At 41.1% G+C, this 133162-nt stretch overlaps 2 protein-coding genes across 3 annotated transcripts; one reads left to right on the top strand and one right to left on the bottom strand.

The window, feature by feature from the left end:
• The first annotated feature begins 3209 nt into the window (after positions 1–3209).
• Positions 3210–6353, top strand: Ccn2 (cellular communication network factor 2). The gene is made up of 5 exons (XM_038339430.1): positions 3210–3470; positions 3558–3777; positions 4032–4283; positions 4418–4629; positions 5003–6353. Exons 1-5 carry the CDS (start codon positions 3414–3416, stop codon positions 5297–5299), a joined length of 1038 nt encoding a protein of 345 aa, XP_038195358.1. The 5' UTR covers positions 3210–3413; the 3' UTR covers positions 5300–6353.
• A 49494-nt stretch (positions 6354–55847) lies between these two features.
• On the bottom strand, positions 55848–119859 carry Enpp1 (ectonucleotide pyrophosphatase/phosphodiesterase 1). 2 transcript variants are annotated; one of them, XM_038339390.2, is made up of 25 exons: positions 119674–119859; positions 92567–92639; positions 91248–91364; positions 89869–89994; positions 88215–88275; positions 86269–86366; positions 83891–83970; positions 83625–83744; positions 82890–82999; positions 81204–81269; positions 80838–80910; positions 78070–78178; positions 76814–76945; positions 74338–74369; positions 73710–73837; positions 72218–72287; positions 71437–71524; positions 69326–69495; positions 68462–68513; positions 66845–66999; positions 65417–65546; positions 64178–64258; positions 63265–63397; positions 60151–60313; positions 55848–57128 (listed from the first exon to the last, which is right to left on the bottom strand). In XM_038339390.2, exons 1-25 carry the CDS (start codon positions 119857–119859, stop codon positions 56958–56960), a joined length of 2724 nt encoding a protein of 907 aa, XP_038195318.1. In that variant the 3' UTR covers positions 55848–56957. The 2 variants fall into 2 exon arrangements, with proteins under 2 accessions (XP_038195318.1, XP_038195319.1); XM_038339391.2 differs by lacking the exons at positions 83625–83744; positions 83891–83970; positions 86269–86366; ... (3 more) ...; positions 92567–92639; positions 119674–119859 and having other exon boundaries at positions 80838–80884; positions 82890–82964.
• Positions 119860–133162: the final 13303 nt, after the last annotated feature.

Consider the following 133162-nt stretch of genomic DNA (forward strand, 5'->3'; position numbering starts at 1 on the left):
GAGCTGGATGAAGCTGTAAGAAGCCACTATTTCCACTTTACCGCCCAGGTGCACACAAACATTTGCTGAGTCATTTATAATAGCGTAAGGGTTCAGGTGCCATGGCATGGACTGAGGCTGGAGTGTCAGCCTTTCCTTCTGGATTTCCTGGCACTTAATGACCTGTATCATAATAAAAACATACTTTCCAGTCTATGAATGTCTTGGATGTCCTCTGCTGCCACCACCCCTCCTCCCTCTTTCTTCCTCCCCCTCTTCTCTGCATGATTTTTGTAGAAATAGTCTATTGGTTTCATCTCTTCTAGTGTTTTTATCAGAAAGCTTCAAACGACATTCCAAATAAACTGAGATTTTTATATGGACTGTACATTTTAACAAGGTAGCTTCTCCTAGTTAATATTAAAACCATTCATTTGGAACTCATCGTGGATTTACTGAGAATTTGAGGTGTGAATTTTATGGCAAAACCACAAGTTATAATGCTGATATATTTTAACAGCAGTACAAAGTGGTAATGTACTCTTAACAGCAGGAAAGAAGAACAAAGGGGGAGAGGTGGAGAAAGAGAGGGAAAGATGAAGGAAGAATAAAGAGATTAAAAAAATGAGATTAAAAAGCTCCAAAACTACACAGAGAAACCCTGTCTCGAAAAACCAAAACAAACAAACAAGAAAAACAGAAACATGAAGTATCTGTTTTGTGAGAATTTTAGCATAATTTATCCTCACTGAAAGCTGTGAATCTGAAATTTCTTATCTTTATTTTATAAATGACAGCTTGGAGTTGAGCTCCTCCTTGTGACTTTCCTGAGATTTGTGAATGGCAGTTTTAAGAACATAACCAAAGTTCCTCAATTATGAAAAGCCCAGCCACTTACCCCTAGGACTGAGCCTGTTCCCTGCCTGCAGAAAGAGCTTTCCGATGCTCTTGTGGTTTCCAAGACTGCTCCACTTCTCTCCTGCCCTACCCTTCCCCCCTGCCCCGCATCACATAGCAAGCCAGAAAGCTCACCTCAGAGTCCACATCCCACCTTAGATGGTACTTGCCCTTCAATCCTGTCTCTTCCTCACCCATCCCACCATTCTGACCATTGGTGGCACAGATAATGATTGGCAGGTGAACACTTGAAAGACTTCATTGTGGCTTCCCACATATTTGGGGCTTTTCAAAAATCATCAATGAGGAAAGCAAGTTAGGGGCCAGGCTGCCTTTAATATTACATGTGGCTATTCTCATCACTTGGAATGTTCTTTCTTTAAATAGGAACTCTCAGGCCTCTTCTCTTTGAGGAATGTTTGGAAAGAACACTCACTAACAACGATGAAAATTCTTCCTGCACTTCAGAGGCCGCTCACACTTCCAGCCACTTCTCACTCTTCACTGTTGACATGCAACTGCTCCACACAGCCTGTGGCTGGCTTAACGAGGTAATTGGGTGCAGATGATGGGGTCATTGCCAAGGTTGAAGTGGTTATCCCTCATCCCTGCGCTATTTGTCCATGGAGTAATTGAAAATTAAAAAAATTAAAGAAATCAACATGACCAAATTAAACAGACTATTTTCACGCTGTAAATCTAGACAGGGTTTCTGAAGGTACTCCGTGAAGGTATACTTACCTTAAACTTCATTCAGAAGCATCAGCAATGAGAGGAAGTCATCCTCGGGTATAAGCCGTGGTAAATGATGTGGCATTAGGGAAAAGAGTGTCATGGTCCCAGAATCTCTCTATATAAAATGGGAATTATTGAAGTTATTCTCAAAAGAAGCCAATAAATAACACAGGTCCTAAATGACCACACAGTATTTTACAAAAGGGGTCCCTACTGTAGCTAAACAGCAATGTTAAGAAATGGAGACAAGCTGAGGCACATTGTTTAAATTTAACATCAACACACAAACGGGGAATAAACGTATTCTTTCCTGGACTTTACCTCCCTCCCCTGGACTGCAAGCTGCTTGGGTAGTAGGAGGTCCATCACTATTCATAGACCCTTGGGGGAGTCACTAAAAATATACTAAGCACTGACACTTGTAGCTTATGGACAGGTTATAACTAGACACAAACCAACTGCTTGTCGTTTTGTTATGTCAACAAATGTTTTACTTCCAAACAACCATCAGCATTGTCAGATTATGGGGTTTAGTGTAAGTAAAATCCAAGGATGAACCTCAGGACAGCAGTGTTTAAAATGTCCCAACTGAACCGATCAGTCTCCCTCCTGGTTCTCTCAGCCCGTGTCCCATCCTGATACCTACCTACCCAACACATAGCCGCTTGCTCTGAAGTCATATAGACCTACTAATGATTTTCAGTCATTCTCCTTCCCTCCCTGAACCTCCAAAATAAGGTCCCTACAACTACAAAGAGGGCTGAAATTCTTCCCCAGGAACCTCCATTCTTAATCAAAACCCTGGTTTTGTCCTCTCTCTCTCTCTCTCTCTCTCTCTCTCTCTCTCTCTCCTTCTCTTCCTCTCTCTCCTCCCCCCCAACACCCCCCCCAGCCTGGCTGTCAGTCACTAAAACCGTTATCTCGAGTGACCAAAGATCAAATGCCTATATTTCAAACATAGAATTTACTTTTGCACAGACACATCTTGAAATTCGGGGTGGGGAGGGGGCTTTCATATGGCTATAAGCATCCCTCTACTCTCAGTAGAACCCCAAGAGACTAGAGCCCCTTTAAAGAAAAAAATGCAAAAATAATGAAAAGGAAATAATTTTGGATTTTTCTCTTAGTGGCTCTTCAACTACCTCAGTTCTGAGAGGGTTTTTTTTTTTTTTTTTTTTTTTTTTTTTTTTTTTTTTTTTTTTTTTTTTTGTCAGTAGATAAAACTGGCAAGGCGATTTTGTAAAAAGAAGAAATAGGAGAAATAATCATTGTCCATGTATTTTTAAATGATATTATCACGAGGGGTACAAGGAGGACACGGTGGGGAAAAAAATCTATTTGGTGTTGTGCTGGAAACACAGCGCCCCTTTTTTTTTTCTAGTGAGCTGAAGTGTGCCAGCTTTTTCAGACGGAGGAATGCGGAGTGTCAAGGGGTCAGGATCAATCCGGTGTGAGTTGATGAGGCAGGAAGGTGGGGAGGAATGCAAGGAATGTCCCTGTTTGTGTAGGACTTCATTCAGTTCTTTGGCGAGCCGGCCTCTTGGGAGAGTATAAAAGCCAGCGCCGCCCGCCCAGCCTCACACAACTCTTCCCTCCAAGAAGAGACAGCCAGAGCCACTCCAGCTCCGACCCCAGGAGACCGACCTCCTCCAGACTGCAGCCGTCCCAGCCGACAGTCCCAGACGCCACCGCCTGGAGCTTCCAGACATCAACCTCCGCCCAGAGTCCGTGTCCAGGCTCCGGCCGCGCCCCTCGTCGCCTCTGAGCCCCGCTGCTGTGCGTCCTCCCGCCGCGCCCCGACCATGATCGCGAGTCCCGTCAGCCTCGCTTTGGTGCTCCTCCTCGCCCTCTGCAGTCGGGTAAGCTTCTAGAATGATGGAAAGGACGAAGGGAGGGCCGAGCGAGCTGCGATCGCAGACTGACCGCTCTCCTCTTCCTCTCCGCAGCCCACTACCGGCCAGGACTGCGGTGCGCAGTGCCAGTGTACCGAGCCGGCGCCGCGCTGCCCGGCTGGTGTGAGCCTGGTGCTGGACGGCTGCGGTTGCTGCCGCGTCTGCGCCAAGCAGCTGGGAGAGCTGTGCACGGAGCGTGACCCCTGCGACCCACACAAGGGCCTCTACTGCGACTTCGGCTCTCCCGCCAACCGCAAGATCGGCGTGTGCACCGGTAAGACCCGCAGCCCCCAATCTCAGCCCCTAGCAAGAGAGAGCCCCAGTTTGGTGTTGAACCACCACTTCTGTCAAGCCCACCATGATTCCTTCTAGAAAGGGAATTGCTCACCTAAGTCCTTGTCTGCAGCTGCTTCCAGTCTGCTCACTTCAGTCCTGACCCTAACTCACTGCCTTGACAGGCACAGTGTCACAGCTGTTCTGATCTCTGGGACCCTCTGACATCTACATCTTTCTCTTGCTTTCCTGCAGCCAAAGATGGTGCACCCTGTGTCTTCGGCGGGTCCGTGTACCGCAGCGGTGAGTCCTTCCAAAGCAGCTGCAAATATCAATGCACTTGCCTGGACGGGGCTGTGGGCTGCGTGCCCCTGTGCAGCATGGACGTCCGTCTGCCCAGCCCTGACTGCCCCTTCCCGAGAAGGGTTAAGCTGCCCGGGAAATGCTGTGAGGAATGGGTGTGTGATGAGCCCAAGGATCGCACCGTGGTTGGCCCTGCCCTGGCTGGTGAGTTCTCGTCTTCTAAGTTTCTGTTATTCATTCTCCCCTACCTCAGGGCCCAGGCCCAAGTTCACCAAGAGAAGGAGAAAATTGTCCTATCTGGGTGTTTTACCTTGTGTTTATGTGTCCTGCTCTCACAGCCTACCGACTGGAAGACACATTTGGCCCAGACCCAACTATGATGAGAGCCAACTGCCTGGTCCAGACCACAGAATGGAGTGCCTGTTCCAAGACCTGTGGGATGGGTATCTCCACCAGGGTTACCAACGACAATGCCTTCTGCAGACTTGAGAAGCAGAGTCGCCTCTGTATGGTCAGGCCTTGTGAAGCTGATCTGGAAGAGAACATTAAGGTACATATTCTGTCCTCAGTCCTTCATTTTCCCGGAATGATAATGAAGAGAAGCAAAGTTAGGTGTCTCGACTCCCTTGTAATTATAGGCCTGTTATCTCCAAAAATATCTAACCATGGAGCTGTCTGGCTGGAATGAGAGATTGTGTAAGAGCAGCCACTGGTTCTCCACTACAAAATTCTCCACGGTGTTAGCTAATTCAAGACACTCCAAAAGAGGCTATGGCTATTTTTGGAAAACTGGCAAATGAAACTCCCAGTCTCTCCACTCGGAATATAAACACAAGTCAGATGACATAGGGCTGGACTACAGAGGGCTGAGGAAGGGCCACTCCCCTTGTAGTAATTGCTGTTTCTCTTCTTGTCTTCCTTAGAAGGGCAAAAAGTGCATCCGTACCCCTAAAATCTCCAAGCCTGTCAAGTTCGAACTTTCCGGCTGCAGCAGTGTGAAGACCTACCGGGCTAAGTTCTGTGGGGTGTGCACGGATGGCCGATGCTGCACACCGCACAGAACCACCACCCTGCCCGTGGAATTCAAATGTCCCGATGGCGAGATCATGAAAAAGAACATGATGTTCATCAAGACCTGTGCCTGCCATTACAACTGTCCTGGGGACAACGACATCTTTGAGTCCCTGTACTATAGGAAGATGTATGGAGACATGGCATAAAGCCAGGGAGTAAGGGACATGGACTTGTTAGACTATAACTTGAACTGAGTTACATCTCATTTTTCTGTAAAAAAAAACCATTACAGTAGCACATTAATTTAAATCTGTGTTTCTAACTGCTGGGGGAGAAAACTTCCCACCAAAGTGAGAACGTTATGCCATTGTCATACAAATAGTCTGCCAATCTCAGACACTGGTTTGAAGACAGTTTAGACTTGACAGTTGGACTTCATTAGCACACAGCGCCAGAATGTATGTATACTGAGGTGTGTCTCCGGGAACAGTGGAGACACCAGGAGAAAGGCTGGTGCTATCCGAGGTCATCTTAAAAGCAGCAATGTGCCTGCTGTTTGGAGTGTAATTGGGGAGGAAAATTATAGCATGCTTGCAGACGGACCTGCTCTAGCAACAGCTGGGCAGTGTATCCTCCTCCTAGTGGAGGCTGAGTCCAGCTGTTCTTTAACTGATAACAGCAGATTCAGCTCTGACATTCTGATTCGAATGACGGTGGTCAGGAGTCGGAATCTTGTCTATTAGACTGGACAGCTTGTGGCAAGTGAATTTGCCTGTAACAAGCCAGATTTTTTTATGGATATTGTAAATATTGTGGATATATATATATATATTTGTACAGTTATCTAAGTTAATTTAAAATTGTCTGTGCCTATTTTTGTTTTAAATGCTTTTGGTATTTTAAACTGATAGCCTCAAATTCTGAACACCATAGTTAAGACATAAAGATTGTCTGCGATTCAAAACCAAGGAGATACTGAAGTGGAAATGGCAGCCTGAGTAATGGAGGTTTGCTGACGGTGAAGCAACACCTCGCAGGTCAGATTTCTGTGGGAAATGTGGTAACCTCACTGTCCGTGAACAAATGGCCATTATTAAGAAGTGGCTGGCTCGGGGGAGCTGGTCAGATTCCCATGTGGAAGTGTTTGCTTCAGCTTTGACTATGACTGTTTTTTGGGCAGTTTATTTGTTGAGAGTGTGACCAAAAGTTACATGTTTGCACCTTTCTAGTTGAAAATAAAGTATATATTTTTTATATGAAGGGCTTGACTGTTCTTTCTTATAAGCATTTCTTGAGTTTTTCTGAATGGAAATGGGAAGTTCCGATTTATCTTAAGGTAACTCACTTAGGAGTTTACAAATACCTTTGGGATATATGAATAACAGCAATCAATAGAATCTTGCATAAGCATCCTTTGCCCTGAACGAAGTGTCATAGAATTACAGATACGCACATCATGTTGAATACACAGGCATATGTAGTTGCATAAGGGGCACTTTAAATTCAGTTCTATGTTGATGACTCTAGACTCCACTGACCCCTGTGATATTCCACCCAGTCCCCTTTACACCAGGACCTCTGGACTTTGGAGATAATTTCTAATCTTGCACATCACAAATTAGTCTGTGCCTTGCATGGATAAAATATTTAAAATATTATCGTGTGTGTTCAGCTACAGCTGTTTCTGAACTTGATGCTATCCCTGTTTAAATAGAAAGTATAGAATAACATGAACATTAAAATGAAATCCATGTTTTACTGTGCACAATTATGTTTTCCTATTGCCATGATAGCTTATGACAACTCTAAAGGACAGGATAAGACAATTTTCCATTCATTAACATTAGTAGGAATGGTTTTCATTGTAAAATGATTCCACACTATTGTCCCACGTGTTTGGCTGTATCAGACCTTATAATCAACATATCCCAATTACCAATGTGGCTTACTATCAAGAACCCTGATATAGAAATGAGCCTGGACATACGTGTCTTCTGCTCAACAGTAAAAAGGAGAGACCCACAAACACTCTAAAGGCGATTAAAAACCTGTTTTCTTTTCCAAGATGAGGATAGCTGTAGATTTCAGTGAGGAAAAAAAAAAAAAAAAAAAAAAAAAAAAAAAAAAAACATTGCAGACAGACTAACCTGTCCTGCAGTAGTTAGAAATCTTGTAGTCACTCTGGGAGACAAAAATTGCACCCGGAGGTAGAGACATGCTACAAACAGTGCCCACACCACAAACCAAATGAAAAACTTCCCTTGAGAACAGGACTTCTGGTCGCAACACTGGGCTTTAGAGCGTGCCCTCATAGGTACAGGCAAAGCTTGCAGTAGCAGCCATTACCCAAGTGGGCATAAACAGTACATTGCTGGCTCCCATTTCCTTTTCATCAATGGATGCCCAGCTGCAAAGATGAAGAGCCATGGTAAAACAGCCTAATTTCTGAAGGGAATCAGAGAATTCTGGAGAAACCTGAAGCTGTAGTGGATGAAAGGATTTCCAAATCTGCACACAGAAACAGTAAGTAAATTGCATAACCAAACTCCCATGAGCAGCATGTAATAAAATTAGGAGACAAGACACCCCTTGACCCCAAGATAGGAATGAAGACAAATCACCAACCACCCAAAGGCCTGCGCTGTGTCAGCAGGCATGGGAAAAAAGAAAAAGAACAAGGGGACATGTGATGTTTTGAGAACAAGAGAGCTCCCAAGGAACCAGCAAGTGCTGGCTAGAACTACAGCTGGTTGGTTTGAAAACAGGGCTGACTTGGGTGGGGGTTGGGGGTTGGGTGGCTCCAATACAACTTACAGTCAGGGCTGCTTTCCAAGACAAAACGCACACACTTAAAAATGGAATCAAAATAGAGCCTGTCAGGGCAACAGAAAGAAGACTGAGATAAAAATAGGAAGCTGGGCCAAGTGGCAGAGGCCTGTGATCCCAGCTACTTGGGAGACTAAGTGTTTTAAGGGCTTGTTCTGCTGCTGTGACAAGATCCCTAGCAAAAGCCACTGAAGGAAGGGAGGGCTTAATTTGGGACACAGTTGAAGGACACAGGTGTTGGGGCTATTGGATCATGCTGTGAACCTCAAATTTGCATTTGCATTTGCATTAATTAAATAAAATTAACCTTGGGCCAGAAGGCTGCCTTAGCAACTAATGGAGAGAAAGCAATCATAGAGCTAGAGAAGAGAGATAGTGAGGCACCCGAAGTAATAGGGTGTTGGAGCAAGGGCCCGCTTGTTTGTCCTGGGTGGAGTTTGGTTTTTCTCATTTAGTGAAGCAGAAACACCAGTCAACCATGCTCATCAGAAAGTAGAGAAAGTCAGCTCCTTGCTACTCAGCCTGAGCTCACAGGTTTTCACCCCAGCCTTTGAATCTCAAGTCTTAATCTCATTAGAATGATGGAGATTTAGTTAAAGAGACTTTTAGTGGCAACAACAGGGCTGCTGCCTGTGGAAGCAGAATTTTCAGCAGGCTTCTGCCTGGCAGGCTGCTGCTAGAGAAACAGGCTCTTAACTGCAGCATTGCAATCACTGGCAGAGGTAGCAGTAGATTAAGGTGCAGCCACGGTGCCAAAGATAAAATGACACGCAGTCTGTCATGGAGGGGAAGTCAGAATGGTAAGAGCTTGAGGTACCTTGTCAGAGTGCATCCTCAGTCAATGAGCAGACAGATAGAAATGCTCAAGTGTTCAGCTAGCATTCTTGTTTTTATTCACTCGAGGGCTGGACCACATTGGATGCAAGGGGATGGCCACACAACTGAGGTGGATCTTAGCGTCTCAATTAACCTGATAGAGAAAATGTCTCTCAACCAGACCCAGAGGCTTGTTGTTCTAGTTCTCTTTCTGTTACTATGATAAAAACACTGACCACAAACAAGGGTTTATTTCAGGTTACAGTATCTGGTCCATCATCAAGGGAAGCCAACTAACGAGTTCAAAGCAGATACCTGGAGGTGGGCACTTAAACAGAGACCATGGTGGAACATTGTTTACTTGGCTTGCATTCTTGGGCTTGCTCATTTACCATTCCTATACAACCCAGACCCACCGCCCTGGAATGGTACCACCCATAGTATCAGTGCCCTACTATATCAATTAGTCATCGAGAAAACTCGTACTAATATGTTCACAGGCCAATCCAATGGAGGGCATTCCTCAGTTAAGGTTCCCCTTCCTGGCATACCAATTTGACAATTGAAACTCATTATGGCACTGCCTTTATGATTCTAGATTCTGTCAAGTTGACAATATTAGCTACCACGAGTCTATCCTTTGTCAACTAGACATGCAAACATAATCATACATAAGTCACAATCTTTGAGTCCTTCACTCCATAGGCTCTTGGACCTGTTGCCATTGAACACTAACCATCACACTGAACTGGGAACCCAGAAAGATGATTCATCTGTCAAAGAAACAATATTAAACTTGTCTCAAATTCAGTTGCTCAGATTCAGCAAATCCACAACAGTGAAAAACAAAGATACCAGAACCTTAGAGGATGGTGCTATGTTTCTGCAAAAGAAATGATAGGGCAGATAAGTAAGTAAGTAATAAGTAAGATGTTATTGTTAACTAAGATCTGAGTTATCCAGCTACAGAAAAAGATCCTGGATTCCATGAACAAGTTGGTATGTCTTTGAACATAATAAAAGGCTTTAATTGAAAAAAATGAAAGCAATGTTCAAAGTACACAGTCAAACCATTAGAAACATTTGAGAACTCAAAGGCATACTGATCCCATGAACTGTTTCTAAGAAACGTATTAGTGAGCCAGTTCCAAAAACACGTTTGAGATGTCAATATAAGAACTTGTCAATCACAATGAATAAAGTAGATCCTTAAAAAAAGCCATTTAATGTAATAGGTTTTGTTTTGATATCTTCATGTGTCTCATGGACTTAGCTCATATCCACCCACCACCCTTTTCCTTCTCCTTTCTTTTCTACTTGTCTTTTACTTCTTCCCCAAAACTTCCCCTTTCTTTATCCTATGCATGCATGTGAGTGCGTGTGTGCGTGTGTTGTGTGAAATATAAATCCACATTCTGTATATGAGCAAAAATATACAATACTACCTTTATGTATTTTTAAAACAAATGGTCTCCAGTAACATTTGTTTTCTTACAAATGACAGGGTTTTGTTTTAGAGCTGAATAAAATGCTATTGTGTATGTATCCCACATTTTCGTTTGTTGATGGCTACCTAGACCGAAGCCATAAGTTGGCTATGGTGAATTATGCTGTAGTTAAAATGAATGTGCATGTATTTTTGCAGTCTACGGACTTGGATTCCTTCAGGTATATTCTCAGAAGTGATTTAGCTGGGTTGTATGTTAGTTCCCTTTTTATTTTTCTGAGGAAACACAGCATAGACTTCCAGAGCAGCTGAACTAATTTTCATTCCCACACATAGTGCCTAGACTGTCTTTTTTCCTGACTCCTCATCAGAATTGATTGTCCTGTCCTCATTGTTAACCATTTTGGCTGGGATAAGAACACATCTTATCTTTAGAACTAACATGAAAAGAAAGTTCGAGAGAGGAAAACACAGCCTACGGTAGTTTCATACAGAAAGAACAGCCATTAAAGATGAAGCAGCAAATGAATGTAGCATGTGCTGCACAAAGCAGAATGCAGAGTCAGGAAGACAGAAAATCCAGCCATAGTGAAAAAGTGGTGAACTACAAGCTCTCTCCTGAGCTGGACTTGGAAATAGCTGCATCAGTGAGTCCCCTTTAAAATGTGCACATGGGGCCTGCAGAGATGGCTCAGCAACTAAGAGCACTTACTGCTCTTGCAGAGGACCTGAGTGCAGTTTCCTGCACCTCCGCGGCTGCTCTCAGCCATCTGTAATTCCATTATCAGGACATCAGAGGTTATCCCCTGGCCTTCTCGGGTACCAGGCACACACATGCCACAACACATTCATGCAAGCAAATGCTCATACGCGTAAAGTTCTTCAAATTTAAAAGTGTGCATGCACACAAGTACAGATGCACACATGTACATATACATACCTCTTCTTCTGTTTTGTCCAGCAAAAGCTTCCACAGAATAAGAATTTAGCAATGAAGGATCTCTAAGCACAGGTTTTAATTTGAAATGTAGGCACTGGCACTAGAACACCAAGGACTTTCTGGTAGTAGTTGACTCTAAGTAGAAGTATTAGATCTTTAAAAGGGGGAAAACCTAGAGAAAGATGGAAAGATAACTGAGGGCACCATTCTCTAAAAGGATCAGTGTGCTTCTCGTGGAGCCTGTTATGTGCCCCCAGAGTGAATGGCTGGAAAAGAATGCAGCGTGCCCCTTGAGTCCTTCTTGCATCTGCTCTCAGCACATCACTATTCTTTGCCTTTCCCATTCATTCCTGTCAAGATGTCATCCTCCATACTGCAACGTGACCAGAAGGCATGCATGCAGCAGAAGCTCAATGAGAATACTGAATCTTGGACATTCAGCTTCAAAACTGTGCCAGCCTACCCTTAAAAAAGAAAGGAACCATTAAGGTTGGAGGGATGCCTCAATGGTTAAGAGGACTGACTGATCTTCTGGATGATTTGGGTTTGACTCTTAGTACCCTCAAGGTGGCTCAGAGCTATCTGTAACTCCAGTTCCAGGGGATCCAATGTCTTTTTCTGGGCATGCACATGTTACACATGCATACATGTAGACAAAATACTCATACACATAAAGTAAAATAAAATCTAATTTATTTTACAAAAAAAAAAACACTAGCCTTGGGCCTTTGTCATGACAACAGAAACATGTCTAAGACAGTTAAACAGCATCATAACACACAAAATAAAAAATTTCTACTGTGTCATTTTCGGAGTATACTACATGTCTTATATAGTCCCTCAGAGGAGATTAGTCCCTGATGGACCAAGCCCAGAAATAACCTAGGAAAAGCTTTGAAAAAAATAAATCTTTTAATCAATACTATTACTTCGTGATGTTCTATTTAAGGAAAATGTGTGTCTTTTTTTTTAACCATCTATAGTGTAGTTTTACAAATTCAAAAAGTAAGCAAATATTTTGTTACAGGAAATGAAAAAAATGTATCTCATTTCCTCATTTAAAATAACAAAGAATATAACAAAATTGTTGGAGATTGCCACAATTTGGGATTTTGATAAACAATTCACAAAAATAAATAAGTAAATGGCTCAGCCGTCAAGTTAGCATATCTTAATTAGCTTATGGCCAAACAGACACACATCCTCTATAAATTCACGCATGTGTTGCTTGTCTAGTCTATCTTCTTGTCTCATGTCTCCATGGACTTTCCTCCACAAGCCTATAACTATTCTTTTTTTTTTTTTTTTTTTTTTTTTGGTTTTTCGAGACAGGGTTTCTCTGCGGCTTTGGAGCCTGTCCTGGAACTAGCTCTTGTAGACCAGGCTGGTCTCGAACTCACAGAGATCCGCCTGCCTCTGCCTCCCGAGTGCTGGGATTAAAGGCGTGCGCCACCACCGCCCGGCTATTCTTTACCTCATGAATCATGCCGATTATATATAGACTGTTACCAAGACTAAGAACAAAGTAAACAAAGTAAAAACATTCTTAAAATACTCAGTTCTCAATCTAAATATAGGGTCCAAGGTAAAAGACATGTGGATCCATCTTCTGTGTTAGATGTTTAGAAAAATAGTCTGAGGTAAGACGGGGAGAAAGGCAATGATTCAGAGGCGGTTACATCTCAAGAGTGCAAACTGGAGGGCTAGAATTATGACTCAGTGGTTAGGAGAACATGCTGCACTTATGGAAGACCAAGGTTCAGTTCCCAGCAACTATATGGCAGCTCACAGTCATCTGTGACCCCATTTCCAGGGTTCTGATGCCCTCTTCTGGCCTCTTTAGGTACCAGGCACACAGACGTAACAGACAGAAAACAGGCAGTACTCATACACTAAATTAATATAAATAAATCTTTCAAACTCACCAGTAGGGTAGCAAACAGAATTGAAATAAATAAATGTAAAACTTATTAAGGCTTGCATTAGTCGACAAATATTATCACAATGTTGCTATCAAAGTTAACATGCACAATTTATGTAAAATCTAACTGTATATCTTAGGGTTTTTATTGCTGTGAAGAGACACCATGACCACACCAACTCTTACAAAGAAAATATTTAATTGGGGTGCCTTGCTTACAGTTTCAAAGGTTCAGTCCATTTATCATCACGATGGGGAACATGGTAGGATGCAGGAAGATGTGGTACCAGAGGAGTAGCTAGGATTCCTACATCATGCAGGAAACAGGAAGTCGACAGAGATACTGGGTGGTATTTTGAGCATAAGAAATCTCAAAGTGCCGGGCGGTGGTGGCGCATGCCTTTAATCCCAGCACTCGGGAGGCAGAGGCAGGCGGATCTCTGTGAGTTCAAGACCAGCCTGGTCTACAAGAGCTAGCTCCAGGACAGGCTCTAAAGCTGCAGAGAAACCCTGTCTCGAAAAATCAAAAAAAAAAAAAAAAAAAAAAAAAAAAAAAAAAAAAAGAAAAGAAATCTCAAAGTCAGCCTCCACAGTGACACACTTCCTCTAACAAGGCCATACCCACTCCAACAAAGGCACGCCTCCTAATAGTGCCACTCCCTATGAGATTATGGAAGCCAATTACATTCAAACTACCACACTATACATCTATGATATGATAAAACTTCACTCCCTAATATTTATGTAAGAGAAATGAACAAAAGACATTTCATGAAATGAAAATTTCAAAGCAATTTTGTTCATCCACAAATTGAAAAATATACATAAATGTCTCTTAATAAGAGAACAGATAGAATAAGGGACATTCATCCAGTGGGATACTACACAGTGACAGAAAAGGAACTAAATATGCTATTTCAAGAAAAACAAAACTGAGCACAAAATCATATCAACTGAATAACTCCATCTATATGAGACTGAACAAGCAGAATTAGTCAACAATGATAGAAGTCAGAATTAAACTACTTTGGAGGCAGAACATAAAATACCTTGAACCTAATTATCAAATGTATACATTCTATTTAAAAAGCCTTGGATGCTTTGAAAAAATGCACCCAAGAACTTTTAACAATCTTGCCATAACACTCAAAAGAATTATCTGGCGTGATTTTTTTCATCTTTATATTTTCTAGTTTCTGAATTATCCACAAAGAGCAGCTATTACTCTTTATTTATATAACATAATTCTTGATTAATTCTTTGGGAATTTCACGTTATTCACCCCAATCCCTTTCACCTCCCTGTCCCTCTATATCTGCCCCTCACCACTTCAGTGTCTCTCTCCCAAAAGGGAAAGGCCCCTCAAAATTAACTAGAAAAAAAAAAAACAAAGAAAAAATTGCTTCTTGCCCCTCTGTCTTTCCTGTCTCTCTAACACATCTTCATTTATCCTAGAAGCTTAGGAGCTGAAGCTTGTCACGTATTAGATCCTTTTGTCTAAGCAGCCTCGCCCACAAAGGTTCATTGCAATGAGTCATTGGTCTGGTTCAAGGCCTCTGGTATACCATATCTCTGGACCATCCTTGAAACTGGAATGCTTTTGTTCTGAGGTCCTGGAGATCCTGTGGCTCTCATTCTGCAGAACCAGTCCCTTCACGCACTCTGTCAGATCATAGATGTTAGGGTGGGCCAACGCAAGGCCCAGGATGTGGATCTGGGTGGTAACTAAGCAAGTCAATCTGGGCTGCTAGGACCACTCCCCGCTCAGGCAAGGGGTGGAGTCAGCTCTCCTAGACTCTTTCCATAGGGGTCAGCTCTCCCTTGCCTGGGGGAAGAGATGGGGCATCTCTCCTGAAGTAGGAGGCAGTTTTCCCTTGAGGGGCAAGACCAGCTATCCCAAGGCCAAGCTCAGCACATCCCTCAGATTACAACAGGCATAGTCCCATGACCCCCCTTTAGTAACACAGCCATGGACGTCATCACAGACCCAGCTGCATAAATACCTTGAACCCAGACGTGGCCCTCAGCATAGGTATTACTCTTTAATCAGGAAAACAAGCTATTTTTAATATCTCATCTGATTTCTTGAAAGATAGCACATAGTACACATAATAAGCTTTATAACATGTTTAACTACAGTGTTATATGTATGAAAAATCAAATGTATCATTTTATGAGTGTAAAACCTCTATCCCTGGAGCACCTTTGAGAAAGTCCCAAGATGCAAGTCTCTTACAGATAAGCTATGTCTGATTAAATATCTGGAGGACTCACGCCAACATTTATTTAAATCTTACACAACACCTCGATCTCTTCAGCATTTATTTTTGTATTTGCTTATCAGCTCTGTCCCTTAAATCATAAATTCAAAAAGGAAGTAATGAATGTAAGTTACAAAATTATATGTTTGATTTATGCTTAAGGGATGGGGAGAACTTCATTTGATTGTAAAATACAGCCAGGTTCTAAGGTTTCTGGAGTCCTGTGTTGAAAATAGTGTCTTGCTATGTGCAATTCAGTTTAGAAATGGTAGTTTTCAACATATTATTTATTTGTAAACATATTCCATTAGGATCCTGGTAGGAAAATAGATAGAAAATACCACTTTAAAAAAATGACAGAGAAACCCTGTTTTGAGAAAACAACAACAAAAAAGGTTCTTATCTACTTTCCTTTTATCTAATTAAAAAAGTATCAAAACCTAACAAGATAAAAACTAGAAGTAGTCTAGAACAGGAGCCAAAGAAAGTAGTGTTTTCAATCATCTCTATTCTCATGTGTATAACTATTAAAAATATTCTGTATAAACATACTTTTATACAAAAAAAAAAAAAAAACAGGCTCAAATGCCCCACAGTTTCTAAGTCCTTCCTCTGCAAAGGTTGTTGATAACAAAACACATAAAGTTTCCATTTATCCCAAATGCTATAAAGACAAAGTTAGGAAAATAAGGTACTTGAGGAAAACTGGTGGAGGGCTGTCTTTACTCCTCATCCTGCATTTCCAGGTGACTTACATCTACCATCATCCTTAGTAGAGTAACTCACAAAGCACTCCAATTCAGCTGCCAGTGTGCTGGGTGCTACACAAAGCAATCTGAACTTGCGAAACAAAGTTGAATCTGATACAAAGCACACGTAATCCGAGCACCTGAAAAGCAATTTGTGTTAAAAATGTTTGATCTGTCTTTCAAACCTGAAACTCTTCATCCACTTTCACAAGGTTGACTTGTACTCAGTTTTCATTCAGTGCCTCTGATCTGTTCTGTTTGTGACTAAAGTCCTCTAAAACTGAAACTTCTACCATAAAAATTAAAGATAAATGTCCATTTTCATATTTTGAAAAATATTCTTTCATGTCATTCCAGAGGATTTTTTTTTATGTGAGCAGACAAAAACTCCCTTTTCATCACAATCTGAAATGCTTCCCAGTTAAATTCTTTTGCTGTGTGTCAGCTTTGCTCCGTGTTTATTATACTGTCTGCAGGGAGGGCTATTGAGCACCAAAAATGACATTCAATTCAAGATCTTAGGAAGTGCTCTCAACAACACTGATTGGTTTTTATTTTACTTATTTGCATTTTTAAATGCTAAATTTAATGAGTTTGCTCTGTGTAGATCATGAGTATGTGTGTGCAGGTTTTTGGATGCTGTGGTATGCGTGGAGGCCAGAGAGAAAATTTGAAAAGTCAGTTCCTTCCTTCCACCTCAGGTTCCTGGGATTGAACTAAGGTCATGAGGTGCTTTACCCTGTGAGTCAGCTGACCAGCCCTTTATTTGTGCTTTTAACCTTAGCCCATCATTTGGGCTGATGGATCTCAGTGCAGGAATTGTAATTTGAAGACAGGGTTATTGGGCAAGTTTATATATTTATATTAAGGGGCGCTGGGAGGTCTGGGGCATTTCCCAGAATTCTATTGACATAGACGCCACAATGTCAGGATGTGGTGAGTGAGAGAAAAAGTCATGTGGGGGAGTTGGCCAACACCACAGTTCCCTAAATTGGGGGTATTTGGGAAAAAGAATGACCAGCTTTCTCGTGTGACCTTAGGAGCTCAGTGTGTGGCATTGGGTTTAACCCTAGTGCCTTAGTGACCAACAGAAGCAAGTCAGAAAAGCAACCAGAAATGTGACCCTGAAATAATACCACACATATCCACTCCGACTCACGTAGGCACTTCTCAATGATTTTTCAAACTCTTTGTCATGGTTGTCCTTTTTCTATCTATTGTAGTAGTTTTTTTTTTTTCTCTTGCACTGTTCTAGACATGGCTCTTTGGTGACCTCTCATAGATACAAATTGCTGGCCAAGCGCATAGAGCAAGGGTTCTCAACCTTCCTAATGCTGCAGTTAATTTAATACAGTTCCTCATGTTGTAGTGATCACTCCACCATAAAATCATTTATTGCTGCTGTATAAATGAAGTTCTATCACTATTATGCATCATAATGTAAATATCTGTGTTTTCTAAGGGTCTTAGGTGACCCTGTAAAAGGATCATTCCATCACCACAGGGGTTGTGACCCACAGGTTGAGAACCACTGACATAGAGGAGTCCACGAGGAGAAAAAGCCTTTTCAGTCATTTACAATGAAAGTCCAACATCTCTAAGCAAGTTTTCTGCTCATGTTAGGGAGAGAAGCTATTCATCCAAGCCTTTCAGAATCTATCAATGTTCTAGGGGCATAGGAGTCAGGAACAAGTGGTGACCCTTTAGAGAAGTATCCATGGCAGAGAGCTGCTTTGAGGTACTGTTGGTAAAGATGGAAGCCAGAGGGAGGGGTCCCTGGAAGGAACTGCTATGGCGATGCTTGATTAGCAGCATTGGAAAGAAACTCCTGGAAGCTGCAATTGCCAGAAGCTACAGCCAGAAGGCTCCACTGGGAATTCACTGCCTGGAAGCTTCGTTGGGTATATCTAGCAGAGAACTAGGTCTATGGACCAGCTATGCAAAGAGAGTTTTTTGGGTGAAGGGTGTTTTTCTTTCAGTTGTCATTTTGTTGAAACATGCATAGGTGACTCACCCTTGATTTTAGAGAAAATCTTATTACCGTTCACATTGAGCATCATAATTTCCCTCAAAACCTGGGTGTCCGTGTGGTCCTGTGTGTCTATTAATAGTATTAATAGCAGAGCTGCCCAGGTGGAAACTCTCCATTATTCGTGATGCTTCGGCTCCCCTCTCACCCACATGCAGATATTTTTAAGTCTGCTTTGGAAACTTATCCAGGTAAACAGTGGTCCTGGAGCCAGGAACCCCCTGACCTTCCCAAAACACTTTGGGGAGTTTTACCCACAGGAGCTCCTCCGTGTCTTCATAGGGAAAACTAGAGAAAAATTACCCCCCGGGTCCAGGAAGGTGGTTAAGGAAAACAGTCGTGTTAAAACAAACAGAGTGCAGAATTCTGTTTTTCTTTCTTTCTTTTTTTTTCTTTTTTGTTTTTTTTTGTTTTTTTTTTTTTTTTTTTTTTTTTTTTTTTTTTTTTTTGTTTTTCGAGACAGGGTTTCTCTGCAGCTTTTTTAGAGCCTGTCCTGGAACTAGCTCTTGTAGACCAGGCTGGCCTCGAACTGACAGAGATCCACCTGCCTCTGCCTCCCGAGTACTGGGATTAAAGGCGTTTGCCACCACCGCCCGGCTTCTGTTTTTCTTAACAAAACTGCATGCAAAAGAAACTGCTCTAGTGGGGCTTCACCTGTTGTGGGTCTCTCAGAAGCTAGCCCATTTAAAGTGGACTTCTTGTGGACAGGAGACAGTTACATCTTGTTTTTCAATCTACTCCTGACATTCTTTAAATTGGTGTGTTATGATAATTGGATTTTAAAGGGCTTGTTGGCACAGCTGAGCTGTTGTCTGTACTGTTTGTTACTGCACTGTGTCCGCCCTTTTTCTCCGTCCTCTTTCTTGTCGTCTGCATATTTTGTCTGCTGTGGCACCCACTGAACACTGTCTGTGGCTTGGTTCTCTCTCTTTTCTTAGAACACCAATGATGCCTTTAAGCTGTTGTTAGGGTTTGCTCTAATACTCGGATGGCACACTTCTAGCTAATCCAGGTCCGCTTTTAAAGCAGTGATCACTTCATACAGTGTCTTTTAATAACAAGGCCCCTCCTTCCTCCTGCTCATCTGTTGTCTCATGGTCATCACTCACTCACTCACACGCAAACACATCTATGCATTCCAACACATACAAAGGTTCTCTAAAATTATTTAGCAACTAAAAGACATTCTCCCGTGCTGTGAGATCAATAAATCAGTTGACTAGAAAGAGCATAAAGTAACGCTGGATGAACATGTACTTAACCCCCTCACCCCAGGCTTGTGACTATAGGCCACCTTCTTCTGTGAATGGCCACAAGGGCTGAAGGTAGGTACTGGGGAGACAGCAAAAGTGGTCACATTACACATTTGGGTCCATGTGATCTCTTTGGGTAATCTCTTTGCTTTCCCTCTGGTCACCTGGCTGCTGTTAGAGACAATTGCTAAGATTCTGTCTAAATATTGGCCTTTGTTTCATTGGATGATGTTCAGCACTAGCCCATCGCCTGCCATCATTGAGACACTCCTCATAGTTAGACGGTTGTCTACACTTCTCCTCAGGTGTGATTTCCCAGAGCTCTAGGCCATCACTATGTCTTTCCATCACTTCTGCATGCCTACAGTCTGTCACATGCCTCAGTGAGCAAGGAAAGCACAGGGGTCTCCCTTCCATTCACTGAGAGGCTTCAGAAGACTGCAACTGGGTTTGGTGTTCCCCTATACTATACTAAGGTACCAAAGTCTTTTCTCCATCTAATGGTAGAAGACACGTAGCAAACCATTCTATCTGCAGAACTTTCTAGAGAAGAAGCAAGAGCCAATCCATATTCACACATTCACATACCTTTAAACTCAAAGTCTCTTCTCAACCTGCTCAGTGTTCCTATCACTCTTGTTGTAGGTTTCGTCATTTTCAAACAGCATTATTTTTATAAGTCCACTAGTTAAGTTTCCTATTTGTATAAGTCTACTAATTAATTTCCTATTAATATTTCCTATTCCTCTCATTTATTCACTTTAAGAAGTGCAATGGTTCCCTAGCTGCTATCAATTCTCCCCTTTTCAACATGGCCTTCAAGATGACCTCACTGGAAGGGAGGAAAGAGAAGGGAAGCTAAAACACATCACTATGATTTCTTTCTCTCTATCTTTATCCAGAAACGTGACTTGTAACTTCAATACAGATGATAAGTGAGGTTTTCCATCCTTAGAAGGCTTCCACCATGACCTGCGAGGCATTCCTCTAAACTTAGAACATGTATGAAAATCTAGAACTGAATCCCAGAATTCCAAACAATATTCCCAAGTTTTCATGGATGGCACAAGCTTTACTGAATGAGTGCCCTGAACTAATCAATTGTTCCAGTTGATAGAATAGAGAGGAACTTATTCTAAGTGAGCCCTGAAGCCCTTGCGTGGAGTCAGCTTTGAAAGTTGGGGTGTGTAGGTGCTGGGAAGCATCTACATAGCAAGGGTTGGTAATCTTTTCATGAGTTGACCCTGTATTGCATATTAGTTAGCTATTGGGGGGCCATAAAGTCTTACTATTCAACTCTGCCATTGTAGATTAGAAACTGCAATGGGTAATGCATCAATAAACAGGCATCGATATCTATCATGAAATTTCAGCTACAAAATCATGAGGAAGGTCAGATGTAGCCAATAGACCAAATCTTACCCACTCCTACACTAGTGAGACACTGGATACAGTCACCAGGATGTGAGTCAGGCAATAAAAATGATAATAATAAATGGTCACTATGCACACAATGCATGCCCAAAACACATGCTTCTCTGAGTATTTATATTTCCCCCTTTTGTGATCATTATCATAGCCTAAAACCTTTGGGTTAGTCTTTTTCTTTCTGAAGTTTACTTGATTCTAAATTTAAATGGCCTTCAGGGTCCAGTTGGCTATGATAGACATATGCAACCCAAGAGGAAAGGTGGTGGTTACCCTTCACTGCAGCAAGCCTGAGTCCAGTGACAGCCCCAGTTATAAATATTTGCCTGTAGAACAGCATTTCCACATGCTAAGGCTTGTAATCTCCCTCTCCATGCCCAAATAATCTGCTTCTTTGTTAGTGTTCACCATGTCAGCCAATAGAGTACCACAGTTTTTCTAGCCATGCAAGCCAAATGCTGAGGTGACACCCTGGATACTCTTGGGGCTCACACCCAATAGCCAACCTGTCAGCAAGTTCTATATCCCGGATACATCCTGAATATGACTATTTCTCCTTCCCACAATGCAGCCCAAGTCATCCTATCCCTTTCTACTGCCCCTACCCCAAATCTCCCTTCTCCTCCTTTCTCCTCTCATATCCCGTACCCAGAAACTGGAATTATTTTTCTAAAAACATAAATACTTTCTAAGTTTCATATTATGTTTAGAGAAAAATCTAAATTTCTTAATATGTGTAATAGTTGAATAATAATGGCCTCCCTAGGCTCATATATTTGAATGCTTGGTTGATAAGAAGTGGAGCTTATGAAAGCAATAGGAGGTGTGGCCTTGTGAACATAGGTATGGTCTTTTGGAGGAAATGTGTCATTTGGAGTGGGCTTTGAGTTTTCTAAAGCCTAGACTGCCAGGCCCAGTCTCACTCTTGGTTTAGGCATGCTTCAGGATGTAGCTCCCAGCTGCTGTTTCAGCTCTACCCTTGCTGCCACACTCGCTGTCATGATGATATTGGACTGTTCCTCTGAAACTGTGAGCCTGTCCCCAATTAAATGTTTCCTTTTCTAAGAGTTGCCTTGGCCATAGTGTCTCTTTACAGCAGCAGAGCAGTGACTATGACTGTAGGGCTCACAGAAACTCAGGTCTCCATTCCCACAGCTTCAGCTCCCCACACTCTGCTTTGAACTCAACCTTTGTTGTAAGCTCAGTCCTGCCTCATGGCCTTAAGACTTCCTGGTTCTCTACCCAGGCAAATGTTTTCCCAAGAATTGATAAGGTTGTTAAACCCAAGAAAACAAGGTGTGATTTCTTTTGCTATCCCTTGAAGAACACACAAAAAAGTAGTCCCACACTAGCTCAGAACTGAGCATAATAAAGGGTTCTTTATTTAGGGTGGACTCACAGTTGACAGTCCTCTACATGAATGGGGAAACAGGAACTGAATCCAGCAGCTAGGTGAGAGAGGAGAGAGAGAGAGTAAACACACGAGCACACATGTTTTTTGGTACCCAAGGCCATGCCCAATCTGGCCATTGGCCGAAGGAGGTTCCCCAGCATTCCCTTATTTATGAAAAGTATAAGATGGTTCTGGGCAGGTAGTAGGCAAGCCATACATTTTTGTGTGAGTGAAATGAAGGATATAAAGTGAGATCAATTAGGGAACAAGTACACATATTATGATAATGCAGAAATGTTCCAAATGATTGCATTTTTTTCTGAGTCAAGGTGCTTTATTGAGAACTCAGAGAAGAAAGAACAGAATCACACTATGTAGGAATAAGTATCATGCTAAATTGGGCCATTGGGAAATGAGCTGATTTATTTAACACTGATTTTCTATGAAGTGCAGATAGTTTCTTGTAAAGAATCCCTCACTCTAACAAAACTGGCAAAAAAGAAAATGTCACATTCGTAATTGAAAATGTAAAATGCCTACATCAGTAAATTCCAGAAGGTGTCATTAGGGACCAATAAGCAACTTTATTGGCCTCTGAAATACCTCCATGACCTCACTCCCAGCATCCTGACATGGTACTGGGACACAAGTGGCACAAGGATTACCCTTTCATTAAAACTCTTAATTCTGTTCAGGCATACTTTATAGCTATATTCTGGGAGCATCGGCATGATGGTTGTTTTGACTGCCCCTTGATATGAAAATGTTTTTCAAATTACATCAATTTTAAAAACCTATGGGAATAGGCTTCTCACCAAGGTGAGTATTCCTCATGAAAATCGGTATTGCTTAGCCTTCCTATGGCTATGCCTATACTTCAGTGACTAGAAAAACATTGGTTTTCACACATTTGCCTGTTTACTGGGGTTCCATTACCACAGTCTTGTTCAGTGTCCTGGGGACACGACCCTCGTCTAAGGTGCAAGGAGCAAGAGTGAGAGCCTAGAGCACCATTGTCCATCACGTTAATACTTAGATGTGGCGCCATTGCTCTTCCATTGGCAGAAACAAGTCACATGCAGGTAGGTATGAAGCAGGAAGTTATTTTGCGGAGGTGGGCCTCTGAAAGTCACATCATAATGTGTCCTGATGGACGATGCCCTCGAAGGGAAGGAAATGAAGAACTGGAAGGGTAATTGGGAAGAGCAGTGCCACCTGCCAATTAGTAAGGTCATCTTCAGAGCATCCTTCCTCCAGTTGATGAAAGGTTTATCCGGCTGCCTTTGTCTCGCTTCTATTGCCATGATTACGCAATACTGACAAAGGCATCTTAAAGGAGAAATTGTTTATTTCGGCTTCCAGTTCCTCTGGGGACATATCAGGGTGGGAAAGACTTGGTGGCAGGAGCAGAACTGGGTGTTACATGACAGTGGTAGTCGGGAAGCAAGAGAGGAGAAGTGGAAACCAGGGCAGGAAACTGCTGTGGTCCCACCACAGCCTAGGTTCGGGTCCTGAGATGGTGACTAGGCTGCCTGACCACCAGATGAGTTTCACACAAGTGGCCAGGCCTGAATAGCTCCAGCCGTCTTTATTTATACATCAGAACAGGCATGCTTTTCCCTACTGACAAGCAAGTTTTTCCCATCCTCTAACATTAACCTTCGGTAAAAACAAATATGTTGAATGTGTTCTCTCCCAACTTTTACATCAAAACCTCTTTAACCTAAAGACAACACATACCATTTTGCTAGTTTGACCACATATCAAGCCAGGTACATCCTGTCTTTACAAATCTAAAAGGTCATTAACAACCGTCTTATTCAAAACATATTTACAGAAATAGGGGGAATATGCCTCAGATCCTGTCAGTTCTGAATCAGGACAGCTCCCAGAGTCCGGAGTGACAGCATATGTCATTAGACAAGAAACCTGAGAAGCATCAACTCACAAAGAATTTTAGGGGAAAATATTTGAGAAAAGAAAGGGGGATTTCCAGGATTGATCACATCGGTTCCACGCATGCCTGCAAAATGACACTAAAACCGCATATCCTGCATTGTCCCAAAGTCCACTGGTCCTTGCGGAATGAGACTATGCCCATCTGGAGACCCATTGAACAAGCACTCACATACTGGTCTGAAACTAGGGCACAAGGCTCCCAACATGAAACCTCAAAGCCTGTCCCCAGTGAAGTATTTCTTTCAGCAAAACTCCCCCTCCTAAATGTTTCATAGACTTTCAAACAGCATCACCAGCCAGGAGTCCAAGCTTTCAAACATCTTCACCATTTAAACCACAGTAGGAATGGTGTTCTGAAACTTCCGGCACATTTTAATTTCCAAATTAAGTCTTTTGTTCTGAATTCAATCCTATCCCTCTGCTCGGGTCCAGTCTCCCACTGTGTGCAAGGATGAAACATATACATATCTTTAAAATGTTATCAGTCTACTCAGTGCCATATCAATTTGTCACCTACCACAATACTTCCAGGAATATATGCATATTCAGATAAAGGGAAGGATTGATGAGCCAACATTCTCATTGCCAGCCAAATTAACATGTCCATTGATAGTCCATTGACTCTTTCCAGAGTACCTCAACGTCCACCAAGTATAATTACCCTGCCCACAGGAAGGAATGCCTAATATGACCTGGCATATTAGGTTTTCAGGATTAGGCCTTAGTTAAATATTTATCAAGACCTACTAAGGTCTTGAGTATTCTTATAATGGAAGTTCCCCCTCTGCATCACACAAAACATCAAAACAAACCTTCATTCTACATTAAATATAATTCTGACTTCAGGTTTTCGGGGAGGGTGCTTCTTAGTTTGGGTTACTATTGCTATGATGACCCATCATGAGCTAAAGCAAGTTGGAGACAAAAGGATTTATTTGGCTTATGCTTCCACATCCATAGTTCTTCACTGAGGGAATTCAGGTCAGGAGCAGGGAAAGAACCTGGAAGCTGGAGCTGATGCGGAGGCCATGGGGGAGTGTTGCTTTCTGGCTTGCCTTCCCTGATTTGCTCAGCCTGCTTTCTTATAGAACCCAGGGCCACTGGCTCAGGGATGGCATCACCCACAATGGACTGGGCCCTCCCCATCAATCACTAATTATAAAAATGACCTAAAGACTTACCTACAGCCCCATCTTATGGAAGCATTTTATTAACCTAAATTTCCACCTCTCAGATGACTTTAGCTTGTGTCAAGTTATCAGGAAACTCTCCATCCCAGATGTTTATAATTTTGCTTTGAAAATTAATTGGCTCCAAGTAGCATTTGGTTTCTGTTGGCTATTATTTATAACCTATCACCTTGTATACTTAGAAATTCTTTCAAAATAAGTAATTTCAACAGCTTCCAAAATAGTTTTAAAGTGTAATAAAATTTGTGTGAATGCTAAAGTTGATGATTAATAGAGCTGGTAAAGTATTATATTTGTAGGCTTTTAATTGAGTCATTGATTTTCAACTCTCTCATTTTCTCATATGATTTCATATATATATGTACATATAAATACTGTATATATGGCTCAGACACCTGTGTGGGTCTCTGAAGAGCTCATAGGTTCCAGGACCTGTGTGTGTACTGCCTAACAGACATGGTAGCTCAAAGAATGCTGGATTCAGGAACTATTCTAAATGAGGTAAAATGCACCCCAGAAGTTCAGTGGGATCCTGGAAAATGCATCCTTGCAAAGAAACAAAATTACATATCTAGTGTTGTCCAAAGGTCAGAGAATGAGTGAGATGGCTGAGTGAAAGCAAGGGACCCAAGGGGTAAGGGAGGAATAAGCGGGGAGAGTGTGTGGGAGGCTTAGTTAATAAGACGGATGTGGATGAGGAGTGGTAAGAAGTCCCCAGGTGAGGCCTCCTTGGGGGGGGGGCTTCTGAAGAGCAGGTTTATTTCTTGATGCTATGAGATCCAACTCCCACAATGCCAGCTCAACTCTCTCTCTCTCTCTCTCTCTCTCTCTCTCTCTCTCTCTCTCTCTCTCTCTCTCTCTCTCTCTCTCTCTCTCTGGGTTTTTCAAGACAGGGTTTCTCTGTAGCTTTGGAGCCTATCCTAGCTCTTGTAGACCAGGCTGGCCTTGTACTCACAGAGATCCGCCTGCCTCTGCCTCCCGAGTGCTGGGATTAAAGGCGTGCACGGCTGCCACCTGGCCTCTCTTATGTTCTTCAAGAGGCCTCTGTTGCTTCCATTCCAGTTCCTCACTCAAGTTCCCTTCACTGAGTGGCCCCAAGGCTTCCTCCCTCAGACATCGGCGTATCCTCAGCTGACCTTCCAGTGAAGACTTTCAGAGTTGATTTTGGAAAAATGGCATGCCCTTGCTGATGTGTTGCTCCCTTCTTGGTCTGGATTATTCAAAGCAAGTCTTAATTGTGGCAGATTCCCTGAGTAAAGCAGTATTTCTAGTCTCCAGAGTCAAATAACATTCCACTCTCTATTCTCACTCCTTGCATGTGTATGCCTGACTCTGTGACCTCGGCAATTGAAGATTCCCCCCACTGGGATGGAGAATTTCAATCCTCTGACTTTTCTCATCTGTCATCAAATTCACCCGGCCTGCAGAGTATCACGTTACTTTGATTTTGAAGCAAAACCCTCTTATCAAAATCAGTAAAAATCGTTTTATTAAGTTGTCTGTTATGATAGAGTGGTATCTTCTCATCTAATCCCAGAAAGAGAATTTCACAACCTACTTTCTGGTTTTAATAAATTGTCTTTCAGTTTTAAAATTATGCCTTAATGGAGGAGAATTGAGACTTTGAGTCTGACCCCAAGGCCTGTCTTATCCCTGCTCCATCTTGTGAGGATGAGATTTTTCTCAAGCAGACTGTGATCTCAGAGCTAATGAGGTGCTGCATGCTCATGATTAGGAGCTCTTCTGGAGAGAGTTCTCTGCAGAGGACACATGTCATGTGTTCCCATCCCAGGCAGATCGGGAAGCGGGTTAACACAATCCTGTAGAGCCCATCACAGCAGAGGCTGACAGAGAAAGAGGCCTGCTCTTAGGTGGCCCACACACCAGACCAGGCATGAAGAGAGGAGGTCATGTGATGCAGCAGTGTTATCTAGAAGTCCCAGTAGTGCACAGCAGAGGGAGTAGTGTCCTGAGGATCACACAGCAGCATTTATGACATTGCACAGAGTAATTGATCCTGACACACGAAAGAGCCTGGCAGTCTGGAAAAGTGTTGGAGCAAGCCAAGCTTCAGGAACAGGAACTTCCTTAGGAGTTCCTGAGAACTGGTCAGTATCCAGTTTAAGAATTCAAGAAAAAACATTTTTTGCTTTTTTCCCCCCTGCATCAGAACTTAAACACTCACAGGAGCACTTGAAGTGCATCCAGTGTTACTCATGAATTATCATACCTGTATGACTATAGTTTATATAACGTTAACAGGTCCTAACTAAATTGTTGAAAAAGTTTTGTATAGAGCTAGAATAACAGTATTCTACTATATGTTTTCTGTAATAACACACAAAATTATAAATATGTGTAAAATAGTTTTATAAAATTTAATTCTCAAATTTAGGTGTGTTATAAATGCAAAATATGTGCCAAATTTCCAGTATTAGTTATTTTGAAATATATAAAAATATAAATAAGTTCATTCTGATTATGTGTTGAAATAATAATAATAATAATAATAATATTGGATTGAACTAAATAAAACCTATCTCTAACATATGGTATATATCATAATAAAATACATTATTAGTGGTAGAAAAATACATTATTAGTGGTAGAATTTGTATTAAAGCATGAACAAAACAATTATAAATATGTGTAAGTATATATATATACATAAAGTAATACATCAGTAAATTATTGTAATCAATTTTACCTATTTTTAATGACAGTTCTAAAGGTTATAAATTTTACATAAGACTCCTATTTCAATAGTCAAGCAATACTGTTTCAGGTTACTATTTATATACATAAATCATTTGGCTTCCTATTATTTTTAATGGTTACATGGTGTGTAAAGTATCTGATGACCATTTTTTCACTTCTCATTACCTCAATACCACCTTGCTGCATCTAAAGCTTTCTATCAATGTCCTCATAAGTATTGAAAAATGGGACTCCTTATTTGCTGGGACAACCAGATTACCGAATACACTGCATATTGTATATCATCATAATTGGCTTTCATCTTCAGATCCTGAATAAGGCATGGGTAAAGGATTCTGATAAGGAAAGGAGTGGTTACGGGTTCCCATGTTCCTGATGTACAAGTCCTCACTGAGGTAACAATAACAGATGACTGAATGCCAATAGTGTCTGTGGGTTAATTGTCACATGGGCTCATGATCAAGCAATAAATACTAATTTGAGGAAGCAACTGTATAGCTGAGTAGTCATGCACTGGCCATCGACTGCTTCTAAGCAACTGAGACCAAATAAATCAACGGGGCTCCCTGCACGTTAAGTCTTACAAGAGAACAGGGATTAATAAAGTCCCAAAATAGCTTCTCTTATACGAAAACTTTCCCCATAAATGTCAGCTTTTAAGTTCAATTCAAATATAACAAATCTGGACTTCTCATAAGCAAGGAATAATTGTATTGACCATGTGCCTACATGGACTGGCAGGAAGGCTGACTCACTTCACAAATCTCCAGAACTGTAAACTGTAGGCAAGGGCACCAATATGCTTTGTACTGTAAAAGCCATCCAAAGACAACAGTCACTAGTAGTGCTACCTCTCAGAAAGATTGTGTCGCGCTATGGAAAAAGTCAATAGCTCCTACTTCATTGACTTACACATTTAAATTTTGGATCCACAATAACCGGAGTGTGAGAAAACTATGCTTCCTAAGCATTAGTTTACTCATCTATAGAAGAAAACAACAATGAATACCTTAGGAATCAATATATCAAATTCTGCTTTGTACTTACTGGGTTATTTTAAGCATTTTCTTATGTGTGAGGCACAAAGGAGCTGATACAAGCACTCAGTTAATGCGCTCTTATTACTGGTATTAGTTTCCACCTTATGCTTCCCAGATATTTAAACTTGTTATATTAGTGAACTCATAGGGAAGAGAACAGGAACGAGAAAATAGAAATGGGGCCGGGGAGATGACTTACGTCTCTTACAGAGGACCTGGGTTGGATTCCCAGCACCCACATGGTGGCTCACAACTATCTGAACCCCAGGTCCAAATCTGATACCCTCTTCTGATTTCTACCAGCTATGCACTTGTTACACATATATACACAGATAAAAGACTAATACACACAATAAATAAATACATTTTTAAGCAAATAGAAATAAAATACAGCATGGTCACAAAAGACAGATGGGATTATGCATCATTTGAGAGGTGTTTTTCTCATTTTCTGTAATATTTTAGTTTTAAAGGCATCTCACTAAAAATCTGATGCAATAGTATCATTTTCTCTTTCTCATAGATTGCACTGGCATCTCATGGTTATCTGAAGGTGGCTCTGAAATGTCTATGTTGTCACCTCCACATTTTGAACTTGTACCTACAGAGTTGCCATCAGAGAAGTTGGATGAAGAACTAAGAACAAGAACCAAGTGTATACTTACTTTCAAAGGCTTTACCCACTTCAGATAATTTGAAGTATTCAAATTACTTGAATAATTGAAATAATGTTTTATATTCCACATTAAAAGAAATCACTGTTGACTCTATTAAGTATTTTTATTTTATTTCTAAGAGAATTGATTACATTTCTCAAATTGTAGAAAACTATAATACCTTGAAAAAATCTAATGACCATAGGCACTGCATCCAGGGAGAACCATTGGTAAGAAGTTGTTTGTATTAGAGGGGTTTTTCAGACTTAACTACTCACCCAAATCCTTGCACAGCTTGATAAAAGAAAGATGAGTGTCCTCCATCTCCCCACAGAGGTCCACGCTTCTTGGATAGGATCTGAGATTTTGCATTCCTTGTTGACGTGGCCAATACTTTGGGGGTCTAGGGAGCATACTAGGGAACCATTGGTGAGTTTGATACTGCTGACACTTTCAGAATCAAGATTAGTTCAGAGCTGCAGAACATCTGTGGGGAACCACACTTCAATGGGCAAGGATGCGGGCAGATACGTGGGAGGAATTTGGATTTTTTACACCTAACTGCTCACTGTGTGGCAAGATCTGGGGTTTGAAGGCCTGGCGGTCCTCCAGACGGTCAAGTTTCTTTTATCAACCTGTAGAATTCTTTGGGGAAAGTTGTTTTCCTTCTGGGCTCCATTACTGCCCACATGAGGAACCATTGTGGAATGGTAAGGCATTATCCATAAAAACTATCTGTGAAAATTTTTAATTAGTGTTAAGAAAGAAGCAAGAAGGACAGGGAAAGTCTCATGTTCACAGAGGTATGGGAATCTAAACTCTATTGTATGGCAAGAAGGAAAGAGAATATGACTAATATAACTAACACAGGGATTCTTTGGCACTGTGGGTGTCTGAGACCAAAAGGTCCTTGGGACCATCTATACAGATGTAGCCTTAGGATACAATTGCTGGAAATCTGGACTGAACTAAGGAAGTGTAACCTTGCTTATCTGAATGAACCTGCTTCCAAGTATGAAAGAAAAACATCAAATGTTGGCTCCTGAACCCACAGAACCGATGTTCAACAGTGACGCCAGGTGGCATAGACTGGTATAGCTGCCCTGAAGGAATTTCAGGCTCTCTGCTGGGGCTGGGAAAGGATTTGACAAAGGAACCATTTGGAAAAGTTCTTGAATGATTTGCAGGAGAGGGCAAGGCCTCCAAAAGGAGGTGCTGGTTCGGCTTAACAAATGCAAATGGACTAAAATGATTGTACAGAAAACCAAGAAAGTAACTTGTATTTGCACAGTAAAAACTTGTGATATAGGCCATTTTGAAAATAGATTGCTTGCTTCTGCCTCAGGGAAACTCAGGCAGGACTTCATCTTGTATGTCTGACTCTCTGAAAGGTCCAATAACTAGGGAAGTACAGATGTCTGATGCTGGGTAGAGCTAAGGACCACTTTAGCATAATACATCTTCTGGATGGACTTCCTTTCGGAGCTCCAGGTCAACTGAACAGGTTCAAACCTCAAGCCTAAATATGCCGGATAAGATACAATCAATAATCTTTAATCATCATGAGTTCTCGAAGAATAATGGAGATTTTTACAGTACCTTCAAAATAATGAAGTAGTGCCAAGCAAAACTGGGCTTACCCTGGAAGGTTATCCGTGTAAGTAACAAGAAGCTTAGCATTCCTATGAGCAGAGAATAGGAAACTGTAAGTATAACAGGTAAAGATGAATCCTTAGCCACCACACCATGGTCATTCTTCTAATAAAGGCAGAACTCCTGCTTCACCACATCTTCATGGAAAGAATGAGCTAGAGAGTCTACTCAACTAATAAAGGGGAAATATTGATAGAAGTGTGATGTGAAAGGTGATGTATTCTGTGAATATGTTTTATTGCCATTGGTTAATAAAGAAGCTGCTTTCAGCCAATGGCTTAAGAGAGTAAAGCCAGGCTGAAAGAGATATATATAGAGAGAGAGTAGGTAGAGTCAGGGAGAAGCCATGTAGTTGCCCACTGGAGACAGACACTAGGGATGGAACTTTACCTAGTAAGCCATAGTCACATGATGATACAGAAATTAATAGAAATGGGTTAATTTAAGATATAAGAATTAGCTAGAAATATGCTTAACTATTGCCCAAATAGTACTGCAATTAATACAGATAGATTTCTGTGTAGTTATTTCAGGAGTCTGGGTGGCCGTAAACTAACAAACAAGCAGCCTCTCCCAACAAATTGGCATCTTCTTTTGTTTCTACAGAAGATGAGAACCTGTGGAATTCTTCTAGACTAATGTGGTTTAATGGACCAAGACCCCCCCGAAAGGTTGCCATGAACACCCCCAAAATACTTCACCCAACAAAAAGCAGAAAGCAGATTGGAAAGAACTATGCCCAAATTTCCAAATATTGTTTATAAATGTTTGCTTACATTTAAAGGGGGATATATATGCTAAAGAGATGGATACTTTGCATTGGTATGGATCTTGGCTTATTGATATAAATTTAAGATCAATTTTGTTATATATATATATACATATATATGTATATATATATATTCTGCTCTTGATTAAGGTATTGTATTTGTGCAGGTCATTTTAAAATGTAATGTATAATTAAGAAATACAGGTTAATAGATGATTATCAATAATAATCAAGTTTATAGTCATGTTAGTTAGGATTTCTAGATATATAGACATGTATTTAAGTTAGATAGATATTCTTCAAATATTTCAAAGACTGATAAAATATGGTATTTAAAATGTTTTAAGAACTTAGAGTTTTCATGACAATGAGACACGTCTGCTCTTGGCAGTACCAATCTACTTCAAGAGGATGATGCACATCAAAGAGGCTCCTTATAGAGTTTGCTGGCCATTTGGGCAAGAGATTGCTCTTGTCCTAACTGCTTGATGTTATGCTGTGTGAGCTGGACATGCAGGACCCACAGAGAGATGACTGCAAAACTTGCCTAAAGGTAAGATGGTCCTTCAGGATTCATGCTTCATGAAAGAGTAAGACAGACAGACATTCTGCAGGACACAGAAGAAAAGTGACTGGAAAATTGTCAATATAGGCTGAAATTTCCTGCTTCATGGGAAAGTCTACCAGATATCATGGGCCTGTAGGCTGAAGATGGATGCTCCAGTGATACAGAAAAACTTTAGGTGACCATCCAGGCAGCAAAATGTCTCTGTTCTAGAGTATTGAAAGTTGCTTACAATGCACTTCCTGTTTACTTAGGTAATATTGTATCCTTCTGGTGTCTTTGATGGAGTTAAAAAATAGATAGTTATAGTTTTTCTTAGTTATGATCAAAGATAAAGTAGGTATAAATATTGTAACTATAATCCTTGCTTGATAACTGTTTTTATATTTAATTTTACTTGGTTAGAGTTAAAACCTTCCTTTTCATTTAAACAGAAAAGGGGAGGAGATATGGGAGGTGATGTATGCTGTGAATATGTTTTATTTTCACTTGTTAATAAAGAAGCTGCTTTTGGCCAATGGCTTAACAGAGTAAAGCCAGGCTGAAAGAGATATTAGAGAGAGTAGGCAGAGTCATGGAGAAGCCGTGTAGCCACCCGCTGGAGACAGACGCTGGGGACGGAGATTTACCCAGTAAGTCATAGCCATGTGGTGATACACAGATTAATAAAAATGGGTTAATTTAAGATATAAGAATTGGCCAGAAATAAGCTTACGTTTTTGGACAAACAGTATTGCAATTAATACATATTTCTGTGTGATTATTTCAGGAGTCTGGGCAGCCATGAACTAATGAGCAAACAACCTCCCCCAACAGGGGTGGAAGATTATGGTCACCCTATAAAGCAGTTCGAGTTTTGAAGTAGTATTACCTATGTAGTCTGAGAAACCTAAGTCAAGAGATTAATATAAAAGTTATTCCTATAATGCTATATGCTCTAGGCCATTTGGTCTAAAGTAATGTGGAAGTTTCTTTGGAGAAGTGTATTTCTGAGCTAGGCTGAGGAGAATACCTGTGGACAAGTCCTTAGATGAGTTCACAATTTTAATTTATAAAATATATTAAGACTCCAGAGAGATCCAGTGATTAAAAACAATTGCTTCTTGTGCAGAGGAACCCAATTAGATTTTCAGTACCCACATGGTTGGCTCACAACCATCCTTCCATCCAGTACTATGAAATCCAAGGCCCTTTTCTGGGCTCTTTGGACACTACATGCACACACATCTAGGCCAATGGTTCTCAACCTGTGGGTCACAGCTCTTGGGGGGTTGAATGACCCTTTCACAAGAGTTGTCAAAGACCTTCAGAAAACACAGATATTCACATTACAGTTCACGACAGTACCAAAATGATAGCTATGAAGTTGACGCAAAAATATTTTTATGGTTGAGGGGTCACCAGAACATGAGGAACTATATTAAATAGTTCCAGCATTGGGAAGATTGAGAGCCAATGATCTGGGCAAAACATTCATACATGGCCGTCCCCTTCCTACTGAAAAACAATTTTTCTCATTCTCCTTAAAATCCTACTTCTCAAGCAATGAAAATTATCCACATCACCCAAACTAACAACGACAAGAGACACAGCCTTTACACGTGCCTCGAGATCACCCCTACACTGCCTCATGTCTGCCACCACTCCCGGTCCACAAGAGGGTTCGAGGAGCTCTTGATAAATGATTGCTAAGTCAGCTTTCCCAAAACAAACTTCCTCACTCTTCCTGGAATCTGCTGCCTAAGAGGTAACAGCAGCTGGGGAGAAGCATCAATGACTGCAACCCACCCTTGGGGGACCAAGCCAGTGCACACAGGAAGTCAGCTAATGAAAGGGCTAGCCACCTCAAAACCCACTATTTTTACTCTCACAAGACGTTTTCCTCTCCTGATCCCTTGCCTTCCCCACCTTGATATATCTCGCTTCCAATTAAGTTTCAGGCTTCCTTTCTTCCAGTTTCAAACCAAAATTCCTTCCCAAGAGATACCTTTCCAAACATGGTTTTTAAGAGGGAGGCTAACAAACCTGGACTGCAGGATGTCAAGGGCACCTTTGATAGGGATCAGAGCACACACAGTCTGCTAGCCTCCAGGGAGTGCTGCCAAAGAGACAACCACTTTAAATAGACAGAACTGGGCCTCCACTGACTTGCCTGACCTGCTTCAGCATGTCCCACATCCGAAATCTCTAGCCATCAATCACGATCCTGTTTGGTCTGAACAAGGGAGGAACTTTGGCAAGCCCCAGAATATTCCTCATGAACTCCAGCATTCCTCCTTGCGGTCTTGTCAACCACAGTGGATTAGTTCAGTTTCCCCCTTTAATGGAACTCTAGAAGCTGATTGACAAATTTAAAGGCTCCTAGCATGGCAAGATCAGATTACTTAGAGTGGCAGCGTTTGAAGGCTCTGGAGAAAATTGTTCTCTAGAGAAAATGTCACTGGAGCCAGACCTTGAAGAAAATGGAAGACTGCTGAGGGATGGGAGTGGAGAAGACGTGAAGGAGACAGAGGGCACACCAAGGTCACAATGTGCAGTAAAATGCATCAAATGGAACAAGATGAATAAAAATAAAAAATAATATTAATAAGTTGGTTGGAATCAGATGGTAGAATATACCAGAACTGAGAAGTTGTTCTGCAGCAGTAAATCAAAGCCACAGGCATTTAATGAGCATCTAGTAGGTGCCAAGACCTACCATGGCCCCTAAAATCACCACACTGTCCCAGACTTAGGACTCAAAGCCCTTCAGGAACACACAGCACTGTCTAGTCACTCAACCTTCGAGAACTCTGCACACTATGGAACAAGAGTATTTAACTTCATGACATAAAAAAGCATTTGGGAAGAAGCGATTATGGCAAAGCGATTACATTCAGTGTCACCAAGGGACCAGGTGGGTTTGGACTGGGCTTCGTAGCGTGAAATAACGGGAGGTTTGTGCATCTGTGGGATGCTGCCCATGGGGATGGGGCATGTTAAGGGAGAACGGAAGAATGTGGGATTCAGTGGAATATTGGTAAGCGCTTCATAGCCTGTTAAAGTAACGAGAAATATTAGTTTGCAGCAGTGAGATATATCTATTGCAAGTGATTTCCCTTTCAGACTAGCCATCTGAAGGCCACCAGCTTGCCAGATCTGGCAGTTCACCAATTGGCCCAGTGTTCCAGTACAGATTGACTCTAGCACAGGATTCTGGTTTGAAGTTGTTAATCTGAGGAGAGGACTAGGCAGTTAAGTGGAAGTAAATAGCAAGAATTGTAGACTTGCTCTCTCAATGATAAGATTACCCAAAACAATACAATACGGAGATTGTATTCAACGTGCAATGATAATACAAAATAGAGATTGCATTCGACATACCCAAATGTGGCTGTGCTGAAAGGCATTAGAAAGTGTGACTTCTGGCAGCAAGACCAAATTTATCTCTAGTGTAAATTTGTTTATGCTCAGATATCATGAGATACTTCACCACCTTAGGATGTCAACTAAAAAAGAAGTTAGCCTGAGATCCAAATCCAAATCAAAATCTCTAACCAGATGCATAGAATATTCAGCGTGCTTTTGGAGTTACCTCCGAGGTCCTTTAGCACAGATGCCTGTTACTGTAGTTCTCATAATCACATACTGCCACCTGCTGGGTGAAAAGCAGTAATACAGACAGACAAAGTATCTGGAGAAACAACAGAACCCTAAGCAGCCGTGGCTTCCAGTTCTTTGTCCTCTCCTGTGTCAGCTATTAACAAGAGTTCTGACATGTTAGTGAATGTCCCCCGTTGCTGCTGAATCCATCGATGGTCCTACCAAACGCTTTCACATGCATGTTGAGAAGTCCACGGACAGGCCCAGACTTGACTGAGCCTTCAGATACAAAGAATGCCAGTTCCCCCTGTGTGATGTTTCCCTCGGTACTGAGATCCCTCACAGGGTGGTCAGATGAGTAGCCCTAGGTCTTGTCTCCCAAGAAATTCATGTGGCACCTGTGTGTGTAGTTCATAATCACACCAGCTCCAAATACCCTAAGATTGCCTAAGCCAACCATTACGAAGGGTGGCATTTCACTAATTTAATGGTAAAGCAAAGAAACAAGACCACAGACATTAGAAAATGAAAAGCTAAGAGATTCTCTCACTTGCAAATGGCATGAGTATCTACATGAAAACGTCACACAGAATGCACAAAACTATTCTAATACTGGCGCTAAAATGTGTTTAGCAAGGTTGTGGAATATAAGACAAATTTGTAGAGGCATTTCACTTGTATTTTAATAAATAAAGCTTGGCTGAAGATCAGAGAGTAAAACAGCCCTGCTGGTCAGCCTTGCACCAGACAGTGGTGACACATGCCTTCAATCCCCGTGGCCACACTGGTTGCCATAAAAACCAGGTGGTGCATGCCTTTAATCCCAGTGGTGCAGACCTTTAATCCAAGATCTAGAGACGATTATATAACGGGAGGAAACAGCTCTCAAACACAGTCTCATTCTGAGATTACTGGAAGCAGGATTACCATTTCGGGATGAGGTCGAGGTAAGAGCCAGTGGTTGACTGCTTTGTTTTTCAGATCTTCAGATTGAACCCCAATTTCTCTCTCTGAGTTTTTATTAAGCGTGCTTCACAAATTTACCAAAATTAATTTTAATTTTATAAACCGGCAACGAACACTTTGAAACCAATTATTTCAACCACAATGCTTCATACAGCTGCTGAAAGAAAAAGAGAACTTAGCTATCTATTAAAGATGAATGTGCAAAAAAAAAAAAAAAAAAAAAAAAAAAACCACAGAACACTGACGAAAGGAAGCGTGAATCGGATGGAATCACAGACCATTGACCCAGCAACGATGTCATCGCTCCCTAAAGTTGTCACAGGAGTTCACTGCATCGGTGAGATATTATAGCCTGAGACCTTGCTTAAGTCTTTCTGTAGCTCTAATACAGTGGTTCTCAACCTGTGGATTGCAACCCCTTTGGGGGTAGAACAACCCTTTCACAGGGGTCACCTAAGACCACTGAAAACACAGATATTTATATTATGCTTCATAGCAGTAGCAACATTACAGTTGTGAAATAATCAATAATAATTTTATGGTTGGGGGGGTCACCACAGCATAAGGGACTGTATTAAAAAAATTGAGAACCACTGGTCTAGCGGTTTATATTTGTTGGTTTGTAGATTCATCGGGGTTTGTGTGCACAGACGTGAAGTGGAAGTCCCCTCTGTGTGCTGTGATTATCATTAATGAATAAAGAAACTGCCTTGGCCTGTTGATAGGGCAGAACTTAGGTAGGCAGGGAACAGCCAGAGTCAGACATGCTGAATCTTTGCCCAATAAGCCACTGCCATGTGGCAATACACAGATTCATAGAAATGGGTTAAATTAATATATAAGAGTTAAACAATAAGAAGTTAGAGCTAATGGGCCAAAAAGTGATTTAATTAATACAATTTCTGTGTGACTATTTTGGTTCTGGGCAGCCAGGATGAACAAGTGGCCTCCTCCTACACAGACAATCATGGTATCTATAAAGTTAGTATCATTTCTCCTTTCCTAACCTGTATGACTTTTATTTCCCTTTTCTCCCTTGTCACACTGCCCATCTTTAAAAAGACAAATCATGGATAAAGACACAGGCATCTTTCTCATTCCAGTTATAGCCAGGATAGAATCCTCTGATGCTTGTCAGTACAAAGCCGATGTGCAGATGAGATCTGTGCTTCACTCATGGGATTGGCAGCCAGGTGGGGAAGAGTAACTTCTTCCAGTCATCTCCCAATAGCATGCTTTATAAGAAAGCAGAACAAAGTTTGGCCTTGCCCTCTGGTCAGGAGGCCCACCTTGTCTTTGTGATTCATCATGCCAGTGTGTTTCTCCTTATTTCTTCTTGCACTTTTCCCTCATTATCCATCCCTATGCAGGTCACCTCAGGCTGGCCTCTGAGTCTTGATTCTTCCTAAGCCTGATCCAGGTTACCTTTAGGTTAAAGATTAACTCCAAATAATCAGTTAGCAATGTGTACTTCCTGGAAGACTTACAGTGCACACATCCAGATTTATTTGTATAGTGGAAAATACAAATGCACTCTAATGGTTCCAAGAATCAAGTGCCCTATTTCTTTCTTCCATATGAAGTACAGTGTGCTCTTATATTATAGAATATATATATATATGTATATATAATATGTAATATAAAGTATATTATATACCTATAATATAGAATATAAAGTATCCCTATCTGTCCCTTGTAGGCAGACATTCTCTGTCCTATCAGCTGCTCCCAAATAACCACATAGAGACTTAATATTAATCATAAATGCTCAGCCAATAGCTTAGCTTGTTTCCAGCCAGCTCTTACAACTTAAATTAACCCCATTTCTATTACTCTATATGCTGCCCCAAGGCTCATTTATCTCATCTCTGAACTTACTGTGTTGCTTCTTTGGCATCTGTCTTAAAATTCCTCAGACTCCGCCTTTCTTCTTCCCAGCATTCCCTTAGTCTGGGTCTCACCTAGCCTTATCCTGCCTAGCCATCAGCAAGTGAGCTTTTTATTAACAATGAGAAAAACACATCTTCACAGTGTATAGAAGGATGATTCCATGGCAGGCTCAGCAAGATGTATGTTTTGAAAAAGACAGTAGCATCTTGGAATTTGTAAAGATCAACAAAAGAACTAAATTACCTTAAGCAAATATAAAAACATAAACTGAGAGGATTCACTCTACTCCCTTTTAAGACTCAACACAAAGGGACAGAATCCATGGCAAGATAGATACACAGATTGATGGAACAGAATAGATACCTAAAATTAGCTCACAGAAATGGACTCAACTAATTTTTGACAAAGGCCTGCAAGCAAGTTAGTGGAAGGAGAAAAGCTTTTTAAAATACAGTGGTAGAATTATTCAATACTCATAAGGAAAAGTATGACCCTTGAGCTAAACCTTACACATGGTTTAAAAATTAACTCCAAACTTTAAAGTTATGAAATTACAGATAAAAATCCTCAGAATCTAGTGTAGGAAAAAGGCCCCCTTGTTGCAGGGAGGGAGCTGCTTGCTCATCCTGGCCGCCTGGCTAGCTTAGTCCCAAAATAATCACATGGAAACCGTATTAATTAAATCACTGCTTGGCCCATTAGCTCTAGCTTCTTATTGACTAACTCTTACATCTTAATTTAACCCATCTCCATTAATCTGTGTATCGCCACGAGGCTGTGGCTTAGCAGGTAAAATTCTGCATGTTTGACTCTGGTGGCTCCATGGCCATGGCGTCTCTCTGGTTTTGCCCTTCTTTCTCCCACATTCGGTTCTGTCTTCCCTGCCTACCTAAGTTCTGCCCCATCGACAGGCCAAGATAGATTCTTTATTCATTAATGGTAATAACAGCACACTGAGGGGACTCCCACATCAATCTAGGACTTTGTGGAAAATTGTTTGACTGATTCAACACTGTAATTCATAAGAGAAAAAGAAAAAAAGAAAAACAAGTTAGAATGAGCTAAACTTTAAAACATTTGTGCTGAAAAAGATCTACTTTAAGAGTCTAAACGATAAGACACCCAGGGTGAGAATACATTTGTAAGCTGATGAAGTATCCCTATCTAGAATCTGAAACAAAAAAATTAAGCTACTCCTAAAGATATAAGATATTTTTAAAGAATAATATACAGATATTAAATAAACCCATGGAAATATATTCAATATCATTAGCAAATTATGCAAATTGTGACTACTTTGAGATATCACTAAATACCTACAAAAGCAAAAATGAAAAATGAATGACTGTAGAATGCCGTGACCATGTAGAATGTTACAGCTGCTGTGGAAAACAGTTGGTTTCTGAAACAAAGATCTACATATCTGCTTCCTGTATGTCACAGCGGTTTTTATCCCAACCATTAAACACACAAACAAAAGCATCGTCCTCACACAAAAACCTGGGGACCTTGTTGTCATTCTCTATGGAACAGATGAAAAACTAGAAACAGTTCCCAAAACGTCCATCAGAAGTGAACGAGTAGTCTAAATTGTACACCCATGCCAAGAATGCTATTTGGTAATAAACAACACCACACAATTGGACCGATGGCAGGAAGGTGTGCCAAGTGTGAGACCAGTTCCAAAAGGTCACATGGTGTATTTATGTAAAGTTCCTGAAATGATATCTGAATTCTCTGCACTGACATGAAGTTTAGTTTCCACATCTGTCTGAGTCAGAGGTCATCCCTGGGTGGAACATCATCTTCCAACCGACTAACTGCTGTCTGACAGTTTCTCTGAGATTAAATCCTTCCGCCTTAGAGGGAGGTTCACTGAGATGCAGGATGTTAGAAAACTGAGACAGTGGGGTGCTGTCAGGGAATATGAGATATTCCATCTTGTAAAAAAACAAAAAAAAATTCAGAAAGTCCCCAAGAACTGATCAGATACCCCAGGCCCCTTCTTCCGTAAACATAGAGAAAGCTGCAAGAGACTACTGTGAGACACCTATGGATAGACCAGCTGAGCCCTCTGGAAGAAACAGTGACCAGCTGAGCTGCCAGGAGGTCATCAAAGCTACCTGAAAACGATTCAGGCCACCCAGGGTACCCCAAGGAGACTGTCTCCAGCCTGTTGTGCACCCAGCTCCAGGTTTCCAGCTGTCATGAACTGTCACCCATGCTGGAATGGACTTGGGTGATGCAGCTGTCCTTGAGTTATTTCCACTCCTGCAAGTAACCTTAGTGAACCTCATAGGCTCACCAAGTTGGACCTTGGAGTATCCATACTCAGTCGTTCATCAGTTCCCTTTATGGAGTAAGTAGACATTTGAGTATGTCTCCCCAGGGATAGTGTTTCACAGTACTGATGGTTCCCAGGGTTCAGGGATGGTGGAGGAAGGAGGTGTGTGTGAATAGGGGGGTAACCCCAGAAAACATGTGTGGGGGGATAATTCTCCATCCTTGTTATAGTAGCATTTCCAGATATACACATATGATAAAATTACATGGAAATACACATACATACATGCATACATACATATACATACACACATACACACATATGCACGCACACACACACACACACACACACACACACACACAAACCATCTTTTTAAGTGAATTCGAAGGGCAGAAATCCAATTTACTAATTACAAACCTGTAAGACCTGTTTACTCCCCGTTGCCTAATCCTTATACTCTAGGATCAAGGCGGCTTCTATCACATTTATTATCTCACAACACTTTATTTCCTGACTTGCGTGTTTGTATTCCTCTATTAGAAGATAAGTTTAAGCTCATAGCAATGTCGTCTTTTTCAAACTGCAACACATAGTGGGGCTTAAATAAAGGCTGGCAAGTGTGCTTATTTTAATGAGCAAAAGAATACATGAGTGAGTAATTTCAGGTGATGGATTTAGGAGTCTGATGCTCTCACAGGAAATATTTTGGTGAATAAAAACTATTTACTCTTTAGTAACAAGAACGCCTTACTGAAAGTGTTCTCATTCCTACAATCCTGTTATTTCTTCAAGCAGAACAATTCCAAGACTGGCCAGCAGGGGGCGAACAATTCCTTAGTACCCTTTTCAGCTTTAAACATGCTCAGGCTCTGCAGCTCCAATGTTCTAACACAGGGATGCATTTTACTGATCTTGTAAAAAGAAATTTGTTTGTTTGTTTGTTTGTTTGTTTGTTTCATATTAGTAACAATCTTACACGTTTTCCATCGGCACCCAAGACTTAAACATCTATTATGTCAACCCATCCTTCAATTCCCATCATGGTTTCGTAAGTGATAGTTTCAAAAACAAAACATATAAAGTTCTGCTTTATAATTAATTTGAATGAAGCAAAGTACCTTTCAGAAGCATTAAATATATTTTCGTTGTCTGGCAAGAGGTATCAAATGTTCATTCTCCAGAGCATTGAATGGCTCTTCATTTCCTTTCCCTTAACTCCAGATAACTGCCACATTACCTACATCTGTGTCTACAAATATGACTTATTTAGATAGGTCTCATCCGGTGGAACAATAGAGAATCTTCTTATTTTGTTTGGCCTTGATTCCTCCAGGTCCGTTCAAGTTGCTGCCTGTAACGGAATACCATACCACTGCATGCGTCACCTCGTTCTGTGCGTGTGTCAGTGAACACCTACGTTGTTTTCTCCCTTTGGCCATGACAAATCCTGCTGCTGTCTATACAGGAATATGGAATCAGCCCCCATGTGCAAGCGGCTTATGTCTCGATTTTTAACTCAGCATTGTCTCTTTAAGGAATAAACATCTACACTTAAGGAAGAAGCACAAACAGAATTGTTGGTCATTGTATCTATGTCAAGTGCTTCTCTGAAGATCACCACCAGCCTAGGAATTATGCGGTATCTACCCGGAAGAAAATCTGTGCAACAGAACCTGGATGTGATGGGCAGGAACCTACCTGCCAATGGCCCTGGCTGAGTTTTAAAAGCACAGATGTCCTAGAACTATGGCCCTAGGTTGGTTCCTTGATGGGACTGTAATTAATTTCAGTCACACAATTCAGAATATATTCAAAGAGGAAGATTGTCTTGCAAGGAAAAGCTCAGCACAAGAATGGTTTACCCTCCCTTCCCTCTCTGCTGGAGAAATGTCAACAACAGCTTCTGAAATACAGGAAAGGTTCCGAATGAGAACGCAGCCGCATCTCTGACTTTTCTTACCAATCTTCCTATAGAAGAAGAAAAATATTCGGAGAGCATGAGGAACAGTAGGCACGTTACAGGGGAAGAGTTGGAGGGAGGAACAAGAGGGATAAAATGGCATAATATTTCAATTTCAAAAATGAAAAAAATTTAAAAAGAAAAGAAAATCAGGCAGCGTATTGTAACTTTTCTCCTCCCTCTTCTGACAGATTTGGGTTACAAATTGAGTGTCATATCTCGTTAAGGCAACAACAGCCAACAACAATGGGTTGGCTTCACAGGACAACGTTCATTTCCCAGAATCCCGAGGACAGTCTGTGCTTATCCAGGTGGCTCTGCTGTGCTCTGTCCTGCGGTCACTCACTCAGCAAGAGGCATGGAGCATCTCCACTAGAGCCTGAGAGTCTGCGGTGGTCTTGCCCTTGTGTGAGGTCTTAATGACAGGTGTCAGTGCAGCCTCCCTCTTCGCACTGTCTTTCTTTGTCTAGCAACCTAGACTGCCTCTCATGACCATAGGGGAGGCTGAGGCGGTCTCTCAATTCTCCTTACACAGCATCCATTACATAGCGTGATCAACCCCTAGGGAAACACTTGCAGCACTGTGCCTACACTTCCAGGACAATAACTTCTAGAACAGCAGCTCTCAACCTGAGGGTGGCAACTGTCAGGGTCCAAACCCCAACATAGACTATCTCTTTGGACTGGCGTGGAGGTGCAGGAATAATTGAGACGCAGTTCACACAGAAAGGGAATCTCAGGGTTCATTCAAATCCTGAAGATCACCCATGTTTATTCTCCACGAGGTAAACTGAGGGGGAAGTTCACTAGCATTCTGTTTCCAGGGTAGCAGAACTAAAGTCACATCCGCAGCTCTGTCACTAGCTTGGAATTAACACTTTTCAGGTGATCTCCATAATTACAAAGGAGGAGCAGAACAACATCAGTTTAGCCTGAGCTCCCGAGACAGCCAGCCTGAAGATGCTTTTAGCACTCAGTTGCCACCGTGGCTTGAGAGCCTGACTGTTCGTGCAATACAGAAATATGTGGCCTGTATAATATTGCCCTGCAGGCAACCCCTTCAGAGGTCAAAGGACCTTTGCACAGGGGTCATATATCAGATATCCCGCATATCTGATATTTACATTACAGATCATAAAAGTAGCAAAACTATCATTATGAAGTAACAATGGAATGATGTTATGGTTGGGGTCACAACATGAGACACTGTATTAAAGGGTTGCAGCATTAGGAAGGTCAAAAACCAGTGCAAGAGTGAGAAGAGACTTTGTAGATTTTGTTTTGTTTTGTTTCGTTTTGTTTTTAGCTCTTTCAGCTCCCAAATAAGTACATAGAGGCTTATTCTCACTTATGAATGCCCAGTCTTAGCTTGGCTTGTTTCTAGTCAAGTTTTTGAACTTAAATCATCCCATTTCTTTTTAACTATGTTTTTGCCTCTGGGCTTTTTACCTTTCTCTATTCTATATATCATTCTCTCCTTCTTACTCCGTGACTGGCCGTGTGACTGGGTGGCTAGCCCCTAGAGTCCCCTCTCTTCTTCCCTAAATTTCTCCTCCTATTTGTTTTCTCTGCCAGCCAGCCACACCTCTTTCTCTCTCCTATCTAGTTATTGGCTGCTCGGCTCTTAATTAGACCAATCAGGTATTTTAGGCAGGTAAAGTAACACAGCATCACAGAGTAAAACAAATACAACACAGAAGAATGCAATACACCTTTGCATCGTTAAACAAATATTCCACAACATCAATGAATGTAACGTCTTAAGCTAATATTCCACAACCAGAAACTGAAAAGGAATGAGGGTGAAGGGGAGGAACAGAAAAGCCCAGAGGCAAAGAGGAGAAGGGGGAGTAGTTTGTTGTCGCCTTCACCAAAACGAACCACTGCTACTTAGGAAGTTGTTGTTTATATTTACATGTTCTAAAACTTTCCACATTGATAATGCAAACAAGTGCCAGATTGTTAAATCATGCCCTTCTGTGTGAGTGTGCTGTAATTTCTCTAATGAGCCAATTTGTTTAAATTCTGCATCCTTGTATTTTTCTAAAATTGTACAATGCTTTCCTTAAAACAAAGAACTGAAATCCATGCTATAGTTTATGAACTATGCTTTGATTACTTGGAACAAATCATCAGGTTATTCTTAGATACACTACAGCAATTTATATAACAGCCCCCAAGATAGGACTGTCCAGGGCCCCGCCTTTGCTGGGATGGTGTCAATTTTGCATCTACTCTGATTTGCTAAGCATAGAAATACACTGATTCATGTATGACTTAATAAATGGGGGAAATACTTTTCTGTGTTTGTTAAATTTTGTATCTTCTGCCTGTTAATGCCTATAAACCCACAGCCTCGCTCACTTTTCAGTCAAGCATTCACCTTTCTTGATTCACAGTGCTCTCTTTTTAGAAGTAAGTTCCTGCTCGTTTCACGGTTGACACATTCATTTAAGATTAACAGATCAATAAGATCTGTTCCATGGGATGTGAGGAGATGGCTCAGTGAGCAAGGGTACCTGCTGTCTGTGTGCCCCAGTTGGGGTTAAAGGAATAAACCTGGTTGTGTCAGGCTATGCCTGGCTTTTCACATTAGTATTAGAGGTATTGAATCCAGGCTCTCGTGTTTTCTACACACACACACACACACACACACACACACACACACACTACCTCGAAGAGTGAACTTGAACATCATGAATGTGATTTTAAACAGACACCGTGACACCATGTTTAAATGTATGAACTGGCATTCGTACAATTCACAAGAATAGCAAAATTACAGTTATGACATAGCAATGAAATAATTTTATGGTTAGGGTCACCACAACATGAGGAACTGTGTTAAGGGTTGCAGTGTTAGGAAGGTTGAAAAGAGGATAACGAAACACTTCCCCTTCTTCTCTTTGCCTCTGGAGTGTTCTGTCCCCCCTCCCCTTTACCCTCATTCCTCCTCAGTTTCTTGTTGGGGAATATCAGTTTAAGATGTATTGTGTGTGTTTATGCTGTACCTCTGTGAAGCTTTATTACTATGCCTGTCTAAAGCACATGATTGGCCAGGTTCAAGTTCCTCACCAAGGTTAGGATTAGAGTTTTCCTACTACAGACTTATTGAGAAAGCATGGAAGCCATTTAGCACAAAAGTTTGAAGTAAAAGAAGTAGCCAGCAGCATGAGCAGCATCATGTTATCTGTCTTCAGAGATTCCTTGGTAACTCAGAATTAATGATTCATTGGGCATGTGAACATTGATAGTCCATTGTCACTCCGAACCTTTCATGGGACACCGGAGGGGTAGGATGATTGTGGGGACACCTGGCACCATTTACTTCTCTGACTCTGAGCCTAGGCTCACTCCATGACTCTGGATTTCAGGAAGTAATAGAGAAGCATGGCTCCTCCCTAAGAAGATGCCAGGAAGCTGATGGGAATTGACTTGTTCCAGCTGCCGACTGGCTCCAGCCAGTTCTTACCCCTTTCCAGAAGGTCTGAGGTGGAGTTGGTGGGTGTGGTAGCCCAGACACCTGCACACACATCCACTTTTGCCAAGTGAGTGTTTCTGCGGGCACTGTGCAGCTGAAGAGCACTCTAAGCTCCTAGAGCGCTTCATGCTTAAGACGGCAAATGTTTTCTTCACTCTTTCATTCACAACCCAGCAGACTTTCCATACGGTGGACTTGCCAGAATACGTATGAAAGTATATTGCCTTGAGAGGCAATTTAACTTTTATTAATTAAAACAAATTTGTTTTGTGCAGTGGTAAATATCTATAAGTAAAAGTACTTGGGAGGTAGAAGGAGGATCATGAGTTCCAAGTCAGCCTCAGGTACATAGATGCTGTGGGAGCTCCTTCTGCTCCTTCAGCCAATAGCCTTTAAGATACCAGCCCACTTGGGCATGGTCTCTTATATATAAATGCTGCTGTAAAGCTTGTGCTCACTCTCTTGCTTCCGGCTCTCACTTATGGCTGCTAGACTCTTGGTTGCTGTTCCCCCTTCATGCAAAGGTCCATGATCTAGGACAGTGATCTGTAAGTCTCTCCTAAATAAATAACATAATTCTGAACTAGTGTGGGATCATTTTGTAACTTCTGCCATCACATAGGTATTGATGGCAGCCTGAGAACACATGACCTTGTCTCAAAAACAAACAAGAAACAAAAACAGAATTAAATACATATAAAAATGAAAATATACCATTGAAAGTACCATGTGTATTCTATGTACTTATCTCCTAGCTCTTCTGCAATGCCTTTGCTCTCAAGTGAATGTTTTGGAAGGGTTGGTCCATGAAAAAAAAAGGGTTGGCATTTTCTTCACCTGAGTACCTTTTTAAGGAACACAGATTGACGTCTGTACTAGAAATGAATGTAAAGTTTTTCTTGTGCTCTTAATAGCACATGACTTTAGCACCATGACAATAAATATCTAAAAAATTATCTGTCAATATGAAAACATGTTTATAACCACTAGGAAAAAATAATCCTGATTTATTTATCAATGATATATTGAATTATAGTCTCTGTGAAATCGTGCACTCTCAGACCATAAAGTTTATTAGCTACCATTCTGGGAAATAAGCTCAAAGGCTATAGTCTCAACAAGCTTATCAGGAGCCTAGGCTGGGAATTGTTTATAGCACAGCTTCTTGGGCCATCTCTGTTGCCTTATGAAGTTTATAATGATGGTGTTCTCTTTAGGAAAAGCTCATGCCAGGTCCTTGGAGCCTTGACACTTGTAACCACATCACTCCTGTTGTTTGAATGTACTGTGCCCCCTGTAGGTCTTTGAACACATGATCCCACTGGTGGGTCTATCTGGGAAAATCGTGGAATCTTCAGGAAGGTGGCACTCTAGCAAGAGAAAACATTGGGCAGGCTTTGAGGTTTTGTTGGCTGCCACACTTCCTTCGTTATCTCTTCTTCCTTACTGCAGGTAATAGGCAGGCCTAATGCACCTGCTTCTGAGGGTTTTTTCTGCCACAATAAACTGAATTTCCTTACAACTACAATCTAGGATAAATATATTCTTTCCTAAATTGTTTTAATAAGGTATTTTATTGCCAAAATGTGCAAAGCATCTGAGTAATCTTGAAACTACTCTATTTCCTCTGATGGTTGTAGACACTGCCATTAGCAACCTTGTATTTGGTTTTGTGTCTAGAGTACAGGTACAACTTCTAGGTATATAGCCATCTACCCACACTATTCAGAGGCTACAGGATATCACCAAGTTGTGTTATACATCTGCAGCCATGTTACAGTCACATAACAAGTACAAGTCACCTTGGTGCTGTGGAGCAATCTTTGCACACTGTAAATATGAATTGTCTTCATTGTTGTTAAAAAAAAAACTGATTGGCTGATGGGTAGGCAGGATTTTCAAGGCAGAGTTGTCTCCAAGCAGAGGGAAAGGAAGAGGGACATGCAGGAGTGGTAAAAAGCCATATGCCTTGGGGCAGCAGATAAATGAATAAAAATGGGTTGATTTAAGTTATAAGAGCTAGATAGTAATAAGCCGAGCTATCAACCAAGCCTTTATAATTAGTAAGTCTCTGAATGGTTATTTGTGAGTGGCTGCCAAGACACAGAGGAGCTCCACCAATATGTGGTGCCAAAACATCCAGCACCTATGTCCACATAAAACCTGAGAAAGCCTTAAAATGTTCTAAACACACAAAAAGGAACTAAACACAGTTTCCTAGTCTCCTGTCTGTCGTGTTGACTGCAGTACTTAGACACGTATCCCAGCAGTTGCCTGTGGGAGAAGGTAGCCACCTGATGCCAAGCACTATGCTGAGTTATTCTGCTGACATGGCAGTTTAAGATTCATCTTATTGGATCAAAAACAATTCAGATGCTCAGTAAGGACAGATCCAGTTGGGGAAAAAACCTCTAATGGGTTACAATGTGTTTAAAAGTATAAATAGACTTGGGAGAGAAAAGAAAAAGGGTAGAGACAATCATAGTAGTTCATAGTAGTAAAAAGTAGTTCAAAAATAATAATAATAAAGGACTAAAGTAATAAAAAACAATAAGCTGCATAAAGATGCACAGAGAATCTGGATTCTGTATGTTACTGTGTTGTCTTTAGATTTTCTGATTGCTAATGAAGGAGCTACAGCTGCCCGGACACATTGGATTATATTGGTCATAGAAAAAATAAGTTAATTCATTAAGTTAGACAAGAGTTAAATTCAAAGAACTCTCTCTAAAGGAAAAAACAGGGAATATGATATAGAAAGAATGAGAATAAAGGAGTAGATTATTGAATCTACTTTAATCCAAAACTAATTATCCAATCTCAAAATATTTCACATTGGTATGGATTTTGGCTTATTGATACTAATTTAAAGTTATTTTTGTTATTTTGTATATATGTTTCTACTCTTGTTTGAGATATTTTTGCACAAATTCAAGACTATTTTTGTTAGAACATATCATACATACATTTCTACTTTTGTTTAAGGTATTATACCTATGCAATTAACAATGTAATATAAATTTCTAGTCCTTAAAAGTTATTATTAAAACTATTTAGAATAATAAAGAAATTCAGGTTGTTAGCCACCTATTATAATCAAACTTGTAACCATGTTAGGTCAAACAGAGATATATTTTAGATAGACAGGTAGATTTTAGATACACTTCAGAAATTTACAGACAATGGAATTTAAGATATTTTAATAATATAAGGCATTCTATGACAACGAGACATGTCTGCTCCTGGTAGCACCAAACTAATTCAGATAAGATGATGGACATCAAAGAAAATTCATATGGAGTTTTCTTTCTTTGTGGCAAAAATTAGCCACTGGACAAGAAACTGCCCTTGTCCCAATTGCTGACAGTATGTTATCCAAATTGGAGAATCAGTACACAAAAGAAAGTGACTACCAAACTTTTCCAAGACAAAGTAGATCAGTCCTTCAAAATTCCTGCTTTACAGAAGGTCTGCAGGCTGAAGATAGATGTTCTAACATTACAGAGGACCATGGCTGACTGTCCAGGCAGTCAGCTGTTTCTATCATTTCTTAGAATTGGAAGTTGTATGTTTTGCACTTCCCATTTACTCAGGTAATACTATTTTTTCTCAGGTTTTTGAGGAGGTTGAAGACTAGAATGTTACAATTACAACTCTCCATAATCATGGTAGGAAGTAAATTAGGTATGAAGCTCTGGATTCTTCAGGAAAGAACAGCTGATGGAGTATTTTCTCTATTTTGCCAAACACAAGTGGACTGGATATTATAACTGTAATTCTTACTTGATAACCATTTTGTTGCAAATAATTTTACTATGTTAAAATTAAAGCCTTCCTTTTTAATTAGACAAAAAGGGAGAAATGCTGTGGAACAATCTTTGTATACTGTAAATATGTATTGCTCTCAAATTTAATAAAAAGTTGATTGACTGATGGCTAGGCAGGATTTTGTGGGCAGAGAGAATGCTGGGAAGAAGAAGGGCAGAGTCAGAGGAGTTGCCAGGCAGATGGAAAGGAAGCAGGACATTCAGGAGAGCCTTGGGGCAGCACACAGATAAATAGAAATGGGTTAATTTAAGTTGTAAGAACTAGTTAGTAATAAGCCTGAGCTATTGACTGAGCATTTATAATTGATATTAAGTCTCAGTGTGATTATGTGGGAATGATTGGCAGGACAGAACTGAGCCAGCATCCTTGATGGACAAGTCTGCCTATACCTTGGAACAGACATTGTCTGCTATTTCATATCTTGAGAGACTGATAGATCTTGTACTAAGTCAGTGACTCCCTTTCTTCCTAATACTGCAGCCCTTTAATATAGTTCCTCAGGTTGTGGTGACCCCCAACCATAGAATTATTTGTGACCACTTCATAACTACAATTTTGCTACTGTTATGGGTTGTAATGTAAATATCTGACATGTGACCCAAAAGGGCTCTCTACCCATAGGTTGAGAACCACTGTTAAAGGTTATTTTTCACAAGTGAGCACCAAGGGAAATTCCGCCTGTCCTCCCGCTACCCCAACTTACCCTGAATGCCTCACACTCTGATATGGGAAAAGCACAGCTTCAGAATCCACTGCTAGTCCTGCTCTGGTTAAATATTATCAGATTTCTGTGTTAATGATGGGCTGGCTGTTGATAACACAGTGGCTACGTCTTAGAAATAAACACAGGAAGCTCCATGGATTCACAGCCTTGCTTCTGTTTGCAACTTAATATGCATGAGTAGCTTGTCAAAACAGTAAAATTGTCCAGGTACAGATCAGTCTATTACAAGCATCCAAAGTTAGAAGAGTAATCCAAAATCTTTAAAAATTGCAAATTTGAGCAATGAAACGCATCCATTAAACTAAGAAATTTTATCTCGTTTAAAATACTTTCAAATTTTCCATCACAAACTTTTAATTCCTAAGCCTTTTTGCCACAAGCAGCACACTGTTCCATTTATAGCTGTGAACAGTTTCATTTTTTTAATCTTTTTTTTTTTGAGACAGGATTTCTCTGTATAGCCCTGAAACTAGCTCTGTAGACTAGGCTGGCCTCAAACTCACAGAGATTCAGCTGCCACTGTTTCCCAAGTGCTGGGATTAAAGGTGTGCACCACTGTTACCCAGCTTGTTTTGTGTTGTTTGGATTTCAGATAGTATTTTATATATATTTCAAGCTGACCTTGAACTCATGATTCTCCTGCCTCAGCCCCTCAGTGCTGAGAGTGCCTCCAAGTCCAGCTCCATTAACATTTTTTATAGTGAAAAATATCTAGATATTCTAACACAAAATTAGCATTAACACTTTTCTTCTTGTATAATACTGTTCTGCATCTTTACTAAGTGAAGGATGAAGTGAATTCTACTTTGGAATTTTGATTTTTTTTTTATCTTATGTGTATGAGTGTTTTGCTTGCACACACCACATGCAGGGGCCAGAAGAGGCTGCTGGATCCTGAGCAACTGGAGTTAGAGAACTGTGAGCCTCAATGAGGGGAATGGAGAGTGAATCTAGGTCCTCTGGAAGAGCAGTCAGTGCCTCAGCTGCTGAGCCGTGTCTCCATATGCTGAATTCTGAATTTTTGGTAGGTAATAGAATTAGAAATTTAAGTCAAATTATTAATTATTCTTAATATAGCCTTGAAATTCTCCCTGAACTGATATTTATTCTTGAGCATAAAATTAAATTCAAACAGCATTGGGGAAGAGGGGCAGTAAGTGGAAGTCAGTCACACTTTAAACTAACATGATAAGAAGTTTCTTTACAAAACAGGAAGAAGCCAAGAAAACCATACAAAGCAACAGAAGAAAAGCTTAGCTTTTTATGCAGATTTCTTTGGCATCGATGTTGATTCTTCCATTTGTACAAAATTAAGACATATTTCATGTGCTAATAATTTCTGGTAATAGATACAGTTTCTAAATACTCTTTTTTCTTCAGCCACAGTGGAAAGGATAAATGTTAACAATCTCCCACTGAAGATGTCTATAGCTGCTACAAGTTGGTGACCTTTCGTCTGGTTTTAGACTATTAGAGACACGAGCATGAAGATCACATGTACTTGTTCCCCAAAGAGGACACAGCTTACAGGGTGACAGTGTTTACTCCATGAACCCGAAGTGAACTTTACTTCTTTTTCTCCTTCCAACCATGCAGCTGTGGTTTAGTGTCAACAGCACTTGGACTCAGTATCATTTTCTATGGGGAACCCCACCCCTCCCCCGCCCCACCCTGCACACATGGCCACCTAGGAAAGCTGCCAGGAGTCAGCATATTAAAGTTTTATTAGTGAGTCCACATTTCTTAGTGTAGACACACCTATATCCTGGAGAAGAAATGTTTTTTGTCTTTTACAATGTTTAGACTGCCCCAAATCACTCTCCAAATACCCCTGCTTTGTAGCCACGATAAAATTTTATTTAGTGCATATAAATGCATTACCATCACCCTGTTCCTGTTACAAGCTTCCACATGAAGAGCAGTCGGTGAGACTGTCTCAAAGTTCAAGTTGCCAGTTCCTCTGGTAGATAAGCATGTACCCCACAGGACAGAAGTTGACTGTGGCTAATAACAGAAAAAAAGTCATGGGGACAAACCTCTTGAGGAGATAGTCATCTGCTCTATCTACCTCATTCCAACTCCTTGAACAAGTGTCTTCCCCACAGCCCCATCAACCAATCGGTCCATGACCTCTCAGACTCACTAGCTCTGCAGACTCTGGAAGGTTTGCATTCTTCCTGTTATGGTCTTTCTCTGGTACTTGAAAGTCTTTAAGCAATACATTATGGGAAGGCTTAATGAAATGGTGATTTAGAAGGCGCTGGGATTTGGCTAGTGAGGAAGCCATAGGAGTCCAGACATTTTTCTTTTCCCCTACCCCTTCTTTCCCTTCCATCTCTGGTCCTGCTCTCCCCTCTTCTCCTTCCCATCCACCAGCCTTCTAGTCTCTTCCTTTTTCTCTTGCCTTTTCCCCTCTTCTCACTAACACTTTCCTCAATTTCCTCCTCTTCTTCCTCCTCTTTTTTTTTTCTTTTTAAGACAGGGTTTACTCATGTAGCCCTGAATGTTCTGGAACTCACCCTTTAGACCGTGCTGGCCTCAAACTCAAAGATCTGTCTGCCTCTGTCTCCCAAGTGTTTGGTTTAAAGGCATTCTCCACCACCTTCCCAGCATTAAAGGGGGGTTTCATTTTGCATAATAGCCTTCACCAGAAAAAGATAGGATAAAGCCACCTTTTATATGCTGGCAGCCCCCAAGAGCTATGGACTCTGAATTAATTCTGTCATCTGTGGAGTGTGAGTGGCTGAGTATGCGTCTGTGTGTGAGTGCGTGCGTGCGTGTATGTGTGTGTGTGTGTGTGTATGTGTATTTATTTGCCAAGGAATACCCAGTATCTCTTTTCTGGTTTCACTAACAGTCCCTACTCTTTAGTGTCCATTCACACTTATGCTGCCTTCTCTGTTTCCTCAAGGCTACAGCAATTATAACCCGTTCCTTTTTTTTTTTTTTTTTTTTTTTTTTGGTTTTTCGAGACAGGGTTTCCCTGTAGTTTCTAGAGCCTGTCCTGGAACTAGCTCTTGTAGACCAGGCTGGCCTCAAACTCAGAGATCCGCCTGCCTCTGCCTCTGCCTCCCGAGTGCTGGGATTAAAGGCGTGCGCCACCACCGCCCGGCCATAACCCGTTCCTTTTTGACTCTTTGGTATCTTGTTCAGAAAACAGGCATCTATCCATTTAGTGACGCTCTGCTAGGATGCCTCACAGCAAGTGGGCCATGTAACTTTGAGTGTCTTAAAGAGCCTAAAAGAATCAATGAGACACTTCTACAAAAGGGAAGCACATAATTGCAGAAAGGGCCCTTAGATTACAGATAAAAGAAGCACAGGAAGACTGAATAATAGCTAGGCAGATTTGAGTACCTCAGGACTCAATAGTGTTGGACTGTGTTCTAAGTTTTTCTTTTAGGTCATCTATCTTACTTAGACTTAATGATGAAGGAGCAACATGAAAACACCAGAGTGGGAAGGGAGCAAGATGCGCTCTCCCCATCCAAAGAGCCTTGAATGAGTGGAGTAAAATACAAACAAAATCTATTCTGCTCCAATGAACTGCTCAGAAAGAACTATCTCCTGCCACCCAACACACACATACACACACACACACCAACGAAGATATGGGGAACCTAGATTTGTACCAATGGCAAGCTGTAAAGCGGTGCCCAGCTCCAAGGCCAGGGCAGCAGCGGGGAAGGCTGAGTAGGAAGTGAGAACCTCATCCCCACCCAGTGGTAATGAAGGATACCACACGGGAACAGGGGTAAGGCTCACATCACTGCAAGGAAGGCATCAGCAGTGAACTAACAGAGAGCTGTGTTCCCACCCTGCTTACCTCTTCTCATCCCAGTACCGGTAGAGGTAGGTGGGATGCTTCAGCTCCCAGTCGCAGGCAGCCTGTAGTCGCAGGCAGCACTACTCCTGCTAGGATGATGTCAGAGAAGATTTATGCAAGATTCAGTGTCTTAAAAGCAGAATGCCTGAAACATCCAGGTTTTAATTGAAAAACCACTCATTAAAGGCAGAAAAAACAGATTGAGAAAACGAAAAACCCACCCACTCTCTATAGATGCGAACACTGGCATCAGGAATTGTTGGAATGAGGGAGCTGGAACTGGACAGCAGCCGTTATAAAAAATGTTTCAACAGGCAATGGCAGACACACAGAAACAAACTGTCAATGGAATTGACAAAATTTCCCAGCAAATAGAAACAAACAGATGACATTTTAGAAATAAAACAATAGCTTCTGTGTAAAACAAACGGGAAGTCTCAACAGCAGAACGCATAAGAGGCAAAACAAAACTAAATAGAGCATTAGACACAGTGACAGAAAATACAAAAACTGAGCGTGGAAAGAACAGACTGGAAAATGCACCCACCACAGTTTAGGAGACTAAACTAAAATAAAAATGACACTTTCTAAGTTACTAAGTACATTTTGATTACAAGTTTTATTGTTTAAACATCTTTCTGGAGGACACAAAGAATGATTATCCTATGAAAGATGTATGAAAATCTTTGGTAGACTAATATTAGGCCAATGTGGACCCAGGAAACCTACGATTTAACATAGCCTTTGAAAGTTCACAGGATGGAGCAAGGGCACAGTCAATGCAGAGGAGAAATCACCTTCACTGGTCAGGTCCACAGTGAGGATGCTAAGTGATGGGTGAAAAATTCTCTTCAGCTCCACATAGCCTCAACCCAAAGAGCTAAGCCAGGCCAAGCTCTTCTCCCACGGACGGGGTCCCTTGTGCAGAGGAAAACACTCTTCTCAACAAAAAATGTCACTACACAAGTGCCAAGGAGTTCTCTGAAGTTTCACCCAAATAAAGCCCAATTTTAAATGGCCTGAGAGAACCACTTTCAGGGGGTGTTTTCAATATTTGTTTATTTCTAGTGAAGCTAATAGGAACTTTTTGTGTATGTGTGTAAATGTGGAGTCCAATTTCTATGACAGCTAGATATAGTCAACTCACAAATTTTCCACCAACGTCCAATTTGTAAAACTCACTAAATCTGAAGAAATCCAATCACAACTTGCTTTAGAAGCACAGGATTCATGATTTTGGCTTTTGGAGGGGAGACAGAAATGGGATCCCAAAAATTTTTAGTTAAAACTGAAACTCCAACTTAAATTTAATCCAAAACCACTTTCTAAATTTTCATGTGACATGGAGTACCCCAGTCTTTTACTTAGTTTTATTACAAATACCAAGATTCCAATGTCAGGTCCCCAGACCACGTTCACTGTCCCTTCTCCCTTACGGGAGTCCCAAGAGCACTCCACGTGTGAAGTGAAGTATGTTAATAATGCATTTATTCCTTATGCAGGAGATCTGCATGACACAGGATGGGAGCACCCTGCTGGCATGTCCAGTGTCACACATGCTGAGTGTCACATGGTCCACAATAGGCATCGCAAAGGATGCCCCGTTTTAGCTCCACTTGACAGCGTCCAAACAATGCGAAAGTATAGAGGACTGTATAAAATATAAGATTTTCTCAAAAAGGTTTATGGTGCATTTTTTAATTAAAAAAATCAGTCTTCTTGACTAAAGATTGGCAAATATGTTTTCAACCTCAACAGGTCTGAAACTGACTCTTGTAGTTCATGGTAGAAACTGAGTCCCGTGATGAGCTCAACGTCTTTGACCCGCGCTCTGTGCAATGTCAGCAACTCTTCAATCCACGAAGATTCCTGCTTCCCGTGCTAGAAGGTGGGAAAATGAAGAACTTAGCAACGTTCCCAATAAGGTCCCCCTCTTCCCATTTCAGTCAATGCAGCCTTTGGGCCGTGAAATAAGTCATAGGATCCATTTTAGCCATAATCCACACTTTAGAGTAGTGTATTTCCCAGTACATACAACATACATACACGTGTGTTGAATTAAATGTATTCAATTCAAGGGAAAGAGAGGAAACTGGGGAGAGCTGGCTACACATTGCACAGAAGCAAGAACAATCTTTCCTGGGGGCTTAAAAAATACTGGGAAGCTGGGTGGTGGTAGTGCTGACCTTTAATTCCAGCACTCAGGAGACAGAGGCAGGAGGATCTTTGTGAGTCCAAGGTCAACCTGGTCTACAGAGAGAGTTCAGGACAGCCAGGGTGGTGGTTACACAGAGAAACGCTGTCTCCAAAAACTAAAAACCAACCAAGCAAACAAACAAAACAGAAAATGGGCACTATATAGCATGGTAGAGAAGAGATGGGGAAAAAATGGATCTAAATTCTGGTTGTATGCCCGTCCTATTAAAAATCCACTTGACTAGTGAATTTGTACTTCTTTACCATATTCTTCTAGGGTGGTTTATTTACTTATTGAGTTTTATTTATTTTTTTAATTTTAGATGTATGGGTGTTTTGCGAACATGTATATCTGTGTACCACAACAGACAAGATTATCAGGTCCTCTGGAACTAGAGTTATGCAGATGGTTGCTGGCTGCCAAGTGGGTGCTATGAATCTGAGCCAAGGCCACTAAAAAAGCAACCCATGTTCTTAACTATTGGGCATCTTTCCTGGGCCTGTGCTAGGATGATTTTAAAGGTCAAATATAAAAATCTGAGCAACTGTATTACACAAACTTGTTCCCACAAGAATATGTTATCATCATATCTACATGAAAATGGGGTTGGGAAATACATAAAATGTGATTTCACTTCAAAAGAGAATTAAAGATCTTGATAATATAAGATCAGAAAAGAACCAAAGGTGGATTTTCTGGAAGTAGAGATCACGGTTAAATCAGAGAACTATGGGTAGAAATCATATATCCATATGCTATATGCATTTCTGAAAATGGCCATGAGAAAATGGCAAGACATTTATCAAAATAAGCCTACAGGACCAGTAAGATGATGACTCAGCGGTAAAGGCCCTTGCTGCTAAACTTGGCTACAGGAGTTTCACCCCTAGGACAAATGTGGGGAAAGGAAAAGAATAAACTCCTCAAAGTTGTTCTCTGAGATCTTCATGGCATTTGCATGAGCGCGCACACATACACACACACACACACACACACACACACACATTATAAATAAATGGAATTGTTTTAAAAAGCCTCCTGTATTCTTTGGACTTATGGGTTGAAAATGATAAACAGACTCTTCCCATACCAAGCAGATCAGCAACTTCCCATTTCCCATTAACTTCAGTCTCCTACTGCCCAACACTCAGTTCCCTCTCTACCATAACCCTTACTCTGGCTTTGGGGGGAACAGCTAAATCCGTGAATTCCTCATCAGTAGGAAGTTCCCATTTCTTCTAACATCCACAGGAATGGGTAAAAAGTACGCATAAAGGGTTTGTTCCTTCTGCCTAATGAAACTAATCTTCAGCCGCTCCTTCTGAGGTGAAATAGAAGGATCAGTAACTATGTGTGGCATGCCTTAAAAACTCCCTCTGGTTCAGATCCAATATTTAGCATCTTCCAAGTATGTTGTCATTAAAGTACTAGGATCTGTGCTTCCATCAACAAAGGAAAGCATTTTCTTTTGGGATGTTAGAGTAGAAAAGGGGTTCGATGCTCGACTCATGCCACTCAACAACATTTTGACGAAAGAACAAACTGGGGGCGGACTTTTCATTTTGGCAGGTTGCTGCAGAATTGAAATAAATGTTGAATCTAAAAATCTGAAGCTGGTTTTAGCTCACGTGAGTCAAAGTCACATGCTAGGCGTGACAGTACTGAAGAGAGGAATGGCCTGGGGCCCTCACAGCACTGCACCACGGACATATACAGCTAAAGTTCATGTTACAGGAAAGACTCCTTCCTTGCTTAAGTCCCTATATTGATACTTCAGTTATTTGCTCCATAACACAATGTTTAAGACTTACTACACCGGGCGGTGGTGGCGCACGCCTTTAATCCCAGCACTCGGGAGGCAGAGGCAGGAGGATCTCTGTGAGTTCAAGACCAGCCTGGTCTACAAGAGCTAGTTCCAGGACAGGCTCCAAAGCCACAGAGAAACCCTGTCTCGAAAAAACCAAAAAAAAAAAAAAAAAAAAGACTTACTACATTGTTCCTATGGACTTTTAAAATAGAATGGACAACTCGTGTATTTTTAGTGGCAATTTAATTTCTCAAAGAGAAGAAGTGATGAAGAATATAAACAATTATTCCAAAAGAACATTGGAATGACAAATATGGTAAGAAAGAATCTCATAATAATGCTGCATGTAGAAACTTATTTCAATACTGTCTGACTATAACTTTAAGATATTTATAATAGTGGGATTATACGTCTAGTTTTGGAATCCTAGAAAATTCCTATCACAAATCAACCCTATATTTTAGCAAATAGGCCATCGGAGAAGTTTCTGACCTGATTTTTAATGTTTTTAAGGAAATTTTTTAATGTTTTTAAGATTTCTGCAAAGAGGTGTCATTTTCAAAGATCAATTTAAGGACCAATGAGATGGACTTGTCACCAAGCTTGATAACTTGAGTTTGATCCATGAATCCCACTTGGTGGAAGAAGGGGATCGACTCCTAACACACATCCATAGGCCTCCACAAGCATGATGCACCAAGGCATACATGCCTACACACATGCACACACACCATGCTCTCTAAACAAATCATATAGTAAAAGAAAGCAAGGAGCACATTTAACAGCATCATGCAATGTAAAAACTCATGTGCACACGGAAGTTCTGTTTCTCCCTGAGCAATGTAAGGAACACGCACTTTACTTGTCAGCGTGTGAGGGAGGCTAGGAAGGCCACTTACCGTACAGCTCTCAGTATGATCGGGTCGATGAGGCAAGATGAAGGCTAAAGCATCCAAGTCTGTACATTCTGTGAGAACCTGAGATGACTGTTTGCAACAGGTGAGCACAAGGAAGAAGTGAGTTGGAACCAGAACTTCTTGACTACGGAAGACTTTGATGTTCCTGTAAAATATACAATATATATGCTCATTACGAAATACCTATCTTTCCTTTAATATGTACTTCAGTAGGACCTGCTTTTAATAAAACATACCTAAAATTCAAACTCAATTAAGTAAGCATGTTATAAGAAGTTAAATAACCATGATACCTCAATATTCCATAAGATTGATGCTAATAATTAGAATACTTGAATGACTTCTTTCTATTAAAATTTGGTTTTTTATTTCTACATATATATATACACATGCATATACAGTATATATGTAAACACATGCATTTACATATTTTAACACTTATAACCAATGTTCTAACTCTAGATCAATATTGATGGTCCTTGTCTGCCACACAGTTACAGAGAATGGACCGAGGTCTCTTCTTCCCGTCCTTTCAGAGACACATGTGATGAATGAACTCTTTATCCCTTTGAAAGAATTTCTATTTTATCCTCAAATTTTAACTGAAAAACAAACAAAAAAGCTAACTAACCACAGTTTGTCATTAAGACTATGTCCTCTATTTTAACCCCATGCTTATTTGTTGAGCATCTTTCAAAATTCAAAGTAGTGACGTCACCATTTTCCAAATGTGATCCTGTGTACGGTCATACCATGCAGGACAGATTGAAAATGAGAGTTCTGGCTAAAACTATTATTGGGACACATATAAAGTCTCTTCTACACCCTCTACAACATGGTTTACAGGCTAATTACATAAGACTTTTCTGTCTCAATAGACACAGATAAACTGACTGGGTGTGGTGGTGCACACCTTTAATCCCAGCACGAGGGACAAAGAGGCAAATGGATCTCTGAGGCTTCAAGGCCAGCCTGGTCTACATGGTGAATTCATGGGCTACATAAAGAAACTCTGTCTCAAAGCAAACAAACTAACAAAAAAAAAAAACAAAATAGTAGACACAGTGAAAAATTAAATTTTTTACAAACTGACATAATCCTAGATGTTTTGTTGTGGGACAGTAAGAGAGTTCTCTGTGAGGGGCAAAACCTCAGTAGAGTCTTCAGAAACTATCTTGTGGTTGTAGGAGAAAATTTCCTTTAGCAAATGTGGTTAAGCTATAGCTTTAATAAAGACCAAGCAGGGTGAGCATGCAGCTGAGTGGCGGATGCTTGTCTCACTTGCACAAGGTCCTGGGTTTAAACCACACTTCTTTCTCACATCAGAATCAAAAGCATCAGCCAGCTTCTAAAATGTTCTCCCTTCTCATGTTATAAAACTGGCTCCATTGATGGTTTCTTCAAGATGGGAGCTCCTTGTCTGCCATCCAATGAGAGGTGGCTCAGTGCTATGCTGTTTGCCACAAGCCACAACATTATACAGTAATTTCTCAGCCTTTTCATAAGCGACTTATCAGAACCAGGGGATCTGGTAAAGGCGAAACCAAAAGGCAGGGCTTTTTGGCCTTTTTGCTTTGTGAATAAAGTGGCTGTCCTTTGCTAAGGATGATTCGCTGTAGCTGACTCCCTTTCTGTGGCATATTTGGGAATTATTTTCACAGTGCAGAACAGTTTCATGAACACAGTTTGCCACTGGCCAGGCCTTGTTCCTCCCCTAGGTAAGCGCTGAGATCTGCCTTCCTGCAGATCAACAGGCATTTGGTCAGGCTTTAGGCAAGAGCATCCCATTTAAGAGATCCACAGATCTCCAAGGACATAGAATTACTACCTGCCCAAGCTGCTGCTCTGGTTTTACCCCACTTAAAAGATTCTTAACTCCTTATGCTCACTTTCACCTCGGTTCACTGATGACTTTAGTTCAGGACTCTCGAGGACAGCAGAAGGGACAATGAACTGCAACCCAGAGAAAGACCCACAACACCCACGATCGGAACGGCCGATAACAGCATAACCGGGAACTGATCACTTAGAGGCCTGGGTCTCTTCTTCGCTAGAGCAGTAAGTCTAACCCCAGACCTAGGCCCACAGAAACTGCAGTACCTGGTGTGTCTGATCAAGAGTCATCAGAGTCTCCCTGGCTATTTACTAGGTTGCTTGGTTACCTGGTACCCTCTATGTATACTGGGAGAAAAGAAGTGGCACGCTGGTTTCAACAATTCGCGATGATTTAAACAATTTGTGCCCTCTTCATAATTTTACTGAAAATAAACTTTTTAACCTTTTATCTGTTATCTAAAAATGTAGCATAAAACACCAAACTTTCCCTCTGGAATTCCCTGATGATTTTATTCCCATTCTTAACTAACTTTCTCTGTTAAGGAGTTCATCAAACGTATACTAGCCACTTCCACAAATCTATGTGTGTGTATGTGAAAACTCTTATCTGAGCTGGGTGGTCGTGATGCATACCTTCAATCCCAGCACTCTGGAGGCAGAGGCAGGTGGGTCTCTGTGAGTTCGAGGCCAGTCTGGTCTACAAGAGCTAGTTCCAGGACAGGCCCCTTAGGTACACAAAGAAACCCTGTCTTGAAAAAACATAAACAAGCAAATAAGTAAATAACAAAAAACAAAACAAAAAAAACCCCTCTTATCTGATTTTCTATGGCGCGCAAGAGTTCTGGCCCTGGAACCTGCTAGGACTGGGAAATAACTGGTTTTAAGGGCATATATGACTGGGAACATTTGTAACGAGGAGGACAACACGGAAGAACAACGTAGAGCTAAGAACAAGGGAGAACAAGAAGGAACAATGAGAAACGATGGATTGAAGAGAGAAGAATAAAGACTATGGATAGACGGAACCTGTTGTCAGCAAACTTCTCTACCTTCAGATCTTTAGCCCCCCTTTAGCTGTTCGTGGTGTTTTTCGTTGAGCCCTGGGAGGGAGTCTTAAAGGCTAAAACTTTCAAGGCTCTCTAAAGTTGTTAACTCAAGGTAGCCCCTACGAACACACGAGTTGTGCTGGACAGCAAACGATCCGCTGACTAGATGGAAATCGCCTCTACTACTACCTTTAAGAATGAACCACGTCCTTACTGTTTCAGGGTCTCTAAGGAATCATAGCGTCCATCATAATCAAAGTCAAACACGGGACCGCTGACGACACTGATACCGTTCCTCTCTCTGGCGTACACTTGCAGCAGGGTGTCATGGAGGTACTGCCATATAACTGAAAAAGAAGAGGCGGTGCTGGAGTCTCCAAGGAACGGCAGGCCGCTGTGCGCTGCTGTGCGGGAGTGGCTACTCCATGAAGCAAAGTTAGTCTTCCTGAAAGCTAAGGACTAGGTCAGGTTTGGCTTTAGTCTTAGTGTCGAGTCCAGATTCCACTCTTCGCCTTTGGCTTTTGGAGGGGACTACAGGGCAGCTGGGTTTCAGTATTTGGAAATAGGCTTCTTACACTGTGGTGATCACCACGTCCCACCAGTAAGCACTGAAGCACCTGAGACTCACAGCTGAGATCTGAATTTATCCTCTGAAAACATACATGTGTCATACACAAAACTCTAAGTAAAAAAGTCCTTATAAGTGCTATATTTTTATATTCTACATCATAAATTTAATTAGGTAGGCTTGTTTACTCTTACTGGTGTCAGATACTGAAATGGTTAAGAATCCTGTGAAATCTATTCATTTAAAAAATAAAGCTAATTACACAAACTTATTTAAATTAGGAACCATACTGAAAGTTGAGTTAGTAGTTTATTGCAGTCACTAGGCAACTTTAGAGGACATACCTTACCCTTTTTTTTTCAAAAATGTTTATAATATTTAAATACAAAGCATGCAGATACTAGACTATACAGAATTTTTATGTGTGTGTTCAAATACTTTCAAAGTTAAACAAACTTTGAAGAATGCATTTGGTAAGTGCACATTTAACCAAAACGATAAATCTTATTACATATCAACTAAATCTACATAGACTAAAACCATTGTTAAAGTTCTTTACCTTGAAAACTCTGATACATAGGCACCATATTAGAAGTAAGCAATGCTTCAGAATATATTTGATTTGAATTTTTATTTAGTCCTGTAAAGAAAAAAAGAAGAAAAGGAGTTGATCATAAAGCACAGATACCATTTTGCATTTTCTTGTGGTGAAGAGAGGAACATTTTTAAAAATTAGCTGAGTGTCAACTGAAGCCTGGCAAACACGACCAGGTTCTAAGAGAAGGTAAATGCAATACACTTGGCCAAGCCTCTTTGAAAAATCAGATTTTAAACTTGTTTCTTTGTGCGAATCATTTACCAAAGAGACACAAACTAAAGTTAAAAAGTCCCGAATGGCACATTTTCAAACGTTAACGTTATTTGTTTTATTTCCACTGAAAGAATATTGTGTTTACAGCCTTCTTAAGTTTTTTCTTTAGCAGTTTCAGGAAGGCAGTTCTGAACATCTGGCTTCTGCACGACACCTACCACCTAGAGAAAATAACCCAAGAGTCTGCCCGAGCATGCCACACAAGGCTGCTTTGACTGGCTCTCTTGCAGTCCAACAGGCAAGGTTTTTCTGCAGACGTTTACTGGGGGGCTGAACTGGAACTGAGAACTCAGGCATCTGGGACCTTTTTAGTTTTGCTTTTTAAGGCTGGCCTTAAAGAGGCTTCTTATTAGCACACACATCTGCCACTTTAGAAGAGGAGCCATTCCTTCAAAAGGGCCATTCTAGAAGCTCTGCAGCAATGGACGAGCAAGCTATGAAAGCACCACCTTTGCCTACTTCCTTCACCTGTCACCTTCGTCCTAACAGGCACCCCCTTCCTAAGACCAGATGTGGCCTTTCTCTCCCACTGAGTGTTCTACCTGAAGTATATTCACCAAGTCAACTACTCCCCCGACACACGATGAATCATACATTCAAGCCCTAGACCAATGTAACGAACCTTAGACGTTAGAAAATGTAACGTTTTCCCAATTATGTTCCTAATGTATGAATTTCACTAATAAATAAAAAGGTTCCCCCCACCCAGTGCCGCAGAATAATGGAAGATATTTCTCACTAATTTCTTCTATTCCTTTCACTACTGTTATTAATTTGGCGCTGACACTCTAACGCAGGAACCGCTACATGCTAGGCGAGTTCTTCTGCAGGGAGTTATACCCGCAGACCCCTGGGAGATGTATAAGTAAGCGAAGAGAAAAGCTAAGTGAAGGGAACGCCGCGGGACAGAGGTGGGGAGGTACTTACTTGGTGGTGCGAGGAAGCCATAAGTTAGCTTAAAATTACTTTTATAAAAGGAACATTTGTGGAGGGGACTAAGTGGGATCCGAGGGTCCTGGTATAAGCAGTTGGAAAAGTTATCCATCGAGAGATAGTCCTGAAGAACAAATAGGAGGGGTCAGCAGGGCTCGGTCACGGAGCAACAAGGGAAGCTGACAAAACAAAGGCGAACTGCATTGCCAGGCACGGAGTCACAACCTTCTCCGGGTTCCCGTTTGTCTATGGATGTTCTCTAAGGAAAGCACACTCTCTACAATGGCAAGGCTATTAACCTCTTTATGTGCCAACAGCTTCCACTGTGGTGGTTTTATGTTTTATTTAAACATACTTTCAAACAGCGTATGAGATAAAATGTTGATTTCTAGAAATTTTTACACCATCTTCCATATCCAAATGTCAGCTAAAAGTTGCTCAGGGAAGGAGAGCCCCTGAGAATCAAGGTGAAACTCTTGGGGGTCGTAATGAATATGGCTTCATATAGCTTTGCTTAGATTTAAAAGAAAAATCAAATTCGAACAGAATCAATGATCATCGCACGGTAAGGTAATAAATAACAATAAATGCTGGTGCTCACCAAACATGGCGAATGCTACATACTACATACCACAAAGGGAAGAAAATGACTGAAGGTAACCTCCAAAAGTGTTTTAAAATGCCCAAGAAATTTTGCAAAATAATAAAATAAACACTTTAATAGAAATGATATACATATATACCTATACATCTTTTTATTTAGGAGTCTCAGAGACTATTAACACTAAGTGTCCTTTATTAAGTCTGACTGCTCCCCTCAATGGAGCTCCCTTTAATCCCTTAAGTGTATCTTTATGCCTTGCCAATCAACCACAGTTCCTTCGCAGTTCGCTTTCTATCTAAGTACCACCGGGCTGGAGCGAGCGACGGTGATAGTAGTCTTATTTGGGGATATCTGCGCATGCTTTTTTCAAGGCCCCACTGCTCTGTTGTTGGTAGGAGTAGAGAGAAGTCAACGCCCCCTGGTCTGGGCTAGAATCCTCAGGCAGATGGGAGGCAGTGACAGGACTGAGCTCTCAAGGTCTCCTTAGATTGGGTCAGCTGAATACAGTAAACCATGCACTCAAATAGCCATACATTTAGAAAAGAGAAATTGTGACTCATTAGCCATCTGATTTCATTAGATTATAAATCAGAGTCACGCGATATTAAAAATGGGGGGGGGAGAAGATAAAGGAAAATCAGCTACTGAGAAATTTATTCTGACTCTCAGAACCGTACAGATAAAACAGAGGAAGACCTAAAACTTTCCTCTAACTTCCTAGAGACTGTTCAGTAGTTTCTTTCATTCAGGAAGAAGTAACAGGTTAGCACAAGCAAACAGATTCCAACATCATAGTGCACGAGGTGACAGATACTTGCATTGCTGAGGAAGGTGTAGGATGTCCAGAGCGGCATGAGGACGTCCTGGCTGTATCCACTCACAAACTGCTGATGGTAAAGAAGACAGATGCTGTGTTTCTTCTGCAGGAACCGGGGCCTTCCATACGGTGCAGTGGTGTAGTCAACATCCTCCGCTTGGGGCAGAAAGGGAAAACAAAACCACATTTCATGTTATTTCGCGATAGACAATGGAACACCCATCCAACACCTCTCCTCTTCTGCGCCATATGGAGAAATGTTTTGAACCATAAAAATGTCACAGATAGTGAAAAAGACAGACCCATGCACAGATGCGAACCTGTGAAACTTGGCCTTTTCACTGAAATATAAATATAAAAGTATCACAAGAGAATACTACATTGGATTACTACAAATTCTAGTTAACCTACCAAAATGTATAAATAAATAAATAAATAAATAAATAAATAAATAAATAAATAAATAAATAGATAGATATCTTTTTGAGACAAAGCCTCAGGTAGCCTAGGATGGTCTCAAAGTCAGTGAGTAGCCAAGGCTAACCCTGAATTTCTGATACTCCTGCTTATGGCTCCTGAGTACTGACTGGCATTCCAGGCGTATGGCACCATGCCTAACTTTATGTGGTGTTGGAAGACTGAACCCAGGACTTTGTGCATGCTGGCAAGGAATCTACCAACTTCACTGCATCACGACTCCCTTGTAATTCTTTAATATTATTTCAATCACCTACTCTTTACTAAGTAATGAGTAAGCAAAAAAAATGTGGATATTTAGAAGGAAAAGCCCAAGAACAGCAGACTGAACTGGTGACAGCACGGGCAATGGCTTGATGACCTTTTCTAAGTGTCAGGTGCTTTGCAGAACTATTGTCATCCTCTGTCTCTTACATCTCCTTAAGAATGTAGCCCTACACCCATTTCACAGATGAGGTGACAGCATCCCATTCCCCATCGCGCTGTGCCTGAGGACACAGACTCAGCTCCGCCCGGGTCTGAAGTTCTCAGTCTTTACCTCGTACTGTAGTAAGAGATTTCAGGGATAAAAGATTGCAATAACCCCAACACTTACAAGAGCAATTTGACACAGACCAGCTCAAGTCAGAATTAATGCAGAGTTGAGCACTTTTTTCCAGCAAGGAACAAAATATCAGTCAGATCATTTAAAGATCAGAGATTGCAGCAAGGCAACTCCGAGCATTCGGGTCACAATTATGAAATATTGCCTCTGTTGCCTAGAAAATCATAACCCTCATTTAAAAAATATGAGGAAGTAACTATAGATAGATAAATCAAACTATATTAAGGTAACAGATTTTTTTCAGACATTTTAAGTGGAAGTCTAAACTTTCTTATAAATCTGCAAAAAAAAATTCAAAATTTCAAAACACTTTCAACATGTTCAGAAAGAGAATCATGGCTTTCACAAAACAGGACGCACACCTTTCCAATGTAAAATGACATGTCTTGCCTTATGACTTACAGGCGAGACGGTCTGGCAAAGAAAACTCCATATCACATCAACAGCTCCTTGCTTTCTTATTTTATTGGCTCTTTGTAAAGAACCCCCTCCTGCAACAACTCTCTATCACTTCCTCATTTCAGTAACGTGACTTACCATCTTCCATGGTCAGATTAAACTGTTGTTGAAAGTCCACAATTGGCACAATCTAAAAGAGGTTCATAAAATGATTTTTTAAGGCTTCAGAGAGAGACATGCTTTAATTCTGTATTATATCACTTTTATAACATTAACTAATAAAAGAAAGAACAAAAGTAACATTTACAAAGTATTGTACCAGTCAGAGGTTTTCCTTCTTAGACAAGGAGGATGAAAGGGGACCCACAACAGTTCCAATAGGTCAAAATTATCTGCAGTCATGGAAAACTATAAATCTGCTTAATTCTGATCTCCATCCCAGGTCTAAGTAAAGCAAAAGAGAAAAGTGTAAAATAAACTCCATCTACTAACTTTATGAATGTTGCCCATTTAGTTCACAAATTATTGGATACATTCTAACAACTCCTAAGACATTAGCACTGTGGCTAGGGCAGTTACAACTAAAGAAAATGTTATATCCATGTTATATCCATTTGAACAAAAACTCCTCCTTACCCCCAGCTAAATTTTCAGTATGTTGGGCTGTTATTTTAGAGAAGGAGCATTCAGTAAGGTGGGTTTCCTCTGCTCAAGGGATCCTCCAGAATGCACCCCACCTGCCCTCAAGGGCTGGCAACACCCAGAGATAGAAACGGCTACATGTGCAAAAGGTAGATGGGGCGATGTCTAATAAAAGGTCTACATGTGTTTTTAGATTTAAAAATAAACATACAGATGCTCAATAACTGTGTTATAGTCAACGTCTACATTTTAACTTTATCTTAGCTGTTTCTGTAGCACACACACGCACATGTGCATGCGTGTGCATGCACACACACACAGACATGCACCAGTGCTATTAAGCATCACAGTTATACCTACCACCGTGGAGTTGCACGTGCAGCCGAGGTTATTTGATGGTGACTTGATGGAACACTGATCCGGGGAGCTCTCTTCTTGGGGAAGACTTGGGTTGTAAATGGGTTTCTTTAGAAGGTGATTAAGGCTTCCATGGCTTCCATTATTAGGAGCTGGGATCAACCCTAATAAATCTGCAAAGTTCCAAGAACAGTAAAGAGTTAATTAGAAGTTTCCGGGTCGAACAAATTGATTTGTACCATGAGTTTCATTTTAGTGTTTTAAATCCAATGTGTTTGATTCTCTTACTGTCTAACTAGAACGAAGATAGATACTTAGCTTTCCACAACAGGAATCTGTGGTTCTTTTACCCATATAAAGATTTTATTACTCTTGCCGGGCAGTGGTGACGCACGCCTTTAATCCCAGCACTCGGGAGGCAGAGGCAGGAGGATCTCTGAGTTCAAGGCCAACCTGGGCTACAAGAGCTAGTTCCGGGACAGTCTCCAAAAGCTACAGAAGAAACCCTGTCTCAAAAATAACAACAAAAAAGATTTTATTACTATTTAAAAATTGCATATGTATGTGCATGTGCGCGCAAATGCCTGTGGAGGCCAGAAGGGGCCTGCAGCTGCCTGATGTGGTTCTGGGATCTGAGTCTGAGTCATTTGGAAGAACTAGAGAGTCATCTCTCCATCCCAAATGTGGTGTTCTAATACTGACATACGTGCTATACCAGAAACATTCCTGGACTTGTAATTTATTTAAGATTTATGCTAGCCTGACATGGTTGCACATGCCTCTTACCTTTAGCCTCAGAACTCAGGAGGCAGAGGCAGGCAGATCTCTTAATTTGAGGCAAGCCTGGTCTATACAGTGAGTTTCAGGGTAGCCAGGACTACACAAGGAAACCCTGTTCTTTTATTTTTAACTGTGTGTGTATGTGGGTCTATGTGTAAGTGTGTGCACATGAATGCTGATGTCCACAGAAGCCAAAGGCATTGGACCCCCAGGAACTAGAGTTATAGGTGGTTGCAAGGCACGCAACATGGGTGCTAGGGACCAAATCCAGGTCTTTGGTAAGAGCAGTGCTGGATCTTAGCACTAATCCATCTTTCTGGCTAGAATTTGTTCTTCTTAATACAAAGCACAACATATATGCTGCATTTCTCCACAATACTTCCTCAACTTTGAATGTACAAGAAATATAGTTAGCCTGTGCTGAGAGAGGATCCACATTAATAGCTGTGATGATAGTCTCCTTTTTAAATTTAATTATCAAAAGAACTGAGTAAATTATCACCAGTACTTAACAGTAAGTGTCCAAAGTGTTTTACCTAAGGTATTACACAGGGCTTAGAAGGCAAACACAACTCTGTTTGAACCTGAGACTCATAAAATTAATAATAATAACAAATATTTGTATCATAAAGCACTTATACAAGATATTATTCTAAATGGGTTAGGATCTATAAACTCAAGTTCATAAGCTCTCATAAAAAGAATTATACTATTATACTCAAGACACAGCTAAGGTTTTGAAAATGCCCAGTTTCGAGTGCTTACTATTCTTCAGTTCCCAGAGCCCATATTAGTTGTCTCACAAGCACCTGTAACCCCAGCTCGGGGGATGTAAAGCCTTATCCTGGCCTTTGTGCTCAGACATGTCACACATATTCACATAGACCCCTACACAGAGCTACAAACTCAAACGCACAAGTCCATCATAAATATTCCAGTTCAGAAGTCATGGGTCAAGCGAGCCATACTCATTGTGGATCTTCCTTCATGTCTACCGACAGGACCATCCACCCAACCAGCACTGATTTCAGACACGCCACATGGCCTGGAAATTTTTCTCCCAAACCCTTTTCGGTGCTTTCCATCATCACTGAGTCAAATGTCATAAACTTAAGCCTCAGACTCTGAGTGTTGGACTTTTCCCATGTTCTGGGTAAATTGGACAGGTAAGTCATCAGGCAGCATGCCCTGCATAGCCTTCCAGGGGCTCTCAGTCAGGAGAAAGAACACAGGAACAGAAATATCTTCTCTCACTGTGCTAGCATGCCCAGAGAGGTGCCAAGTGTGCACTGTACTCCACCTGTCTTCAGAAGAAATGTGCTGCTCACACTTACCGCACATTAAGTTATAGACTTCAATATTTTCAAAGGATTCCACTTCAGCGCCGTGTTTGAATGCAGGTCCATAGCCAATAAAGAGAGCCTGAATTTGCCAGAAATGGTTAAGCTTATCAGTTTGATCCAGTTAGTCGTGTAGCTGATCAAAATTTTTAGACTGTCCGCATTGCACACGTATATGTACATAACTGAAATACCATGCCCAGTGGGCAGTTTGGGATATAATTTTAATTTTCATTGTATATATCAATTAAAGAGACCTAGGACTTTTCTGTTATCTTTACTATAATACTTGATTTGATGATCAGAACAGAATAAAAGATGAAATAGGTTTTTTTTTCCCCAATCTATGACATGGGACAAACACCTCACCCTGCCCATTTCACAGAGTGTTACAGCGAGAAAATTCAGTCGCTATTACCACTAGATTCAGAAAAAGGTTAAAGTGTCAGACAAATGCCAGGTGTTGCCTCCTTTCAGACGATAAACATGACAACCTCTCATCCATCAAATCACTGACTTTCACCATGAGCCAAACAGTTCATAGGGCACAGATAAGTTCAAAATGACTATGAGACACTTAGGAATGAGGTCGGTCAATCCCATGTCCGTGGAAACATGAACACAAACTACTAACAAATTCCTGAATTCCTCCCAAAGGCCAAAAAGCTCAATTACTGTCCCATTATATGCCCAGTCTGGGTTTTTACAGCTTCGAGCTCATCTGCTGGCTTTCTCCAGATGAATCCTATTGGGGGAGTGGGGAAGGTTTACTCACTTGCATATTTGGAAACAGATTGTCAGAGCCATGAAATCCACTTCCACAGTATTTCCTTTCTGAGGGATTCCTAAATTTTGACATAATCTTATATTACAAATTATAATAAATTAGTACTATAATTCAAGTAGTTAAACAAAACTTCAGCACATCGCTGTTTTCCTTCATAAAGTACATGCGGCTCTTGTTGAATCAACATAAACTAAATAAACCATCTGGGTTTGAAACGCCTGGGCATTATCCTTTATGCTATATTGCTCAGAGTTGATCTGTTCATGAAACAAAAGACAGAGGTGACCAAGCCTTTGCATAGAGACGGAAGGGACTTAAAGTGCTAACCATAGAGAATGTCATTAGTCTCCATTCTGTTGGGTTTCAACTTCTCCCGTGAGTCATTTGTAAAATCTTTTTTTTTTTTTTTTTTGTTTTTTGTTTTTTGTTTTTTGTTTTTTGTTTTTCGAGACAGGGTTTCCCTGTAGTTTCTAGAGCCTGTCCTGGAACTAGCTCTTGTAGACCAGGCTGGCCTCGAACTCAGAGATCCACCTGCCTCTGCCTCCTGAGTGCTGGGATTAAAGGTGCGCCACCGCCGCCCGGCTTGTAAAATCTTAATAATGATGAGATTTATAATAAGGCTCAGATGATGTAGTATTTTGTTGTTATTGGAGGCACTGGGGATTGAACCAATGGCCTCGAACATGCTAGACAGATAAGCACTTCATCACTGAACTGTATCCCCACCCCTCATGTGCTGTCTTTAAATAACCACTATATACCAAACCTCCTGAGGGTAGTGGTTAGCTCACCCTGCATCTTCTGGACTAAAAGCCCAGCTCTCTAATAGAATGGAGAGGGTGTGACTGTGTTGACAGAGCCGTTTTGCTTCTTAGGTATTGTTTTGTCAGGGGTATTTGTCACAATCAATGAATAGTTTTATGGTGACTACCAAAAGATTTAATGATCAAGTTTTGAGATATGAACATTATTAATCATCTAAATATTTTAGTGTGCAGGCCAACAAGCTGAGGTTGCTTGATGGGTTGGTTTGAGCAGCAGCTATGTATAATAAAGACACTTCCTTGTTACAAGATGCTTTCACAACTACGGGCCTTGGAAGGGTTGTTAGAAATGGTTACTATGTAGAGGCGACACAGCGGTAAGGGGTGACACATTAGTGTAGAGCACTAGAAACAGCCAGCATGGATGTGAGCAGCCAGAGCAACATTCTCAGGCAGAACTCATCATCTCTCCCCAGGAGATGTTTAGCAATGTCTGGAAACATTTTCAGCTGCCCTAAATACAGAAAGAATACTAGAAACAAGTCCAGGGTCCTGCCAAATTCCCAGTAATGAACTGAGCAGCTCACAGCAGTATCCAATTCAAAATGTTTAGAGTTTAAAGTTAGATTGCCATGTACCATTCAAAGGGGGCCGGTCTTCACCTTGAACGGATACTAGATCAGGCTGAGCATGCCCAGGAGGGTCACAGAACTTACAATGCAAGTTGCCACTGGGAGTCCAAATAGAAGGTCAGCGGCTCGATCCTGTCACTTTTGGCGAAGTGCAAACGCTTGGGTAACAGGTGTTTCAGGTAAGGCTTAAAGTGCTGGTTTGGCTCCCGGCACTGATAACACAAAAGACAAAAACAAAACAAAACAAAACAAAAACTGTTATTCTCTCGTCATCTGGGGCATAAATATTTCTTGAAAAAATCCCTTAGCTTTAGATAGGCTTTATTCAGAAACATTTTACCTGCCAGTCAGGAAGACACCCATGCTGGTAGGAAACTAAGGGTTCTTGCTAGCTACAGAATTTGAAAGGTAGTAGAAACTTTTATTGGGCATTATAATTAATACTGAACAAAATTACTAGGACTCATCGAGTGTCACTAGGTCATAGCAGAGTTACAACTAATGGACTTATTTCACTTAAAAGGTATCAAATATGAAATATAATACAAGCAAAACTCAGCATTAGGACAAAATATATTTTTAAAATAGACATTTAGTGTAGACCAAATCAAAACCAAGATTGGGGATGTGCAGTTCAGTGGTACACCATAACCTGTCATGTATATTACCAAAAATAGCAATAACTAAATAACAAAAAAGTTAATATACTCACAGAAAGATTTTTTGCAAGGCCCTCGTAATTAACTGGAGAGACAAACAAAAGAATTAACAGCTAATGATATACTGCAATTAAAAGTACAAATGATATACTCAAACTCATCAATGAAATATCAAAGCATATTTTTCTTTCCTTTTTTGAGAAAAACAGGATCTCATGTATCCCAGGCTGGCCTCAAATTCACTATACAGCCAAGGATGTCTTGGAACTTCTAATCTTCCAACATACAACTCTGGGACTACAGGCATGTGCCACCATGCCCAATTCATGTGGTACGGAGGCTCAAAATCTGATACAGTTAAGCAAGTTCTCTGCCAATGAGCTACATCACCAGCCCCCAAAGCTGGTAGCTCACCAGCCCCCAAAGCTGAATTCAAAGAGCTCATTCGTTCCATCACTGTATGGCCACTGAAAAGAATAGACAAATCTTTAGGTACCTCTGTGTAATGATGACCAAGAAACGGTGTCACACTGTTACATAAAAGGAAAGCTAGTACATTATCTATCTACCCATCAATCTGTGCATCCATACGCTTGGGCACATCTACCTCTACTTGTCCATCCATCCATACACTCATCTATCCAAATGCCTGCCTTTATATCCATCCATTTAGATCTAGCATAACTTTACCGCGTAATAATTAAAATATTTACTTTAGATACATTACAGAAAATATTTAGGAAGACATAGCCCAAACATAACAAGGTGTCTCTAATGAGAAGAAATAAGCCATGATGAAGAGAAGGAAATGGCTTTTCTTCTTTGCACATTTCACAACTCAATGGCAAGTCTAGAATTTTCACACAAAGCAGACACAAAGGAGAGGGCAAGCGGAATGGTGTAAACGCTAAGTGTAAAGGTAAGGGCATTTGATTTGGCTCGTGAATTTCGTGCTACATATCAGTAAGTCGAGCTTTCTAAACTTTCATTGACTTCTCTGTTTAGTTCTACACAAATCTGAGACAATTACACAGACAAAAGAATCCATATTTTATGTAGATAGATGAATTGATATATAGCTTTTTCTTTAATTTTGGAATTTTGGAGCCCTAACCGGATTAAAGCTGTGGCTAAAACTCAGTCCCAGGCCAAACAGCACTCAGGAACGTCAGTTAATCCAGTCACTCCATTCCAAATGTAATCCTGAAATGTCGGTTTATATGGATTTAACATATTAACCAGGCAGAGTCACCTCCCAACATCCGGGAGCAATGTCTCTATGGCCTTCCCTGAGATGTTCAAGTCGTCTACAAAATGATGAGGCCTTTGCACATAATTGACATTATCTTTCTGTATATCTTAAATCATCTCTGCATTACTTATAATGCCTTACACTGCCTTACAATGTAAGTGAACTGCAGCCAGCTATCAGACTGTTTTATTTAAAGAAAAATGACAGAAAAAAATCTGTATATGCTTAGAAGAAACACTTTTCTACTTTTTATTTCTTATTTTTAGCCCAGAGTGGGTCGGGTCAAGAGACTTCCGTGGAACTTCTGGATACAGATGCTTTACTTTTCCAAATTAAAAAATGAACCAAAAAAATCCTTGTTTTTTGAATACAGAACCTTTGATTTGTGCATATTTGCACAAACATTTTCTTGGAGTGAAATGTATTTTTCTTCACTAATATTCAACTGTCTCTACAGAATTTTATTTCATTGCAGAGCCCAAATCTAATGCTATTTTGATAATTCAAATACATTTATATTTCTGTTGCAAAACTAGTTATGTCAAAATGATAAACAAAACCAAAGATGGAAGTCAAAGTGGGGCAGTAGATATAAAAGACAGTTATGAAGTGAGTTTGATCTGCAGAAAAATAAAAATATTTTTTGTGTGTAGTTTTGTAGACCAGCCTGGCCTTGAACTCATAGGCATGTACCTGCCTCTGTCTCCCAGGTGCTGGGATTAAAGACATGCACCACCACTACCTGGCAATGATAATTATCTTTAAACACATTTTGGCAGTTTATGTTCCAATGTGATCAAGAGAGAAGATAAAATTGTTTCTCTTACTCTGTGTAAAACATGCATGCTATTGCTTAGAGAAACTTTAAGGGAATCACTTCTTAGTAAAGGAACTGGTTGTTTACAGAATGCATAATTTCTGGTATATTCTTCCTCATAACATAATATTACTTAAAAATGATGTGAGTTATTTTAATGGCATGCCATTCATTATCTAACCTTTAATGATATGGTTGAATTTTTCTCATAAGCAGCGTATAAAACTTCATAAATAAACATTAAATTGTAATATGAAATTCTATTAAGATAACCAAATAATGCTTAGTCCAAGAATATAAAATTGGTAAGTGGTTAAGTTCTCTTCACTTTGATAAAACTCTCTTAAGTACCAGATATCTGCATGGAGAGTTAGTCATGCTCTTCTATGGCTAACATATATTGATGTAGAGGAATCACTTTCTCCCGAGCTATCTAACGTTAGCAAACAGCTTCACTCACATGTGTAGTATTTCTCTGGGACGTCAGTAGGTCTCAGGCGGGCAGCAGGTCCATAAACAACCTTGACATTGTTCACATCCCCCAGATACTTATTCAGGTACACGTACTTCCTACAACTGCCTTGTTCCATGCCTGGAAGAAATAAACCACCAGAACATGCTGCAACAAAGCCAGAAAAAAAGCAACACATAAAGCAGAATTTCTTTCACTTGCAGAATTTGATTTTGTTTCTTTGTTGTTATTGCTTTATTGTTTTGGTTTGGTTTTTTTCCTGAACCCAGGTCCTCTGCAAGAGCAGTCGGCACTCTCAGTGAATGAGCCACCTCTCCAGACTTTCAATATGTATTTGCTGTTCCTTCATCCCCAAATTTGTCATTTAATTAAATGTTCCTTCTTCCCGATGAATTATAGTATCACCCTGTGTGTAAATTAGGATGTCTTACCACAGTTGAAGAGGGCAGCTTACCCTAAGTCACTTCATATTTAGCTGGAGAATATGCCTGAAGTATGAGATCCCTGAGCATACAATATGTTAGGATTGTCTGCTAAAGCAGCTCCCTATAACTATTTCTGAAGCAAAAACAAGTGACATTAGCAAAAGAAAATAGAAAGAATTTAGTTTCTGCTTTCTTGCATGGATGCTTTTCTGTAATCCCAAAGCTGTATATAATCATGTGTAACACAACTGCATTCTGGGGACCAGTGAGATAGCTCAGCTCAGAACCCATGGCGGAAAGAGACAGACCCCCAAAAGCTGTCCTTTAACCTCCACAAGCATACTGTGGTGTATCTGTGTGTATACAAATAATTAATTAAATTAAAACTTATAATAGACTATATTGTGAGAAACAGAAATTAAAAAAAAACATGTGCCACCAAAGTCCTATGTACGATAATAAACACGCTAAAACAAATTGAAGAGATACATAAAAATGTGTACCAATTAATGGTAAATTATAGTTACCCAAATTTAATACTAGAGGTTAGTAACACTTTAAATTATGATGGAGAATTTTCTCAAATCAGAAATTAGATAATTTGTGGATGGCATGCTCACAAGTTTCTTTAATTTTATGCTTTACTTATATTTTCTATTTAATGTATTTCCCTAAAAACCAGCCATAAGAAACCACATGTTAAAAAGAAGTCTTACCCCATAACACCCAGTAAAAACAATGAAACAAAAGCCAATCAAAACAACTTAAAAAACAAAATCACTGTGCAATCTACAGAGTACACGAGTGAACTCAGATTACCATGGTCTGAGATGAGGATGAGGTTCAGGCACTTATCCAAGCTCAGGTCCTTCAGGCCGTCCATCAGCATGCCAACCATCCGGTCAACCTTCTGCAATGCCTTGATGACCTAGGAACGGGAAGCAGCCTTGTGGGATGCACTCTACAGTAATGTTATGTCTCCATAGTCACAGTCTATTCAGAAGAAAGAGGGAAGAAAGGAAGGAAGACAGGAAAGAGGGAAGAGGGAAGAAGGGAGAGAGGGAGGAGCCACTGAGGTATTGATAAACTATGATAAATACACATTAGATCAATACTGGTCAAGACCATAAAAAAATCTGCCAGTCATTAAGAATAGCAAGGTACAGATCCTATATGTACTCAACCATATACTCTGGGGTTTCTCCATTAGCTGGTTCCTCCCGGGAATCTAAGTATCAAACTCAGCCTAGACTCAATTAAACTAGAATAATGCTCGCTCTAGACTCTAGTTTCTGGGCAGAGAACAATGCAATCTTAATTAGCATTTTTCTTTTCACAATCGATTTCTTCTTGAATCATTTAAATGGTCACTGTATGAGCGCCATGCTTCCTGATTTTCAAAAAAGTTAAAGTTAATCCTCAAAAGCTTCATGTAGTGCTATGTACTTTTCAAAAAGAGAATTAGACCCCTCATTTCCTTACAAAATGCCTGTATTTTGTATATCCATATCCCAAGGCTACAGAAGCACTAGTAATTTGGTTAGGCTGCTTTGGGGCATTTTCTTGTCCTCTCACCTTATAAAGCCTTGCCTGTGTTTTCTGTACTCTATCTTCACCCGCAGCTTGTACATCTCAGTTTACTATGAGACAAGCTCCTTCACCATGGTCCTCCACCCACAGGCAGACAGCCAAGCAACATGGAGTTTACATTTTACATATCAAAGTGGTTTTGAGGTGCCAGTAATGCAAAGAGAGCTGAATAGAGTTTATAAGTTGATGAATAGGATTTGAAAAGCAGTGGGCTCTACCCTGAACAAGAACACATCAGAAAAGCAGGAAGATGAGCAAATCAGAAAGGGTTGCACTCAATCTTAATCCTATGAACTCGTAAACATATATTTTTTTTTAGCCAAACTGACCTTGTTATGGGCCTTAGGTATCAGTGAAATAATAAAATTTAGTAATTAAAATAATGAAAATCACACTGTCTGCCTGGTCAATTGTCCAAACCATGGGAACACCCATGAGAAGCAGCGATGAGTTTCTCTAGATATATTGTGATATGGCCAAGCTCTGGTTGTGCTTTATCATAACCCTGCCGCGAGTAGGGAGCATGTCTGCTTTACTGATTACGGAGTCGAGACAAAGTACGTATGCTAAAGCTGCTCACTGCCGTGGTGCTGCGGGTCACCTATTTTGGTTGAAGAACTACAAAGGACAGAAACAGTTTCTCTCTCTTTTGCCTGATATGAAAGCAACACAAAATAATACCTGCTCTTTCAAAGGGTCCAACTCTGTGCCAAACATGCCAGATAAACAAGGAAAGATGGTCTATTCAGTGGTTTAAGTTCAGGGGGCAGGGGACTGCTGTCTGTCCCTATAAATACATTCAGCAATATTGCATTTAAATTAAGGAGCTCAGATAGAGCCACCCAAAATAGAGCTCACAATGGACATGCCACACTACTGATAAGAGAATCCTAAAGACTTACAAACCATCTAGCCTAGGTCACCCGGGCAGGGAACTAACATGAATTTGGGGGTACAGGGTTTGTGGTCTGTCTTCTAGACTCATAAAAGGCAACAGATAATTAGAGAACTCTCACTCTTCCTGTTACACTCAACAGGACTCCCAAGTTCTGAATCTCTATGGATATCTCAGGCTATAGATAAGAACTCATGTTACAGAAGGAAGCAACAAGGAAGCGCAGGGGGAACAGCTCAAGTCATGTAGGGTGCTCATGCTACCTGCACTCCAGGATATGCAAAGGCATGGCAATGCGACCTCTAAAAACCATTAAATGCTGCTTTATATGGCCTGAAACCGGCCAAGTTACTACACCATAGCTGGTCAAGCAAGCACATTCAACCTTTCCTCCCTAGGCTGCTGGTTCCCATTAGTGTCACAGTAACTAACGTAATTATTGTTTGCCTGGTCCTTTACTTTTGATAATATCTTCCATCCTTTCCATTTCTAGCTCTGTTAGAAGCATGGCTTTCAGGCAGGAGTGTCTGCTAAGAATAAGAAGGAACTGTTTCTGCTGTGACTTCTTCCCAATACTCGCATAGAAATTTAGAGTCTTGGATACTGAAAGACCTCTCATAAAGCACTCAAGTTTGAGGGCAAAGAGAAAGGCTACAGAGTGGATAAAACAATTCTAAATTGAAAAGCCAGGTAGGGAAGATGTGGTGCAGGCTTTGACCCCAGCACTCAGGAGGCAGAAGCAGGCAAATCTCTGAGTTCAAGGTCAGCCTGGTCTACTGAGTGAGTTTGAATACAGTCAAAGTTACACACAGACACCCCGCCTTGGAAAAAAAAATGTTCAGAATTGAAAGCACACAATTTAATTCAACAGTTCAATATAGCACTGTAGAAATATAAGCAATATCAGTTCTCTCAGCTCTTGTTTTGTTTAAATTGTTCTCTTAGGTTAAGTCGAATTCTTTGCAATACTCCCTACTCCCTCTTTCCGTAAACCACAGGGAATACTTTCCAGAAATCATAGCACCTCACAGAATGTTCTAGAAGCTCACTCCAGGACCCCAACGTTAATGGAGTGATCACATACAGATAAGAATGAGCTTACCTCACTGCTGACAGGTCCGTGTGAATGCCCTGAGGAGTCCGGTTCTTCTAAATACAGAGTGTAAAAGTGTGGTCTAAATCAAACAGTATCAAAACGTAATATTTTACGGACACATTGAAGAACAGAACGAAAAGAATAATTCAACAGTTGACCCTGATTTAAAAATCCTACAGCACTGGGGAAACATTGCTAAACTTCTGCGGAACTATTTACAGGCTTGGGAGTCTCCAAACTGAAGCCGCAATTGTTCAGTTTCTTCGGATATAAGGCATCAGAGCAAACAGCGGTTTTATTGTTATCTGTTTGTTTGAAGCACATGATGTCTATCAAAGAAAGGAGCCTTTGTACCAGAAACTGTCTACATACCTTTCATAGCTAGGAAGCTGCAGCCACCTAAGAACAGCTAAAATTCTTTCTTCAAAGGGCACTGACCTAAAATTAAAGATAAGCAAATTAAAATAAATCTGCAACAACTCTATGTCAAACATAATTAGTTTCCTAATTGGAAATAATATTAAGTGTAACCAAAGCAAGCCAAGACTGAGGTTTATTGGCCTCAATAAATTATTCTACTACTCGGCAAACCAGTTCAGAAATGCTGTAGTTTGAGGTCAGGCTGAACCCCATGGAAAGACCCTGCCCCATAGATCCTACCTCCCGCAAAAGGTGTGATTTTCAAACTTAATTTTTATTTTTAATACAGACCAAAATTTAACTTTATACAAAAAAAATGTATTCATGTTTAAAAAAATATTTCTTGTTTCTTTTGCCATAGTATACATTCCGTCGAGCCAGTCACTGTCGCATAAAGAACAGGTGCCTCAGAGGACTCACTCACTGGTGCCGGGAAGCGAACACCACGAGGACAGGTTACAATCCTCCAGGCCACTTTCCTTTAATGAAATCAGTTGTTTCCTCTGACCCCTGGGTTTGTTAGCACAGTACTTGAGAAGCCTTCCTCTCCTGATATAATCAGCTGCGGTCTTCACTACATCTTGGAAATCTAGTCTATTCCTCATTAATATGTGTGTCCACCTAGACTAGTGTGAAGGGAGCTCATCAGATCCCAGAGATCATCTCGGCCTAAAAGATGAAAACCGTGGTGAGAAACGGCAAGAGGAACAGGCAACACTCTCTGCTTCTGCGAACCATACAGAACACACAGTAGCATGAGACGAGCAAAGAAATACCGCTCTTTCCTAGTCTGGGATTCGTGAACATTTTGGGCACTCTTGGGTATACTGTATGGCTGTTTCGTCATCAATTTCAAAAGTAGAAAAGAAACCATTTTGGTAGTTTTGCTAAAATCATTCAGAGAAAGTCTTCCTTAAAATGGTTGTATGATTTGGAAAAGCAGGGAGGCTATGCTAATAGGCCCTTATATTAGAGAGTAAATAGACTGAAGCAATTTAGAAATGTAAATACAAAGATACAAGGATCTTCTTCTAAACAGTGTTCCAGACCCCACCACACAGGCTCCTGACTGTGTTCTTTAATGCATCCACCCTTTCCTTCTCTTGTTCTTTTCTTCCCTAGAGTTAAAATATGTAGTACCTCTATGCTCAGAACTGTTTCCCCTGCCCTCTCTCCACCCCCTCTGTCTTTTTCCTTCCTTTATTCCTTCTGTTTTTTTTAAATTTGTTTTGTTTAAAACAGAGACCGATTATGAAACTCAGGATGGCCTTGGATTCACATAAGCTGGCCTGGATCCCACTCTCTAACCTAGGCTGGCCCGGACTCAGCCATCCTGCCTCAGTGCCTAGCTACTTGAATGTAGACCCGTACCAGCATGCCCAGTATTGCCTCATTTCTTAAATCACTGCCCACGGATTGGAATACATTTTGTTAGAGTTTCTAAAATGTGTTGGTCTCATTTTACTTTCTATTCATCATCCATCTAAAACTCTGTAAAAAAAAATTTCTTAACTGAAAGATTTTGACTTCACAGTGTTATTCAAATGTTGTTGACACTCTGGACTCAATAAAAAGGGTATAAGAGAAATATAAGTGATTTTATATTACAAAACCTAGGAAAAGTCCATCTGTGCCTACCCATTATACACTTGGTAGATATCTGGAAGAATTCCATCAATTTCCACATCTGATCCAGGCCAGAAGTATGTGCCAGACTTGACCTGCTGATGATTGGCTGTGACCCAAATCTGGGGAAGAGAAGGAAAGGAAGTTAAGTTAGAAGGTAACGAAAACATTAACCTCTGAAAAGACAGAGAGTGTTAACGGTTTTCTGTGCATTCCTCTCTGAGGATGCATTGTTCTCAAGGTCAGTGAGCTCCAGCAGTTAGATTCCAACAATCATGTATATATTATCAAACCATGGCAGTTAACATTTCTATCTCCCTAAGCATTACTTCATAGTATTAAAAAAAAACTTAGATGTCTGCGAAGCTGAAAATAAGAACTACACTAGTTTGATCATAATGCACTGTGTACACACACCAAGTTATCACGCTATACACCATCAGCATATGAAGGTAAATAATAATTAATAAAAACTATCATGCCGAACAATTAGCACTATAAGAGAGAAGACTCAAGCTAGAAAAGAGACAGTATAATCCAAATCTCTCTCTCAAATATGCTGCTCTTAAACTGTGCATACATACATACAAATGCGAGTGTCAACATTCACTTGCACTACAGAAGGATAGCCAGAGGCACAGAGAGATAAAATAGGTTGCCAAAATTCCTAGGGCATCAGTTTATTTTTTTCTTATTAAAATAAGTAAGAATAATAAACTATTTCAGTAGCCGCAGCCAACAGCTTACCGGCTCTCCTTTGTACCACAAAGGGTTGAATTTCTCTTTACTTTTCAGTGAGAAAGAAGCATCCATTTGGGGGTCGTACATCTTGTTGTCGATTATGCCGTGGGATTCTGGGTAAAGTCCCTAAGAAAAGATCAAGTGAAGATTAGAGCTCACATTGCCAAACAAATGATTTCACTCTGATCTGAAGTTGACTTCTTCTCTTGAACGATGCTTTAATTACATCCTCCCAGTATGAACACAAAAATAAAGCTGAAATGTCCACTCACTGTGACGATGCTGTAATGATTGGGAAACGTTTTTGTAGGGTATACAGGCCTCATGTTTTTCGTGTATGTTCCACAGTTTTCTAGACAGAAAAAAAAACAAACAAACATTGCTATTAGGCTTATCATATAAAGTAATTACCCCAGGATGCAGAGCAAGCAGCCAGATCAAAATTCAGAACAAATGAAAAGTAACACAATTACTATAATGAAAAAAAGTATATTTATTTCTTTCTCTTTCCTCTCTTCTATGTACCTAGGATGGCATCAAGCTTGGTGTATATCAAAGGAGAATTTGAACTTCCGACCTTCCTGTCCCCAGCTCTCGGTGCTAGGATGGCAGCTATCCAGCACAATGTCAGGTTTATGCAGTATGGGGGATTGAATCTAGGGCTCCATGCATGCTGGACAAGAACACTATCAACTGAGCCAATATCTCCAGACTTTATTTTTTTTTTGTCAGAAAAGCAGTAAACAAAGGGATTAGGCCAATTAGGCAGCTAGCCTACATTTATCAATGGCGTTAAGTTTTAGATAATTATAGCAGGTAGCAGGATGCTTGCAAGGTCTTGATACTTAGTGATCAAATAGCTAAATTATAATAAATATAAGAAAAAGAGGCTCTAGTCTCAGCTAGATCTGCAAATGAAGACCCTAGGAAGAGACAGCACTGAGGTGACATTGTCTGAGACTATAAACCCATGAACCAGCCATCCAGGGAATGAGCTTATTAGCTGCTCCAAAACCAAAAGGCATATGAGTCAAAGAGAGTTAAGAAGTCTGACGTTGTTGATGGGAGATCTTCCTGGGTTGGCCCTGGGTCTCTGTCTCTCTGTCTCTCTGTCTCTCTGTCTCTCTCTCTCTTTCTCTCTCTCTCCTTCCCTCCCTCCCTCTCTCTTCCTCCCTTTCTCCCTCCCTCCCTCTCTCTCTCCCCCTCCCTCCCTCTCTCTCTCCCTCCCTCCCTCTCTCTCTCCCTCTCTCTCCCTCTCTCTCTCTCTCTCTCTCTCTCTCTCTCTCTCTCTCTCTCTCTCTCTCACACACACACACACACACACACACACACTGTCTACTCTTGCAGGCAGGGCATACAGTTACTGATTCCAGTGTATTTCAAATGCAGTACCTAGAAATGTTTCCCAGATCGGTGTGTGTCTGCATATGCATGCCCTTCCTAAGGGCTCTGAGTCACCAACCTCAACCCCACCCCACCCCACACCCTCCCAGTTACTTGGTGATGCAGTGTGAGTTCTCTAAGCCTTGCTTCTGTTTAAATGTCCACATATGTGCTGACAGCTCCTTAACTTTGTCCGGCACCACGGAGCCAAGTCTCCTCAGGAAGGGACAAAGGGCTGGCTCAAACCTCTGAAGGCCACAGGCCTGATTTACATCAAGCATCTTATCTAAATGGTTATCTTCCAGGTAGACATTAAAAACTTAAAATTTTAAATCAACACAGAATTATGATAGGCACATGCATTTACTGGGAGTAAATTTAATGTTTAAAAGAACATAATGCATTTGTCGAGGAGATATTTTAGAATCCCAGTAGAGCACTACCAATAACGTCACGTTTCTGCTTCTATTTCAGGCCGGTAGAACACTACAGCAACTGTAATGGCTATTATAGTCCACCCCAGGTGTGTAACAAATCTAATAGCTATCTCATCCACACATGCCTGCTCTTCCCTCTTTCAATAATGATGCTAAAACTGACTAACAATCAGATTTAAAGCTTTAGCTTCAACATTAAGAAAAAATTGTATTGTTTCATTGGTAATTTGGAGAATAGTGTTTCAATCAAAACTTTACTTAAAGAAATTGAAGGTGGACATGGTTGTGCATGACTATAACGTTGGAATTGGGAGGTAAAGGCAGAAAGAAGAGGAACTCAAGGCTACACAGCAAATCTAAGCCTAGTCTAGGTTACATAAGACCTTGTCTCAAAAACCGAAAAGATGATATTGAACACACATTCAGTTTGACCCAAATGATAGCAAAGGCTAGCTGACCACTGCAGGAGTCTATGTGACTAGTATATCCATTTTCAAATTATTCAGTTTTTGAAATTCTATTTTAAATTAATGTCCAGGAAGGAAATAAATAGTTTCCCAAAGAATCCAAAATTCTCAAAAAGAATAAAAATGAGTAGCCATGCACAAGGGTGAAGACACTAGGGAAACTATTAAGTGGAAAGTGTTTTCCGGGCAGTTTTCAAGGATCTACAACATCAAGACGAGCGCTCTCCCAGGTTGACTGTGTGCAGTGGAGAAGTGTAGGAAACCAGTGAGAGGCTTGCTCAGTACTTTTCCAAAAAAGGGCCCACCTCCCCCACCCATCTCCAAAGTCGTGACCCTCCAGGACTCCGCTCTGAAGTTACTCACTCAGCTTGCTAATAACAGGAAGAAGTCCACCCCAGGTGTGTAAATATTCAGCTCTGAATCCATCCAAAGAAAATAAGAGAGTAGGAGGTGAGTCAAACCTGGGAATGAGAAAAAGAAAGCTGTGTGATGAGGCAAAATGAAGCCACATCTAATAAAGATGGCCTCTCCCTGGCTCTACCATAGGGAAGGCTTCTCACTGAGTCAGTGTGCAAATGAGGTAGGCCGAAAATTCAGCAGGAAGACTCAGAGAATGCCTTACATGCATTTATGTGTGTATGCACATTTTATCATGGAGTAATTCACAGGTATGTATCATCAATGATACTTATAAAGGATCCATACCATTTTGAGCTACCACACAGAAACTTCAGCCATGGTTCCTGCCATTCTGAAGTTTGGCCACGTGCCACTGCCACATTGTAGGATTTTCATACATTCTAAGAAAAAAAATTGGCAGATAGCCTTGCCTTCACTACATTTTTCCCTTTAATTATTTTTCTCAATGAACCTCTGTCTCCCCTTCATTAGTCAGGAAACATGTGCTAGAGTTAGACTTCCGTTGCTGTCTTTTCACAAGCTGAAGATCCAACCCAGCTCCTCAGTCATGCTTGGCAAGTGCTCTCCCACTAAGCTGCATTCCTGGCCTTATTCAGTTTTTAGGTTCAATATATTTTAAAGAGATAAGTACATGGTGCAGAAGCTTGAGGGGCATTGTATTCATATGTTTGAACAATGAAATGATTTACAGCTAGGAATGTTTGAGCATGAGTTCCCAGAGAGACACAGAAGGTGTGTGACACAGAAAGCCAAAGAGAGAGTAAAACACTACATGCATCAGGTGTACTTGGCAAAACAGAATAGCTATGGATTCCCAAAAGAGTCAGGGCTCAGAAATCGTGTTGCTTCAGGTTTGCTGGCAGATGGTAGGAAAGTTGCGTGATTAGCTAACAGTGAACACACTTCCCACAGACAATTTCTCAGTGCTTTAAAACCTGACAGCAAATGCATCCTTTTATCTTAGCTTCTCAACCCTCCCATTTTCATCTCACAGCCAGACCTAAAAGGGACCACAGCAAAGGAAGAGCTTTGCTCTACAGCATCCAGTAACTACTCTTGAAAACATAGCTCTCCTGGGAGATTGATTGCAGGTAACTGTGTATAGTGTCAGCCAAAGCCCACAATTATGTCAATCAACAAGAAACATAAAAGCGGGTTAGTAGACCACCAGGTAAATACACTGACATAAAAACCCCCAACAGCTCTAGACTATGACAGGAGTTGTGTCTTCCGCTAAAGCGCTTAAATTACATTTTCAAACAATGATCAACATTTGGAAAGAAAAACTTCAGTGAGTCAAAACTTTAGTACATCTCGGCATTAAGAAAACAAAAACAAAACAACTTAGGAGTTTCCCCTAAAAAGAAAAAAAAACTTATGATGAGGAATTACTTAGATTAGGTTTAGCTTTTATTGTCATTACTACTGTTTCAAACCAAAAAGTTGTATGATAAAATAAATTACATACATGAACAAAATAAGCAAAAATATAGTTTTAATGTGTTTTAAAGTTTAGAAGGCATTATTTTATACTGGCAAAAAATAGTTCAAAAAAACACAGATGAATTATAAAACTCATGGAACTTCCTCTCATAGATGTGTTATTTATTCAAAAGTTTATGCAGTTTTAAAAATAAAATAAAAGAACTGCGATTTGCTACAAGTTCAACATGAAAATCCCCACAAAGAAGCCAAGATGTTTGCATCCAAAGCTTCCAAACACCACACCACTAGCGGTCAAGGATGACAGATGATGTATTCCTGATATGTTTCTTCCTACCAGCTTCCAGAGTCAGGGTCAAACCACGGTCCTCTGCAGAACTATTAGCAAATACAAGGTCTGGGGAAAGCTAATGGGAAAATATGTATGTCTCAGAACATGATCTTACTCTGCTGGACACTGAGGCGTATCGATGTTTTCACATTCTTCTTCTACCCAACTTTTCTTCTCTGGAATATTTTCAAAAAAATAAATAAAATAAAAATTAGTGAGCACACTTGACAATGGCAGGAACGAAACGTTTATCAGACACAGCAACATAGAATCCCCAAAGCAAAACAAACAGACATCATGAGGCATGGGCAGTAGAGAAATATCATGAATACAGAGTGTTATTCTGGTTCCAAATAACAGTTCTCACCATGGAGAAACCAAAATACATAACCTCAAGATTAAAATATACAACTCATCCCTCTGTCTCCAAATATTCTGCACCCATGGAGCCAACCAACTGCAGGTTAAAAATACCTTTTAATTGCATCTGAATTGAAGATTAATAGTTTATTTCCTAAACAGTGCCATATATACTGACTGTTTATATAGCACTTGCATTTGATTGGCACTGTATTTAATTAGACAGCATTTAAGGTATGTGTGATGATATGGACAGATTCTGTGAAAATGCTATGTTTTTTAATGTAAAGGGACTTAGTATCAGTGGACTGAAGCATCCTCACAGTCTCTTCAACTTGTCTCCACTAGATACAGGGACAACTAAGTCATTTCTGAGAGAACTGGGATATTCTTTACCTTTTCCAAGTCTTAATATTTTCAGGCAGAATTTATAACCTGTCCCAGCCACGCTACAAAATTGGGACTTTGGTGTCTTAGTTCCCTCATATTTAGAGTCAGGTTCTGTTCTAAGATTTCAAGAAACCTTATAATTCTTGAACAAAACATTATTCCAGATATTTGGACACTGTGTGAAAATGTATTTCTGTGATTGGTGCAATAAAAACCGGAAAAGCCAATGGCTAGGCAGGAGGTATAGGTGGGACTTCTGGAGACAGAGAACTCTGAAAAGAAGAATGCAGAGTCACCAGCCAGACATGGAGAAAACAGCATGCGCAGTATGGAGACATGCGGTAACGAGCCACACAACAGAATGCAGATCAAAATACATGGGTTAATTTAAGTTTTAAGAGCTAGTGGGACAAGCCTAAGCTAAGGCCATGCTTTCATAACTAATGCTATGTCTCCATGTCATTATTTTGGGAGCTGGTGGTACGGAGAAAGACTTGTTACAAAATATTATAGTACTCTCAGCATCCTTCAAAGTAATTTTCAATGTCTAAAGCCATTCCACCCGAAATACACGTGATCTCATCAAATCAATTTTGCACCAGACTCTGCTCCCTTATTACAAGGATACCTGGGACCTAAAGGTCAGCCAGATCTGGAAAAGGATCCTTACACAAGTACAGTATTAAGTATGAAGGTACTATCTAAATGGCATGTGGAGGGTGGCAGGAATAAAAAGTAGAATGGCTGCAGGTAAAATAAAGTCAACCATGTATAGACAGTAACTGTCATTAAACCAGATGACAATTACACATTCTTAATCCATATATACATTTGAACCATTCGGGAATAATAGTTTTTACAAATCCTTTTCAACAAATATAACCGGTCCATCAATACATCTGATACTGTAGTGGAAAGAAATACAGCTGCTAGTATCAAAGACAGTGCCTATGCAAGAGCCCCCATAAGACCCTGGAAGACGCCAGGCCCCTGGAGAGCCCAGCATAGGGAAGCCTGACCTTTGCACACAGAGCTGTAGTTGATGCAGCAGTCATTTTGAGCCTCGCAGTCGTCTGAACAAGAGCACACGAACCTGGACAATCTCTTCTCACCGCACCTGAATTTGTTGCAAGTCCATATGTGCACTAGAAACCAACATCAAAGGAATAAATACACTTGCAGTTCAAATACAACACATCTATAGAATCATCACAATCATCAGGACAGGAGGCTGAGGGCCAAGGACATTACATAACTAAGTCCCAAGATTCTGCCTCCACTTAGCCACTCTGAACTAACGCTGGCAGGCATGCAGGCAGCCGCCATTATTATTTCACCAGAAACCCTAGATTTCATCATTATCGCACAAATATAAGGAAACCTTGGCTGGCCCTAGTAGCAATTGTCAGGGTTCTCAAAGTTTAATCTAAAACCATGCATGGCAATAAACAGCTATAATCTAACCAGTACTCCCCACAGAAGGAGAATGCCAAGTTGGAGACCACTCAGGGCTATAGAGTATAGAGCAAGTCTCCATGTCATTATTTGGGAGCTGGTGGTACAGAGAAAGACTCATTACAAAGCATTATAGTACTGTCGGCATCCTTCAAAGTAATTTTCAATGTCTACAGCCATTCGATACGTGTGTGTGTGTGTGTGTGTGTGTGTGTGTGTAATTTGATCTCTTTCTCATCTCAATTTTTCCTGTTTTGGTGGTTTTATTTTAATATGGTCAGTGAATTGCCAAGATTTCTTTCTTTAATAGGCCCCTAATGAAAATATTCATATATTTTTAAGTATCCTTTAAGGACTTAGTTTAAATGTAAATTGAGCCACAAAGGATTTAGCATCCATGAAAAACAGACACAATTTTGTTATTCACAAAACATTTAACAAAGATGAATTAAATTAAGATTTCCCTTAAGTGTTGAAATGGAAAGTCTGCAATAGAAAATATGTAATTAAAAATTAGAAAAAGAAAACAAAACAAAAAACCATGAAGCTGAGCACGGGGAAGCATGACTTTGAGCACTGTACTCAAGAAGAAAAGGTAGGTGGATCTCTGTGAGTTCAAGTGCATCCTGATTTACATAGCAAGCTCCAGGTCAACCAGGACTACATGGTGAGACCCTATCTCAAAAAATACATGATAGATGGATGGAGGAAGGGAGGGAGGGAGGAAGGGAGAGAAAGAGAAAGAGAGAGAGAGGAGGGGGTGGGGGAGGGAAAGAGACAGACAGACAGACAGACAGACAGACAGACAGACAGATAAAATTTATGTCTAGAAAAGAAAAAGAACACTGAGTTAGTCAAATAACAGACCTGGAAGATGCATAGCTCTCCTGTGGTCTTTCCCGCGTGCCTGTGACCCCCCTTTTCCCCGCCTTGCCCTACTCACTTGGGTCCACACAGGTTTCCTGGTAATCCAGACAGCAGTTCCCAAGGCTGACACAGGCACTGTCACAGCGGCAGTTGCTGAACGTCCTCTCATAGCAGCGGCCTTTGCAGCTTTTCACTGAAAATTATGTGTAAGTTAGAGGCTGCCAATCACAAAATTCCAAAGCATGCACCAGCTAAGGCACCCCTGAGTCAAGATACCCCCATGGAGAGTAACTCATTTCTGTTGCTTGGAAACCAGGCAAGTTTACAAAGAGAAACAATAAGTCCTAGAGTGAGGAAGGAGCTTTCTAGCACAGTCAGGAAAGGAGGGGCCAGGGCAGTAACAGCTGTTACTTCATAGGCATCTGGCAACTGCTAAAACAGAACCCACCACCTTGAGTGCAGATTAAAATTATTATTTTTTTTTCAATTTCTTTGATGTGAGGTGAAATGACTTCATTTCATGCATGGCTACATAGATGAACATGGAAGCCTCGGTTTTCACTTGTATTAAGCTTGAGTATATTTTCTTTAGCTAGACCAATAAAATGGGCATATTTCAAACAATCACGAAGCATTTTAGAAGAGTAATATTATAATAGCAGGGTAGTTCAACAGGACACAAATGTATTCAATTTTGAAACCTGAATCAAGAAAGAAACCATGTGGGGTGTAGGAGGAGGCACTACAGAATCAAAAGAACGGCCACTGAAATTGCCTGTGGTTCTCTCTATCATAGGGATTTTTCCATCCTGATCTTGACACCAGGAAACACAACTGAAGTGGAGGATTTCATTTCTACTTTGAAACTAGCAATGGCAGAAACATATAAAACCTTCTGAGATTCTGGTCACCTAGGGATGCTAACTGGTCTCCTAGTAACCTCCAGAGTTGCTTTAGCAATCAACTCCTTGGGGCTTGGGGAACATGATCCCAGTCATTCTTTGGAAAGCTAGAGAGAGAAGACCACAGGCACTGTACAGAAGCCTCTGGTCAGATCTTTGTGGTTTTGTTTTTTTTTTGTTTTTTTTTTTTTTTGGTGGTGTTTTGGGGGGGTGTTGTTTTGGTCACAGACCTTAGTCTACATTTTAATATAAAATTTTTTAACCAAAAATCTTTTTAAGGTTAAAATAAGATAGGACTGCAGGAAAAAGTGGTTAAACCAACATCAAATCTATCATTGAATTCTCAGTATCTGTAGAGTATACCCAGGACATGGAGATGACAGCTGTCTCAATCACACAATCACAGTGTAACGCTGAATACACACACACACACACACACACACACACAAGCACCCAGCATCCAGACACACCATACCCCCACAGTATTAATTACCTTCTTTAGAACAGCTCGGTTTCAATCCAAATATACAGCCAAGAATTGTTGTTAGCACACATACTGACAAAACCTGTAAGGAGAGAAAAAAAACTATTAGATCCTTTCCAAATCCTTCCATTTCCCCATAATTTCATTCTCTTTAGTGATTCTGACTTTGCTAGTGCAGGTATTTCCAGAGGTGGCAGCTGGTCACAGAGACAGGTTCATTTTCTGACCATTTCAAACCATACACTAGTGGTTTATGTACTATTCTGAGAGTGTGATATATGTCGGTGATACACTTACTTAAATGCCAGAAAATTTCTAAATTATCCAAAATTAATGTAAGAAGGAAAACACTTGGCTAATACAAAGGGAGAAAAATCACTCAATGCATCTTGGACTGTCATCCGACAGGCATTTCAGTAAAACATTCACGGAGGAAGGACTGTGTGTAATAGTGCTCTGTACCATAGGGCAGAATGAGAGCTACCTCTGGGAGCTTGCATGTGTGGAAGAAAAGGTGAAGACATCAGTACAAATGGCTCACCTTTCGGAGGTTCTATGAACCTTATGCAAGGTTCTGCAGACGTTTACTGAAAGAGAAAGGTTGGGGTGATCGGAATGAGAGGGATGGAAGGAGGTTCACGGGGAAAGCCTTTGGCTGCCCTGCGAAATGATATGATCCTGATAATCAATGTTGAAGGAAAGGAAGAGAGTTGGAGCAGGGAAATGTCCAGAAAGATCAGTATCAGGCAAAACTTCAAGGGAGGAAGGCATAATCAAAGTGTTAGATGAAGGACTAACAGCATATTTGAACCAGAATAAAACACCACAACAAATCCAAAAGGCGACAGACCCTGGATGGAGGTGCACACAGTGGTGTAGTGTTGCTGGATGAGAGCCAAGATAAAAGAAGGAATGAAGAATGAGGCAGGACGGTGAGCATAAGGTCTCTATCAACTCACGTTTTCAAGTTTACCGAGTAATGCCATGAGCCAGTCTACACAAAATATTAAACATTCATGAAGGGGAATGTACCAAATGAAGGGGAACGTGAATAAAGTAATCCCACACTAGCTCCGAATAGGGTATAATAAGGGGTTCTTTATTTAATGGGGACTTACAAATCACAATGGGGAACAGGAATGGAATTCAGCAGCTGGGTGTGAAAGTGGAAGAGAGGTAGAGCTGGTCGGCCTTCACCTTTTTGGTACCCAAGGCCACACCCAACCTGGTCCAGCCTCTCCAAGGCCATTGGCTGAAGGAAGTTTCGTCATTATATTCACACACAACTTGTGCTTCTGACATGCCTACCTAGTGACTACAAACACTTAAGAGGAAATATACAGGCACTGAAGGATGAGAGCAGTCTATCTTACTGCAAAGAAAAAGGCAAAGGCATGGTTTAAAATGCAGCAGCACTAAAGTCAGGGTTTATAAAACCCAATATGCCTAAGCATACACACAGTAGTCTCCCTACATCTGTGCCTTCACTTTCCTATTTGAGTAATGCACAGTCGTTCAGTGTCAGAAAATAGTAAGCGGAAAATAGCAGAAATAATGACTCATAATTTTTAAATTGCACACCATTCTGAGTAATTATGGAATGTGTCACTGTGCGCTCTCATCCCAGACAAGCACCATCTTTGCATGTCCCTATGAAGAATACGCTACCTGTCAGCTGTAAGAGCAGTCACAGCCTTTCAGGCTTCCGACATAGTACTGTAGCACTAGCATCCAAGGAACCCTTGACAGCAGCCTCACACAGGGTCCCAATGCCTCTACCATTCACCTCACTGCATCTCACCACAGGAAAGAGGAGTAGAGTACAAGTAGGTATTTTGAGAGCGATAAAAATAACTTTTATGACATTATATTGTTATGACTGTTTTATTTTATTACTGTTTGATGTTATTTTATCAGTTTTGATGGAAGTATGTGTCTACTTTTTAAATTAGACTTTAATAGGTAGATAGATCGAGGAAAAAGCAGTATACACATACACACATATGCAAGAGAAAGCGACCAAAATTACCCTCAGGTTCAGATATCCACTGAGGGTCTTGTATACATTTTGTACAAAGGGAAACTATTAGCATGCCTATAAAAATGGGGAATTATCAGATGATGATATGAATGGCAAGTAACTTAGGACAAATGGATACGATGAAGTATCAGAAATGGGAACTAATAGAATTCTCTGGGACCCCTAACGGACATAGAAACATGTGATTCAACAGAAAGGCAATTACATATATCTATTCAAAACGTCAAAATTTCTTTCACTATGAACTATGCAAATAAAGAGAGGTGAAGCCAGTAGAACTAATCTATATTTCACACTGCAGTTTCAAACGCTAAAACAATAGGAAATTGAAGTTTGTTTTGTAGGATCTCTCTAGAACAGTTTGAACAGTACCTACGGACGTATTTCCTCTCGCCTATGGCATAACTAACAGTACAAACTACAGGTCTTTTCCTTGCTGTGAAGGGTCCCTTTTCTTTGGAAGTTCAGGTTGCCGTCCTATTGCAACCTTTGCACTCTGAATTTACTGTCGCTTGCCCTCGGGACTCCCCGTTCTTATTGCCACAGACACACTCCTCGCACGCATCCACAAAGCAACCTTCACTCAATTCCTCTGGCTTCCTGTCTTCATCCACTAAACCGTGCTAATGGCAATACTCCCATAGGATGCCGTGTCTTCCAAAACTCCACTCACTATTTGTTTGAATTCCAACTGCAGCATTACCACTTTTCTGCCCATTTGGGCATTTCACTTTCGTTCATTTGTCCATCAGCTGCCTCTTCAGTTATCTGCTGTTATCAAATGTCATGGAGGCATAGCCCTGGTCTGCAGGGTGGCAGGATGAATACACGTTGCTGTCTGTGCACGAACTGCCTGAGAGATGCCTGTCAACCAAGCACTGACAGACTCTGAAATCCATGGCAGGACCGGCTACTGGTGATAGGCACCTGCTAGTTATCCAGCAATTTATGCAAGGCTGAGCTAGCAACAAAGTTTGTATCTCTTACAATTACTCATGGTTAATATACCTAAAATTCTAACCATGTTGTTGAGAAGCAGGTGTTATTTGATTAAACAGTGGCAAGTGAGATTGTACTTCTCGGAGAACCAGGAAAAGAGCACGGCCTATACAGAGTGTCATACAGGCAACAATTATCTAAGCACAGTTACTTCAAAATTGTTTGAACTCAACAAGCAAAACAGAGAAACTGGTTTTTCAAAGTCCTATTTTTTTTCTCTACGCTGGAGCATCTTGAGGAGTTAGTCTTAGAAACAGGCATGGCAGAAGACTGAGCAAAATAAACAAAGGGAAAACACTCTCACATGCACAAGAGCCTGAACTATAGAAAGAGGGAGGCAGCTCAATTCTTGGTCAAGTAAGGAGCACCACTGGAAGTGAGGAAGTCACAGCAAGACTCTGCTGTCACGGAAGGACCACACCATGGGAAGGGTGGCAGCAAAGGCAGAGATGATGAAGACTAAGTCATCAGGGACAAAAAGGCAGAGCCCCGCAGGCTCTGGCAACCCAGATTGATCTATCTAGCTTGCAAATGGACTAAATGGCATGAGAATCTAGGAAGGGGGTGGGAAGCCTGAATGAACGCTTGGCACAGCCTGGGAATAAGAAAGAAGGAATCAACAAAGCAGAAAAGCAGACTAGGGAGTTAAAGTGTGGGTGGAATGGCTAAATAGGATCAAGTAGACATGGGTATTTGTGTGGGAGAAATGGAAGGGAAAGAACAGGATGGAAAGAGTTGATAGTGTGCAGGCATTTCAATTGTGCCCTTTAACCATGTAAGGGGGGACCATGGTACATGCAGCTCCCTGTCCTCTGTTAATTAGCAGAAGGCATGTGCTTCTGTTTTCATAATGACTTCTTCACTGGCAAAAATAATAAGTTGCATGTATTTATATTTTATAACAAGATAACATGTAGCACAGAATCAAAGCATAAATATAACAACAACAACAAAATCCTTCATGTATCCTTATTGCCACAAAGAAAGATAGGAAGGGTGGGAGGGAGGGAAAGAGGGAGGGAGGAAAGGAGGGAGGGAGGAAGAAATTTGCAGCATTTATTACTCTATTATACATACCTAATTGAAATAATTTTACTGGTTAACTTCCCTGGGACATTCCCTGTAAATTCTGACTCAGTTTGGCTTTCCTTCACAAAGTAGTTTAATGTGATGTCAAAGTCCACCAAGCATTTATTTTGAATATTTTTATTACGTGTATGAAATCTATCACCTGAATGTATGCTTGTGTACCACATGCATGTCTGGTGCCCACTGAGGCCAGAAGAGAACACCAGACCCCCAGAGTGGAGTTTCAGATGGTTGTGAGGCACCATGTGGGTGTTGGGAACTGAAGTCAAGTCCTCTGCAAGAGAAACGTGAATTCTATCGATTCAGCCACCTCTTTCAACCCCTTACCAAGATTTATTTAACTCTGAAACAATTCAGACACTTTTGTTTGTTTGGTTGGTTGGTTTGGTTTGGTTTGGTTTGGTTCGGTTCAGTTTGGTTTGGTATAGTTTTTTGAGACAGGGTTGCTCTGTGTAACAATGATGGCTGTCCTGGAACTAGCTCCTGTAGACCAGGCTGACCTGGAACTCACAGAATTCCTCCTGCCTCTGACTCCCGAGTGCTGGGATTAAAGACGTGCGCTGCCACCACCTCGCAAATTGATATACTTTTATAGTTTGATATTTCCTTGAGAATTATAGAAAAAAACAGTATTATCCTGGAAAGCTGAGGCACATGAAGCAAAAGCATGGTAGTTGAAATGTTTTGCCTCTGTGTTGGAATAATTGTTTTTTTTTAGTTTCCTTCTTGTTTGGTCAGGGTCTTTAACTAAATCATTACGTTTTTCCTTGACATTAAGTGAAAGAAAAGATATGGACATTTTCCAAACCTCATTTTTCTCACAAATTCCTTCAAACACACTATCATTAATTTTATATTACATTTTTCTATTATTTAGTAATGTGTATGCATGGGTGCATGCATGTGTGCATGTGTGCACAAGGGGATCAGTCCTCAGCTTCCACATTTGGGTCCTGAGGACCGATCTAGGGTCATTAAGCTAGGCAGCAAATGCCTGTACCCACTGTGCCATATTACCAGCTCCACATTAGTGTTATTTAAATTGGGGTACCCTTGCTTTATTTATCGAGTATTCATCGAAATGTGAATGCCCCCTTGTATGCATTCCCTGCACTCATTGCCAGAGAGGCCATGAAAGCAACTCTGAACCTATGAAGAAACAAAATGTGGGGCCGTGGAAATTAAAATTAAAGCAACAGAATTTGACAAGAGTTGTAGGAGAAAAACGTAAAAGATGCTGAGAGAATCAAGGCAGCACTTGGGAGAATCCAAAAGGAGAGATGACAAAAGGCTATGCAAAGATGCTTGCAGGAAAAAGTCATTTCCTTCTCTGTCAGTAAACAAATGTCCAACTGTCTGCTGGGTGTGATGAAATTAGGTCTAGAGGAGAAGCACAAAAACTAAACAAACAGAAGACATTGTACTGAAACCCTTAATCTCAGGGCATTTGGCCTATGAAAACACCTCTGGAATAAGTCTTAAATTAATGAGAAAAACATGAATTTGCAAGAAGCAACCTGGCAGTGAGCCAATAAAATCACAGTACATGCTACAGTGCTTTCAGCAGCCCTACACAGGTATAGCAGGGAACAAGGAATCTGAAAAAATAGCCACAATAATAGCTGACACTTCTACAGCACATCCTACGTCTTCTAGAGTTTTATGTTAAGTCACTTAATCCTCACAAGAGCATTCGCAAAGCAATTATGATTATGCCAGTTATAATGAAACAACTACAGAGAAGTGAGTAATTTGCCAAGGATCATAGAGTTAATTTGCAAAAATGGCAAGACCAAATCCCAGCAAGGAGTAGGGCAGGCACAGGGGTTATGAAAGAGACCTGGAATGTGGAGAGATCTTGAAGCCTTTAACTGTAGAAGTAGCATACATAGACTATTCTAGAAGCTTCTAGAAAAACCTTTTGTTGGCAGGCTATGGTATGAGTCCACACGGTAAACTAGATCTTGGCTTGGCTGCTTCCTTTGGAAGCGAGCTGCTCTTTGCTCCTCTGAACCAGAGTCTCCTCTTAGGTTACAGAAGCCCAAACCACAGACATGAGTTAGTTTATTTACCTGTCTCTGACTGACTGTGAGCTTCAGGCTGCTATAGACGTATTTATTTATTTATGTGCTTTCCACATCTAATAAGGCGCCTCACATATATTAGTCCTTCAACAAATAAACCTTGAGCCAAAAACCAGCAAGCAGTGATTGAACTGAAGCATAATTTTGGGAAAGAAGCAGAAATCCCCTACTTTTTCTTCATTTGACTCTTGACCCTGTTGGTCCATTTGTTAAGTGTCTTTATGCCTGATTTTTATAAAGAATACCAACAATAAATACAAATAAAAGCATTCAGGAAACAGCCTATTGCTGTATTTAGAATTTCAATGTGATAGTTGAAAAAATGCTCATATTTTATGAAGATGGATTAAGAGACTGCATTGACAACCAGACCTCTAACTTTTGGCCAAGCTGCGTACTTTCCGGAGAGAGTAACTAAAAAATGGAACAAAGCAAACCACAACTCTGTGAGACTCAGGGCTCAGAGGCATGTTAGTTTTCTGGGGACTTTCTCCACTATGGAGAAAAAGCAGACTGAAGCAAACCCAACTTCTATGGGACATACAAAGACAGACTCTAACTTAACATTTTGTTGAAGAGCATCTACGTCCCGTGAAGTCCAAAGCATATATGTGCTCTAATCTCCTTCTGAAGTCCCCAAGTCCAGCTAGGCAGGTGTTGACGGGCATTTGACTTATATGTTGATGCCCCCAACTACCATGGTAAAGGTACTCGGGTTACTGGAAATGGGTGAAGAGTATGCAGACCTGAACAGGCACACCTCACACCTGGTAGGCATCCCCATCCAACACTGACACTGAAAAGCACACATCTGCCCAGCAACAGGAGCAGCAGCTGCAGAAAAGACTGCTCAGAGCCAATTTGCTTAGACAGCACTCCCCAAGCCCTTCCTGAGCAATGCGTGGTGTTAGCAATAGACCAGGCAACAAAACCAAGGCATGGCCCTCATGTGATTTACATTATGACGACCTCTAGGAAACCACCAGCCAAGAGGCCTGAGAATGTTTCAGAGTCTCACAGGGGTTCTGGCTTTTGCTAGATTTCATTTTCCCTATCTATGAGGACCAAGCCCTAAACATAATGCAGAAGAAGTTCCCAGGCAGATGCCTGAGGCTAGCGGTACATCAGAGACCCCACTGGGACCATCTGTGGTGCTGAGAGAACAAGATAGATCAATATACCATACCATCACAAACATTAAACCAAGTGGATTTGGGTGACACCCTTTCTAGCTCCTGTATTAAAATAAATAAACAAATAAAAAAAGCCACACACCTTTTCAAAAGAACAAATGAGATGAGAAAGGAGATGGAAAATTTTTTGCAATTAAAGCACAAAAGAATTCTCAAGCAGAAATACTTTAAATTGTTCTTGAAACTTTTCCAAAGAGGAAAGAAAAATAGTAGTGAATATCTTTAACTTTGCTGAGACAACACCTCACGGGTGAAGACGGGGAAACAAGGCCTGGGAGATAATGGAAATCTGACAACAGAAAATCCAGAGCACCCCGGACTGACTAAACACAGCCCAGAGATAGGAGCTGGACTAGCCTGTCAGGCAGAGGAGCCTGTCCAATTGCTCTATAAACTAAAACGAAGAGTCAAAAGAGGTTTTTAGGTACCATGGATACTTAAGTCAACACCTACTCCATTATGTCTGATTTTTGAGGAACTACTATGGGAAATAAGGCCTTAGAGAAAGGATTCAAAGCTTCCTCTCGGAAACCAGAGGGGTGGCAAATTAGAATTTTAAAAGGGTTTGAGAAGGATGGGTTAAAATGAAATATCAAATGTAAATGTAAAGCCTGGTCTTAAAAAAATAAAGACACAACACAAATTAACTTGTAAGGCAATTCTGAAAATTATAGCCAACCTCAAAATGGTGAGCCATCACAACGGCCACTGCTAACTTCAAACCTCCAACCTGAACTAAAACATGAACTATATTTAGGATATGATGATCCTGAGCAAGGTTCACCCTCTGGCATCCTTCCCTTGGTAAAATAAATGCAGGGCTATCTATGAATCTACAACTTAATCTCTTACATCTTTTAAAGAAGATTCCTGGAACACGGGCCACTGGAATAAGTTATGAAGCCTCAAGCTCCATCCCTCGCATGGAAGAGAAAGGTCAGGAACTCACCTTTGCCATGTCCTTCCAATATGAGACCTATCAGGGAGATCTGCAGAGAACCGATTTATCTAGGGGAGCGCTCTCCTCTCGTGCTCACTCATTCATGTTTAATTAGTACCAAGCATCCTCCAAGAAAAGAATAAATGGTATCTACAGCTTCTGCCACAGCGAGCAAAGAACTCCCCCAGTAGCTCACTGTGTGCTCCCACAGACCATTTCTCTCTGAAGTTAAAGGCCACAGAAGAAGTGCCCATCTGATAGCATAAAGTAATGGCTCTGCTCGTGTTTGATGTCAACCTCCCACCATGACTTGTGTGCCTTCGCTGAAACTTCAAGCACAAGCTTCACCACAGCATGTCAGAGGCACACAACCCCACAAAAGCAAAGTAGGACCAATGTTCAAAGGGCTAGAAGTCATGCCAGGGCTATAGCCTCCCACAGGAGAACCCCAGTTTAAACCCACAGGCAGTGGTTGCCCGGGAGCGATTGTTAAATATCACCGGTGTGTTTGTTCTTGCTCGGACTGCTTGACTGCCTTTTGTCTTCAATAGATCATTTATTTGTGCTTCTGAAAAAGGGTAATCCACTTGAGAGAGAGAGAGAGAGAGAGAGAGAGAGAGAGAGAGAGAGAGAGAGAGAGAGAGAGAGAGAGAAACAGAGAGAGAGCGAGAGATCAGGACCTGGCAAGATGGCTCAGCAGGTAAAGGCACCGAGCTTGGTAACCTAAATTCAATTCTCAGAACCCACAAAGCAGATGGAGAGAACTACTTTCACAAGGTGAGCTCTGACTTCCACGCACAAGCTGCAGCATATTAATGTACCCTACACACAAATAAATAAATCAATGTAGCATGTTTAAACACAGTGATCTTAAAAAAGAAGTGCCCCTTAGAAGGAATGCCCTATAAAAGCTAAAATGGTAGATGGAGAAAATACTAAAAGGAAGAGAATGAGAGGCTAAAGGGATGGCTCAGGGACTAAAGTGCCTGGCCTGGACCTAAGTTCACAGAGAAATCACGTGACCCACTCTTGCCTAAGAGTAGACACACTAAGAAACCCCTTCATTCCTACCCTGAAGGAAGGGCTGCTCTCAAAGAGGGTGGGAGTACGGTAGCGTGCAAGCCTTGCTGGGTGTCCACATTCAATGGACGGCAGTAGGTGGTCCCACACGGACAGCTCATAACTGCCTGTAACTTCAGCCCCAGGAGATCCAACGCCTTTCTCTGACCTCCACAGGAACTGCATGTGCATGCTAACATGCACAATCATTAAAAATAAAGATAAAAATTTCATAGTTTTCGAAGATATCTGATGAAACTGCTAGAATGAAAGATGGCCAAAGAGTTTTAAATTGGGGGGAAGGGGCAGTATACAGCTTTACGAGCAAGACAACTAAACCTAGAAATGGAAAGCAATCATTTTCATTTAAAGTCAAAATGTGGACCAATGAGATGGCTCGGTGGGAAAGGAGTTTGCCCCCAAGCCTGAGAACTTCAGCTTGACACCTCAGACCCACATGGTAGAAGGAGAACGGACTCCCAGAAATTGTCCCCCATCCCATATATATATATATATATGCACATAAGGAGACGCAACTTTTTAAAAGTCAAAAACTATAAATCAATGAGATTTACAAGAGCCAAAAAGATTCGCAACATAAATGTCAGCAAAGATGGGCAATAGGCGTTTTCATGCTGTCTTCAAAAATGCTTAAATTCTTCGAGGATCATTTTATTGAATCAAAATTCAAAACGGGACACCTTTTACTCCTGTGATTCCAGTCCTATTAATTTCCTCATAGAACCACTAAGATAAACACATAAAGATATCCACAGAAAGACATTTATTGGAGCATTGTGATAACAGCAAAAACCTGCCAACAATGGAATACATGTGATATTAAGTGTATTTATATCCTTCCTTATTTCGGCCTTTGTTCATTATTCCTGCCTTACAAGACCTTAGAAACTTAAATGACTCTTCCCCAAGTCAGGTCACTGAAACACTAATCTTTCTGTCTGGTAATTAGCCATAAAGAAATCATATGACCTACCCTTGCCTGATAGTAGACGATAAGACACTCCTTCATTCCTACCCCGGAGGAGGGAAATTTCATTCCTACCAAGAAGGGAGGACCTGCTATAGAACGAAGTGTATTGTAGCGTGCACGCCTTGCTGGGTGTCCACATTCAGTGTAGATGCTTCCCTTTCTGTCAGAGTTCAGCATAGCTATCCATACTGCAATCATATATAAAGTGAAGTCTCCATTAAGAACATCTCTAAAAATTAAAAAAAAAAAAGGTCCAGGGAGCTAGCTGAACACGCAGAGGTTTCTGGTGAGAGGGGCACAGAGTGCACGGACTCCTCACCCCCTTCTCACTTACCTTGCCTCACATGTCTCTTCATCCACATCCTTTTGCCATAGCAACCATAACTGTGTTTTTTTGAGATATGTGAGCCTTAGAAGCAAATCATTGGAAGACCAGGAGATTGGGAGTGGCCTAACTCACAGCCAGAGGTACAAGGCGAAAGCAACTGGAGGCTTACAACAAGCAGGCAAACTGGAAGGGGAGGTAACTTTGGAGACTTAGGCCCCCATGCTGCGAATCTGATGCCATCTCCAGGTAGACAAAGTTAGAGGTAGCAGAATGAGGGGAAGCTCAGCTGGACATCTGCAACTGCAGAAGGCCTGGCATGCTTGCAAGACCAGAGAAGTCCTCGGCCCTCACCGCTGTGGAGCCACAGAAACTTTCTGTGTCGATTTTTGTGGTGTGAGAACGGAGGGGAAAGATGCTTGTTTTCATCCAATGTAAGGGGGAATAAAGACACCAAGTTAAATTTTCATGATGGGAAATACCAGCTAACCATTTTGAATTATGGTTACATGCCCTTAAAGCCCCCCCCCCCTACACACACACACACCAAGGGTGGTGACATATGCCTTCAATCATAACATTCCATTCAGGAGGCAGAAACAGGCAGCTCTCTGTGAGTTCAGGACCAGCCTCATCTACAAAGTGAGTTCCAGGGAAGCCAATGAAACACAGAGAAACCCTACTCCAAAAACCAAAAAGAAAGAAAGGAAGGAAGAAAGGAGGGTAGGAAGGAAGGAAGGAAGGAAGGAAGGAAGGAAGGAAGGAAGGAAGGAAGGAAGGAAGGAAGGAAGGAAGGCAGGCAGGCAGGCAGGCAGGCAGCCAGCCAGCCAGCCAGCCAGCCAGCCAGCCAGCCAGCCAGTCAGCCAGCCAGCCTCCATCCCCCATGTAAATTCTTCCACTGAATAAAGCAGTTCCTCTCCTAACAGCAACCGCACTGGGAGACTCTAACACTTCAAGAAAGAGGTAAGAGGATATGCCCAGTCAATCCCTAGGTCCTCTATGTGTGGACACTGTAACATTGGTTTTATCTGACTGCTGCAGCAGAGACCAGAAATACATCTGCCCAGCCAACCCTTTTCTGGATCTCCCCCACTCACCAAACATGGTGGAAGAATTTGGAGTATGCAGAGTTGTTTACCACACGCTGAAAAGAGATAAATGCACAATGCTGGCTAGTTTTAACTTAACTTGACACAAGTCCTCTGAGAAGAAAGAACCTCAGTTGAGAAAATGCCTCCATGCAACGGAACTGAAGGCAAGCCTGTAGAGCAGTGTCTTAGGTTATCCAGTGTTGGGGTAGGTGATGCCATCCCTGGGCTGCTGGTCCTCTGTCCTCTAAGAAAGTAGGCTAAGCAAGCCAGGGAGCAGCATTCCTCTGTGGCCTCTGCATCAGCTCCTGCCTCCAGGATCCTGCCTAGTTTCAGTTCCTGCTTTGGCTTCCCTCAATGGACTGTGACTCAAGATATGTAAATCAAGTAAACCCTTTCTTCTCTGAGTTGCTTTTGGTTGTGCTGTTCCATTCTGTCACAGCAATAGTCACCCTGACAGAGAGAGAGAGAGAGAGAAAGAGAGAGAGAGACAGTGACAGAGAGACAGAGAGACAGAGACAGAGAGATAGAGACAGACAGAGACAGAGACAGAGAACAGAAGACATCCAAATAATTCATAAAGACATTCCATCATCAATGAAATACGGCCAGGTATGGTGGCAAACCCTTGTCAACCCAGCACTTGGGAGGCAGAAGGTAACACAACTTCCTGCCAAGGAAATAATATGGGAAGAGACAACAGCAACAACAGCAAAAAGACTGTCTTCCCAGAAAACCAAAAAGGACTTCAGCCAGGTGATCAAGTTAGTATCATCAATGATAAGTCACATTAATAAAACGCTCCTTTATATAATGTGTGAAACATCGCTTTACCCCTTCAGCGTGCCTCCCAAAACTGCGTCATCCAAGTCTAAGCATGAGGAAAATATCAGACAAATCATAAATGAGTGACATTCCACAGAACATGACAGTCGTCTCCAAACTGTCGAAGTCATCAAAAGCAAGGAAAGTCTGGGATGTTCAGTTCAGAGGAGCTGGGGCAGGGCTATGCGGTGCAGTGCGTCATTGCTGGATGGAGTCCTAGGAGAATGAAGACAAGAGAGGAGAATCCTGGCAACACTGGCACTCCACTTAATACAAGCTTGTCTCTGTCAGTCACAGGAAAGGGCGTGGCATCTCTTCGTACTAGCTTTACAACTTTTCTGCTAATCTAAAATGGTTATAAAGTAGACGATTTATTAGGAAATGGAAAAATAGGCAAAACTTGTACTCTACTACAAAATTCCCTTTTTGCTGAAAACCTTTGATCTATTTTAGTTTTTTCAAATGTATTTATACTCTACTGTAGTTATAGAGAGCTAACTAAGAAACAACTCTACATGCCATTTTGATTTATCTTTTTGCATGTACTAGGACTTTGTAATCATTTTGCTTGTTAATACATATTTAAAAATATCAGTATGTTTTAATTTTATGGGAATCTACAGGTTGGAACATGAAAATAAATTAAACAATCTATGGTATTGTTATATGATAAAAAACAAGATGAAGGTTTGAATATTTATATAATATGTGATCAGTGTATGGACATTATTTTCACATCTATTTCCTAATTGTACTGGACACTCTGGCCAGCACTGGACACTCCAGTTGAACCCTCCAGGGGTGAAAGCATTCTACCGAGCTGCTGGGTGTGGTCTCCTACAGGGATTTCCTTGGCGGAGGAAAGACACATGGTCATACTCTCTTCTTGAGGCAGCTGATCCAAAGTGTTTGAATCACTCCAACGGGTTACCTTAATTTAGGACAGCATATGGTGTAGCAAAGTCTCTACTGAATATGGCTTTGCTGGCCATCCATAGAGCATCTCAGCTCACCTTCATCCTCTGCACAGTCCTATGCCCTGCACAGAGCATCACATCCCAGTTCACCTTCATCCTCTGCACAGTCCTATGCCCTCCACAGAGCACCACAGTTCACCTTCATCCTCTTCACAGTCCTATACCCTTCATGGAGCATCACAACACACCTCCATCCTCTGCGCGGTCCTATGTACTTACTTTCCTTTCCAGGGTTCTGATCCTAAGAGTAAACCCTGACAAACTCAAGCACACTGGTCTAGACCTCTAAGTCTGTCTCCAGTTCTGTTTCCCAAGAATATCAAGGCTCTAATACAGCTTCTTCCTGTACCGGGGTCTCAGAGAAATGACCCTGCCTGATCCCATTACTCAGCCTCCTGGACTCAAGCCAGAATAAGTCATTGGAAAATATTGGTAGGAGACTGGAGGAAGGTGAGAAGAGGAAAAAATATGGGGTTGTAGGCTGCAGTAGCAGTGAAGAGAGGCACATGAGACCCTACCCCTCTCTGCTTCTGTTTACTGGCAACCAAAAGATTCATGAAGAGGAGTCATCACTGTCTCTCCAATGTGTGCCCGCCAAGTCCCAGTGGACAGTCCCAGACCCGTGGTCACACAGACCCTCTAGTTAAACTCGGCATCACAACACAAGACAAAAAGCCATGAATGTGAGAAAGAGATTCATAAGGAGAAGTGTGGGTTGATTAGTGGAGATGGGAGGGAGGTAAGGGGGGGCAGAAAGAATAGTCAGAATGCATTGTATACATGGATGAAACTGCCAAAAGACAAATTTAATTAATAATTTAAAAGACAATAGAAACAAAGTCAAATAAATTTCAGTTATATTTTTCTTTTTACTGGAAACAGTATAGAAGGGAGATGAAGCAGCCTTTAGCCTTGAAAAAGGCCCTGGAGTTGTTCCATCACAACTACACTGGCAACTTGAAGACAGAATTTCGAAGTAGGTAATGGATCTGTGGGTTTATAATTAGGAAGGGACAACAGGTTTCCAGCCATAACAACTTTTAACGTGTTCATTATGACTTTAGTCAATTCAATTATACACATCCATGTCGGTAAAGAATCTCAAACTTGCATTTATAAGAGCATTTATGCTTAACCCTTTCAATTTGTTTTGTTCCTTTAGTAAATGTTCTTTAACAAGATATGATGATGATGATGACTAGAAAAACTATAAAGGGCTTTAAAAAATGAATTTGGGGGCTGTAGCTCAGTTGGCAGGGTGTTTGCTGAACGTGTACAAGGCCCTAGGTTTGATCTCCATATTATACAAACAAACAAAACCATTATGACATCACTCATTGTCCAATGGAAAATTTTAAGATGACAGAAATGTCCTATATATCTGTAAGTCTCAAGGCTGCATGAACATGTTAAAGCTGCATGTTGGAACTGTGGCTCAGGTAATGATTTTTTATTGTATTTAATGTTAATTCATTAAAATGTTAAATAATTGCACATATCCTGTGGGAGAAAAAAGTTACAAAGTGATCAAAAAATGGAAATAAGGCAGTGTGCTCTTTCTACATCCACTCTTCAATCTGTCCCTATTATTAACACTAAAATGTTCTTTTTAAAATGTAAATTGGACCTTATCTTGTTGGTAGGATAAAAAAAAAAAAGAAAACAAAACCAAACAACCATCAGAAAAAAATACTTCAGTACTTTCCAGTCACTCTGAGAAACCCAAACTCCTAGAATGGACTACAAGGGCTTGCCAGGAACTGGCCCTCACACATCTCACACATCACACACACACACACACACACACACACACACACACACACGGCAGGGAGCAAACAAGAGTTCTGCACAGCAGGCAGACCAGGGCCAGGATAAGCACATGCTCCTTACTCTCCCAGGGTCTCTGTTCATGCTACAGTCTCCCTGGGAACCTTTACTCCAGTCTATTGCTTCCTAAGAGAAGCCTCCTCTTAGCAGGACCTCAATTCTCCTGCTCTCCTCTCTCCACCCTGTGTGCAGCTCCTGAGCACCATTTCCCACAGCTGCTGCTTGATCTCCCTTCTGTGATCCTTGGACACCCATCCAGGCCCCTGGGTGTAGACGAAAAGAACAAAGAGAATGACTTTCGGGTGCTTCGGCAGGATGAGAGTTGAGACTGTTGCACAGTACTGCTCGCCCAGGGAGCTCTAAATTCTCAGTGAATAAATACACAAGCCATCCCAGGAACAACAAACACAAACTCAGCATCTGTGGTTTATCAGACATAAAGGTGGCAACTGTTATCCTTCTTTATAGGGGTGAAGAAACAAAGACGCAGGAAAGTTGGGGTCTTTCCCAGAACACACAGCAGTTACTGGAAGAGGTAAGATCAACACCCCAGTCATCTGGCTCCAAAGTCTGTACTCTAACGGCTAAGTTAGAGACATCCACATGACTTAGCGGTTAAGGGACATGGGAGATAGGCCAAAGAAGACCAAAGGGATGTCTCATATGAGAGGTTACACTGAGGTAGATCCCAGGGAGCCTGGTGTTGCCTGAAGAGAGGAAAGAAGATAGGAAGAGCACTCCTGGGAGAGAGAATAGAACCAGCCAGTGTAAAGTGTCATGCCACATGAGGTGCTGAGCTCAGTCCCCAATAACCATGTGCTTGTAATACCAGGGCTGAGGGGTAGGGATGGGCAAGGGTTCTTGGGTTCCAGTGAGAGACCCTGTCTCAAAACACAAAACAAATTGTGAGCCAGCAAGACAGTTCAGCAGGAGAGGTGCCTGCTGCTCAGACTGATGACCTACATTCTGTCCCTGGAACCCATGTGGAGAAAGGAGAGAATAGACTCCGGGAAGTTGTCCTCTGACCACCACATGTGTGCCATGGCACCCACACAGGAATGCAAACACAGAAGACAAACCAAGTAAAGCAAGCTTACTAAAACCAGTTTTTAAAACGGTGACTGGCTCCTGAAGATTGACAGTCAAGATTGATCTCTGACCTCAATATGCATCTGCACACACATGTTCACTGCATATAGATAGATAGATAGATATAGATAGATAGATAGATGATAGATAGATAGATAGATAAATAGATAGATATAGATAGATGATAGATAGATAGATAGATAGATAGATAGATAGATAGATGATAGATAGAAGATAGATGATAGGTAGATAGATAGATAGATAGATAGATAGATAGATAGATAGATAGATAGATAGATAGAGAGTGATAGATAGAAGATAGATGATAGATAGATAGATAGATAGAGAGATAGATAGATAGATAGATAGATAGATAGATAGATAGATAGATAGATAGACAAATAGATGAGTGTAATGGAAAGTTGTGTGAGCAAAGCTGAAACATTTGGGACCTCCATCTTGGCTTAGACTCTAATTGGCAAAGATTCCAAAGAGAAAAGACAAACCAATAGAACGCATGGAGGCTAGGATGAGAGGTCAGACTCTGTCAGCCAAGATGTTTGCTGAAGCTTACCTCACAGTGTTGTGCCAATTGAAGAACATGGTTGAGTTGTGACAACTGGTAAAGCCAACAACGGTGTATGTGCACTTAGTAAACACACTGCACTTACTGTGTGTTAGGGTTTTCTGAGTGCTTGTCGTGAATAGTAACACGAGAATGTCCCTGGCTGTTGGGGCTGCTGCCACAAATGGATAAAAAGTGTCCAGCACAAGCCCTTGGCTGATAAAATTTGCTGGTACTTGGGCAATAAGAAATAATGCTAACAAGGAGGTCTCAGAAGCACAAAATTCCTAAGCAAAGAAGCCCACTTAATCGTTATCCTTAAACTGAAAGTCTCGTGGTCAAAGGCCACACAAGTAACTCTTAATTTGTACTCTCCATGACCACTGTCACTTTTGCTTGAACCATTCCAGAAAAATCAACAGTGACATTTCTTTCTGTTTCCAAAGGAGACAAATATATACATACTTGTGCCTCCTGGAGTTCCTCCCATCCCCTTCGTTTGAACTAACTGAAGGAGGGATTTAAATAAATACTCTACAAATGGTTTTGTATTCATTACCCTGGGTAACCAAAATGGGGCTGAGATTGAGAGTCTGTCCACAGTGCACCTGCTGCCTGAACACATTTCATTAACATTTCCTAAAATCCCTGAAATCCAAACGTCTGTGATGCTGGGTGGCACTTTATCAAAAGACACTGATTTTGGACAATGCGGTATCTTGGAATAAACCCTGTACCAAGAACCTTTCATCTAATTCACCATCTCCTGGAGAGCCCTGGGAAGAGATCCCTCTGCTTAGCTTTGTGTCAAGGTATCTGTCTAGGTAATGCAGCGATGGAAATTTATGTGGAAAGCTCTACTGACGGCCCGCTGCAAGAGAAATAAGTATGGTATTTGGATAGATAGGGGGTGGATTCAGAAAAACATCTGCTATCTGACTGATGATGGCCATAGCAGAAACTTGGCTGTGCTTGGAGAAATAAACAGCAATTAGGGGACAAGCCAGTGCAGGGTAAGGAAGGCAATTAAAGTAAGAGCAACAAGCAAGAGCACAGGTCATTAGCTCCCCGTGACGGAAACTGTACCTTGAAGGGACGAGTCCATTATCACAGTGTTCCACCCATGGCCAGGGCAATTGCACCAGAGCAACCACAAGCCACTACTGTTGAGGCCACGGGGGAGCACTTAGCTTTTTATCTCGTTCTGTGTAATTAAATCATGATGTCAACAGCACAGCTGATTAGAATTCCCGGATAGAGGAATCCACGTTGTTGGGCCTTGTAGCCCTGTGGTATGCTGGGACATTCCAAATTTTAACCTGACGATGATGGCACAGAAGGTCTGGGGTGGGGCCTGTGACGCTTCACATCTCACAAATTCCAAGGAAGGAGACTGATATGTCACAAGAACACATGGTCACACTGCTAACAACAAGAAAAACAGACACCCAGAGAATACAATGTGCCACCTTGTATATATTATCTGATTATCTAAACAGCCCTCCGATGTAGTTTTATCTCCATAACTATGGAAGCTGATATTCAGGAAACATACTTTTCTTATTCAATCAGCTAATAACAATACTAGTTTAAATTTAATCCTGTCAGACTCTAAAACTGTTTGCCAAAACCACAGAGATGAGATTCACGGAATTATTAGTTTTATGATCTTAGGTGATTCCTCAGCTGCAACCTTTTCTGAGATGTAACTTTTCTGTCTCCAACAGGGGATGAAGGCAGACTGGACCAGATGATGTACTACACGGAGATGCATTTTGAAATCTATAAAGGCTAGAGAGAAAGCTCGGTGAGCAAAGTGCTTGCCATACATGACCTGAGTTTGGTATCCGAAACCCACATAAAAAAAAAGCCTGGTGTGGTGGAACATGATTGTAATTACCAAAGAAGAGGAAGCCATGAGTTCAATTGTAACTGCGGGGTCTCACTTCCTCCAGAAAACCTACTGTACTTCCATCTGTGACTGACAGGTTAGCTTCCCACTTTCAATTCTGTCACTCGGAGAAATTAAAGATGGCAAAGTCTGAGATTCAATAAAATCTGTGTAGCAGGGCATGGTGGCGCACACCTTTAATCCCTGCACTTCAGAGGCAGAGGCAAAAGGATCTCTGTGAGTTTGAGGCCAGCCTGGGCTACAAATAGTGTTCCAGGACAGCTGTTAAACCCAGAATTCTGTCTTGAAAAAGCAAAGTAAATAAAAATAAAATCTGTGTAATAAAAACATTTATTGCTTCGTCTAGGACATTCTTTTTAAATTGAGCTGTTTGGAATGGGAGGGGGTTGTTTTTGCTGCTGCTGTTGCTACTGCTGCTGATTTTATTTAAATGAGGGATCCAAGACCGCTTGTCTAAATGATTCCATTGCCTTGACTTTCACCATAGCATCAATGGGTTTACCCACTCCATAGCACTAAAACGCTGTCACCTAGAACTAACTTGGCAAAACGACAATGAATATCTTTCTGATATACTAAGATAATATTGATTTGAGCTGAGTGTGGGCACACACCTTTAATCCCAGCATTCAGGAGGCAGAGGCAGGGGGATTTCTATGAGTCTGAGGACAGCCTGGTCTACATACAGAAATCCAAACCAATCAGGGGTACATAGTGAAACCCTGTCGAAGGAAAAGGAGGAGGAGGAGGAGGAGGAGGAGGAGGAGGAGGAGGAGGAGGAGGAGGAGGAGGAGGAGAAGAAGAAGAAGAAGAAGAAGAAGAAGAAGAAGAAGAAGAAGAAGAAGAAGAAGAAGAAGAAGAAGAAGAAGAAGAAGAAGAAGAAGAGGAAGAAGAAGAGATTCTGACTTAGAGTTCCTTCTACAATGCCCTTAGGAAACCCCCTAAGGGTCTGTTTTGAGAACTGCTGCCTAAATATTCTGGCTGGAAATTTGCTCCAGCTATGTTGTCTTTGAACTATAAACATACTTATCCAAAATCACATGAAGATGGTTTATATTAATATGAGTTCCTACTTGGGAAAAGTCTGGTAGCATATGTAATGTCACCATTAAAACTACTGAGTCTCTTTTTTGTTCTCTCCATAAGAGACCACATGCCTCGGATGATCCATTATGACTCTATATCTGTGTGCCAACAAATTTTCCAATTACGGTAAGAAAACAGCCTGAGAAACAAAGAAATTTTTCTCAAGATTGCGTTGCTGAAGAACAAACTAGAATGTTCTTTAAGGTTCCCAATCACATCTGGAGAGGATGCTTGCCAGCTAAATTATTGCAAAGTTCTACAGTACAGTGAGAATATTAAGCAGTGGCATGTTTATAAAAAGCCAACTCTCGCCGTGTGGTGGCAGGCTCATACCTTTAATCCCAGCACTTGGGAGGCAGAGGCAGACTGATCTCTGTGAGTTCAAGGCCAGCCTGGCCCACAAGAGCTAGTTTCCAGGACAGGCTCCAAAGCTACAGAGAAACCCTGTCTAGAAAAACAAACAAATAAACAAAAAAGCCAACTCTCTCAGTTGTTTGTATTAGAAACTTGGGGCCAAACAGAACTGGCTCTGCTTCTTGCCTGAGGGGGCAGTCCCAGTGGTCAGAACGACTAGATCAGCTACCACACAGACCTACATCCTGGGCCTTAAATTGGCCCACCCTAACAGCTGTTCCATCTATGAACATATGAACATCCTAACATCATATATACTTCAACATGCTGGAGCTTATGAAGGGAATGGCCCTGTGAGACAATAACCACAGGATCTCCATGACTCAGACCACAACAGAATATCCAAGAAGGATTTTGATGATGGCCCAGTGGTGGTGGCATACCAGAAACCAGAGGCCAGCCTTGAACAAGACCAATGTCTCATTGCAATGAACATTTTACCAGTGGGGCTCACTGGACAAAAGGGGTATACTGCATGATACACTGTAGCTCCCGATGCCACTAGGATGAATGAAGAGGTAGGGGATGGAAAGATGGAGGAGCAAGGTAGGTTTATTTGGGGTTTTTTTTGTTTGTTTTTAATTAACTTGACAGAGGGCATGCTACAGGAATGAGGGCTGGATATGGAAGGACTGGGAGGTGAGAGTGATTGGGGTGTATGATGTGAAATTTCCAAAGAATCAATAAAGAATTGTGTTTAGAAAGAAAGAAAGAAAAAAGAAAGAAAGAAAGAAAGAAAGAAAGAAAGAAAGAAAGAAAGAAAACTCACAAGACAATTTACTCACATAGATGATAACTAAAAGTATATTGATTTTAGGTTCCCTCAGGAAAACACAGTCAGTAATTATCCGAAGAAAGCTATCTCACTGTATAAGCAATCTGTACATAACCACACTATTGATCTCCTACTTTCCCATCATCCATTATGAAGAACACAAAGAAGGGAGAAGACCGTGGCAGCGCAGTAGTGACGAATCTAGATGTAACATTTGGTCTTTATGGGAATGGCACACAGATGAGAGAGGATTAGGGCTGGTGTCTTTCTGGAACTATCACTGGGACTTTTGCCCATGAATGTGCATTTTTAGAAGTGGATCAAATGAACAACCTGAGTACCATTTGGCATTTATCAATGACACACCAAGATGGGGAGGATAGTTCAGGCACCGCTTGCAATGTCAGCACCAAGGGACTGAGTTCGGCCCCAGAGCTCACATTCAAAAAAATTAATTAACTTTTAAAAAAGAAAGAAAAGAAAAGAAAAATAAAGTCAGGCCTGGTGGCTTATGTTTCTAATCCCAATGGTGGAAAGGTGAACACAGGCTGATTCCTGGGGCTGCTGGGTAATCAATCAGTCAAGGCCCAGACTGGTGAAAGAATATGTCTTAAACTACAAGGGAAGGGTGACTAAGGAACAGAAGAAGTTGACCTCTGTCACACACACACACACACACACACACACAAATGCAGACTCCTTGATTGCATTCCACAACTTCCAGATCTTCCAAAACCGACCCTGAGACCAGACCTCAGCATTCTCTACACCTCGAAGGCAAGCCCCAGATGGTCTCTGGGCGCACAAACATTCTAGAATTTCGAATGGCTCCTTCCCTCAGTGCTTGTTTCCTTGACTGCAAGATAGAACTGACTATTACTTTATTTTCCTAATACAGTTTTGATCTGTCAAGGGTTAGTAAAAACATATATGAGAAAATGGTTTTGAAAACTACAGTACACTACATGAACTTGTATAACCATCAGGCATCTGCCAACCACGTTTCCACCAATTCTTCTAAAAACTAGAAGAGAAAGCAATAGCCATTACAGATGTTACACAGCTGTTGTACTGAAGCCTTAGCTAACTGAAATACTGAGGTCAAGTGTTCCAGTTAATATTTAACACAACATTCCTGCCACTGTTTTGAAAAAAACTCCTTTGATTCTTTCTCACCTTAGTAAATGTGTAACATGCATTTAGACACCAAGGGATTTTTCATATTGAATGAACATTTTGATTATCTATCTATCCAGGACAGACCCATGCTTACAAAATAATCTATGTTCTATCTTGATCTCCAATGCCCAAAGTTTCTTGTTTACATTTGGGGATGTGTAGGGAAAAAATATTTCATGGTTGATGGAAGCAAGTTTAGTTTATCCAAATACAGATCTTTAGTAATAGTTATCCTTCAAAAGCTTTTTCATTTATAAATTGTTTGCAACTTGAAACATCACTCTCTCTCTCTAGCAAAAATAATGGTGTGAATCATAACTAAGTTCTTTGGCTTGTCCCCAAAGCCTATAATAAAGATGAAATATATCTTCTTATCTTCAAATACACATAGACACTCTCTCACACACACACATACACACATACACACACACATTTTTCAATGGTATTTATCATGCTCGAAAACAATACTGTCTATAAAACTATTTTAATTTTAAATATTGACATATGGAAAAGAAAAAGTAGCTGGAGGAAAATAAGGAGTTGGCAAACCAAAACTTATGTACTTACTCTAGAATGGTCAGTGGCCTCCAGCTCTCAATTATCAAAGTGGGTGTTTTACACACTCAGCATGGCCACTGTTCAGAGTCGTGATTAAGTTGTTATGGAGACAGGAGATGGCAAAAGGGAAGAAGAAGAGAAGAGGGATACTGAGAAGGTGGTTGTGCTCTCAAGAAAGAGACCACATGGAGGACAAATGGCTGGGTCACAAAAAGTACGACAGGAGTAACAAAGCACACCTCAAGGAAGAAGAGAAGGAACAATAACAAACAGGACCAAGAAAACGTCTCTGAGAGTCCCCACGGCTGAATCCAGGGGGACAGGGCAGAGTCAACACAGCAAAAAAAGCCTTGGAATAAATGGGGGAGGTTTATTTTGGCTTTTGTAGATATACTGGCCTGGCCACACCTGTGTTGTGTGTGCCAAAGGGAAAGCTTGGGGTTACATTTCTGATTCTGCACCCAAGTGAAGACAGGCTGCGCATGGGCTCTGCTTAGGCACGCAGGCTTTCATTCATCCTGTTCATTCATGACCGCTGCTATCACGGCCATTCAAACAAAACACAATCCCAGTTTTTACCTCAGCCCTGCAATTAGAGGCAAGTGCCAAGCATATCTGGATTCCTCACATTCTGGGTTTATAACTCTGGGTTCTGTCTTCCCATCTTACCCTTTCTCAACTCAAAGTATGATTCTAACTAGAAATATAGTATGTTCATTCAACCAACAAAATGCTGATGAGTGTGAGACCCACCCAAAAACACAACAGTCTACCAGGATTCCTACATTCTTCCTGCATATCAGAGCAGACGAAACAAATAGCTTTAGAGGTACATTTTAGACTCTTCTAGCTTTGAGGATAGCCTGGTCATTTTTAAATAAAACGCTAAAACTTTGGCTCAGTAAATATTAAATCTGAAAATCAATGAGCAAGGTCAATTCAAAGGTGATTAAGGGAGTTACTCTGAATACCCTTCAAGTCTAATGGGAAAGGGGAGGAAGCTAAGAGAAGGAACCTTCACACCCAAGTCTCAGTAGATCGAGGTCTCAACTTCAGCTTCTTAGAAAGAACTCTTTGACGGAAAGGTTGAAGCAGTCTTGAGTTGCCACTATCAACAGCAAATCCTGCGTCATATAGCACACTCTAGCTCCATGATTATAGGAGAAGGTTACAAACTCACAAAAGCAATGTTTCAACAGGCCAAACAGAAACATGCACTGCTACAGACTTGAAAGCTACCAGCCCATGTAAAACTATAACAGGGAACTTGAATATTTCAGATAAATACCTGAGCCCAGCTTTAGAAGTGGATATTTCAGTTCAAATTTGATCTGGAACCAAGGGGGGAAAAGTATCCCACGCAAAACACTACTATACTTTGGACTGTAAATATCTACCCAAAACTTCATGAGCTAAAAGTCTTGGACCTTGGGATAGTACTTTTGGGGGGTGGTAAATTTGGAAAACTATCTCGTGGGGGATTCTTGGGTCATGGATGGCATGACTCAAAGAGGACTGTGGGACCCTGGGCTCCATCTATGCTTGCTTTATCCATTCCTGTGCCCCTCTTCAGCCACCACTGTTCTCAACAGAGGCCCGAAGCAACCTGATCTGATTCCACCTTTTCTCTTTGCAATTTAACTGCCAACATAATTCCCCACAGTCAGTGAAGGCAAACACACACATCACAAAGGACAATGAGAGTGGCGCTTGTTTTTCTCTCTTGCTCTTACGTCTGACCAATCATCACCAGGACAATCAAGGCTAGGGTACAATCCCCCCTTTTTCATTTACTCCTATGCAACTAGACCCTTTTCGTTAATGAGAGAAAATCAGAGAAAAGTGCGAAATGGTAACTCCACTGATTCCATCTTCCCTCTGCAAGGTAACCCTATGATTATCCATTGGATTAGAAGCCTGTGGCTTGGGAGTGGGGAGCTCTCCTGATCCTAACCCCAGGATGCAATTAGTCCAAACTGATTCTTCAGCTTTGTACAAACTGTGCTGATGCTTAATCTGAAAACAGAAAGAAGAAAAATCCAATGATTATAGTTTTCTCTAGAAAATACAGCCCTTGATGACAGTTGTCAAATTCCTTTGAGGGCCTTGGCTAGACGACTATTAAAGTAGGGGAGGGAAAGAGACAAAACAGGTTTCACTTCCAGTTCAGCCCTGAACCAAGAGCTTCGGTGATAAATCAAAAACCTTGGTGTCTGTTTCTATTTTCTGGCTCACAGTAGCCCAACAAGAGATGTGAGAGTGGGGCCAGAAGGGGGGATAGCAGGTGAGCACACTCGCTGTTCTTTCAAAGGACCCAGGTTCAGTTCCCAGCACCCACGTGGTGGCTCACAACCATCTGTAAACCACGATTCCGAGGGATCTAACACCCTCTTCTGGTCTCTGTGGGTACAAGGCACACACAAAAACAAACACATAACAAGATAAACAAACATATATATATATACACATATATTTAATAGACTAGCCTATACATATATAGGCTAAATACTCATACACATAAATTAAAAATATATAAATCTTTAAAATTGATCTGAGTCAAGGATTCTTTCTAATTCGATATAAGTCACATATATTCAAAGATACCAAATATTCATAGTTGATCTGCTTGAGGAAATCCTGCGGTATATCCATGACAGTCTCTCAGAGGTATATCATCGGAGCCATTTGTAATGATGGAATACCATCCAACCACCTGACTGCAGGTGTCAAAGACTGAGAACTGTGTTCTAAAGATAAGGCTTTGCTGAAATATATCTTGAGCCTATAAGCAAACTAGTCAAACCTAATTCAACAACTGGAAACCCTTTAAAGACTTATAGTAAGTATATAAATTTGTTTTGTATTAAAATTTCATAAATCTTCAGTGTGCCTTTATTGAGTATTTCATAGTATGCTAAGTACCTAAGGGTACTGATACTCAGTAATTTAAGTAGTCGTGTAACACCTAAGGTCTTCCATTAAAAAAAAAAAGGACTCACTAGACTCACACTAAATAAATGTCCATCAATATTGTATGAGTGACATATGATACAAAATTATACCCTAAGATGCAGCAGCCTGTGGTTTGGGTCACTTCTCGGACTTATTTTTAAGAACTAAGGATATGACACCATCTCTTAAGTCTAGAAATTTTAGTCCTGAAAGTCCTATGGTGTCTGCATAGACCCTTAAATATAGCGCAAATGGAAGTGACTACAAAAAGTCAAACACCGGAAAGGAGGTTTTTCAACCAAACACTGCTCAATTCATAATGTGTGGCCGTGTCTTTGGATGCACTGTCCGCAGAAAGCTGTGGCTTGCATATACTATAAAACAACTACATCTTCCTTTGGGTCTGAATAATTCCCCATGTCCACTGCTCCATTTGAGTGTGCAAGAGATTTGGTGCTCCCATTTTAACCTAACAGCCCTAATCCTGGTTAGAATAATGCAAGCCCCCCAAGAACATAGACCGACCATGAGACTTAGCCTCTCTGATGCAAGGAAGATTCAGAGTGAACACCAGCGTCCTGCTTCCAAAAGTTGGCTGTCGATCCTGCAACTGTCCTAACAAAATAGCAGAGAAATATAGCAGGCGACTGTGCCAGCAACACAAACAGTGCAGCCTGTGGTTAAAAGAGCGGGCAATGAATCCCAGGCCGCTTCCCAGTCACATACAGGTTTCTAAGCAGCTGCAAGAAAATACCACCACAAAGCCAAAACAAGGTGTTTTCTAAAGTTCCCGATACTTTAAAAAGCTATGATAAATCTTTTCAACTGGAATGAATTCATCTAAAGCCGTGAACACCTGCAACCCGAACAAGGCCACCCAAACGGTTACAAACATCGCGGCACTTTTTGCTGTCTTTTTTTCCCCCTTTAGATATCCCTGTACTATCTGCAGGGACGGGGAGAGTATTTCAAGGTGACTATTTTATTAGCCTGCTCCCGCAGGGCAAGAGGCAGAGACCCTGCAGGTCACCGCGTGTTAGCGCAGGAGGCGCCCTGGCTGGCTCTCTCTGGCAACCCAGTGCTGACCGTGCTCTCTGCTCTCCCTCGCGCCCTTCCTGGGTGTCCGGTAGCGGCGAGCGCCCACCTACCAGTGACAGCACTTTGTAGGTGTTGGGGTCCTTGGCTGTGCGGCCGCGCTCCGCCTTCTCCAGCGGCTCCTCCCCTAGGTCCATGGGTGCCAGCAGCGTGGCTGCGGCTGGCGATTCCGGCTCGCGGCCGTTCCCCGCCGGGCCATGCCGGGGCCCTCGTCCTGCCTGGTCGCCGTCGCGCTCCATCGCTCCGCTCAGCCCCTTTCGGGACTAGCTTTAATAGGCTCGCCGCCCCGCCCCGCCCCGCCTCCGCCCCCGCCCCCGTCCCCGCCGGACCCTTGGCTCCCGGCCCTGGGCCAGCTCTCCGTCCCAAGCCGCTCAACGCCCCGGATTATTTGGCTTCCTGTCTGATTTCGGTCCCTGGGCGCGTGGGCTATTTTGGGTCCCTGACGTGGGCGTGTCTTTAACTTCCACTCCAAGCCCTCTGCCCGCCCGCGATTGTGGCACCTGAATCCTTGCAGGAATCGCCCCGCGTGGCCTCGCCGCGAGGTCTGGACTGGAATGACTGTGTGGTCTGTAGAGGGCATGAGATCATGGAACCCCAAATAGAGCCGTGAGAGGATGGCCCCGAGGTCTCAAAGGCGGGAGACGGGAGGCTTTTACCAGCCCTGCGCGTTTCTCCGGGAAAATGCAAATGAGCACGTGGAGAAGTTTTCTCCCAGGAGCGCAAACAAGAATTCCCTGCCCCGAGCTACTAAACGTAGGACAGAGGTTTCCCACACAACTCACTGATGGATTTGCACAAACACCCATATGTGGGACATGTGGCTTCTGGGGTTGCCTTCTTAATATTTTTATTTATTAGTTATTTTCGACTTCCGGAGGTTTCCAGGTGTCTGTATCATGTCCTCTAGAGGTCAGCACTTTAGCTGGTGAGCAATATCAAGAATTATCAATACCTAACCCAGTCTGACACGCTTTAGTTTTGAAGCAGAACATGAACAGAAGACTATAATTCTTGATGGATTTTGTTCCTTTTTGATTCCTCAGCTTTTACAAGTCCCCGCCCATCAACAAAACCACACCTGGTAGTACTCCAAGGCAGAAGCAATGTGACCAATCACAGTGACTAAGGAGAATCATGCGTTCACAAACCATATTTTATTTACTTTGCTTACATGCATATATACACTTACATATGAAAATAGATGGTTAGCTGGTGTAAATTGGGTTTGTCCTCTTTAAAACTGTCAACACTGGACTGTGGAGGTGAATCAATAGGTAAAGTGTTTGGTAATCAAGCTTCGAGATCTGAGTAAAAACCCTGTAGCTTGAGTTTGTAAGCCCAAGCTAGTGAGTAGTTGTCTCCAAAAAGGTGAGCCTCCCTCCAGAAGAATGACAACCAAGGCAGCTTTGACTTCCATTTTCATATATGGATGTGGGTGCAAATGCAAACACACACCACACACACACACACACACACACACACACACACACACAAGGTAAATAAAAATAAAACAATGTGGAGACTTTCAATTTATACTGACTTCATTCAGACACTTAATAATGAATCTTTCAATATACTGAATGCCGTATATATCAAAAGATAGTAATATATATATATATATATATATATATATATATATATATATCAAAAGGAGTCAGTCAAGCAAAGGGATAGAGCAGGATCAGCACATAGAGAGAAGGATCAAAATATGGGTACTCAAGCCACCCATATGCGTAGTAGAGACACACTTAGAATACACTGAGAGAAGAGTATAACAGATGATTGACAGTAGAAGCCACCCCTGAAAGCAAGATTTTATTTATTTTTTATTGTCACCACTGAGTCAGCTTACAAACCACCCACGAGAAACAGGTTTTTTACTATTTCATAGTGAAATATACTTTTTTCCTTTTTTTTTTTTTACTCAAACTTGTTTCCATGCTTTCCGTTCACTGTTTCCAGAAACCAAATTGAAGGGCAAAGTTTTACTCCACTAGAACTGGCCAAATACACGTCAGGATTACTAAAAGCACTCAACAGAGACTTTCCAAACGGGTCTTGAGTCTGAAAAAAGGAGTGGAATAAGTGTCTGCAACCCAAAACAACCAATGACTTTTATGCTGTCCTCAGTGGAAAAGTCAATGCAATGCGCAAGGTTACAACGTCTCAAGGATATGGCAACCACCAGGAAGAATAGATGAATTAGGCAGCCACCTATAGAGGCGATAGAAAGCGAGCAAACTGGTCTGTTGTCAACAGTTGCAGCAGCTACTCAGGAATTATATGCCTAAGGTAGAGTCTCGACTTTCTTAATAAGTAGGAAATTTAAATGTTTTTGTGAATTCTCTAGAACGCAAAATATTGTCCACACTAAAAAAAAAAAAAAAAGTGTTTGTAAGCACTTTAAAAGCCAACCTCAGTGTAACACATCTGCAGGGTGGACCTGGGAGACAGGCCACCAGGATGTGGCTTCTGCCTGTCATGGTGCCTCGCCTGAACCAGTTGGGTTTTTAGGGTAGTTATAGACACCCAATTAAAATTCTAAAATACCACCATGTCCGTCATGCTGCTCGTGTTGTTTAGCCACAGACATGGTACAGCCTTTGATGAAGCCTTGCCCCACTCTTGTTCATCCTGAGTGGTCAGGCCTACAGCATCTCATTCCCAAGTACAATAAGACCGAGGACATAAAACAGCAGCATGAATTCCCTGGGTACACTAAAGATGAAGAATCATTGTCTAAATCACCTGCTTCCAGGACTCACTTAGCACAATAGCAAAGATGATATGCACGAATTGACAAGATTTTTCCTTTATTATAACATGTGAGTATTTATATTTGTCCATCTTGGCATCTGACATAGTAAATGTTGCTAAGGCCAAAACACCAAACCCAACCAACCCATCTGCAATGGAACTATGTCATCTCAAGGCTGAGAAACATCCCCTAGCTCTTCAAGTTTGGAATGCGCTGATGAGTTTAGCAGTAGCCGCTGGCCTCTCCAGCTCTCTCCACTTGGCCAGGATAATGATGAAAACATCAAGGCAGGTCTCAAAGGAGAAAGCCGCAGAGGATTTCCATCTGTATGAGGCCCAGAAACAAAATGCTATCATGATTTTTGTTTATTCTTAAGACCTTGTATGACATCCTGATCTATTTTCCTTCCTTCCCTCCTCTCTTCCTTGTTTTCCTTCCTCCCTTTCTCTATTTCTTTTATTTTTAAATACAATCCTCTGCAAATGAAGGCCGGGTAACACTGAACATATTCCCAGTCTCTAACCCTTTCTCCACTTCCAATCTGATAGGAAAATTCACTGTTATCTCCAAGTGCCAAAGAATTGATTTACATTTACTCCAAATTTATCGAAAATTCTAATCTATTCTTTCCATAGTTAAATCACCCAATCACCGTGCCAAAGAGAGTACAGAACTATTTGATAAATTATGTGTATTTTATACATAATCTTGAGGAACAGAGCTGCTTTGGGGCATGTGTTCAACAAGGGGACAGGAAGGCATTTCTTCTCATTAGGGTTGTATATTATCTTTGCCCCCTCCAACACCTCTATTTTGAACAAAATCTGGCATTGCTAGATAACTGAAATTTATTGACTTTGTAAAATTGATCAATGATCTATTAACAACATTATTACAGTAACTTATTAGTTGCAGATTTAACTAATGTGCATATCATAACATTTACCCATCTAGTTGACTAACTAGAAACTCAATCCACTTTAGAAATCTGTTCATCATCTGAGGAAGTTTCTGCCTACAAATTTGTACTCCAAAACCTACTTCTGAGCTGAGGAGATGACTCTGTGGTTAAGAACACATTCCAATTTTGCAGAGAACTGGAGTTTGGTTTACAAATTATGACTGCCTATAGCTCCAGCTCTGGGAAGATCAAATGTTTCTGGCCTCCAAGGATGCTGACACTCATATGCATGCACACACACACACACATACACACACACACACACACACACACACAAACACTTAAAAATAATGAAAATAAATAGAGTTCTGCTTCCACTTTAGCCCCAATTTTTAAAAAATCCTCCAGTTTTTATCTATTGATTTGTCTTCTCTAAGGATCTCATATAAATAGGAGCATAATACTGTGGAGTATTTGTTTGCACCATGAAGATGCATCTTTGCCAAGGTGCCTTCTGATTGGTTTAATAAACAGTTAAACAGTCAATAGCTAGACAGGAAGAGGTTAGGCAGGGCTTCTTGGGACAGAGAGGAAACTGGGAAGAAGAAAGGCGGAGTCTCCAGCCAGATGTGGAGGAAGCAGGATGGGCAGTACAGAGTAAAGGTAACTGAGCCACATAAAAGAATGTAGATTAAAAGATATGGATCAATTTAAGTTACAAGAACTAGTTAGGACCAAGCCTAAGCTAAGACCCAGCTTTTATAATTAATAACTCTCCATGTCATTATTTTTGAGCTGACAGCCAAAAAAAAAAAAATAGGTCTATAGCATATAGTAAGATCTTTTGCGGCTGGCTTCATTCACTTGGCAGAATGTTTAGTAGCCCATCTGTGCTTGCACATACATGAATGGTTCGTTACCAGAAAGTGTATCATTTATCTTATTGCCAGCCGCTAAATATTTGTATCATTCCCAGTTTGAGCTATAATGAACAGCCCTGCTATGGACACCCAGAATAGGTCCTTGAGAATCAGTATTGTCATTTCTGGTGAGTCAGTAACTGGAAGTAGAAGTGGGATTGTTGAGCCAGGTATCAAATAGGCTTCTAACTTTTTGAAAGCATCGTGTATCAGTTTCTTTTCTTGCTGTGACAAAGTATCTGACAAATGCCATTTAAGGATGAGCTTGTTTGACTAGGAGTCTGTGTGGTTGTGAGATTGTCACAGGGAGGTTACTTGTCACATTGTGACCATAATCAGGAAGCAAAGGGATGAATGATGATCCTTGCTATCTTCTGTTTATCTAGTCCGGGACCTCAACCAATGAGATGGCACTTTCTACATTGAGGCTGTATCTTCCCCCCCTTAGTTAAAACTCCTTGACAAAACCCTAATACGCATGCCAGGGGTGTGTGTCTATGTGACTACATCCCATCAAACTGACCGTCAAGATTATCCAGCACAATGGGAAACGGTTTACCAAAGTGGCTTTATCGGTGCGTGATGCATGATCCCACAAATGAAGTGCAAGGACACGTTGTCGATTTCTGTTTTCAAGAAGTCTGCACATTTTGATGGGTTTATACCTAACCTAGAAACCATACTGAGGCAACCGGTCCCCTTACTGCTGTGCCAGCTAGGCCGGCAATGTACCCATGCCTCTGCTTACTTAGATGGCCTTCAGTTTTTCTCAGCACTTGCATTATTATGGACAACCTACATTCAGATCTTGATTCCCTTTGTCTAAGTATTTTTCCTAAGTATTTTATATTCTTATGTTATAAATGGGATCATTGTTTTTCAGTTGCACATTTAGTAAGATAGAAGGGCCTAAGTGTTCACTGAGATATTTAAGGGAGTTCTGTGTATTCACACTGTAACCTGTGACTTACTGTTTCTAATTGCTTTATTTGGTTTGGTCCAATAAATGCCTTAGAATTTCCTAAATATAAATATCTGTAGCTATACCTTTTCCTCTAACATTGTCTTTACACTGTTCCCATATGCACTATATTGCATTACATATGCCATACAAGATGTGTGTGTAATATACATAATACAAACTAGAAAGAAAAATAATTATTACTGAGAGTATTGTCCATTTTTGTTTTAAATTTGGGGCAGAGAGTTTGCTGATCTCTTCATACTTGTATATTTGAAAATCTACTAGAGATTTTTATATTGCTAAACAGATACTTTCTATATTTGTTTCAATTTTTAAATATTCGAAATCAAGACAATACTTTTAAAAGCATCATGGAGGCCCACAAAGAGTATCAATGGCAGGGACAGGTCCAGACTCACAGTTTGCAGACTTTGCACCGGATGGGACTGCAGAGAGGTACACTGTCCCCTTAGTCTCCATTTCCACTCGAGACTAGGAATTCTCTGCGTACTCTAGTCTCTGCTCGACAAAGGCAGAATCCCGTTGTCGCGACCACTTGCCATCTCTTTAGGCTGACTCAGATAGAAATTAAGCAGTCAAATGTGTGGAAATGAGTTATGGTTGGAGATGACCGGGGAGGGATTAGTGCTCCACTGCATAATTGATGTGTTGTTCTGGAACAATGAGGGTTTCATGCTAAATGACAAAGACAACAGGTGCCAACTATAATCTCTTTGGCTCCTCATTCAGTGTCGGAATTCTCTTGAGCATAATGCCGTCTCCGTGGGCAGCCTTACCTGTGACAAGATATTGCTAGCAGAGGACCATTCTTTCTTCTTTGGTGGGCATTGTGCCTGCTCTATGGGAATCCTTTGACGTTTTAGAGTCTGAGTACAATAGAGTATTTTCTTTTAAACCTTTGTCCTCCTAAATCACCAGAGATTGATAGGGATTAAGAGTTACATCATTACTTTAGATCTTTTGGTATCTTTGGAGTAATTCATTCAGGGGGATAAATATGCTTCTACTTCCTATTTGTTTCCTGCCTCTAAGATGCCTTGAGACTACATTGGGATGTTTCCCGTAAGGAATGGACAGGGCTCTCACACAGTATGATATGGTCCTAGCCTTGATTTTTTTTCACATATTTCTCTGTGTCTCACCTCAGATTCTTGCTGTCTGCATAGTCAGGAGCTGGTCTGATGTGGTCCATGAGTAATATCCACTGTGTCTTCTGGGACACTTCTGGTAATTTCTGACTTGTTTTCTCAGCTCCGCCAATGTTCAGAAATATTTTATAGCCCACTCCGCTCCCCCTCGGTTTATGGGAGAGCTGCAGACATGTCTGAGTAAAGCCACATCCTCCATCCCACCCTGCTCTGAGATCATGTTTGACCCTCTGGGCAAGAGTCACCGCCTAAATCCCTGAGTTCCACAGTGTTATTCCACAAGCTCTTAATTCAAGTGTGTTCCAAACCCTCCAAAGCAAGTGGGAACGTCTAGATTCTTCTCTTCCTACCATGCAGTCAGTGGAGCTTCAGAGTGCTGCATTGGGAACCCCCAGTCACTCAGCACCACTCAGTGTGGCTGACAGGGACACAGACTCCTCCTGAAGGGCCCATTCAGAATGAGAGGGTAAAGTACACCTACCCTGAGTTCTGTTCAACTTACCTAGTAACCCAAAATCTACAGCTGATCTTACTGAAAGGAAAGACTCAACAAAAGTGTGCAACTGAAGGCCTCCCTTAACCTGTTTCACTTGCATCCGGGTCACGCTGCACACAGAGTGAAGACCAGCGTCCCCTCGTTCCAGGAGAGCAGGAACTCCCTCTGCATCGTTGCTTATACCTTGAAATAACATTGCTAAAACAAAATCTGAAAAGGAATGGCGCGCTCACACTTTTTTTGGGGGGGAAATAAACTTTTTGAAAGACAAAAATGTAAATATACACACAAAACTGTATACAAAGAATGTGTGAGTGGTTATTTAAAATCATGTAATAGCGCCTGCCCCATGAAAACATGCAAAATTTTTATAGAATGAGTAGCAAAGTATTCCCCCCCAAAAAAATTTAGATGTATTTTAACAGATACATAAAAACAGAAAAGCTTGTATACTTCAGTAGATGCTATACTATGAGTTTAGACATTGTTTAGTTAATATTGCAACATTATATATTGTGCAAGGCACGAATGAGTTAAAGTATCTATTCCCTTAAAAATTTCTATTGAAAACATTTAAACCCTTTCTTCTACTTTTTTTGAGTGGATTTGTTTTCTGCACCCACCCTGCTGTGTAGTTGCCATGAGAACGGCCTGCTCCTAACTGTGACTTGGTGTCCACTGATCAGTCTTTCCCTATCCCTCTCTTCTTCCTCCCCACCCTCCCCAGTTTGTGATAATCACCGCTCCACTCTCAATGTTCTGAATGTTTCTTGAATGAATTCCTGCAGCACTTGTCTTTCTGTTTCTGGCTAACTTCATTTAACTTAATGATCTCCGGTTCCAACCATGGTGTCACAATGACAAGATTTCATTTTTCTTTCATACCTAAAAAGCAGTGTATTGGGTGCCCTTGCCACATTTTCTTCATTCATTCCTCAATTACTAGAGATGTACGATGTTTCTATATCATATCCTGTGAGAAAAACAGGTACACAGGCATGAAGATGTCTCTCCAACACATGGTTTGTATTGTTGTTGTTGTTGTTATCTACCAGAGAGTGGGATTGCTAGATCATGTGAAAGTTTCTCTTTAATATTATCTATTTATTTAAGACAGGATCTCGCTCTATAAACCTGGCTGACCTTGCACTCACAGAACTGAGGTGAAAGGCGTGTGCACCACACTTGGTTTTCTGTTTTACATTTTGAGCATCTATTTTCTGTAATGGATGTACTAATTTTCATCATCACTAACCAGGTAAATGGGCTTCCTTTCTCCACAAACTTGCCAGCGCTGACTACAGCCTTTTATAAAAGTCATTCTGGCTGCCATGAAGGTATATTGCTATCAGTTTCAGTCTGTGTTTTCTCTGTAATTAGCAACTTTAAATACTTTTATTCCTTTGGATGTCTTATTTGAGGAGGATTTGGGGGGTTGTTGTGGGTGCCATTGAGTGTTTTGTTCCTTTTACACTCTGGATGTCAACCGTGAGGCATAAGGCTGCATTCATTTTTCTCATTTCCTAGCTTGTCTCTTCACTCCGTTGGTCATACCCTTAGAATGCGCAGAATTTTACTTTCATGAATCCCGTCTCTCTCTTTTTGCCTTAGTTTCCTGTGCTTTTGGAAGTTCAGCCAAGAAAACCTTTGCCCATTCCAGTGTTCTGGAATGTTTCCCCTGTTTTCTCTTCTTAGTTTTAGGTCTTACAATATTGCATCTGACCCATTTTGAATTGATGTTTACAGCTAGTGAAAGATAAGAATGTAATTTCATTCTTATGCTTGTGGGTATCCAGTTTCCCCAGCACCATCTACTGGGAAGCCTGCCCTTCCTACAAATTTTGCCTTAAATCTGATGGTGAGTCAATCTTGCATTTATTCATTTGTATGTGTTCTTACATTCTGGGATGAATTCTACTTAATTATGGTGAATGGTCTATTAAACACATTACTGGGTTTGGTTTGTGCATATTTTGTTGTCAATTCTTACACCTACGCTCATCAAGAACCTTGGCACTGGCCATTAGCTAGCTATTTTTCTTTTTCTTCTGTGTTCACATCTAGATTGGGTGTCGATGTAACGGTGACCCTATAGGACACGTTTGGGAGAATTCTTTCATTTTCTTTATTTTCGTTACTTAAAGCTAAAGCTTAAGCCCAAACTAGAGCACAAAATGTCAAGATGTAACCAGATTTATTTGCCAAACTGCATGCGCCTAGTATTTTGTTAGGGGGAACTTCAGATATTAAGAGAACATTGGTTGAAAGTTGGTCTAAGTGGAGTTAGAGGGATAGACCCTACCCCTGATTCCACAACACATTCATCAGCAGAAAACTTATGACATACTTTGTGGAGAATGTATCACCAAATAAAACAGCCTCTGGGCTCCTAGGCTCCAAAACAGAGAGGCAATAAATTATTATATTGATATGTTTAACTAACTGCTGTAAAATTATCAAAATAATATGAATCATGATTTAAGTGTTCATAATAAATGTCAGTACACCAATCTCGGAATATACTTTATTCACCATCTACTGTGTACCAACGACGGGGATTTAAAGAATCTACACAGAAGTTTCTAGTCCAGCATTCCAGTGAAGTTTATTACAGTGTATTAAGAGCCGCAAAATGGAAAGCTTTGATGGGTAGCCACAGGAAAGCTAGCAATCCCAAAATGAGGGCCACAGATCTCATGGCCGTTATTGTTTATGCAACCTACAGTGTGCATTAGGAAGCTATTCCCCAACTGGCCACTCTCAGGAGACTCCCTATGCAGCCCGGCTCATGGCCCTGTGCCAACTTTCATGGCTAATAACAAACAGTGAATGCCCCACAGATCTGGACAGGCAGCTGACTCAGCGGTGACTAAGTTATCACTCTTGAGCTATAAGATTTGTCTTGAGCTATAAGATTTGCTGTCCCCTGATAATTTTGCACAAAGTATCTCAACCGTGAACATATAGAAAACAAGGCAAGTGGAAGCCATACTGGGCCGAGTCAGCAAAAAAAATCTTACACAGAGGACAGGAAACATAGATGGGCACTCAGTGTGAAGCGGAACAGGAAGGGATTGTGATTTTCATTGCTCCAGCTCAGGCCCCACAGGACTCTCTTCTAACTTGCAACGCATCTGCTTCTTTATACCTAGACCATACTCTTATCTTTAGGCATGGCCTAACTTTAGTGGGTTTCTTTCCTTTCATACAAAAATCCTGACTACAGTAGAGGTGATGGAAGGGTTCCTGAAGGCAGTGATGTCCAGGCAGATTTGAAAAGACAGTGAGAGATAGCCAAAGAATGGCGGGAAGGGACTGAATGCATGAAGCCTCATAGACGTTAGGCCGTGTGGCACCCTCAAGGACTTCACAACCAATGCTTACTACAAATGAAGCACATTCATTCAACAGAGAGACTGGAAGGTGCAGCTGGTACCTAGAATCCAAATGAACAGCGTGGCAGTGTCTGTAATCCCAGCTCTGGGAAAAGTTGAGACAGGAGCTGTCTGAAACTTCTTCTCCTAGTGGCATAGAAGAAGCCATTCAGGTTCAATGAGATCCCAACCTGAAAACCAGGGTGAAAATAAGGTGAATTGAGGAAAACACTCAATGTTCAACTCTGGTCTCCCACACATGCACACACAGGTTCATACCTGTCAGTACACATATATACATACATAAACATGCCTGTGTACCACAAATGAAAAAAGAAATTTCATAATAAAATTTTAACTGTATTAGTAAAACCAAGTAAAATCAGGTAGATGTGTATTTCTATGTATAAAATTTATTGGGAATATTTATGAAGAAAATTTCACATACTTTTTCTCATGTTTCACCTTTATTCTATATAAATACATGTTGTTATGGTTTGAAACTAGAATGCCCCCAACAGTCTTATGTCTTTAATATTATGAATATTTATTGAATATTATATATAATATCTGAATATAATATTGAATATTTTGAATAATTATTCCCAAGTTGATGACCAGTTTAAAAGGCTGTATATATTTCTGAAAGTGTGTCCCAGTTGGAGGAAGTAGGGCAAGGTTCAGACTTTGAAGGGATAGCCCAGTCCTGCTTCTATCTAGCTTTCTTCTTCCTGGTTGATGTCATGTGAGGAGTCTCCCACACTCTCTGGTTGACATGGACTGATGTCCTTTTCTACTATGACAGGATGAGCTCTCTCTAAACCTGCCAGTCAAAGTGAAAGCTTCACTTTCTTGCCTCAGGGGCTTTCTCACAGCAATGCAGATAACAGCAAAACCCAGATCCACACACTAGGCAGCAGCTGTCTTGATCCCTCTGCCTTTCACGCAATACAGGGAAGCTTAAACTGTATGGAACGATATGATAATATCAATACTAAAAGGAACATATAATTCCAGTTTCTGAAATTACAACCATATCGTCAACAAACTTGAATTCTCATCACATTGAGCAGAACTAGGATAGAAAATAACTATCATTTTAGCTATCGCTTTGTTGAATAAAACCAGTCTCAAAATTTTTTTACCTTTTTGCTCATTAGGTTTTTAATTCAACTATACACCAAGTGTTTCTTAAGCCTGTATGATAAACTGAAAGCTGTTCCAGGTGTGAGATACAACTGAGGGAGTATCAGCCCCTACAACAAGATTAGAACACAGGGAAAACAGAGTAAGGTATAGCCAGAAAACATAACTTAAAGTTCACAAACTTTAGCTCTATGGTGAAAAAAAATGTGATGGGCCAGAACAACATAGAACTGGAATATCTGAATCAATCTTCAGTCTGCTCGGTAGACTGTGGTTAGAGGGGTGATGGTAGAACCAAGATTTGAGTGACACATAGCGCTCCAACAGAGGAAGCCGAATCAAGACCACAGACACAAATTATGTAGAAATGTGGGCTTGTTGGTTACGCAAGAGATGCACATAGGAAAACTGCGACAGATCCGCTGTGAATCATGAACTGGAGACTACTCACAGTTCTTAGTCCCCACTCTTAATAGCTTCCCTTTCATGTATAAGAACAGCTCAGGACATTCCCTACCCCAACCCTTGTAGGAACAGATTGGAGATCACAGGGAAGGGAGTCATTTGAATCCATCAGCCAACCAGCCTTCAAAGGGCAGCTAATGATAAGATGGCTTTGAAAAGTGATTCAGGTCACATTCATGTTGAAAATGGGAGCACAACCACGAAACTGTGTAAAATGCACATTTCAGAATAGATGCTCATCGTTTTCAAGCACACGTGCTCATATTAGACGGTGACACCCCAATAAAACCACTCTAAGTTGAAAATGCTGTGAGTCAGAAATGCAACCAACACGCCTAACTACCCAACAGCTCCCTCTAGCCCACCATGACCAGGCTTGGTATGAGTATGTTAGTTTGCAGTTAGGCAAAATCACCTAACACAAGCCTGTCCTATAATAAAGTGTTGGTCATCTCAAGCAAGTATTAAATATTGTGCCATTGTGAAAACAGGTGCATGTTGGTGAGATGCCTAAAGAAAAATATTGCTTGTGCACCATCTAGAAGTAAAGAAAAACAAATCATCGAAAATTGGGAGCTGTCTCTCTCTCTCTCTCTCTCTCTCTATATATATATATATATATAGTTTACATTTACATGTAAATTCAGTCTATTGAGTGGAAAGTAAATTTGCATATGAACCTATGTAAAATGTGTATTTTAAAACCCAGGACAATCACAGTGATAAAAGCTAGACATACTAGAGCTTGTAAGCTGCATAAATGCTTCAAATTATATTTTAACAAATTTAATCACCATTATTATTGAAAGCATTGGGAAATGAAAAAAACATCACACACAAAAATGAACCAGACCCAAAGTCTGTACCATCTACAGTGCAGTTTCACACTGCATTTGCCCATTTAATGGTTGGCAGTTTTATTTCCTTGGTATTTAGTTTCAGGAATTCATTGTAAATTCTGCTGTCGTATTACTTTCTTTCTTTCCTTGTTCATTTGAGACACGGTCTCTCTATGTAACCCTGTGTTTCATGACACTCACTATTTAGACCAACCTGGCCTCAAACTCACAGAGACAACCTGCCTGTGCCTACCAAGAGCTGGGGTTAAAGGCATGGATGCCCACACCCAGTGTAAATTCTGGATGTTTTCCCCTTTTCTGAAGAGCATCTGCTAGATTTTCTCCATTCTGTGGGGTGTTCATTTACTCTGCTGATTTTTTCCCTTTGCTGTGTTTTCTATTTTCACGTAGTCCATCTATTGACACTCGGGTTAGTTCCTGTGCTTTGGATGGATTGTTCAACACATTCTTGCCTACCCCAGCTTCTTGAAGGGTATTCCCTATATTTTC

The sequence above is a fragment of the Arvicola amphibius genome, chromosome 8, assembly GCF_903992535.2.
Source record: "Arvicola amphibius chromosome 8, mArvAmp1.2, whole genome shotgun sequence".
NCBI classification, from domain to species: domain Eukaryota; kingdom Metazoa; phylum Chordata; class Mammalia; order Rodentia; family Cricetidae; genus Arvicola; species Arvicola amphibius.

Bases quoted from the DNA above. Each gene is read 5' to 3' on its own strand.
- Ccn2 (XM_038339430.1), top strand. From the start codon at position 3,414: ATGATCGCGAGTCCCGTCAGCCTCGCTTTGGTGCTCCTCCTCGCCCTC. The intron at 3,778-4,031 runs GTAAGACCCGCA...GCTTTCCTGCAG, and splicing joins CAAGATCGGCGTGTGCACCG to CCAAAGATGGTGCACCCTGT. The intron at 4,284-4,417 runs GTGAGTTCTCGT...CTGCTCTCACAG, and splicing joins GGTTGGCCCTGCCCTGGCTG to CCTACCGACTGGAAGACACA.
- Enpp1 (XM_038339390.2), bottom strand. From the start codon at position 119,859: ATGGAGCGCGACGGCGACCAGGCAGGACGAGGGCCCCGGCATGGCCCG. The intron at 91,365-92,566 runs GTAATTAATACT...CATAATTTTCAG, and splicing joins ACCGAGCTGTTCTAAAGAAG to TGAAAAGCTGCAAAGGCCGC. The intron at 57,129-60,150 runs GTAAGTGGCCTT...CCCACCTTCTAG, and splicing joins ATCATACTGAGAGCTGTACG to CACGGGAAGCAGGAATCTTC.